The 144,179-nt window shown below is 41.0% G+C and overlaps 1 protein-coding gene across 2 annotated transcripts; it reads left to right on the plus strand.

Moving 5' to 3' along the window:
- The first annotated feature begins 650 nt into the window (after positions 1–650).
- CNIH3 (cornichon family AMPA receptor auxiliary protein 3) lies at positions 651–61,762 on the plus strand. 2 transcript variants are annotated; one of them, XM_054398053.1, is made up of 6 exons: positions 651–731; positions 33,187–33,255; positions 36,582–36,629; positions 57,801–57,913; positions 59,560–59,703; positions 61,735–61,762. In XM_054398053.1, exons 1-6 carry the CDS (start codon positions 651–653, stop codon positions 61,760–61,762), a joined length of 483 nt encoding a protein of 160 aa, XP_054254028.1. The 2 variants fall into 2 exon arrangements, with proteins under 2 accessions (XP_054254028.1, XP_054254036.1); XM_054398061.1 differs by lacking the exon at positions 36,582–36,629.
- The last annotated feature ends 82,417 nt before the right edge of the window (positions 61,763–144,179 follow it).

Consider the following 144,179-nt stretch of genomic DNA (forward strand, 5'->3'; position numbering starts at 1 on the left):
GCTTCTAGGCTCGGTTTCTGTCCCTGTCTCTATCAGACGATGGCCACTCCAGCGCTGACCTTTGCCTTTCCAGGCGACACCCTGCTCCCACCTCGACCTTCTGCCAGCTGCTCTTCCCGTCTCGGCGAAGTCGAGCGAGGCACCTGGTCCCGGGCATCTAGTCACGTCTCACCAGATTTCCCTGATCCTAAAGGAAAAAGACGAGTTCAGCCAGGAACAGGCTGCCGTGACAGCAGGGCCCTACCGGTGCCGCCGCGAAGCCCCCCGCTGAGGGGACCCGCCCCTCGGGGGCGCCCTGCTGACGGGGGCCGCCCACCGCCGCGCCTCAGCGGGGAGGGGAGAACGGCGGCGGAGGAGCCGGGCGGGCAACCCCAGGCGCTGACGGCGGTTGTAGGAGTCGGTGCTGGCTCGGTAGAGCGAAGGGGGCGGCGGTGCGGGGCGCGGCGGCCGTCCGTCCGGCCCCGCTGCCTGCCTGTCCCGGCTCGTTGACCCTGTGTGTGGCACTCCGCTCCCCTGTCAGGGTGCCCGGGCGCTTCGCCCCTCTCCCCGCTGTCATTTCGGGGGTAGTTGGTCGCCCGGTAGCCCGCCGGCACTGCCAGCCCTCCAAGGCCACCGGGCGGCGGCGGGGGTCGCAGAGGGCACTCCCCACCATGGCCTTCACCTTCGCCGCCTTTTGCTACATGCTGTCGCTGGTCCTCTGCGCCGCCCTCATCTTCTTCGCCATCTGGCATGTGAGTACCCCATCCCCTCCGCCGTCCCTGGGGACCCCTGACAACAGCCCCAGGGAGGGAAGGAGGGAGGGAGGGCGCGAGCGAGGGAGGTCGGTCTGTCTGTCGTGCCGTGGTGGGAGCGGACGGGCTGAGGCTGAAGTGGGCAGCCCCGCACTCGGCAAGCCGAGGCGAAGCCCCGCTGCCGGCCTCTGTCCCTGGCGTGGCAGCCCCGCACTGGTGGCCGTGCCAGGGCAGGCGGACAGCGGCGTGGAACCTTTGCGTGGGCTGTTGTATTTGTTAAGTTTTTGCAGTGGTGTAGCTTAAAAATATAGCCACCTGTTCGTTTGCTCTCTGGGAAGAGCTTTGAGCCACAGTGCTGCCCTGCCCCTGTGGAGACCTCCCTGGGCTCATGGCATTGTTTGAGCTCAAAGTTGCTCAAGGTTCTGCCGCTGACTGTGCTGAAACAGGAGGTCCTCGAGGTAAGAACAACTGCTCTTCTTGTCTGAGAATGTAGCGTTGTGAGGTAGAGTCCACTCTAGACTTGAAGGAGCAGTTAGGCTGTTTTTATTTCGTTAATTACTACATTAATAACTTGATTAGAAGTCTGGTTTTAATGTGAAACTTCATCCCTCTAATGCATCATGACCTGCATATTGGAGTACTGCCCTTATTATTCCACTCCAAAGCGGTGGTGCTCCTTCTTTACCATTCACTGGGTGACTGTGGTTGGTGTGAGCATGTCACTTAGAAAGTCCTTGTTTCAGCATCACTGAAATTGTTTTCATGGATAACTTGCAATTCTTTTAAATGATTACATACTTTGAAATTACTAATGCTGTGTGTTCCCTAAATACCTTCATGTCATAAATGTTCAGGATGAAACAGGATAGTGTTGAAAAAAATAGAGCAAGTCTCATTTATTAGCACCAGACTTGGTAGAGAATGGGTGGATTCTGATCTTTTCCAAGCAAAATGATGCTGTGGATACTTGATGGAGTAAGACAAAATCCCTTTCTTTTGATTGACAAGCAATGGAGATACAGAATTGATTGAAACAAGAATAAAGCCACTAGCTTAGTTGTATGTAAGTGTATTAGAAGTATGAAAGAGATGTTGTGAGAATTCTTTGAAATAGAATTATTTGGAACAGATCTTTATTTTTTTTTTTCTTCTTAAAGAAACTACAAAAGTGTGATGGTGATGTCAAGTCCTGTAGTCATGTCACATACTGAAAGGCTGAGAAAGAGCTCTAGCAGTCAACTACTGCACTCCTGATCTCGGAAAAAAAATTAAAACACAAGTAAAATCTAGGTGATTACTTACGTTTTCTTTGTTCCTCTTCACCACAACTTTAGGTCCCCAAAAGTGAGAATTCTATGGTTTCTTCAAAGGGTTTAGATTTAAAAGTGTATTCTGCTCTGAATCTTTTGCTACAAATTAAACAGGTTTCTTCATTACCCTCGCAATGTCAGTGTGGTGGTGGTTTTGTTTGTTTATTTTGATATATATATGTTGAAAGTCTGTTATCATGTAATTTTTTTTTTTGGACTGAAGTTGTTGGTGTCTGAAGACATGTAGTAATTCTCGCAAATCAAGCAAATTATTCTTCCACAAATCAGTGTAGTTCTTGGAAATTTACTTAGTGACACGTTTTTCAGTCTGTAAACTCATGAAGAGCAATCCTATTAGTTCTAGAGCTCCCTAAGAGGCAAGTGGGAAAAGGAAAGCTTTTGTCAACAGGCTTGTGTTTATGGTGCATGGTTCTTAGATCTGTTGAAAAAAAAAACATTGAGGAGCTGAAACTGACAGTGGCTGGAAATGCTGTTCTATTGTAACAGAGCAAGAATTGGTACTATCTTTTCTTATAAGTAGAAAAATTCTATTAAAATACATGGTTAAGGTCATAGAATAACAGATTTTAACACCCTGCCTGAGTAAACTTTTTAAGCCTGCCTGGTACCCACATATATGAAATACAAGGATTTTTATTGTCCTTCCTTTAAGGAACTAGGTTATAACAGTTCTTATTTCTTCTAAAATGCAGTCTAACATGTAGCTTATGTATTGAGTCATAGGAGTTTTTTACCTTAAACATCTTGTTGTGAAAACCTTCCCAAGAAACAAAACTCCTACTCCTTCCCTGTGACCTGATTTTTTTATACTTGTAAAGGACAGTAGATACATTTTTTAAGTAGGTTCTTATAAGGGAAGTGGAGGATTGAAATAATTATCTTTCCTGTTAAAATGTTTTTTAAGGTATTATTATATTTTTGAAAACCACACTTGCTTGTTAAGAATAAGTTGTGAGGATCTCTTCACTTTGAAAGATTTATGAGGTTCTTCAACTGAATAAGAATTTATATTTTATAAATTATTTTGAAGGGCAAAAAAGAGCTATAGCACTATAGAACTAAATGCTAGAGGGATGGGATGTCATCCAGAAGGACCTGGAGAAGCTGTAGAGGAGGGCCCAGGTGAACCTCATGAAGTTCATTGTGACCAAGTGCACGGTCCTGCAGCTGGGTCAGAACTATCCTTGTTATCAATACAGGTGAGGAATGAAGTGATAGAAAGCAGCCCTGCAGAAAAGGACTTAGGAGTTCTGGTAGATGGGAAGCTGAACATGAGCCAGCAATGTGCACTTGCAGCTCAGAAGGCCAATTGCATCCTGGGCTACATCAAAAGAATTGTGGCTAGGGGGCTGGAACACCTCTTCTACAAGGTCAGGCTGTGGGAGCTGGGACTGTTCAGCCTGGCAAAGAGAACACTCTGGGGGGACCTAACAGCAGCCTTCCAGTACCTGGAGGCTGGAAAGGCCTGCAGTGATAGAATGAGGGGCAATGGTTTTAAATCAGAGAAGAGTAGATGTAAATTGGATTTTAGGAACAAGTTCTTTAATGTGAGGGTGATGGAACAATGGAACAGGTTGGCCAATGATGTAGTCAAGGTCCCATCCCTGGAGATCTTCAAGGTCAGGTTCAATAATGCTCTGAGCAACCTGACCTAGTGGAGAATGTCCCTGCTCACTGCAGGGGTGTTGCACTAGATGACTTTTGGAGGTCCCTTCCAACGCAAACCATTCTGTGATTTGCCAGGGGAAGTTTATAAAGAGTGAGTGAGGCAATGGAGCAGGCTGCCCAGGGAGCAGGTGGTGCCATCCCCAGAGGTGTTCAAGAAACATGTAGACGTGGCACTTCAGGATATAGTTTAATGGCCATGGTAGTTGGGCTATGGTTGCACTTGGTGATCTTAAAGGTCTTTTCCAGCCTTAATGATTCTTTGATATTGTTCTAACCTGATGCTGCCAGGGTTTGGGCAGTTAGCTAGATGAATTAACTGTGGGTCACATAAAGTCTCACTTTCTTCCGGAAACTGTGTTTTTCTGATTCCTTTCCTCTAAGAAGTTGAAGGATCTCTTTACATTCTGCACTCTTTGGGGGCAAACAGAATGAAGCTGGTCAGAATATTTTTAAAGGAGTTGTGATAAAATACGGAAGAACTTTCAGACATGTAGAACATGTAGTAATTTTTTTTTTGCTGCCTCTGAAAGATCTTACGTAGGTTGCCAGTGGTGTCTGTCATGATAAAAAAATAATAAACCCCCCCAGATTAGATACCATCAGAAACATTTGTTTGAGCTATCTTGATGTATTGTTTCTGGAATATCACTCCTACATACTCAATGAGAAAAGGGCTGAAAAGTCAAAATCTTTATGCAGTACCAATATGAGTCTCTGTGTTGTGTTATGAGAATTTTAAGGCATTTAGGTTGTTCAGTGACCACATTACCTCTGTCTGCAATGACGTGATAGTAGAAACATCATGAAGAAGTGGCATGATGGAAAGTTTTAAGCATTTAGATTGTTCATTGACCATGCTACCTCTATCTGCAGTGGCACAATATTAGAACCAGCCTGTAGAAGTGGATATTCTTATGCCACTGTTGTGGAAAGGCACTAAACTTTCTGCTTGGTTTCTTCTAACCAGCCTCTGGAATTTAATAAACATTGCATTCCAAGCTACATGACTTCTGGTGTTCAGACTAAACTTTCTATATCACTATGAATTAGTCCTTTAAAAAGTCAGGAGAACTCTTCCCTGCATTTGAATTCTTGAAAGTATAGAGTTTGGTTAAGTTGGTTATCTTTGAAGCCATATTAGCTAAATGTGTATCAACTAAATGAGTCTTCAAATCATAGAATGGCTTTGGTTGGAAGGGACCTCAGAGATCATGTACTCCAACCTCCCTGCCATGGGCAAGGATGCCTCTCAACTAGACTCAGCTGCTCAAGGCCTCATCCAACCTGGTCTTAAAAAAACCCAGAGAGGAGGCATCCACAACCACTCTGGGCAACCTATCCCAGGGACTCACCACCCTCATACTGAAGAACTTCTTCCTCAGATCTAGTCTAAACCTACTCTTCCTCAGCTTAAAACCATTCCCTCTTGTCCTATCATTAAACATCCTTATGAAAAGTCTCTCTCCAGCCTTCTTGTAGGATGCCTTCAGGTTTTGGAAGGCAGCTTGCATCATTTGCATTTTTTAGACAAGGTATCCTCTCATCTGGACCAGTGCAGCTGAGTGTATTTTGTTGCAATTGTGAGATACAACTAACAGAATCATTAGGTCTACTGACTACATAATTTTGTGTTCTCAACTAATCATGTTTTGAACTCAAGAACAGAGTACTTGGACTTCTACTGATGATCACAGAGACTCTGTTTTTCTAACCTCAGCTCATGTTCTTCTTTATAAACAGCTTTTTACTAATCAGTTTTACTCCCTTCCTAAACTGTCTTAGCTTTCAGCTAACATTTAACTGAGCTATGTCAGGTCTGTTTGAACTCCTAATGAGACTATCACATTAATTTCTGCTGTAGCTCCACTGAATTGTATCTGAAGTGAAGTGATTGAATTTGACCAAATTATGGTTTATTTGTCATCACATAATATGTGACATGCTTATGTGAAATCCTGCAGCACAATTACTCTCTTCAAATACATAGGGTTTGGGTAATCCAAGTCCTTCCCTTTTTTAATCTGTTTTTATTTTAAAAAGAAAGCTTTAAGAAAAGAGCTTTTCAAAGTGTTCTATTTTATAATACTCCAGTAAAACAATTTACAAATTCCAAGATTGTTACTGTTTAAAAATATGTTGAAAATAAAAAAGTAATTTCTGTAGTGGACCTTCTCTTTTTTAACTCATACCAGCATATCTTTAGATGTGTGCAACTGCTTCATAACCAGTAGTCCTTAAGGATTGCCAGAAAGTATTAGGAGTATAATGCCAGTGAAAAAATTAATGATGCTAGCCTGAGAAGTTATATCAAATTGAATGCATTTTGGAGTATTCTGATATAATTACAAGTTCAAATGAATCTGCAAGCATCTCTCTGGCCTGATAAGAGTTGTGTATGCTGAAATTAGTGAGAGTTACTTGAACCAAGCATAACAATAAAGCAGCAGAATATGGATCCCCCCCCCCTTTCTTTTATGCTTCCCCTCCCCTTTTCTTCTGAAGTATTAATCTTGATAAACTACACTGATATGACTTTGGATTGGCCTAACAGATACAAGTTCACAGGTATATTTAAAGAATGGGAGGCAGCAATGAACAGATTCACAGACTGCATTGGGATGGAAGGGACCATCAAAGGTCATCTTGTCCACCCCCCTTGCAGTGAGAAGGGACGTCTCCAAATAGGTCAGATTGCTCATGGCCACATCAAGTTTGACCTTGAATGTCTCCAGGAATAGGACCTCAACTCCCTGGGTGACCTTATCCAGTATTCCACCACTCTCATTGTAAAGAACTTCCTCCTAACATCCAATCTAAATCTACCCTGCTGCAGTTTAAAACCATTGCCCCTTGTCCTATTGCTATGGGCCCTTCTAAACAGTCCCTCCCTGCCCTTTCTGTAGGTCCCCTTCAGATACTGAAATGTAGCTATGAGGTCTTCTTGGAGCCTTCTCTTCTCTAGGCTGAACAGCCCCAATTCATTTAGCCTGTCTTCACAGGAGAGATGCTCCAGCCCTCTGATCATCTTTGTGGCCCTCCTCTGGACCTGTTCCAGCAGTTCGATGTCCTTCTTGTGTTGGGTGCCCCAGAGCAGGATACAGTACTCCAAGTAAGGTCCCACCAGAGCATAGTGGAGTGGCAGAGTCACCTCTCTTGATGTGCTGGCCAAGCTTCTTTTGATACAGCCCAGGATGTGATTTGCCTTCTCTGCTGCAAATGCACGTTGTCTCATGTCCAGCTTCTCATCCACCAGTACCCTCAAGCCCTTTTCTGCAGGGCTGCTCTCAATCTCATCATCCCCTAGCCTGTATTGATAATGAGGATTGCCCTAACCCAGCTGCAGGACCTTGCACTTGGCTTTACTGAACCTCATGAGATTCTCCTCAGCCTACCTCTCCCACCTGTTCAGGTCCCTCTGGATGGCATCCCATCCTTCAGTCTTATCAACTGCACCACTCAACTTGGTATCAATTTCCGACCTCACTGCCTGGATCTCTGAAGATACTAAACAGCACTGGTCCCAGTACAGACCCTTGAGGGACACCACTTGTCACACATCTCCCTTTGGACACTGAGCCATTGGCCAATACCTTTTGTATGAGATCATCCAACAAATTCCTTATCCACTGGACAGTCCACCCATCAAATCTGTATCTCTCCAGAGTAATATAGGCTAAGACTGACTTTTAGTTTTAAATTAAAGCATCTTTGTGTATGTGTGTGTGTGTGTGCAAACCCCAGGGAAAGAAGCCTTGAAATGTGTATTTAGTGCTGTTTCTCCTTTTGGCTTTGTCTATTATGTTTTAACAGACAGCTTGAATTATCTATGCCTTGTTTTCTCATTTACTGTGTGTAGGTAATAGAAGTAAACTCCAAGTACTGCATGTCATTTTATTTAACATCTGCCCCTTAAATGGCTTGGCTTTCTGACAGAATGTCTATGCACATAGAAGATGTTGCCACTTCAGTTATTTGTCACTGTACTGTCCTGGAGATGTGGGCTGTATTTTATTAGTAAGTTGTAGTGTAAGTGAAAAATCCAAAAGCTCTTCTGTGGAAAAGAATTTGGGGGTGATGATGGACGAGAAGCTGGACATGAGCAGGCAGTAGGAGCTTGCAGCCCAGAAGGCCAATCACATCCTGGGCTTCATCAAAAGCAGCATTGTCAGCAGATCCAGAGGGGTGAATCTACCACTTTGCTCTGGTGAGACCTCACCTGAAGTATGTGTGCAGGTCTGGAGCCCTCAATATAGGAAGGACATGGACCTGATGGAGAGAGTCCAGAGGAGAGCCACGAAAATGATCAGGGGGTTGGAGCACCTCTGCTATGAGGACAGGCTGAGGGAGCTGGGGGTGTTCAGCCTGGAGAAGAGGAGGCTCCAGGGAGATCTGATAGCAGCCTGCCAATGCCTGAAGGGGCCCTACAGGAAGAATGGGGAGAGAGAGACTGTTTACAAAGGCCTGCAGTGACAGGACAGGGGGCAATGGCTTCAAACTAGAGATGGGCAGATTTAGGTTGGATATCAGGAAGAAGTTCTTCACTGTGAGAGTGGTGGACCACTGCAACAGGTTGCCCATGGAGGTGGATGAGGCTCCTTCCCTGGAGAGATATTCAAGGTGAGGCTCGACGAGGCCCTGGGCAGCCTGATCTGGCTGGGGATGTCCCTGCTGACTGCGGGGAGGTTGGACTGGATGACTTTTGGAGGTCCCTTCTGGCCTGGACTGCTCTGTGATTCTAAGAGTTATAACTGTGGAATTTGGTGAGTATTTGGTATCTGACTCACTTAGGCTTCCTCAGAAAATTTCTAGCCTGATTTCTGATAAATCTTACAACTTCAGTTTAAAAGATACGTTAAAAGTACCCGAAAAAATAATTTAAAATTTCACAGTATCACAGTATATATCAGAGGTTGGAAGGGACCTCAAGAGATCATCAGGTCCAACCCCCCTGCCAGAGCAGGATCACTTAGGGTAGTCCACACAGGAATGCATCCAGGTGGGTTTGAAACCTCTCTGGGCAGCCTGTTCCAGTGCTCTGTCACCCTCACTGTAAAGAAGTTTCTCCTCATGTTGAGGTGAAATCTTCTATGTTCAAGTTTGGAGTCATAGCAAATTCGGTTGAGCAAAGCACTTCAGCCACAAACTAGATGCTAGTCTCTCAACGTTCTCTGTATATCAGTGTCTTCATTAGTTCCTCTCACCTTGGTTTGGAGGATAGCTATCTGTCTGACCTGAAAACCAGCAAAGAAAGCCACAAGCTCTCTTGAACCTGTGCTTCCCTTTACTAAAGGCTGCCAATTATCTCAGTGTAACCTCTTCATGATGCTTTAGAGTGTGTCTTGAAAGAAACTTCACATATCTGTGGTTGGCCTTGAATTTTCTTTTCGATATTGACATTTCAGTGCTGTCCTTTAATGAGTCATTAATGCCTTTCTCTGAGAATATTGGATAACTAGATGATTAAAAATAAACCCAGATTAACATTTGAACAGGAGCACAAATGCTGCTGCTGTGTGTTATACATATTTCTCAAAGACACTTTTATTTTTTATCTCTGAGCAGCTAAGCACATTGGTCCCTGAAGGTTTCCTAGTCATGACAGTTAAAGGAATGAGTCTGATATTTCCACTCTTTAAAAGACAGAGTCCAATGAGATTGGTCTGTTTATAACATTGCTTGACAGTTCCCTTACAACTTTTCTTCCAGAAGTTTGTCACATTAATGCTGGCAGGTGGATATCAGGCCAGGCAGAAAAGGCTGTGGAGCAAACTGTATTATATGTATTGGAAAATAAGTATATTTCAGTTTAGTTACCTTGTCATGCTTAAAATAATAATTAAAAAATTCATAGTGGTCTTTGGGGTCTACCACAGATTTAAATGCTGTGGAAAGATTAAATTGGCTCTGTGTATATGCTTGAACTGTCATAATGAGATTTATTTTGAAGAAAGGCTTTAAATTGTGAGTGGTTGTCACTGGCTGCAGCTCCAGATGCTTCACAAGTCACCATGACTCCACTGTCTGTGGAAAAGAAATTATTCTATGGAGTCTTGTGCCTCCCACAAAAATGTTGTTTGTTCATCACATATCCAATATATATAAAATTATGTTTTGCTCTTAAGATTAGCTGGAAAATCTACTTACTAAAATGATTTTACATCCAAATTGGTAAATAGTGTATATCTACTGCTTTTTTTTTTTTTTTAACATTGCTGTGCTTGTTAATAAGCAAGGCAAGTTAGCTGTCATATTTTATTAGAGTGTGAGTACAAGTCTTAGATGGAGTCTGGGGCATGAGATCATAGCTCTTGTTACATCTGTTTTATTCAGCCATCGCATACTACATTAAATCACACTATGAACATGGAATTCAACCCTCAGAGCTGTGGCTTAATTGAAACCCCCAATGCAACATAAGTATTCTTTATCCAAATATTTTCTAGAAAGAGGAAGAAGCTCAGCAGAGAATAAAAATCTTATCCTTATGTATGCTAGACTTGTCATTGACTCATTCCTTTCCCTCGGTGCCTTTGACATGCAGTTCATTTATAACTAGTGCTGCTGCTGACAGCTGGAGGTGACTCTACCAGGCAGTGAAACTAGGTCTCATTTAAGTCCTATGTTGAGGATGCTGAAAAATTTAATCTTGTGGAGGTTGGTGGTTTGGAAAACACTTCTACTTTCTGTAGAAACAAAGTATCTCTCCCACATGAAACAGGTAAGAATTATTATCTCCACTCTGCAAAAAGAAAGTGGCTTAAAGTCACAGGACAGAAGTGAGCTGGTGGGGTAAAGGTAGAAGAATGTCAAATACCACTTCATTTACTAGATCAGCTTCCAGGGTTTCACAGTGGGAAATTCCCATTAAAAAAAAAAAAAAAAAATCAGTTTGTGTCCATGATGCTGTGCAGAGTGCAAAATGCAATTTTAGTGACAGAATTGTTCCAATGTTCCTTGATAGTAATTACAAGTTCTGAAATACCCAGTTCTGTTAAAAGATATAATAAAAGATTTATAGATTAATTTTGAGTGGAAGGGACCTAGGAAATAATCTACCCAAGGTGGGCTTAATTTCAAAGTTGAGGCAGCTTGCTCAGGGCCTTTTCCAGATGGCTTATGAACCTTCCATGGGTAAAAAGTCCCCAGCCTGCCTTGGAACCTGTTCTAGTACTTTCCTTGTCTCACTGTGCACATTATCTTATGCATAGCTGGAGTTTCCATGGGTGCAGCTTCTGATTTTTTTTCTCTTGTCCTCTTGGTGTGCTCCTCTGAGAAAAGCATTGTGCTTGCTTCTGTCTACCCCACCTCAGGGAGGTGAACGTAGTGATTAGATCCCACCATAGCCAAAAGAACTTCTCTAAATCTCCTTGTGTGCTACATGCTCCAAACTTCTACTACACACCAGAACGGTGAGGTCCTTTTCTCCTGGGTTGGTTGCTCCCAGCTTGTAGTGTTGCCTCTGGATAGGCTATCCCCATGTGCAAGCCTTTGTCGTGGTTGACTGTCATGAGACTTGATAGCTGATTACTCTAACTTGTCCAGGCTGCTCTTCATGACAGCTGTGCCCTCCAATGTATCAGTTGATCTCCAAGGTCTGGTGTCATCTGCAGATTTGCCACATCTGTCTCATCTTCCAAGTTATTGATGAAAATGCCAACTTGCAGCAGTATATATGCACCAGCACTCAACTCCTAACTGGCATCAGTCAGAATTCAAACCAGTGACCACCACCTTTTCAGTTTTGCATCTTGTAGCCTTCCCATTTTATCCCCCTGGTTTGACTACAAAACTTTTCTGCTGGGTCATAGCATCTTGCTCAGCTGTGAGCTCAGGACAATTCATAGGAACTTTCAATGCTCTTTGTGAAGGCAGGACAAAAGTCTTTCTGTTTTTCTCGACTAACAATTGAAAAAGTGTTACTATATAAAGCAAGGCTTTATTTTAGGAATGACACTGTGAAAAGTTACAGTCACAAAACATTTACAATGAAAGTAGGTTTTCTCAGCAAGATGCTGCAGAGGTGCTGAACTTTCAGCTCCAGTTTTGACACTGTGAGCACATGAAGCAGAAGATGAGGGAGATGAAGAAATAGTGCTTTCATTGAGTTGTCCCATAGTACACTGCTTGCAACTCTTCACCAACCCAATAGGTCCTTAAAAACCTTTGAGCTGGTTTTGGATCCTTTTGTACTGCTGTGCTTTTGTGGGTCATGTCATGGTGAGGGAATTTTTAGGATGTCAGGTAGTGATAGGACTAGGGGGAATGGAGCAAAACTGGAAATGAGTAGATTCAAATGGGATGTTAGGAAGCTCTTCGCCATGAGGGTGGTGAGACACTGGAACAGGTTGCCCAGGGAGGTGGTGGAAGCCTCATCCCTGGAGGTTTTTAAGGCCAGGCTGGATGTGGCTCTGAGCAACCTGATCTAGTGTGAGGTGTCCCTGCCCATGGCAGAAGGGTTGGAACTGGATGATCCTTGAGGTCCCTTCCAGCCCTGACAATTCTGTGATTCTATATTCTGGCTATTTGAGATAGATTACTTAGGGGAAGAAAAATTAAACCTGGAAGACTAAGCACCTCACTAAAGGAACTGAATTTAAAAAAATTAAGGCAATCTACTGTTAAATGGTGAAAATTATGAAGTTGTTATCCTTGCAATTCTTTGATAGCAGATACTATGCAAGTGCCAGGAGTTGTTGATAGCTTTGCCTTTTTTTAATGGAAGGCTTTTGATTTTTTTTTTTTTTAATGCATTTAAATGCCAACCATCTTCATGCTGTGAGTCACTGTTTCAAGTCTTTGATCATTTAGTCAATCTTCTGTTGCATGATGATTTTATTATGAGTTCTGGCTACGTAGCTCACATTGTATCACCGTCTAAGCAGAAGTTGCCTTGTGCTTTCACAGGATGGGCATTTATAAGCAAGCATAATGAGGGCTTCACTGAGATCAGTTTCACTGCGTGTGCTCCAGAGTTGTTCTTCCCTCAGCATTACATAAACACAATTAGCAGATCCTTTAGAAAATTGATCTGCTGCCCATTTAAGTGGCAGGCTTGTTTGGAGTTATGCTGCACTGTATCTTAATCATGCTCCTGTAATTAAACCTAAGAGTTTCATAAGAACATAAAGGAATGCATGAGGATGTTTTTTGGGCTGCTGTTATTTTACTTTCAATATTTTATCATTGTTACTGGCCTCTATATCCCTTCCACTTGCCCTGTTCCTGCAACCACAGCTGTATTGCTGCTGTATTGCTTCACCTTGCCTCTGCAAACACAGTTGCGTGGCTGATGACCACTTCATGTATATGTGTGTGTGTCTTGGCCATGGACTTCTTTTCTCCAAGAAAAGAACGGGCCTGGCCTTTTTTGGGGGAAAGAAAGAAAGAAATCTGGGGAAGATCTTCACAGAATTGCGGAATTCCAGGTTGGGAGGGACCTCAAGGACCATCTGCTCCAACATTTCTAGGTAATAGTGTAGTGGAAATGAGATGGTCCAGCACCCTGTCAAGCTAAGTCTTAAAACTGTCCCCAGATGTAGGGGAAACTACTACTGCCCTTGGGAGCTGCTTCTGTTGTTTAACTGTTCTCATGGTGAAAAATTTTCTTCTGGAGTCTAATTGGAATCTCCCCAAGAATAACTTGTACCTATTGTCCCTTGTCTTTTCCATATGACTCCTTGTAAAAAGGTTATCTCTGCCTGTGTTAGAAGAGCCACTGTATCTTACCCAGCCAGCCTCTTACTGGCCCAGCTGGGCTTGTGCTATGGTACTAGGGAGGCAGGAAACACAGATTTGGCAGCATTTCTGCCTGTCACCCCATAGCAGGCTCCTTTCTGAGACAAAATTGGTAGGGCCCCATGTAGCTAATGGGGAATGAAGATGGTGTGGAAAGGGGGAGAAATGGGACTGTGGGAAGGAGGAATTCAGGGAGAAAGATGTGAAGAAAAGAGCAAACGAGAAAGCAATTAAAAATATATGTGAGTAAGGGACTAACAAGGGAAGATTGAGAACACAGAATTCTTATTTGGGAGGCAATTATTGGAGAAGAGAAGGCTGCCTGAATCCAGAAGATATGGTTGAATTCAGGTGGTGAACGTTTTTGGACAGCCTGTGTGATGAGTTCTGTGTGTGGGTATGGTGTAATACTGTGACAAGCTTGAACAGGTTTTTTTAGTGACAGAACCCAGATACTGTTAAGCATTTCCTGGATTTTAATGATTGTGCTCTAATCACAATTCCTGCTGGTAGGAATGGAGAACAGACAGAGGTGGAAAGAAGTAGCAGCAGCAATGTGAAACCTGTGAGGAAACAGGAGAGGAGTGTGTGGGGGGAAAAGGAAGGTGATGCTTCTCCAAAGCATGTATCAGTGCAACAGAAATTAAAAATGTCAAAGGAAGAACATGTAACAATATGCAGGAATCTTTGAAAGCTCAGGAATAGAATAAATTGTGGTGTGGTGATAAGATTAGAAATTTGCTTAGAGACAGCACTAGCCAACTGGCTGATCTCTTCATTTTTGATGGCTTTTATCCATCGATGTCTGACTTCTAACTTCCTGATACTGGAAAAAAAAATCTTCTCTTTTGGTCTCATTCTCTTACCTCCTTCTTTAGAGCAATTATTTTTACTAGTTGTATCTATTCTGGCACATTTCCCCATCTGTTGACTACGCTTTCCCTGAATTTGTTCTGCAGAAATATCCTGTTTATTCCTAGCTTTAGGATTATCAGCTTTGTGTTGTGAACTAATTAAAAAAACCCAAACCAAAACAAAAAACAAGCTGAAGTTCATTGTGAGAATAATTTATGAAGATGGAACTTTTTGTGGCTTTAAGGTGTTTATATCTTTCTCCTCACATATCCCCCATACTGTAGGCTTGATGAGAAGGAAAAGACAAGTAGAAGTGTTGCATGAGAGCACACTGCATTTAAGGTGGGATGAATTAGACATGATTTGTGATTTTTTGAGGAAGCACAAGGACAGAAGAACGCACCTGCTCACATCTATAAGTAGCTGGTTATACTGCCTCCAGACAGAATTAACCTGCTGCTGGTCCAATGTGACCAAACTACCATCCTTTCCTCCTACCCTCCACATCTGGTCAGCCTTTTGTCATGTCTAATTTGTCCTGAGTTTGATGTGGAAGAAGCTGGGTAGCAAAGAACATGGCCTGTATAAGTAGATGTACAACCCATAGCGATGTATCTGTGACTTAAAGATAGCGAGAAACACATCCTAGTTGTTTAGTTTCTTATTAAGCTTTCTTAGTTGGTATGGAGCTTGGTATAACGAGAAGCAAGGTCAAACAGTGCTTTCTCTTGTGCTGAAAGCAGAGTTCCCCACCTTTTCCTGGACATGTATAGAAAATAATGTTTACTTCTCACCCTGGGTGGTTGAGAGGTCTGCAAACCAGTTCACCTGCACTAGTTGTTACCTGAATCAGAGCCACAAATCTGAGGTCAGCACCTCAGCTGTAAAGTTTGGATGCAAACTCTCATAATTTGCTCTTGTCCCATTGAAAAGATAAGACTAGGGGTGAAGACTTGGCTGTCATACATCTGCTTGTTCAGTTTATCTGCAGATATGGTCTTTGTTTGCATCCTTTCCAGGAGAGAACAAAAAACTTGAGCATGAGTCTGTATGACCTTTGCTAGGATGCCCTTTCTCAGTTTGCTGAACACATGGCTGTGACTGGGAATCCACACTGTGACAGACTGTTTGCTTTTCCAGACAGTCCTGACTGTCAGATCAGGTTGGTACCTAACTAACCTGTGATGGCATTCCTGATGCAACGTGTCAATTTGTTGTCTCTGGTGCTCTGTGAGAAACTGCTCATGTGTCCTTGGTGCTGAACTGAAGAAGACAGAAGCAGTTAGATACTGAGATGTTTAAAAGGTTTTTGGTCTTGCTATCTAAATTGAAAAATCTGTTTGAGAAAGAATCCACATGAAAGAACTCCATTGCATGTAGGAGGAGGAGATCATATGCAGGGCAGATTATTGGCAGCGTGTTTGTGTCAAAAGTATAAGGAGTGTGGGAGATTTATACTTGGTTGTTGTGGTTGCAAAGGTTCAACTTGTATATCCCATAGCCTATAAAGGTGCATAATTTTAGGCCTTTGGGTCTGGTGGGGAAACATTGTCAGATCAAAGAATGCATTGGGTTGGAAGGGACCCTCAAAGATCATCTTGTCCAACCTCCCTGCAGTGAGCAGGGACATCTCCAACTAGATCAGGTTGCTCAGGGCCACGTTGAGTTTGAACTTGAATGTCTCCAGAGATGGGGCCTCAACCACATTCCTGGGCAACCTGTTCCAGTATCTCACTACTCTCATTGCGAAAAACTTCCTCCTTATGTCCAACCTAAATCTACCCTGCTCTGGTTTAAAACCACTGACCTTCATCCTTTCACTACAGGGTTTTCTAAACAGTCCTTCCCCAGCCTTCCTGTAATTCCCCTTCAGATACTGAAATGCTGCTATAAGGTCTTCTTGAAGCCTTTTCTTCTCCAGGCTGAATATCCCCAACTCTCGCAGCCTGTCCCCGTAGGGGAGGTGCTCCATCCCTCTGATCATCTTCGTGGCCCTCCTCTGGACCAGCTTCAGCAGGTCCATATCCTTCTTGTGTTGGGGGTCCCAGAGCTAAACACAATACTTCATAAGATTTTATTAGTTCGGGAGGTAAGCCTGGCAGTCTGGATTTACCTTAACGTTTCTTGTCTGCCTAAGGTCTGTTTCGAAATGTGTTCTAGCTGCAGGGAGCAAAACTATTAGCCTGTTTAGAATGAGGCTCTGTAGAGTTCTATCAGCATCATCCCTCCTGCACAGCTTGCTTGCTTGTCTCCCTTCTCTTAATGAACTGCAGTTTTTAAGTGCACAGCTGGTTTCTGCCTGCTTGGATTTCAACTGGCCAAGGCTGGAAGGCAATGAGTGGGTACAAAGTTTTGGTCACAAGCAAAGGTAATCTCTGAACTCTGTATTTGGGGAATAGGTGTAGCATGGGTCTCTCCTGAAGGAGAGTTGACATAAGATGGAAGAGGGGAGATTTAGATTGGAGATTAGGAAGAAATTCCAGATGATGAGGGTGGTGAGACACTGGTACAGGCTGCCCAGGGACGTTGTGAATGCCCTCTCCCTGGAAGTGATCAAGGCCAGGCTGGACAGGCCTTGAGCAACCTGGTCTAGTGGAAGGTGTCCCTGCCCATGGCAGGGGGATTTGAACTAGATCATAGAATCATGGAATGGCCTGGGATGGAAGGGACCTTCAAGATCATCTGCTCAAACCTGCCTGCATGGGCAGGGACACATCAAACTAGACTCAGCTGCTCAAGGCCTCATCCAAAATGGCCTTGAACGCCCCCAGGGAAGAGGCATCCACAATGTCTCTGAGCCACCTGTGTTCCAGAGTCTTGCCACCCTCATGCTGAAGAACTTCTTCCTAAGATCTATTTTAAACCTACTCTCCCTCAGCTTAAAACCGTTCTCCCTTGTACTGTTGCAATGAAAAGTCCTTCTTCAACCTTCCTCTAGAAGCCCTCCAGGCGTTGGAAGGCAGCTATAAGGTCTGCCTAGAGTCTTCTCTTCTCTAGGCTGAGCAGGGACTCTCCCTCAGCCTGCCCTCATAGCAGAGGTGTTTCAGCATTTGGGCCATCTTTGTAGACTTCCTCTAGACTCCCTGCAAGAGTTCCTTGTCCTTCTTATGCATAGGACAACGAAACTGGACATGGTATCTTTTAAGGTCCCTTCCAACCCAAACTATTCTATGATTCCCATTTTCAGGATAACTGGGGAACGTATTTCAGTGTCTGTGGTGAGCAAGTGAAATCTGTGTCCAGAATCCTGTTGTTAACCAATAAAACTGTTTCTCCTTGTAGTTGGATGAGATGATTTCATAGCAATTGCAGAAATCTGTCAATAGATGCTTGTCAAATCAACTTTCTGGGAACACTGCATTTGCAATGGAATTTTGTAGCTTCTGGGGATTTTTAGTGGTATTTTCAAAGCTAGTAATAACAATAAGTGAATTATTTTCATTCAGAAACCAGGAACGCTTTTTCAAATTGTTGTCTGCAGTGCTGCAGTGATAACCAGCAACTCGTAGAGATAGTAACTTTCCATTCAAAACACTCAAATCTCAGAGAATCATGGAATGGTAGGGGTTGGAAAGGACTTCCGAAGATTATCGAGTCCAACCCCCTGCCAAAGCAGAATCACCTAGGGCAGGTCACACAGGAATGCATCCAGGTGGGTCTTGAAAGTCTCCAGAGAAGGAGACTCCATGACCTCTCTGGGCAGCCTGTTCCAGTACTGCATCACCCTCACAGTGAAGAAGCCTTTCCTCACGTTGAGGTGGAACATCCTATGTTCCATTTTGTATCCACTATGCCTTGTCCTGTCACAGAACACCACTGGATAGAAACTGTCCTCTTCTTGACAGCCAGCCTTCGGATATTCATAAACATTAATAAGATCTCCTCTCAGTCTTTTCCAGACTAAACAGCCACAGGTCTCTCAGCCTTTCCTCATCAAACTGATGTTCTAGTCCCTTAATTATCCTTGTAGCCCTCCAATGAACACTCTGTAGTATATCCCTGTCCCTCTTGAGCTGTGTAGCCCAGAACTAGGCGCAATACTGTACACATGGTCTCACAAAGGCAGAGTAGAAGGACAGGAGAACAGCGTGGTTGTATTTCTGAACATAAATTTCTGTCTTTTTTGCAATGTGGATGGAGGTTTTTCATTTCTGTACTAATAGGTGGACTGTTTCAGGTGACTGCCAAATAATGATTCTTGGTGGTTTCTCCTGCACCTCTTTTCAGGCTTGGAAATCTGACTTGGTGTAGCTGAAGCAATAATACTGCTTTCATCCATCTATATGGATGAAATTTTTTGTTGTGTTTATTTTTTGTTGTGTTTGGGTTTAGTTTTTTTGTTTGTTTGTTTTAGGGTGGGTGTTTTTATTTGTGGGTTTTTTTTAATTGTTGTTGGTTGTTTTGTAGGTTTGGGTTTTTTTTCCAGTTGTATATTATTCAGGGGAATGAAGGTGTAAGTGGTACAGTTGTGTACATGTATTCTCAGCAAGAGGGCCTTCCTGTATGGATTTTCATCAATATTTCATTAGAGTAGTATGCTTACACCTCTGCATTTTCATAGGTAGATAGGAAAGCCTTTTGAATCATGTTTGCAGAATGGAGATAGGCATTTTTAATTTTGCATGTTGGAGTTTTGATTGCAAAAGACTTAGGATCTGGCTTAAATAATTGAGAAATTACCCCCCCAAAAGTAAATTCACGATCGTTAAGTTAGCCTGAGCTTTGACTTAGAGCCTAAAAGGTTTAACTCATGTTAGTCTAAATGTAACATCCTTTTACAGATAGAAGAATTTCAACAACAAGATGAAGACTAGGTGCTCAAGTGTATTTGTGCAGCCCTGGATGGAGCCACAAGAACTGCGTTTGTGTTGGCAATCTGTTTTCTGTATGGAGAGTTGTTTAATATTGGTAGCATATGAAATTCAAGTTAAGTAGAGCAAGAAAGTACCATACAATTGCTAGAGTGAAATCTGACAAATAGAACAATTTTCTACCCCTGTGTGATTTAAAACCATTTACAATCTTAAACCAGAAAAGCACAGCTTAAAGCGATGCTCTGAAGCAATCTGGAGGCTTCGGTTCTTCTGGCACTGATTCTGCAAATCATTTAATTTCTCTGTGCTTCATTTTTCCCCTTGTACAAAAAAAAAATGGAAGTGATGCTTTCCTTGCATTTAACGCCTTTGTTGCCTTGAGAGATTTAGGACTGCAAGGCATTGTTAATTATTATTGTTTGCTTCTATTAATAAATGTGGTGAATTAGTAAGTGTAATAATCAGAAAAGTAAAAACATTGGGGAGAGATGAGAGAGGGAAGGAGTCTATTTCATCTTACTTTCCTCTCTGTGCTTTATTTGGCTGTAGTGTTAAGGTTGTCATCAAAACCAGTGCTTCAGATACACTGGTCTGGGAAGCTACTGAGTTACATAGAATCTCGAAATCACAGAATTGTTTTGGTTGGAAAAGATCTCTAAGATCATTGAGTCCAACTGTCAACATAAGACCACCATGGCCATTAAACCATGTCCCAAAGTGCCATGGCCACACATTTCTTGAACACCCCAGGGATGGTGACTCCATCACCTCTCTGGGCAGCCTGTTCCAATGCCTGACCACTCTACAAGTAATTATTCCTAATATCCAATCTAAACCTCCCCTGGCACAATTTCAGGCCATTTCTTCTTGTTCCGTCACCTGATACTGGAGAGAAGAGACCAAGACCAACCCCCACCTCACTACAACCTCCTTTCAGGTATTTGTGATGAAAACCAAGACATGGGGCTTTTTTTTTGTATGTGGGCGTTAGAAGACGTTCAACAAAAGGATATGGACAAGGAATAGAATATGACAAAAAGGATCAAATTCTCTGGCTTTTGAGGCAGGTTGCCCATCCATTAATCCAATTTTGAATAATCTTTCTAAGCACTGTCACTCTAATAGAGGAGGGAAGAACTCTTCACACTATAATAGAGCATCAGGAGGAGTGATTTCCACTAGAATTATACTTGACAGTGCAAAGATCACTTGAAGTTTATTTTGCTTTATGCCCCATTATTGCTTTGTTGATTATTTAACTGCACCTTCTAGAGGGATTTAAGCCTCATTTTAAACATAATTAGGGTACAGTTGTGCTCCAATATGACAACTTGAATTACCAGGCAGGTTTGCAGCTGAGATAGGGAGAAGGGCAGAGAACTAAGTTGCATGAGATCACATTGAGACATTGACTGACAAATCCATGTGCTGATTTTGGATGGGTTAGAGTTAATTTGCTTCACAATAGAGGCTGTGTTTTGGATTTGTGCTGAAAACAGGGCTAATAACACAGAGATGTGCAGTTACTGCTGAGCAGTGCTTACAGAGTCAGACTTTCCTGCTTCTCACACCACCCCACCAGCGAGCAGGCTGTGGGTTCACATTGTTGTGAGGGGACACAGCTGGGGCATCTGACCCCAAATGACCAAAGGGATATCTCTTGACTATATCATGTCATGCTCAGCATATAAAGCTGGGGAAGAAGGAAGAGGGCAATGGCTTTTGTCTTCCCAGGTTATGCATGACAGAGCCCTGCTTTCCTGGTGATGACTGAACATCTGCCTGCTGGTGGGAAGTGTGAATGAATTCATTGTTTTGTTTTGCTTGCATGCACAGCTTTTGCTTTACCTATTAAACTGTCTTTATCTCAACCCATGAGTTTTTCCTCACTTTTCTGATTCTCTCCCCCATCCCACTAGGGGGGAGTGAGCCAGTGGCAGTGTGGTGCTTAGCTGCTGGCTGGGGTTAAACCACAACAACCCATCTGGCTAATGGGGAAGTGGTGTTACAAATATCAGAGCACATGCTGGGTTTCTGAGATAAGCAGTTAAAAACAGTCAAATAAAGGGGCTGGGGAAGGAACAATTGTTAAGTATAGGCTTAAAGGTTTATTCTTATACACTGACATGTAACATGGAGTTGCATAACTTACCTGTCAGGATAATATATCCATGTAAAATTACAACATTAGTAATCTTTAAGCTGAATGATGGCTTCTTGTCATTCTGACTTTAGCACTTTTTGGAGTCATGTTTATTTAAACTCACACGTATTTTGCAGTATTCTGCTTGCTACAAGGAGGCAGAAGTAATGCATCACTTGTGCATGCCACTGGAAGCTTCTGAGAGCTTGGGATGTGTCCTAGGCAAGCACCATTTATTAACTCTCTTGGTAGGTTCTTTATCTGAAGTACAAACCCACACAAATATTGGTAGGTACTTCAGCTCTGGAGCATTCAATAAATGAAGGACATGGACGTGATGAATCAGGTCCAGAAGAGAGCCACAAAAATGATCAGGGGGTTGAAGCACCTCTGCTATGAGGCTGAGGGAGCTAGGGTTGTTCAGCCTCTGGGAAGACCTAATAATGACCTTCCAGTGCTTGAAACAGGCCTACAAGAAGGATAGAGAAAGACTGTTTACAAAGGCCTGCAGTGATAGGATGAGGGGCAATGGCTTCAAACTAGAGAAGGGTAGATTGAGATTGGATGTTAGGAACAAGTTCTTTAATGTGATGGAGCACTGGAATGGGCTGCCCAGGGAGGTGGTTGAGGCTCTATCCCTGGAGATATTCAAGGTGAAGCTCAACAGGGCTCTGGGCAACCTGATCTAGTGGAGGATGCCCCTGCTGACTGCAGAGGGGGTGTTGGACTAGATGACCTTTAAAGGTCCCTTCCAACCCAAACCATTCTATGATTCTATTTGGGCTGTGGGGCTTTCTAACACCATTCTCCTGAATCTCAACTGCTATCTAAAAAGCAGATTTTTTTTTTTTGGTGGCTCTTTGGAATATCTTTTCAGATAAGAAATACTGAGGTCCACAAGTAGTGGTGATGATGTTTGCCAATATAGCATTTCTAATGTCTAGATGATGTACTGATTTCCATTACTCATTTGGAAGCTCCTGACTATTGAGATAGGTACTACACCTGCCATATATATGAATTCCTGTGATATGACTTTGAGGCAGGGGTGGAGAGTAGAGCTGTGTCAGGCCACTCTGTTCAAACAGTTCCTAATCAAACTGAAGCTGTTAAGATGCAGTCGCATGGGTAAATGTGCAAGCACTTATCTCTTTGGCCACAGCTTGACTAGGTAGATTTCCCCTGCCTTCTAGGTTGTCTTCAGAGGAAAGCTTAGAAAGCTGGGGTTGTTCAGCCCAGATGAAAAAAGGCTGAAGGGAGACCTCACTCTGTACAACTCCCTGAAAGGAGGTTGGGATGATGTGGGCGATGGTCTCTTCTGCCAAGTAACAAGTGATAGGAAGAGGAAATGGCCTCGAGTTGTGCTGGGGAGGTTAGGTTGGACATGAAGAACATTTCTTCCCCAAAAGGGTTGTTGAGCCCTGGAACAGGCTGCCCAGGGCAGTGGTGGGGTCCCCATCCCTGGGAGGAGTTTCAGAGCCATGTAGCTGTAGTGCTGAGGGACATAGTTTAGTGGTGACCTGGCAATGCTGGGTTAACAGTTGGATCTTCAAGGTCTCTTCCCACTAAAACAATTCTACGATTCTGTGAAATTCCTGCTTCTTTTCCTTCTCAGGGACACATCTTCCTTTGGGATGAAGTATCAGGAACAGAGTTCTTCTGGGACTCAGTCCCTGCTTAGACCGACAAGGTGGGAGCGTGGTGTCCTCTGCCAGGTGAAGCTTAAGACAGGAACCTTATTTCCCCATTTTTTTTTTTCTCCATCACTCATGATTGTGCTGCCAGATTATCCATGGCCCTTTTGATATGTTCATAATGATCTTCCATCTCCCTGCAGTTAAAAGTGAAGAGTTAATAACAGAGGGATAATTTGGTACATGTAACTTTATTTATAAAGTCTCCTAAAGAGATTTGGCATGAAAAAGGGTTTTAAACTTTTTTTAAAAAAGCAGATTAGAGTAAGTGCAGAGGAGGGCAATGAAGCTGCTGGAGGGCCTGGAGAATAAATCTTAAGAAGAGCAACTGAAGGAGCTGGGGCTGGTTAGTTTGAAGAAGAGGCAGCTAAGCAGAAACCTCATTGCTCTCAACAACTACCTGAAAAGATGTTGTGGAGAGGTTGGTCTCGTCTCTTCTCACAGATAATTAGCAATGCAACAAGAGGGAACATCCTCAAACTGCAACTGGGGATTTAGACTAGACAGTGGGGAAAAAAATGTTCACAGAAAGAGTGGTCAGACATTGGAATGTGCTGCCCAGGGAGGTGTTTGAGTCACCAACCCTGGAGGTGTTTAAAGGTTGTTTAGATGTGGTTCTTGGGGATATGGTTTAGGGGTGAACTTTGTAGAGCAGGGTTAATGGTTGGACTTGATGATCCCAAGGGTCTTTTCCAACCTGAATGATTGATTCTATGATCTAATTTCTATTGGCAAGTTTCAATAAAAAAACCTCCAGATGCTCAAGAGTTAATGCACTGCTTTAGGGGTGAAAAAAGGAAGTAGAGATTTAGTGCCAGCATTGGTTAGCTCTCTTACCAATTCACATATAAGGATTTTTGTGTGTATGTGTGGGTTTGTAGGAATGTCAATTAACATGAGCTGGGTTGGAGTTTCTGCTGAATATAGGACAAGTGATTTTGGAGTCATACCAATTTTGGTACAAGTTCCCACTAAATAAAACTTTTTCTCATTTTACTAAGTAGTTGTAGTAATGAAATGGTCTTGGCAGTGCTGTACGTGGTCTGTGTTCTCTCTGAACAAATTTAAAAGTTAGGAGAAGGCTCCCAACTTTCACAGCAGGTTTCATGCTGTGTTCCAAATGGAGCAGTGAGAAGAGGAATCATATGCCTCCTCTCTGCTTTAAAAATAAGCTTGCTGTATTTACCACTTGGATCTTCTGATGTGGTGTCTGGAGAAAGTGGGGGCTGAAGCTGACAGTCCAGGAAGTCCCCTCCGGTTCTATTTCCTCCATTCTGTTTTGTCAGTTAAGAGACAATAAATTAATAACATTTACTGGCATTACTGTTTCAGTCTAGGACAAAGAAGAGGTACTTTGATCTACAAAGCAAGAGATAATAAATGCATAAAATAAACAAACAAAACATAAATAAATAAAATGCATAAAATAAATAAACAAAACATAAATAAATAAACAAATATTGAACTTCATCGTCAAAATCAGATTTTCCTAAAAGCAAAATAAATTTGAAAGCAAAAATGGAGGAAAATTTTGCCTTTTTTTTTTTTGTCTTAACAAAAAAGGAAAAAGAAAAAAATAAGAGGAAAAAAGAGGGAAAAATAGAGTGGATTCTTCTGCAAGGCTTTCCAAATTTATTGGAGATGTTGCAAATACTTGTTCTTCTGACTTAGAAAACATATTATCTGAAAAACTCTGATATGTCCACCCTTAATAAAAATGAAGATCTGATTGTTCATGCTACTTAACAAAATGCTACTGTGCAAGATCATTGGTAGCTATCCTTTCTGCTTGAAGTAGGAGGTTAAAATAAACCGTGGAAGTTTGTATCTTGGTCAAACTGTAGCTTAAACTTTATTTTCTGCTGCCTTAAATCCTCCAGCACTGCAGTTTCAATGTGTATTTCTTTATTTCCTTCTCTTAGCTGTTTATCTAGTACTTTTATTAATGATTATAGGAGCAGCTGTATGGCCCCCAAGCCTCTTGGGGAAGTAAATGTTCGTGAATCTATGCTATAACATGTTTTGGATCCCTGGTAAATGGAAGTAGTTTGTTTAAAAATTTATTTATTTATTACTGCTATTATTTATTATTACATTTTGAGATGTTTTTACAGCCAAAAAAGACAGTCATTGGGGGCATGAGTGAGAACAGCTTTGTAACATTCTAACATTGCACAGCTCCAGCATTTTAAGGGCAGTACTCTTCAGTAGGAATACTGAATCCACTCTAGTTTGTTATAACCTTAAGGAATAATTTTGTGCTCTTTTAGTGAGTCATACTCTGAACTTGTGAACCTGAACATGGAGCAGAAAGCTTGGCAGGAAACCCTCATGAGCTAAGTACAGATTCATACTAGATACAGACCACTAGCTTTGAGAACATGAGTGAATAACATCATAAATTCTCATCTCACAAAGTACGAAATAGGAATATTAAAGTTCCCCCTTTAAAGGGTGACAAGCAGAGAGTGAAACTGATCTTCAGATTTTCTGAAGAGTTTGAAAGTTAACCCCAAGACTTAGAATGAAGATTGTTTTTTGGCTTCCTGCCAGTGTACACTACAATACTGTGCAGCACTGGCCTCCATGTCCAGCCCATTTAATTTCTCATGAATTAACTTGGGCAGTAACAGCCCAACTATGTCACAGTATCACAGTATATCAGATGTTGGAAGGGACCTCAAGAGATCATCAGGTCCAACGATCCTGCCAGAGCAGGATCACTTTGGGTAGTCCACACAGGAATGCATCCAGGTGGGTTTGGAAAGTCTCCAGAGAAGGAGACTCCACTACCCCCCTGGGCAGCCTGTTCCAGTACTCTGTCACCCTCACTGTAAATAAAGATTCTCCTCTTGTTGAGGTGAAATCTGCTGTGTTCTATTTTGAACCCATTGTTCCTTGTCTTATCACTGTGAACCACCAAAAAGAGCCTGGCCCCCTCCACTTGACACCCACCCCTCAGATATTGATAGACATTGATCAGATCCCCTCTCAGTCTTCTCTTCTCCAGACCAAACAGCCCCAGGGCTCTCAGTCTCTCTTCACAGGGGAGATGCTCAAGTCCCCTGATCATCCTCGTGGCTCTCTATTGGATTCTCTCCAGCAGGTCTCTGTCTCTCATGAACTGGGGAGCCCAAAACTGGACACAGTATTCCAGGTGTGGTCTCACCAGGGCAGAGTAGAGAGGAGTCCTTTGTTCTCAAGGAAAAGAGAAGGGTATCTGAGAACTACTCTTTTGCTGCCTGTCTATCCGGCTGCAGGTAGGTAGATATGAATCAGCTGATAACCTCTCTGTTAAAAAGAAATTCAAATGCAGTTTAAAGTCTTTGTGCATATTCTTGAGTCTGGATCCCCTCCATGAAGTTAATTTTCTATTTAAGAATTAATTGTAGAATGTTTATAAAGTGCATGTGTACACACTCTGAATGTTATCCCATCACTCTACCTTCATGTTTTCATTTGACTCTTCTTTTTTTCTAAGGGGCTGCAGGTAGATGGAGTGTAGAAGCAGGCTGTGTTTTATGCAGTAGAAGTTAATCACAGGATCAGAGAACATTAGAGGTTGGCAGGGACCTTGAAAGATCATCCAGTCCAACCTCACTGCCAGAGCAGGATCACCAGGAGTAGGTCACACAGGAACACATCCAGGCATATTGTGAATGTCTCCAGTGAAAGAGACTGCACAACATCTTTGGGAAGCCTGTTCTGTCTGTGCCGTGCAGCTCAGTGGCAATCAAGACGTTGTAGAAAAACATTGATTTTTCACAACATAATGCAGTTAACAGTTATGATTTATATATTACAAGAATATGCAATATATTGTGACCAACAGGCACTCAAGCTGAAATTAGTGTTCTCATTGGAGATCACAGTGGAGATGCAAACTCAGAGCAACCCTTACAAGAGGGGTATTTTCCTTGCTGTGTTTACATTGGTAGCATTAACCAAAAGAGAAAGAAGGAGGAAGAAAAAAACATCTTGAACAAATATTCACCAACCATCTGAAAATTTAATTTACAGATTCATTTTACATCATGATAGAAAATGGGTCGCAAAAATTGTTCTTTCAGTTTGTCACTTTCTCAGTGTCACTATTCTCTGCATTGTGTCTAGGCAGTGACTTATTTTCCCTTTCAGGTCCTTTTGCATTCTTACCTGACCTACTGTCTCTCACATGTTTTGTCAGTTGCTGTTTCTGCTCAACAAAATCCAACAAAATAACTTGCCTAGCTTGTGTCAACATGATTCAGACATAATAAATGTTCAACACTCTTTTCCAAATGCAGTAAATATGTCTATACATCAGTTGATGGGCAGGCATGAGCACAGCATGCTCCTAAACCTGTTCACTGTCTTTCTGCCCATGTGCTGAGTTGCAGATAGCTTATGAAGTGCTGGTATGGGTGCTGTGAAAGCTGTGTATGAGAATGGAGGGGTAGAGAAAGTGTTTAAACAAACTATTAAAGACTGTTTCTTCAAGATGGGATTGTGGTGCATTGACAAGATGGTGGCAAGGAAACATATGTTAAGTGTTACTGTTCTGTGCTGTGGTTAGCGTGCTTGTCATCAAGGTCTGTTTTATCTTAATTTTTCTGAGGTGCCAATAAGCAATAATATCCAACTTCTTTGCTGTCACAGAATTCACACCCACACCAACTCCACTGCCACCCTAAAACATCACATTCTCAATTAAAATACATTTCTGTAAGAGCTCAATGATTAAAAAAAAAATCTTCTCTTAAAAGGAGAGATCATAATTAATTTCTACCATTAATAGGTGAAATTTTTAGTTTGGGTGCTTAAACATAGGAAGAAAACTAAATTCAGGTTCAGTCTTATGTGACTGCTTCATTATTCAAAGGTGGTGTTGTCTGCAGAGATGAATGCAGAGAGTGCAGGCAAGGAAACCAGATTTTATAAATATCATTGCCGTTGTGTCTGTACTGAAACATCCATTATCATCACAATCTCATCTGCTCAGTATGTGTTTAACCTGGGGCAGACTCCTTGCTGACTTACATTGGAGAGTTTTGAGATTTGCAGATGGTGTGAATCACCAGAGAATGCAACCAGTATTTTTGTAAACCTTCAGTTTTTATTTGGTGGATAGCACCCACAAGTACATTTCTGTCAGCAGACGCAGCTAGGGCAGTGGCAGAACAAACTTCCTGCTATGTTTTGCAATGTGGAATCACAGGCAGCATTCCTCAGGTCAGAAAGTAGTTCAATATCTATTGACCATTCAATCCCTGGCCCCTTTCTGCTGTAATAATAGAAATTATTGGTAAACATGATCTACCTCCACCCCCCCTTTTTTTTTTTAATATATCTTTGGAAATAAGCAGATAACTTTTTTTCCCTTTGAATTCCTACATGAATATCAAATGATCCTTGTTCTCTTTCTATGAAGCTGTGTACAGCATTAATTTTTACTGATAGAAGTACAGTTCTTCTCTGTGCAAGATCAGTTCCTAGCACATTTACAACCTGCTATCCACTTAGCTATCTGTTTAACTTTGTGACTTGAGGATAGTAATTTTTCATTGGAATGCTCTATTTATTGCGTGGCCTTTAGAGAGATGGGGTCACTGATGTACACCTGTGTGTATGTTTTGCAGTCTTGATTGCCACCCTGAATCAAATTAGATTGGCTCTAGCTATAAGATACTGAGTGTTTTATAGAACACATTCATTTACAAAGTTAAAATGATGGCAGTTCATATGGTGAAGTGCCATGATGGGGATCTACTACACTGTTTGTCTCTGAGTGAATTACTCTGTCAAGATGCTGATAAGTGTGGCAATTTCCGAGGTGAAACAGACCTTGAGGATACCTGGATGCTGTCCCAGAGCATCCAGCAACTCTTATAAGCTGATGTATGGGGAGTAGGCAGCTGAAGAGTAAATGAATAGAAAATCGTTACTCCAGAGCATGGCCAGAACACCCCACATCCTGTGAAAGCATTGTAAAATATTTTGTGGAGACAGCAATTAGTTTGGATTTTATTTTGTAGGGAAAAATTGCAGCTCTGGCCACACAATGTCCTGAGGCATTAAAGCTGCTGCAGAAGGTACTTATAATTGAATCGTAGTCATTAAGATTGGAAAATATATCTTAAAATCATCAAGTCCAACCATCAACCCGACACTAGGATGACCATGCCACATCTATGTGGTTTTTTTTAACACCTCCAGGGATGATGACTCCACTGCTTCTCAGCCTGTTCCAGTGCCTGACCACTGTTCTTAATACTGTCAGTTGTTTCAGTGCACTTAGATAAAATGCATGCATAACATAAAATAAATAGTGTGCCAGCTGGAGCACAGGAGGTTCCATGTGAACATAAGGAAAAACTTCTTCACTATGAGGCTGACAGAACACTGGAACTGGCTGCCCAGAGAGGTTATGGAGTCTCCTTTTCTGGGCACATTCAAAACCCACCTGTTCTATGTGACCTACTCGAGGTTATCCTGCTCTGGCAGGGGGGTTGGACTATGTGATCTCTGGAGGTGTCTTAGTTAGGCTAGCTCGAGAGCCCTGCCTTAATGGTTCCATTTTTCAGAGCAACCTCCTTCTTCTTCATCTAAACATGCTTCAGGGTTATCGTTTTGTCTCTGTGTTCAGTGAATCTTTAGAGGCTTTCCTTTACTTCTTGAAAGGAGTCTATTTTATGGTTTTAGTATGCAGGTTCGCCAGGCTGTTGACGTAGACCAGTCTTTTCTCACAGCATCAGCTGGACTTTTACTGGCTGGATCTTGTACTTCATGATTATCTCAAACTCCTGGTTGCTGTTGCTGACTACAAAAAGGAAGAGCACAGCACATTCACATTTTTTTTTGGTTGTTGTTTTCTGTCCTCAAGGAAACTCCAGCTCATGCCTATGCTTAGAACAGAAAAATAGCTGTTACCACTGTACCTTATTAAAAACAATTGTCACTCACAGCTCATGACAGTTTTCTGTCTTAAAGCTACATCTGTAAGTACCAGTGCAGTGAGGCAAAGAGAATTTCAGGCAGATGGATGCACAGGATCCTAAAGTAAAGCAGTGGCACAGCTATAAAAAGAGGCAGCTCTCTTACCTGTTACAGGGCGATCCTTCCCCGTTTCTGTCAATGCTCTCAGTGCCAATGTTGATGCCCAACGACAAACAGAAGTGTGTGCTTGTGGCTCAGATGGTTGGTACCCTCTTCAGAGTTGGTCCAGCTGAGAATATAAAGAACTAGTCAGGAAGTATTTAGGTGCCACAAGCCTTATTCTTCTCAACTATACTCTGACTCTCTCTCAGTTTCTGTTATTGGGTCTCTTACCTTGTTCTAAACATCCACTGCAGATCTAATTCCTAACTTGCGGCAATACTGAGTCCTCGGGGAGAAATGCTTCATTGATAATCACACTTTATAGATCCCTTTATGGTTTATTCTGACACTTTTACTTGTCAGAGTTGAATAAATTGAATTCTGTAGAGTGCTCTTGTAAAACACCACCACTTCTGATTTTAAATGTGCTTCAGTGTGATGAATGCAGCATTAGAGTGGGTTGTGGAGCAGTGCCTCACTTTGTGGGTTGTGTCTCTAGGTTTTATTCTCAAGCCTCTCACCAGATGATTATATGAATCATGGATAGGCCATTTTCAGGAGTTCTGCTTCTGCATTCCATATCTGTAAAATCAATGTGTTTTACCTATACGGCAGGTCTGTATCACAGAATCATGCAGAATGGTAGGGGTTGGAAGGGAGTCTAACCTCCTTGCCAAGACAGATTCATCTAAAGAAAGTCACACAGGAACATGTCCAGGCGGGTTTTGAATGTCTCCTAAGATGGAGACTCCACCACCTCTTTGGACAGCCTATTCTAGTGCTCTGTCACCCTTGAATTAAAGAAGTTCCTCTTCATGTTTAGATAGAACTTCTTATGTTCAAGTTTGTGCCCATTACCCCTTGTTCTGTCACTGGGCACCACTGGAAAAAGACTGGTCCCATCCTTCTGACACCTACCTTTTCAGTATTTCTAAGTATCGATGAGATCCCCCTCAGTCTTCTCTTCTCCAGACTAAAAAGCCCAAGATGTTCCAGTCCCCTCAGCATCTTTGTAACCCTTTTTTGTACCCTTTTCAGCAAGTCCCTGCCCTTATTGAACCAGGGAGCCCAGAACTGGACGCAGTATTCCGGATGTGGCCTCACCAGGGTAGAGTAGAGAGGGAGGAGAACCTCCTGGTTGTCACCCAGATGGTTATTTTTTTAGCAGCTAGGCAGCATGCATGCGGTGGCATGACAGAGAATGGTAGTTGCACTCAGAATCACAGAATTTAAGGGGCTGGAAGGGACCTCAAAAGTCCAACCCCCCCAGCCAGAGCAGGATCACCTGTACCAGATCACACAGGAACGCATCCAGGTGAATTTTTTAATATCTCCTGTGAGGGAGACTCCACAACCCGCCCTGTTCCAGTGCTCCGTCATCCTCACAGTGAAAAAATCTTTCCTCTTATTTACGTGAAACTTCCTATGCCTCAGCTTCCACCTATTGCCCCAGGTCTTGTCATTGGGCACCACCAAGCAGAGCCTGGCTCCATCCTCTTGGCACTCATCCTTTTACATGTTTATAAACATTGATGAGATCACCTCCCAGTCTCCCCTTCTCCATGCTGAAGAGCCCCAGCTCCCTCAGTCTCTCTTCGTACGGAAAGTGTTCCACTCCCTTAATCATCCTTGTGGCTCTGTGCTGGACTCTTTCAAGTAGCTCTCTGTCTTTCTTGAACTGAGGAGCCCAGAACTGGACACAATATTCCAGATGTGGCTCATACCTTGTACTTCCATCATTGTTTTATTAAGAACAAATACTTTCTCTCTGTCTTGAACTGAGGGGCCCAGAACTGGACACAATATTCCAGATGTGGCTCATACCTTATACTTCCATCATTGTTTTATTAAGAACAAATACTTTCTCTCTGTCTTGAACTGAGGGGCCCAGAACTGGACACAATATTCCAGATGTGGCTCATACCTCGTACTTCTGTCATTGTTTTATTAAGAACAAATACTTTCCTGCATTGTAAATAGTCTAAAAACGAATCATTGTTTTAACATCTGTTTATGTGGTGCTTGTCATAGTAAGCTTTCATTCCTTGGGTAAAACAAGCCGAAGAAAAAGTATTACTAGAATATAAATGTAAAATAAGCTGAAAACATGCTTTGAGATCTTCAAATGAAATATACTGAGAGTTACTACAGCTGTTTTCCTTCCAAGAAAGCGTTATTATTGTTGTTGTTATTAGTATCTCCCTGGGGAAGTAGTGGATTCCCCTACATTAATCAGTTTGAAGACTCAAATTGACAAGGTGCTGGGCCATCTTATTTCGACTATACTATTACCTAGAAAGGATGGACCAATCATCCTTGGGATCCCTTCCAACTTGGCATTCTGTATTTCTGTGTGGTTATTATATTTATGGGCCCTTCTATCTGCTGTACTTGAAAATCAGGCAGTAATTACTAGTGTCTCAATCCATCACTTAATGGAGGAAACTAAAGGACATGATCAAAAGATATCTTTCCATTAATGTGATCACAGATTGCATCGGGTTGGAAGGGACCCTCAAAGGTCATTGTGTCCAACCCCCACTTCAGACCCCAGGTTTGAAGGAAGGTTCCTTAATTCATGCTGGAGTTTAGGAAGGGCATGATTTGCTCTGGAGTGGTTTACATTTTGAGGAGTTTGCTTGATAATGAATTTTGGCTTAGTAATAATTAAACTGATTCAACATTAATATCTGCAGTAAGTTTAACACTAATATAAAGCGGCTGTTGTGTGTGCATTAAACCTGGAATAGCATATCTGATGCATCTTGTATGTTTAGGGCAGCTAACTCCTTTTTCAATCAAGTCTGGAGACTTGATTGAGACTTTTCACTTCTTTGAAATAATTCCATGTCATTTGGAAGTCAGAGAAAAGAATTGTAGCTGATATGAGGGAAGAAATCTGGAAAGCACCAATGCTGAAAAGGTTATAGATATGATTTTATGGAGTGATGGGGTAATGGATTCTAGGTGTTGCTTGTGGGAATATCCCATGTTTTGTTTTAACTAAAAAGTTCTGAAAGGAGCACGTTGGGGAAGCTAGTTTCCCATGTTTCCTATGGAAAAGGAAGAAGGGAGGTAATGCATCTAATTAGTCCTGATGAGCATTCATTACAGTTTTTGAAAAAAATTGTTTTTCAGATAATTGCCTTTGATGAACTTCGGACAGACTTCAAAAGCCCAATAGATCAGTGCAACCCAGTCCACGCAGTGAGTACAACCCACGGCTTGCTGAGCAACAGCTGCTAAAGAGAGAGAGATGCACTGAACTCTTGGTGAAAGTATGAGTGTGGAAATGAAGAGAAAGGCTGTTGTGAAGACAACTGTAGCTTGGAAAATTGATTTATTGGGCCAGTCTTAGGAAGCCAGATGGCAGCTCTTTATACTAATAGCTTTCCTTTTTGCTGAAGGAGGCAGGAAAGTAATTTGCAAGTTCAAAACCTGAAGGATATATAGTGCTAATGCCTTCTTTTTTATCTTATTGTTCTGAGGCAAAAGTTTTGTTCTTGAAATCATTTGCTTTCTCTACATTAAAGCATGGGATGACCACCTTCTCCCATGCTGTCTGTGTCAATGAGTCAAAAGTTTGCAGGCATTTGATAAGAGATTCATTCCTAGTCCTCTTTGTCCCATGGCTCTAAATTCTCCTCTGCTGTAAGAGCAAATAACACATTCTGCTGCATCTGCTAGGGAAAAGGTTAAATATTGTCCTGGGAGTGCAAATTCACTTTTACCTAATGAACCAAAAATTTAGGTATATGGAAATTCCTCTGTTAATTAAAACTGTAATCTAGGGTGATTTAGCTGACAACAGTTAAACAGGAATCAGATTTGTACCACCAGAATGGAGAGCAGAACTTGGCTTCCTGCCATCTCACTGGGAATTACAATGATTAGGACAGGGTCTTGAATTTGATCTCTACAGGGTATCAAGTTATTTAATTGCCTGCAAATTATAACCAGATTCAGTAGCTAAGACTTTGCTATTTCACCTTGTTTTGTAACTCACCAGAGCATTTGTGCTACTGCTTAGAAGACTGATGATTTTAAGAGGAATCTTTACATGAGTCTTTTAACAGGAAGCCTTGTTTACTAACACATAAGCAAAGAATGAGAACAGAAGAAAGACATTATCTGAACAAATCCTATAGATGACTTCTATGGAAGTAATCTGTTTTTTAATTGAATTTATCTGGTTTTATTTTCCTCCTATAGATGACTTCCATGGAAGTAATCTGGTTTTGAATTTACTGGAAGTAATCTGATTTTTAAATTCAATTTATCTGTTTTAATTTTCCATCTTGAGAACAGTACACAAGAAATGTCTATTTAAATGTACCATGGAAATGCTCCCTGGAAATAATTTCCTCTTATTTTTAAAATAGCAATTAAATTGATTTCCAGGATTAAAAAAAAAAAAAAAGTCAGTCAGTCCCTGTTTCACTCATATTAGTGTCGTAATCAAAAAGTTAATAGTAGAGTGTCTGTTGAAACACAGCAAAATATTCTGTGATCACTTGACATACTTGATTCTCTTCTATGAAGCTTTCTCTGATAACTGAAGCAGTAATCTCAAATTGCTTTCTTCTGCACAGTATACGTGTTCATGCCTTTAATATTGACACCAAAGGAACATTTTAAACAAGTATTTATTATTTCATATGTATTGGGTCAAGTGTATTTTCCTTTTGCTTCATGCATAGTTGCTTCTGGCCATATTGCATTTCTTTGTTGGGGTAGTCTTCTTCATTGCAGTGTAAGAATGTCTGATGTTTACTCCTGTGTCTTCCACAATGTTTTCATGACAGAGGGTAGAGCCTTTTTGACAAGGGAAGGCTGGATTAAGGAGAAATCAGAGGTAAAAACAATGACAGTACTGAGAATTTAATTCTAATCTCCTGCTTCACACTCTATTACCTACGATTCAAAGACAGATTACCTATTACTCCAGGGCCAACTGCAGTTAGGCACCTGTCTTTTAAATGCCCTCTCCACTTAGCTCCTACTGCAGGCAGGAAACCTTTCTGCATCTTCACAGGCACATCCATATGTATCCAATCTCATGTTTGCAACCATGAGTCTAAAATTTCTGAATCTCTTTTAGATCACAGATGTCAGAGAGAGGCATGGTATTTGTCTGGCACCTATCAAGCTGCCACTGTCTCACTGGCTTTCCAAAGTGATACCTTTTTAAACAAAAATGGCTTAAATTTGGGGACAGAAAGGGAAAAGAGACGTATCTGTGGAAAATAGGAATAAAGCTCAAACTTGGAGCAAATTTAAAGCATTTGAAAGGCAGAGAGTGTAGTTAGAGTTGCCTTTCCAACTATGTTACCTGTTTAAAAAGGGTAACTTTTTAGAATATTTTTTCCCCCATGTCTACATGAAAATATTACCTGACAGTCTTCTAGGACAACAAAACCACTCTGCCCTCTGCAATGTAACCACAGTAGAATGTTTCACAATAACTTCAATGATGGATTTATTCAGGGTGAAATCTGATTTTACTAATGAATTTCTCATTATGAGGCTTTTAAAAGAAAAACCTGTCTTTAACTTGGCTTCTTTCTGTGAATCAGGACTAGAGCATCTTTTGAGTCACAGTGCTTAATTAAAGTGACTTTCAGTATTTATGAATGCATCTGTTGCTTAACGTTTCTAGGACGTTTCAGATATTCTTCACTACTGGGTTAAATTATAATAGCAAGCATTGCTCAGGTACCCTCTTAATGATAGAGGAATGACTGCCATACCAAATTCCTAGTTGCTTTTCCACTTAGAATTACCCAACCTCTGGCTTCAAATATCTGCAAATGCAAGGTCAAGTCTCCGTGGTATAGATTGGCACCATTGGATAGAGCCACAAATGCTGATTTAAAAAAAAAGTTGCAGCCCCTGACTGAAGGCTAACACAGACTTGAGTCCTCAGTTTATATTTTTACACCTAGTAACAGGTAGAAAAATAGCTTATTGGGACGTCTAACTGGGTAAATTGTTTGACTTGCAAGCAGTAGGTAGGAAGGGTGTACTATAATGTCAGACTAAGAACAAGTTTTCTTTCCCTGCAGCCATTAATTATGATCTTGACCTATTGTAATTAAAACTGTTTAGTTTGGAAAACAGGAGGCTGAGAGGAGACTTCATAGCTGTCTGCAACTCCCTGAAAGGATGTTGTGGAGAGGCTGATGCTGGTCTCTTCTCACAAGTAATTAATGATAGAACAAGAGGGAACAGCCTCAAGCTGCAACTGGGTAGGTTTAGACTGGACATTAGGAAAAAAAAAATCACAGAAAGCATTGGAACAGGCTGTGCAGGGAGGTGGTTGAGTCACCAACCCTGGATGTGTTTAAAGGTTGTTTGGATGTGGTGCTTGGGGATATGGTTTAGGGTGAACCTTGCAGAGCAGGGTTATCGGTTGGACTTGGTGATCCTGAGGGTGTTTTCCAACCTGAATGTTTCTGTGATTGCTGTAATGTATTATCTTTAATTTATAACACCAACTAATCTCCTACCTTTTGCCCACTTTTTCTTGACAGAGAGAGCGGCTGAGAAATATTGAGCGTATTTGCTTCCTCTTGCGAAAGGTGAGCGTCCACCAGCCTGGGGTTTGTGAAGCTGTTTGTGAGAATTAAAGCCATCCAGTGCCTTCCCTCTTCTCTTTGAATGATCCTAATGCTCTGTTGATGAAAAGCTGAATTCCACTGCAGAAGTGGATGTCATGATGACCTTGTAAGGGCAGAGTAAGACAAACGACAAAAGGTTAACATGGTAGAGGATTTCTGGATAACAACTGAAACTTCAAAAGATCAGCCCATTCATTTAGGAGCATGCTTTTTGAGGGTGGTGAATCATTTTGCAATTGCAGCTTGAGGTGCTCTCATAGCCCTGTCACCTGACATTTTTGTAGTACTGGCTTTAGAGATACCATTTTTATTTTATTTTTTTTTAAACTGTAGCTTACTATTTGGCAAACTAAATATTGACTGCATATTTAAGTTTTTAATGGCTGAATAGAAAAGTTGTTACAGTATTTATTTTAACTTGACATGAGAGATGCTGAATGCCTCAGTTCCTGAGAGGTTTGAAGGAGCTGATAAATTGTAGGATTGATACATTAACGAGTTACTCATCTGTAGCTTGAGCAATGGCAGTCAGAAACAGTCATTATTCTTCCACCTCTGTCCCATTGAAGTAAAAATAATCATAGTTCCAAACTATTTTTTGTATATGCTTGAGTTACTATAATTTGCCTTCTGTAGAGTTGTAATGGGGACATCTAAATTAGTCTTCATTCTTGTTTAAAAAGGTAATCACTGAAGTGTAGACTACTGACTGCATCCTAATCAAGGTGAGACCTAAATTCAGATATGGTTTTGGGAAACTGATGGCCTCATCCTTAGAGGTTTTGGGAAAGTCAGTGCTAGAGATTATTGCTTTGAGGTGTAACTGTGACACCATGCAGAATCTATGAGGTGTCATTCTCTAATCAGTCAGACCTGGAGTCATATCTGCTTGGCACCAATGTGAGCATGGGACTGTTAGGAGCCACATTTAAGTACTGAGCCTGTTTTTGTGACACTAGGGATATGAAAAGAAGAGGAAGTACTTATCACCAATAGCTTTCCATTTTATCAAATAGGCAGCCAGCCAATTTCAAGCTGTGTCCCAGTTTCTTTGATGTAAAGCAACTAGTGAGTGGTAGTGTATGTGAGCCCCATGGGAATGCCTTGCCTGCATCAGGGTTTAGTTTTTATTGAGCCTCAGCCTCACTGTGAACAGCAAAATGGCTAATTACAGGCTCTGTGTTCATAAGGGATTGGCTTGCTTCCGGTTCACTTAAAGACTTTGTTAATTCAGCCTCTTCTTCAGAGTTCTTTGGGGACTCATTTGTTTTAATTATGAGACTACATGCAAGTGAAGGTAGGTGCAATAACTGCAGAAATTTGTAGCCTTGAAATTTGACAATCACTAAAAATAACTTTAGTTTATGTAGTATAAAGGACTCACTTTGGGGGGAAAATTCTGGAAAAAAACAGTAAAGAATCGAGTGCCAGCTACGTTCATAGAAGAAAACATCAATTAGGATGCATCTGGCAAGCACCAAATGTGTCCCTCATTATAGCATTGTATGGTTCTAGGTCTGTTTCTCTTTCTATGAAGCAACAACATAACCTGTTTTCATATGTCTGGAAGTCAGGTAATTCTTTTAAAGGGTCTTGAAAATAGTGATGTTGTGCTGTTGATGACTTTAGAACTTAATTCTGCTGTAAATATGTTTTTGAAGAGGTTATAGATGAACTATAAAAATATGTCCAGTTTAATTATATGCTGGCTTTAGAAGGTGTTCTTGGGAATTATTAAATGGGCCTACGATATGTCACCTAAATCTGATCCCAGTGGGCAAAGACTTTAAGAATGGATTTTCAGGTTTACCTTCAAAATATTTGGAGAAGATGATTAACAAACTGTGACCAGGTATGTGATATGTTATCAAATGCTATTATATAATTTACTTACATTTTCTAAAAGAGAGTATGGTTGGAACTAGATGATCGTTAAGGTCCCTTCCAGCTCAAACCATTCTATGATTCTGTGACTGGAGGATGTAGTTGTTCTGCATGCAGACAGTAGGTTTGGGGAAAATGTTGCTCTGTCATTAAAAGAAGTAGGAATAATGTGAAGTACATATGTATGATGCTGGCATGTTGTACACTCATGCACACATGGGTCCATGTTTTTGTGGTGCTATAGAGTTAGAATTAGATCAGCCTAAGGTTTTAAGTTGTTGAAGAATGATTGAATATGGATGTGTTGGGTTGGAAATTCCACCCCCCCCCCCCCCCCGCAACATTAACTTTGCCAGAGCAGCTCAGTGGAAGCAAATGGAAGCTGTATTTACAGGCAAAACTACAATCTGCAATGAAATGCAATGAATATGTACAAATATACAGTATTTGCAATATTTACAGTATTTACAATTAACAAACAGCACAAGGACCCCCCTGGCCAAAAGACCAGGGGAGCTGCAACAGCTTCTCCTTCCCTGCCTCCCCCTTGGCCCCCTGTACAAAAGGGAGGAGTGAGAGAAGCAGAGATATTAGACTTGGCCAAAATAAAAGCGATGCAGCCAAGGTCAATAAAGCCAGTTAGTATCTCCCCAGAGCGAAGAAGCAAGAAGAGAGAGAAATTGTTTTGGGAACCAAATCTTATGGGAGATATCCCTCCAATGGAATTGCTTAGAATAATCATTATTTTCCTTTTTACACCCAATAGTCATTTATTTACATTTTATTACTTTCTGCTCGAAATCTGTGAAAAATTATAAAGGCATAGTCTAAAACTACCAAACGCCAGCAGAAAGCGAGGTTCTCTTAGGGTACAGGTATCACATTTTCTTCAGTGATGTGCTTTGGGGGCTTTATAAGTCTGTGCTGTGAACTTGAATATCCCATTGTGTGGGTGTTGGTGTGTCATGCAAGTGACTGATGATCCCATGTAGGACATACACTAGTATCAGGGAATGCTGTGTGTTGTCTTTCTTGCTAATTTGCCTTTGTTTCTCTAAGAATGTGATTACATGGCATGCTACAGTTCTGTGCAGAGGTACACAAACTGGTTGTGAATGAGTTGTCTTGAACTGGTGGACGCAGTACAATATGCAGCAGTACAGGCTCCTCGGGCTCATTAGTCCTGCTGAGGAGGGGGATAGGTGAAGTGTGCCATATAGGTCAACCATTATTTTTGTGATTAGGCATTTTGGTGGGGTTATTACAATAGATTCAGTGAATGATGACAGCAATGTTATGTAATGGTAACTGCAGTTCTACTTCAAGAAATCTTCCTACTTTACTGGTTCCTGTTGGATATACGTGTTTTACCACTAAGGACAATTAGGAATTTCTTGGATTAAACCAGTCCATTTTATTAATTAACCACTGTAATAATATTACTTTACCTTTGAGGAAACTTGTTGTGATTAGCTTATGCGTTGTAATTTTTTAATTAATTTGATAAATCCTCACTGAGGAGGAGTATTGATTGAACTTGCTTCCTGCTTAGTGAACGTATCATCATAGCATCATAGAATGGCCTAGGTTGGAAGGGACCTCAGAAATCATGTGCTCCAGCCTTCCTGCCATGGGCAGGGATGCCTCTCAACTGGACTATTTCAGACTTTGGTTTGCTCCTGCTGAGCAGTGCTGAGCAGTAAGTGACCTTCCTCAAATTATCAGCAAATGCTTGTTTTAAAACCCCATTAAGCTAAAGTAAGAGCAACTTATGAACAGCAGAACTGGAACTCCCCTGGGAGGGAATTGAAGTATTTTTTTCTACTGTAGCAGAGTATTATAGTTCAGTTAGGCATAAAATTCCTAAAGCTGTGAGTGTAAGAAATTATTATATCAGGACTCAACCCTTTTTCTTGAATTTTTTTTGTTTGTTTCTTTGTTGGTTGTTTTTTATGGGGTTTTTTGTCTGTTTGTTTTGAGTTGGCTTTTTGTGGGATTTTTCTGCAAGTCCTAAAGGGATGATTGGAAGAGAGCAAAGTCAGCAGGAAATCTAACCACAGGCAAGGTGACACTAATCTCAAAGATGTTCCAGATGAACTGTCTTGAAAAATACAAACAAGCACACGGACAAGAAACCCTGCAGGGACAATCTTTGAATAGCCAAACTTAGCCAGCATTCCAGTAGTAGCAACAGTAGATTGGAAATCAGGAGCTGGGGTGTTTAAAACAAACCCACCAACCACCACAAAACCCATTTCACCTAATCTGTTTTGAAGAGTACAGATTCGAACATTTTAGTTAGGATGTGGGGGATTGCCAGTGCTTGGTCTGTTCTACTGCTTACCTCACTATGGTACCCAGTGGAGCTGGATCTGTGGTGATAGTGCTAGATATTTAATCACAGAATGTTAGGGGTTGGAAGGGACCTCCAGAGACGATCAAGTCCAACCCCTCTGCCAAAGCAGGATCACCTAGGGCAGGCCACGCAGGAACACATCCAGGTGGGTTGTGACACCTGCGTGTCTATGGACAATTTTGTTTTGATATGTTTCCATATTAGTCTGTAACAAAAAAAAAAGAAAAAGGTCAAAATGACTTACATGTATGAACATGACAGTAGTTCAGCTGCATGAGTAATCAGAAGCTTCTAGAGTTGTAGCCTAACACCACAAGTTCAATTGTAGATCCAGGATTCCAAGGAAGAAAATAAGGCTTTTTCCTGTGTCATGCCTGCATGCTCAAACCTTGAAAAAAAGCCCACTGTGTTTGCCCAAGGAAGCTGTGGATGCTCCATCCCTGGAGGTGTTGAAGGGCAGGTTGGCCAGAGCCCTCAGCCACCTAGTCTAGTGGAAGGTGTCCCTGGCCATGGCAGCGGGATTGGAACTAAATGATCTGTAAGATCCTTTCCAACACAATCCATTCTATGATATGGGTGTCAAGTGGAGGGGGCCAGGCTCTTTTCAGTGGTTCACAGTGATAAGACAAGGAACAACAGGTTCAAACTCGAACATAGAAGATTTCACCTCAACATGAGGAGAAACTTCTTTACAGTGAGGTTGACAGAGCACTGGAACAGGCTGCCCAGGGAGATTGTGGAGTCTCCTTCTCTGGAGACTTTCCAAACCCACCTGGATGCATTCCTGTGTGGACTACCCTAAGTGATCCTGCTCTGGCAGGGGAGGTTGAACCCAATGATCTCTTGAGGTCCCTTCTAGCCTCTGATATACTGTGATACTGTGATATGTTCAGTGAAACATTACTGATATCACTCCAACAGCTCACAAGAAGCAGAGTAGCTTTTTAGATTTTCCTTCTTAGCAGATAGAAACTATTTTCTGAGTATGAAGGTTCTTCTTTACATGGAAAAAAATATTATAGGAAGTCAGTATTTTTCAAAAGTAGTGCCATCTTTTCCAATTTATTCTTAATCAGGAAACATTTTGTTTCCTACATATTAATGAAAACTGATGAGTGTGCTTTGATTGCCATATGAAATAATTTTTGTACTCGGACCTTGTTAGGTTCCAGATGTTCATCTACCAGTATCACAGAGTCATAGAACGGTAGGGATTGGAAGGGACACCTGGAGAGTCCCACCCCCTGCCAAGAGAAGTTCACCTAAAGAAGGTCACACAGGAACATATCCAGGTGGGTTTTTGAAGGTCTCCAGAGATGGAGACTCCACCACCGCTCTGGGCAGCCTGTTCCAGTGCTTCAGTATTTCTACCACTCCCTGCATGCAGAAGCTGCAGCGGGCTTACCCCTTTGCAGAGTGTCACAGTATCACAGTATATCAGAGGTTGGAAGGGACCTCAAGAGATCATCAGGTCCAACCCCCCTGCCAGACCAGAATCACTTTGGGTAGTCCACACAGGAATGCATCCAGGTGGGTTTTAAAAGCCTCCAGAGAAGGAGATTCCATGACACCCCTGGGGAGCCTGTTCCAGTGCTCCTTCACCCTCACTGTAAAAAAGTTTCTCCTCATGTTGAGGTGAAATCTTCTATGTTCTAGTTTGAACCCATTGTTCCTTGTCTTATCACTGTGAACCACCCAAAAGAGCCTGGCCCCCTCCACTTGACACCCACCCCTCAGATATTTATAGACATTGATCAGATCCCCTCTCAGTCTTCTCTTCTCCAGACTAAACAGCCCCAGGGCTCTCAGTCTCTCTTCATAGGGGAGATGCTCAAGTCCCCTAATCATCCTCGTGGCTCTCTATTGGATTCTCTTCATCAGATCTCTGTCTCTCTTGAACTGGGGAGCTCCCAACTGGGCACAGTATTCCAGGTGTAGTCTCACCAGGGCAGAGTAGAGAAGTAGAAGAACTTCCCTAGACCTGCTGGACACACCTTTCTTGATGCATCCCAGGATACCATTGGCTCTCTAGGCCACAAGAGCACATTGTTGTTCCATGGAGAACTTGCTGTCCACCAGCACTCCAAGGTCTTTCTCCATGGAGCTGCTTTCCAGCAGGGCAGTCCCTAACCTGTACTAACATGCACAACCATACCTGTGCATGTTGTTATTTCTCCCCAGATGCAGGACCCTGTACTTGTCCTTATTAAACTTCATGAGATTTGCCTGCACCCAGCTCCCCAGCCTGTGCAGGTCACATTGGATGGCTGCACAACCTGACAGGTGTCAGCCAACCTCCCCAGTTTTGTATCATCAGCAAACTTGCTGAGGGTACTCTCAATCCCCTCATCCAGGTTGTTGATAAAGATATTGAACAAAACTGGACCCAGTACTGATCCCTGGGGGACACCACTTGCCACAGGCCTCCAAGCTGACTCTGTGCCACTGATGATGACCCTCGGAACTCTGTTGCGGAGCCGGTTTGCAATCCGCCTCACTGACCAACCATCTATGCCACATCTCCTGAGCTTTTCCATGAGGATGTTATGGGTGAGGTGTTACAGAAGCTGATTTCAATTGACTGATCGTATTCTTTTATTTTGGATATCTTTGCTGGTTGTTAAGATGATCACTGCTTTCGTTGTTCTACCTCGTAAGTCACTGGCAAGCTTGAGATAACGTGATAGATTTTAAGTGTGTGTTTCTGGCTACATCAGCTGATAACTTCATCATGGATTAAGGGATTTAAAGGTGTGTGACGTTCTTTTTAGTCAGTCTGCAGGCTGATAGTCATCAGCAAAATGCTTCTGTAAGTCTATAGCATGGTTCATTAAAATGCTTAATGTAAGGTCATATACGCAAATATAGCAAATGTGATGTATAGTCACCACCCATATATATCCACTCATATGTAAGAAGGAATCATACTTTCTTCCTGGGGTTGAAAAACCTCACAGGCAGGAACTACAGCAATAAGACAGTTTGTTGCTGAACTGGGAATAGCAGCAGTGGTTTTATATTTCGTAGCACTTTACATTTTTTACAATCTACATAAAGATGTTTTAATTCCTCATTTAGTTACGCCTGACAATGTTGCAGCATAGCCACACTGGAGGTACAAGCCTGCAGGGTAAATATATAGCATATTTGTGGTGTGCATTATATTCAGCACCTCCTAACTGGTAGTCAGTATTTTGTGTTTGAAGCTTAGGATGTTTGTGTTACCTGAGAGGAAAACAGAATCTGTAGTCTAGTCATCAGGTATTTTTGGACTGTGAAAATAGCAGTGGTATTCTGCCTTACCAGACAAAGAGGCTGATGTTTCCAGAGTTCTGATAAACTGCTGCTGTTACAAAGATCACAAAGGGAACAAAAAATGGCACCCTGTGACATGTTTCCCATTTACAGTGATTGTTACAATGATGGAGCACATGAACTTAGTCCATTCTCATTAAACACCAAAGAGTTCATCATTGTTACAGGTCTCTCTGCACATGCTGTGTTTCTTGATGTATCTAATACTCCCTTGTTTCATACCTCACCAATAGGATGAAACTGCTGAGTTTTGACTGATTGTCTGGGTGGCAGCATAACTATCAGCAGAACCCCTACTACTGAGTGGCTGGGAGCATAAACCCCAACTGAGACAATGTGAATAACTTCTGAAGAATCAGTGTAGAATTCTGTGTATAGTAAACACACTGCAGGCATCCAAGTAGTTATTCGGTGTCTCCTTGTGACTCATTGTGAATACAGAAACTTGTACCTCAGCAGGCATTGCTGTGTATAAAAGTATTTAAGTACGTACCGTGCATTTTAAAAATTATTTTCAGCATCTCAAAGATTTGTATATGAGGTGGTAGAAGCCCCATCCCTGGAGGTGTTTAAGGCCAGGCTGGATGTGGCTCTGAGCAACCTGATCTAGTGTGAGGTGTCCCTGCCCATGGCAGGGGGGTTGGAGCTAGATGATCCTTGAGGTCCCTTCCAACCCTAACAATTCTATATTCTATGATTCTCATAGTCTTGAGAAAAGGAGGCTAAGAGGAGATTTTCTCACTCTCTACAGCTCCCTGAAAGGAGGTTTGGAGTGAGGTGGGTGTGTTTCCTCACCCCAGTAACAAGCAACAGGACAAGAGGAAATACCCTTGTGTTTTGTACCATGGGAGGTTTAGGTTGGATATTAGGAGAAACTTCTTCACTGAAAGGGTTCTCAAACACTGGAGCAGGCTCCCCAGGGAGATGCTTGAATCTCTAGAAGTGTTTAAAAGAGGCAGAGATGTGGTGCTAAGGGACATAGTTTAGCACCAGACTTGGTTGAGTCAGATAGTGGTTGGACTTGATGATCTTACAGATCTTTACCAACCAAAACAATTCTGTGATTTTATGATAATTTAAACACCATTTAGATAAAAAACATGTAGTACATTCTTGGTAGTTCACAGGATCACAGGATGTTAGGGGTTGGATGGACCTCTGAAGATCAAGTCCAAGCCCCCTGGCCAGAGCAGGACCACAGAATCTAGCACGAGTCACACAGGAATGCATCCAGATGGGTCTTGAAAGTCTCCAGGGAGGGAGACTCCACAAGCCCTCTGGGTAGCCTGTTCCAGTGCTCTGTGACCCTCACAGTGAAGAAGTTTCTCCTCATGTTGAGGTGGAACCTCCTGTGCTGTAGTTTACATCTCTTACCCCTTTATGGCCAAGTTTATATCCATTACCCCATAGTTACGACCAAATACATACAAATGCATAGAATTTCACAGTGAAACTTCAAAGAAACCACAAGGGTTGAACTGAGTAGAACGCAGGGAAGAAATGCAAGGTCTTGATTTCATAATTCAATGCTTCATTTCAGCTAGGAATATTTTTACTCCTTAGAAAAATCATTTATTGCCTTCCCTCAGTGTTAGGAGAGGACTCTGTCATGAAGGAATGTGGCTAGTATACATTTCCAGGAAGTCAGGTTGCCTTTTGATCGAATCACACTGCAAGATGATAGAATCATGGAATACATTGGCTTAGAAGATCTGAACTTTCTGTTAACTAGCCTGATAAACAACAGGAATATGAAACAGTTGTTCAGTAAACCTTTTTTAGAGGTTTAAATGTATCATCTCTTCTTGGGACTGCAGAGAGATTCTGAATTAACATTATAATATCAAAACTCTTTGCATTATAAAACTGCCTTTGGTACCTTCAAAAGGATGGTTTCAGGCTATTCTATTTGTCTATTTTTTTATGGAAGAAAATACAATACAGGAGCAAATCTGCTTTTGTTGTATTTAGGTGGATGTTCTGTTGTCTTATATTTTACCAGTGTTTGAATTTTGCATTCTTTTTCAATATCCTTAGTTGAATACTTTGATCTTTTAAAGCCCTGTTGTGCTTTGGCTGGAGATTCCTTTCAGCAAGGTTTGGCTCTCCTTTTCTGATGTGTTTTTGTTACTGTTTGTGTTACAGCAATGCTTCCAGAGCCAGTTAAATAATACAGCCTTATTGTGCCAGGTGCTACCAAAACCTCATGGTAATAAATATGACGACCATTTGTGTACCTTCACAAGACATGTAGACATCAGGAAAGGAAAGTTTGTGCAGCTGATCTGATGACAGAAATTTTATTTTCAGCGTGCTACTTAGTTTTCTTGTTAAGCAGGCATAGTTAGAATCCTCTATTTTAAATTGAAGCTAAAAATTTGTTGGCTGTTTTTGAGGTGGTTCATTGAGTTAATAATTTCACATAGTCTTTCATCTCTACAGCAGCTGTTCAAATCCAGCTCAGTCTGGAGTGGGAGTCAAACTACCGTAGTTTGGTTGCCTGTTTGGAATAGAATAATCTCATGTTGTTTGCTCAGAGACTTGTGGTGCTTGCTCTTCAGAAATACTAATAAACAATATGAAGAGATAGAGCTCTGTCAACATCATAGTGAGAATGAGCTGCACCCCCTCGCTATACATCTGCACACAATTAGCTCCTCAGCTGCCTCAAAAGGAATTCTAGAGTTTGCATGGAGGCAGTGAAATAAAGGATATTGCTGTTTCTAAAGCATTAATTAGATGTGCAGATTTTGTGGAGTGTAAATTTGCCATGCTGTATGCTTTCTGTCAGTGAGGACTTGGAGTGTAATTGCAAGATCTTTCATAAAACTAAATTCAAGTTCTCTTTGGTTTGAAATGACGTAGGACATTTTTAAGTGCCTTAGACTCTGAGTGTGTGTGAGACATAAAACTGGTAAGGGACGACAGGCATGAAAATAGAACACAGGAGGTTTAGCTTAAACTGAATGAAAAACTTCTTTCCTTTGAGGATGCTGGAGCACTGGAACAGACTGCCCAGAGAGGCTGTGAAATCTTTTCCAGAAAATTTCAAAATCTGCTTGAACGTGTTCCTATGCAATCTGATCTAGGTGAACCTGCTGTAGCAGGGGGGGTTGGACGAGATGACCTCTGGAGGTCCCTTCCAACCCTTACCACTCATCACAGTGAGGCCACATCTTGAATACTGTGTTCAGTTTTGGGCCCCTCACCACAAGAAAAACACTGAGGTGCTGGAGTCTGTCTAGAGAAGGGAGCAAAGCTGGTGAAGGATCTAGAGAACAAATCTTACGAGGAGCAGCTGAGGGAACTGGGACTGTTTAGTCTGGAGAAGAGGAGGCTGAGGTGAGACCTTATTGCTATCTACAGTTCCCTGGAAGGACATTGGAGTGAGGTGGGGGTCAATCTTCTCTCCCTAGTATCAGGTGATGGAATGAGAGGAAATGGCCTGACATTGTGCCAGGTGAGGTTTAGTTTGGATATTAAGAAAAATGTCTTTATTGAAACAGTGGTCAGGCATTGCAGTAAGTTGCCCAGGGAGGAGATGGAGTCACCATCTCTGGAGGTGTTTTCAAGAAGCATGTTGACATGGTACTGTGGGACATGATTTAAGGGCCTTTGTGGTGTTAGGCTGACAGTTTGACTTGACAATTTTAGAGATCTTTTCCAGCCAAAACAGTTCTATGATTCTATTATTCTGTGAAGTGTGTATTTAATTACTCCTTAAAAACATATTGCTAGACTGCATATGATGATGCCAACTTTCATCTGGCCTTTGGAGTGGCTTTGACAAGGTATTTTTATATTGGGAATGACTAACTTTATGCTCAGGATAAAATTTGAAGATAGCTAAAGATGTATTAGAATCATAGAATGGTATGGGTTGCATGGGACCTCCAGAGATCATCAAGTCCAACCCCTCTGCCCAAAGCAGGATCACCTAGGGCAGGTCAAACAGGAATACATTGAGGCAGGTTTTGAAAATCTCCAGAGAAGGAGACTCCACAACCTCTCTGGGCAGCCTGTTTCCAGGGCTCAATTTTTAGGGATGAGCTCTTTTTAGACAATTTTGATCATCATCCCTTGTTAGTCAAAAGAGGCATGAGATAAAATTTAAGTCTGCTGTTCATGTAAACAGCTAGACAGTCCTTGTGTTGTACAAGTGAAAGGAAATAAAATGTAACTTGACAAGGGAAGTGCAGATACAGGAAAAGCAAGTAAAATATTTTTAACTGGAGTATTCTATGCTCTGTGTTGGTTTAATTTCTTTCTGCATTTTGCCTAAAAGAGGATGGCTTTAACATACTGATAGTGATTCATGTTTGGTAGAGATTTTGTTTGCATCCAGCAGCATGGGGGATATAATGATTTTTCCCTGAGTCTTGCAATAAATTGGCACTGTAGACAAAACTTAGGCCTTTGGTGGCTTTGTTGCTGAGCTCCCTTTTTGCTCTCCAATAGGAAATTCATCTACAGATTGTCTACAGATCATTCTCTTCATCACTCTCTTAAGTCCTAGAAGGACACTGAACTGTAGGAGCAGGTCCATGAAGATGATCCAAGAGCTGGACCACCTGCCCTGTGGAGACAGGCTGTGAGGGTGGGGAAGGCTCTGTGGGGGACCTTCTAGCAGCATTACAGTACCTGAAGGGGGCCTGCCAGAAAGCTGGGGAGGGACTTTTCACAAGGGCTTGTAGAGGTAGGACAAGGAGGAATGGCTTTGAGCTGAAAGAGGGGAGATTTAGACTGGGTATTAGGAAGAAATTCTTTCCAGTGAGGGTGGTGAGACCCTGGAACAGGTTGCCCAGGGAAGTTCTGGATGCCCCTCCCTGGAAGTGTTCAAAGCCAGGTTGGACAGGGCCTTGAGCAATCCCCTTGGAAGGGGGAACTTGGAGTTGGAACTAAGCGACCTTTAAGGTCAGTCCAAACCATTCTGTGATTTATTTTTTTTTCTTCTCTTTTATTATATTTATTATCTATGAAGTGTGGAATGGGATAAAACAGGGGTGTGCCCTATTCGATTAGTTCCTTGGCCACTCACATAATTTTAATTTCATTGGGAAGAGTGGAACTTGGCACAGCTATTTTGCAGAACTGTCATTAAAATTGGGAGCAAAGAGCTGGCAGTTTTTATACTTTCTGAACAAATAACCCAGTAATTGTTGCCTGACTAGAGATGGTGCATCACATTCTTCTGTTATAAATATATTTGGTTTATATTCACTGAAAGGTATTCCTACTGCAGTAAAAATACTGAGCATAATCCCTTTTGTGGTGTCCTTGTGTACAGTGTCATATCTGGAAAGAATGTCCTGGAGATCAGAACTTAGAGGAAGTGTGGTATTTCTGGCAGGCAATTAATTCACTACTGACACTCATTTATTGTGTGCATTGTGCCATCACTATTTTTAGTCAAATTTACAAGCTCCTGAACTCAGCACTTTCCAGAAGTTAGAACATAAAGGTTGTTAGTTTTAGCAGTCATTACCTAAGGATGTTTGTGTGCTTACGTAGGGATAATGAAAATATATATCATGTTGTGCCTACACAGGTGTTCAGAGCAGGGGCAGATCATAAGGAGAAAAATCACAAAACTGTTACAAAAGAAAGACTTCAAGTTGGTGATTCAGTCACAGCTTGGTTCTTACCCCCCTTTTACTTCAGAGTGGAAGTGAGATTTGCTAGTGTGATGCCTGATGGAAATTTAAATATCTTTTGAAACTCTTAATATTATCACTCATGAAAATATTTATGTATAAAAGTATCTCAGGTTAACTCACTGTATTTTGCTGTGAATCTCATCTTTTAAATGTTTATTCAACAATCCAAGTGGCAAGCAAAGTATCCCCTGTAATAGATGACCTCTTGCTTTGCATTTTGCATTTTCCCAGTACCGTTCTGGAGGATATGTTAAACGTATGTCCTTGCAATATCAAAGCAGAATAAGGTTGAAAATGCAGCAAAAATGTACATGAGTAGGTGTTGCCCATAATGTACTCCTGAAAGCAGTGTACTTCTCAGCTGCTTGGGGTAATGTAATTTATGCATTTTATTCCTCAGAGCCGTGTTGGAGATACTGGCAAAATTTGACTTGCTAATGACCTCTAATTTGGTATGCAATAAAGTAAATATTTGCATTTTAATAAAAGTAAAGAAACTGGAGTTGTGTCGAATGTCACTGTTACATTCAGCAGAATGCTCATTGTGGATTGAAGTTGGGAGCAGACCCTATAAAGTTACTATATGAGTACAAAAGCAATATAATACCTAAAAATAGAGTTCAGTGTTTTTTTTACATTGTACCTGTTATATGGATGCACATTGTTTCTGCTGGGAGTGCAATGTTCTGTCTTGCATTAAGATGCTGATGTTTTCAATGAAGCTGTTGGAATAGCAGGGCAGGGGCTGTCTTTACCATGTCTGTGCTGTACCAAGTCTGCTTCCTCAGACTGACAGCTGTTACATGCCAGATACAGAAACAGCCCTTTCGTCAACACTTAGTTTTCAGCATTTATGAAACTGTCAATCTCAGGCAGACCCCCAGAAGAAGGCCTGAGGGCCCTTCCTGTGCCGTGCAGATGGCTGAACTTCATTTTAATGATCACTGAGATTTCTGCCTGTGAAATGAGGGGCTGGTTTTCTAGGTCCTAACAAACAGCTGTGGTACTAATTGTCATTCTCACCAGTGTTGGGTGAGCAGACGAAGATGGCACTAACTCTTGGAATAACCCAGTGGTGAGATGTGCTGGCTGGTTGTATCTGAAATGCATTAGTGAGGGAGGGCAAGAAAGGATTAGGTGTTCAAAAAATGTGTAGATGTGGCAGTTTGGGACATGGTTTAATGGCCATTGTGGTGTTGGGTTGGTGGTTGGACTTGATCTTAAAGGTCTTTTCCAACTGTGTAAATGTGCCCTGAGCTGCAGAAAACGCCTCACTGAGCAGAGACTGAGGTGGGAAGAGAAACCACTGAACAGAATTAGTGCTGCTCTGACCCAAACCAAGCCAATTCTGTCATGGTTTGTACAATTCATTAAAAAAAAAAACCAAAAAAGAAACCAAGTCCCTGGAGGTGTTTAAGAAAAGACTGGATGAGGCACTTAGTGCCACGGTCTAGTTGATTAGATAGGGTTGGGTGATCAGTTGGACTTGATGATCTTGGAGGTCTCTTCCAACCTGGTTGATTCTGTGGTAGCATCACATAATGGTTGGACTCGATGATCTTCAAGGTTTTTTCCAACCAAAACAATCCTCTGATTCTTTGATTAGTTGTGAGTACCTGCCTTCAATTCTATGATTTATTACCCTGATTTGTGTCAGTGTTGTGGAAATCAGACAAGTTCACACTAACCCAGCTCATGGTACTGGTTTTGAATTAATGTTAAAAGAAGAAAGGTCAGGAAGATATCTCCTGATCTCTGCTGAGTGGAAAAGAACAGTTCACAGGGCAGATACACTTGTAAGATCATGGTACATCTGCCTTGATGACGTGCCTTCCCAGGACAGGTCACTTTTTGAATTGTGCTGGTGCCCTGCAGGCCTTACAGTGGAAAAGTCTTTTTTTAAATCCATTTCATAACCTCTTTACCTGTTGCCTCTTACGACCTCCAATGGGCTCTGCAATGCAGAAATATTTATAGATATTCTTGATGAATGCCCCATAAAGACCTGATCTTCCTCTGTCACTCTTGTTAAAGTTATTATTTGTATTATGACAAAGTTTAAATATTCTAGTCATAAACTAGCCCAAGTGGAATCTATAAATTTTTGAATATAATTACCCCCACATTGCAGAAGACAAAAATGAGACAATGAGAAGTGAATTGATAGGCCTAAATATAGACATGTTTAGTAGCTGAGGTGGAAAGAGCATCCAGAAATCCTGTGTTTTATTATTAGATCTGGTACTCTGATACAGATGGATATGGAGTGCTTTGTGAGAATGATAATTAGGTTCTTTCTGTTACTCATTTTTGTCTGGTATTTGTGCGGTGGAGTGACTTATGTTCACAATCCACTTAGCACTGTCTCATGAAATTCCAACCAGTGCATTAAAATCATGAAATTACCTTTATGGAGCACTGGTGGTGTGCTTCTTTATTTCATTGTGATCCAAAAAGGTGGAGGGGTGAAAACACAGCCCTTGCATCCTTTCTTTTATTTGTTCTCTGCGTTTGGTCCAGAACACTGAGTCTTGCATGTGTGCACCATTGCTCTCCCAAGATAAAATACAAATCTGTGTATGTCAGCTTAGTAGGTACAACTGCAGGATTTTTTTTTTTTGTTAAATCTGGAATCCATTTTCCAGACGTTTTCTTCTCAGCTAGTTGCATACATCACAGAATCACAGAATGGTGACAGTTAAAAGAGCCCTCTGAAGATCATCTAGTCCAACTCCTGATAAATCCATACAGCAAACTGCTAAATACTTCTAGAGGTTCGCGTAACATAGTTTTAAATTACTTAAAACACTTTAGTTGTAGGTTTGTGTTATATCAATTTTAATTTGGTTGCTTTAAGTGACTAGAGAACAGAGCTCATAGAGACATGAGCAGAAGTGAATTTTAACAGGAGGATTGAAAGAAATTGAACCTGAAAATTTGATCTGAAAATCTTAGTGTATTTAACTGTGACAGCGTCATATTGGAACAAAGCTGGAAGTGGGTAGTTTCAGAATGGATGTGTGGAAGAAGTTCTTCCCCATGAGAGTGGTGAGACCCTGAAATGGGTTGCCCAGGGAGGTGGTTGAGGCCCCATCCCTGGAGGTGTTTAAGGCCAGGCTGGATGAGGCTCTGGCCAGCCTGATGTAGTGTGAGGTGTCCCTGCCCGTGGCAGGGGGGTTGGAACTAAATGATCCTTGTGGTCTCTTCCAGCCCTGACTGATTCTATGATTCTATGGTTGGGCTCTAGGGCAGCTTTTCAGGGGAGATTTTGGAAGTGAAGAAGAATCATAGAATGGTTTAAGTTGGAGGGGACCTTCAAGATCATCTAGTTCCAACCCCACTGCCATGTGTAGGGATGCCTTCCAGTAGACCGGGTTGCTCAAGTCCCTGTCCAGCCTGATCTTGATCACCTCCAGGGAGCAGTCATCCACAACATCCCTGGGCAGCCTATTCTAGTGTCTCACCACCCTAAGTAACTCAAATAATTTGAATTGGATTAGATAGATACAGTACAAAGTGGAAGTGGGAAGCCTTCCTTTATTCCAACAGTAAATTTTATGTTTCATCTGTTTGATCAGTGCAAGCAATAGTTTAAAACTGTTGCAAATATTACGATGTGTGGGTCTGTGTATTTACATTACACACAGTTGACCCTACTTCTTTGGTTTGTGCAACAGCAGGGGCAAACAGACATGATTTTTTTCAGTGTATGTATGTTCCACATGCATGCACAATCTGGACTGTTTCTGTTTTCTGTGTTTTTTTCATTTGCTTGCACCACAGTTCTGTGTTGTTCAATTAGGAAAATTCCAGAGTCATTAAATATTTGCCTCCCTTTGGTCTCACAATGTTTTTAGTTCAGCAGCTGATGCTCCCCAGAAACTGAGGCTGGATCTAGCAAGCTCTATCAGAGCAGGCTTTAACTTACAGTTGAAATAACTCATGTTCTGAAAACCTTTAGTAGGTCTCTATCCCCTCTTTCCCTGCTACTGATAAAAACAAATCTGTACGACAACTTTAGCAAGGGATATGGTGGGGAAAAGCAGCAAAGTGAGCACCACAGTGACAAATTGCAGGTGTCCCTTAGTAGAAGCAGGTCTGATAGCATTAAGCACTGCAATAAAGCAACATGCAGTTAGGTCAGTGCTAATATGGGGCCCTGGAGTCATTCCATGCATGCATGGTGGTTTCAGTGTCTTGTTGCTTTTAGATGGATGGAAAAGGGCTTGTGTGTTTGTAAGGTGAATCACCAGAGCTCTTACATTACCTGAAAGAGATTCGACCTCCACTACTCTTCAGTTTTTCCTTGCCCTTGGTGGGAGGAGAAGGCAAGTATCAAAAAGGAAGTTGTCTCATCCTCTAACAGCATAATGAAGACTCTCAGAAGCCTTGGGAAGAGTAGAGTGTCTAATGGCTGGCAATTTCTGTGGATGGTGTAAAATGTGTGGTTATAGTATGGAGGCTGGTGTGCACAGATCGATACTGATGTAGAATGAGAGTCCTTTTGGGGGGAAAAATCCCAGCAGGTCTGTGAGAATTACAATTTTTGTGTAGCACTCAGGAACATTGATCTTCAGAGAAGTGCTGGAAAGAAGCACAAGGTCTTGGCATGTCAGTGGCTTAGCAGTGACTGGGAAAACAGTCACTTGCTTATTGGGGTTCAATTTTTAGGCATAAGAATTTAGTAGCACTGATGAAGGGAGAATGATATTCCTGCTGTAATCTTCCCAAGTTTGGCATTTGTGAGGTGTTTTACGTGTTCTGCTCACTGTTGAGGCAAGCTGTAAGACTCATTCTATGTAAAAACAATGTAATGTTCTGTAGAAGCTAAATTACATTTCAGCAGGAAGTATCCATATGGCGTAAACAAATTAAGGAGGAAAAGTACTGGCAGGAAAACATGGGCTAATCTTTTGTGTGAGAACAGCAGAATATATTTAGGAAATGGGATATAGAATAAATTTATGCAGAACTGAGCTTCCTGAGGTATGCTCTTCTGCAGTTGCAGTCTAAAGAGGTCTTTGTATTCCTTTAAACACAAAGAAGCTGCTGACAGGTGCTTACCTTCAGTGCTTCTTTCCTCATGCTTTAGTTTAACCAAACCTAGCTGTCTATCCACAGCAAACCCTGCCTTATTTTCTTTGAAATTAGAGAGGGAGAATCTGCATGTCCGTTTATGTGCATCCTGCTTTGTATGAGGATGCTTTCAATGTTTATTGTGAGATGATACTGAGTATGATACCTAAGATTTTACATTTTCAATGCCAAGTGAGGGGTTGCGAATAAGACTTTTTAATATTTACTGACATGAACGTTTACTGAACTGTATATATCAAAGCAAACCTTGTGAAAGTGTAGTAGTTTCTTTCACTCACTGATGTTATAGCAAAAAGTGTTTTTAATTAGCAGCATTATGGTCTAAAAGCTGAACTCTCTTTCAGGCTTTCCAGTGCTTTTCCACCCGTAAATGCCAGCCAGCAGTATTTCTGGTGATCGATTCATAATGCCGTTCATTAGTTGTGACTCAAAGTGACCAAGGTGTAGTCCTTGAGAAATGTTCTGCTTTGCCAATTTGTCCTTCAGCTATGTGTTCTGTAACCATATTAAGACTTCATCTGTGTCAGAAAGCAGAAGTCATCTGAATCGGGGTGTTCCTGGTTCAAAACAGCAGTGTACTGTTTATATGTGAACATGCTTACCATCTGACAGCTGCCTAAGGTCTCCCAGGAATGAATTAAACTCAGTAGTTTACTTCCTGTTGCACAGCTATTTGTGTCACAGAAGTTACTATCGCAGCTAACAGCAGGAGCTAGGGTGGACTGCTGCTCAGTCAGCTTTTCTTCTCTCCAGGAGCAGAACGCTGCATTGGGTAAAGTTGATTGGAAGTTTCCACTGTTTCCAGATGACATTGTGTCAAACAGCAGGATGAATCTCATGGCCAACTACTGAGGCAGTGTTATTTTTCAGTTTTTCAGTTTGCTTATCCTCATAAGCCTTGCTTTTGTACAATACAGTGTATGCATTCAATTCTCTCACCACCTTTTTAGATTTAGTCTTTTAGGTGAATTGCCTGAATCTAAATGGTAATTGGCTTTGCAGGCTGGGCTTCGTTTGCTTCTTTGCCTGAATTTCCTTCAGAAGCTGTGATCAGCACTAATCCTCTATTTATTTATGTCCACAGGAAAATACTGCCTCCAAGAAAAAAGGTGAAGAGACATGAAAGAGCCATTTGTTGTTTCTATCAAAAGCTTAGGTAGATTTAATTTACACCACAAACTGTGACTGGAAAGTGAGTCCATTTCTGAGAGTTCACTGCCTCCTTCCTTTCCTTTCTAGCTTCACAGCAGATGTTTTGGGTTTTAAGCTCTACATACATTTTCACCATGGATTTCATTCCTTGTTATTACCAGCCAGCCCACTGATCAGGCACCAAGGTTGTGTTCTTGCTGTGTTTGTGTATTGTGTTGGAGTAAAAAAGCAAATATGTGCTAATGAATATAATGTGGGTTTAAGTTTTGTGATGTTTAGTGAGTAGACTTATATTATGAAGAGCTTTCTTGTCTGCACTTTGTGATGAAGATGAATCATTCTGTGGGGAAAGGTTATAGTAACGTTGTAGATGACATTCTAAAAAGGAAAAAAAAAAGTAAAATAAAAGAATCCATCAGTGATAAATAGCTACCATCTGGAATCTGAACTATGTAATTGTATTAAGATTTGTCATCCACATAAGATAAGCTTTTGAGAATAAGTTGAAGGCATAGACACTGAGATATCCAAACATGTTAACTACTTCAGGCAGTGAAGTTAGATGAAAGTAAAAAAATATGTTCCATGAGAGGTGGAAAGACTCCTAGAAACAAAAAGATGGGATTCATTGCAGAGCAGCTGTATGAGAGTAGATAGGCACTGGGACTAGTTCTGTAGTAGGTTTCACATTGTTTTAAAAAAATAGAACTCACTGTAATTATTCAACAGATGAAAATGAATTGACATTAAGCTCCTCAAATGCTTTTTGTGATTTACCTTTGTTTGATATAGGTCCAAGATGCAGCAAGGGATGCAGATGAATTGTGATAGGATTGTCTAGCATTCAGAAATAGGTAGTGCTGGAAAATCCATCTCTTCTATGACTTGAAAAAAAGAAATAGAGATTTCTGAGAAAAAATGCATTGTAAAGAAATATGAGAAGAAAGACAGCTAAGCAATGGGAAAAAAGCAAAATGCCTTTAGAAATACCTACTCTGAATCAACACCACATACATTTCTGTTTCTGCCAGCTGCCCACTCACTTTCTCTTTTAATAGAAAGCATCATCTTGAGTCTGAAACAAGTAATGTGGGGAATCATGGATTTACTAAGGAAGTGAGTTTCCTGTCTTAGTGAAGTTTGGTTTGCTATCCTAACTTAGTAATGGATTTGATCTCCTTAGGGTGTGTGTAACATAGCAAGATGGTAGAAGCAGCCTTTTATTTTTTCAAGGACATTCCTCCTTGAAAAGCTTCAGTAACAGCTTTATTATTTCCTTTCTGGAATGCATGGGTAATGAAATTTAGTTCTCTAAAAACTCTTTCACAGGCATTGCCTTACAGTACTTCTGTGAGGGAGGCAGTAATATAACCTACATTTTGTAGACAGAAATCTGGAGCGCCAGCTAAAGCAGTAAAAGATTGGTCCCATGCTTCTCCCCAAGCTCCTGGAGTACAGCTGTGGTTAGAACCTGAACAAACCTGGCACTTCATCTTGTGCTCAGTACTCATAGCCAAGCTGTCTGTTAGCTGAGGTGTACCTAGGCACAGACAGACACACAGGAGACTTGCAGAGATTATTTGGTTTATGGAAAAAAACCCAACTACTTAGGTGACTAAAATCAAAGAGATGTTTTACTGACAGCCATTGTTTCTGTTGCTTTCTTTTCAGCTGGTGTTGCCAGAGTACTCTATCCATAGTCTTTTCTGCATCATGTTTTTGTGTGCACAACAGTGGCTCACGCTGGGGTTAAATATTCCTTTGCTGTTTTACCACTTCTGGAGGTAAGCTCACCTTTTATATGCTGACTGCTTGTTGTTTACCAGCTCGGCACACGTGCTGACCAAGAGATGTCGGATGTTCAGTAGTTCTGCATTTCCACCATGTTTGTAAAAAAGCACAGATGCTTTTTGTCTGTCAAGAGCCTCATTGTGTTACGAAGATGCTGTGGTAGCAGATACCTTCTGTTGTGAAGTAGCTTGAAGAGTAATTCTGTTAAGAAGGCAAGCTCATTATCTCAAGGAGGAGCTACAAAGTAGGAGCTGGTATAGTTCTCAGAAAGCCAAATGAAATGGAGCTATGAGTGCTTTTCTCCCTAATGGTTGGGTGCAGTAAAACCAATACTGTTTTAGGATTCTGTTTCACTAAGGCTTAACAACCAAAGTGTTACAATAATATTGGTTTTAAAAGTTTTTAAAAACAAATAAAAAAAAATAAAAGTCTTATGTCCAAGGTTAAAATGGTCAGAATCTACATAATGATATCAGCCTCTGGAGGGAACTTTTGATTGTCATTGTTTCCATCATTCTCCATATGCTGTGCTACAATTACTCCATAATTCCTGCTGGGTTTACTGCAGATAGATTTGGATTCATTGTGTAAAGTTCTGCACAAAACCATGGGAAGGTACTGTGTAATATCTTCATCCCAATGAAGATAATTAAGCAAAATAAAATAAATAAATATAAACAAAATAAAAATAAATACATTGTAAAATAAAAATAAATTGTAATGTTATTATTGTAAGCGGATGTGGCTAAGTTATTATGACAACATGAACTTTCAAACTTTGCTACTGCTTACTTATTTGGGGGTTTATATCTGTCTATCTGTTTATCTGTCTATCTATAAGCAATCCCAACCATCTGCACTATTTTCATTACTATTTCAAAGCAACAGAAATAACAATATTTTATCTGCTTCATGCTGATCTTAAAGCAGTTCATTAACTTTGAGGACTTCTTTTTTGGCTTGCCTTTACTTTGGACTGCAAAGGAACTGAGACAAAAGCTCCTTTTCCTCTTCTGTAAAGAGAAGAATCTTTCCCTATCAAAATTACTTGTATGATAAGTTTTTCAGCAGTGCTACATCATAGAATGCTTATTCCAACCCCCCTGCCGTATGCAAGGACACCTTCTACTAGATCAAGTTGCTCATGTAGATCAAGCAGAAAACATTAATCAGCCAGCTCTTATATTACTCCATATTGACTTTTTTCCTTTTCAGAGTTGGAGGAACTGAGCTGTTAGTTTGCTGAGACTGTCACCTTTCCTTGTGTCTGAAATCAGTTGTGTAGGTGCAATTAAAGCTCCGCCATGCTGTGATCACAAGCCACCATATATTGTCACTCACAATCTGTAAGTTATTAGTCAATAATCCAGAAATAACTATATAGGAAGGGAGAATGTCTCCATCTAAAGAATTCGTAGAACACAGGAAGTCCACATCCATTCATTCATGGCTTGGATCTCTAAAAATGGTCTGCTTAGGCTAGTGTCATAGACTAGTGGCTTGAAAAAGAGAGGAGAATTCCTCCTGTATCATGGAAGATGGTTGCCTTTTGAGCTGGTGATCAGGAGGGTGTATATCTGCACATATTTAATACACACTATTACAGAGTCATTCCAGGTGTCTTCTCCTGCTCTTCCAGGTATTTTCGTTGCCCAGCAGATAGTTCAGAGCTAGCGTATGATCCACCTGCAGTCATGAATGCAGATACATTGAGTTACTGTCAAAAAGAAGCCTGGTGTAAACTAGCTTTTTATCTCCTTTCCTTCTTCTACTATCTGTACTGGTAAGTCTGGTCACTTCACTAAGGAAATAGTAGCTGCTTTTCATGTGACATGTGAAGTTGTGTTTAGGAATGACTGGAACCACCTGGCTCATTATCTTAGTCTTAAAACAACTTGCTTCTGATCTTGATTCATGGAGGCATGCCCACTTAGAGCAGCATGTGCTTGTATCTACTGACACCTCAATACAGACTATTAAGCCTTTATCTAAGGCCTGAGCCAGCCTCAGGGCCAACCCCAGGAAAAAGATTATTGCTCCTCTACATGGTCTCTTCTGGTGTGTGAAATGGCAAATGTTCTGATAATGACACCAAATAAAAATGATAATGTTCTTATAATACGATAGAATCATAAGAAAAATAATACATCTGCTGGTGTAGTGATGCTCAAGATAGTAAGCAGATAGGAACGTGGGGTGCACAACGACTGTAGTCATTCCTGCGGCACCCTTTCATGACAGGGTGAGCCTGTGCATGGGCCAAACCCCTAATGTAAATACATTCTTGAAGATAGGCACCCTAGTTGTTTGTTGTCCCCTCTGCCCCTTTCCACTCTCAGATGTCTTTAGAACACAGTCACAGATGCCCAGTGCAAGAATTTGTGAGGAGCATATTTAAGATATGGCCTTGGCAGGATCCCTGTAATCACCCCATAAAACTGCTTGACAGCAAAGGTTAACGTGCTTTAAATGGAGGTGGTGTTTTATGATGCGTTTTTTCTACTCCTTCTTCCATAATGTATTGCTTAGAGTGCCTCTTCAAGCCAATCTTGCTTGCACTTATCCCTCTATAAGACAGATTTGTATGCTGGTGGAAGAGGATAAATATTATTTCTTCTTTGATTACTGTTCCATAATCTGTTCTGCTCTTACCAGTATCTTGAGGACTCATTACTGCAGGTTATTGTTTCCCAATATTGCTTTTAAATACTATTGAGAATAAAGTTTTCTCTCCATGTGTGCATGCGTATGTCTACACACATGAGAGAAAGAAGGTAGAAGGGCTCAGACTCACAGAAGCTGGCATGAGAGAAAGAAGGTAGAAGGGCTCAGACTCACAGAAGCTGGCAGGTGCCTATCTCACACTAAGATGGATGGGGCACAAGAATCTGAATAGGAGTTTAGCATCCAGTAGCTTGGTGGGTTTGGGCTGAGAAGCTTTGCCTGCCAGTCCTTTTCACAGGAAAGCATGGCAGTAGTGCTAGACAGGTTCTGTTGGTGCTGCAAGGAGTTGGATGGAGATAGAATCGCAGCAAGATATGGTTGGAGAGAGAAGCGTTTTTAATCCCACCTTTTGTTTTGGCTCTGACTCTGCCAGAGTCAGCATTGTAGTGTGGTCTAGCATTTCTGCTGGGACTCTGCTGCTGTGCAGCTACCTCTGAGCCTTGCTTCTTCCGTTTTAAACTGTGGCCAGAACCCAAAACTCAGCTGCCTGTTGTTAAATAAAATAGTATTAATTGCATTCAGTTTTGCTATGCTCTCCTGGGTATTGTCAGAATTAGAAATGCAGTAAAATGGAGCTGTGGTAACACTCTCCAGTTTCTTCATTTTTCAGAGTTGTTTTTAATATGTATGGATTCACTCCAGCTAGTGTCTGCATTTTATGTTTCTTCTACTGCATGGGTTTTGTTTTTTTTTCCCCCTCCAAAGGAAACAAAATAATGCAGTTTTGCAGGAAACCTTGCCTGCCCTGCTGAGAGTTGCTGGCTGGAGTTTTAAAGATCAAGCACAACAAAGCAAAATGGTTTTGTTTCTTCACTGTTCAAATTCAGACATCAGACTGCACTTTAATAAGCTCAAACACAGCTTGTGGTGAAGTATGTCGATAATGAATTTGTTATTTCTTGAGTGCTTTTTGACACCTGTCTTGAATACACCATAATTAAGATGCTTTAGAGAGGATGAAAGAGGGCAAAGGGAAGCACAGGCCGTTACAGTCAGACCTGAGGAACAGACAACAAAGGGTTATAAAAATCAAAGTGCTCTGTATGCTTCAAAAGGATACTTTCATTTTGTGTCTTTCTTTTACATTCAGCATGATCTACACTTTGGTGAGCTCTTAACTGAAAGATCATCATTAAAGACTGAAAACAACAAAGGCTGGAAGCGCAAAGGACGAGTGATCCAAGTGATGCATGATTGTAAAAAAAAAAAAAAAAAAAGAAAAGAAAAAAGAAAAAAAAATGAAAAGAAAAAAGCAAAGAGATGAAAATTTTGAACCCAAGAAGTAAACAGACTCCATGAAAGAGAGAACCAGCAAGAACCAGCAGAGAGAACCAGCAAGAACCAGCAGAATACTATGGGAGAATGCCTGCAGTAACTGTGGTTTGTCTCCTGTTTCTCAATGTGTCGCCATCAATCACTTTCAAAACCCAAACTCAACAAAGCAAAAATGCAACAAGGTAGGGCCAAGTAACACAACCGTTCAACTCTCCAGGGATAATGCTGCTTGGTTTAGTGGATTCATTATAAACTATAGTCCCTGCTGTCTTCCAGGGGGCAAAGTTTCTTTTGTTAATGACAATTCTGGACTAAAGAAGCAGATGTCAAGACCATCCTGCACAAACTGAACAGCTACACAACCTATTGTGACCATGAGCACCGACTGGAGTTTAGATCAGATGTGTGACTGTTCTGCAGGGTGTTCACGAGACCCTAAGCAAACAGGGATGGCAGATCTTGTGGAATTGTTTTAGTGTTGTGGGTTTTTTTCCACCCATAACAACAATAACAAAGGAATCTGCAGTTACAGTGTTCTGTTTTCTAATGATGTGCTACTCCTGCAGGTGAACATCAAGTGTATTCCAGTACTTCATTTGTGATGCACCAATGACATACAGTGAGATAGGTATAAATATATACTGGGTTTGACCTAATCATGCCAAGCACTTTTAAGAGTAGTGTTCCTCTGACTGAAAGAAAACCAACAAAACAAACCAACCAACCAACCCCCAAACACAAAACCTACAAAAGATAAAAAGCTACATCTATTGAAGGAGGGTTGTAACATAGGTATTGTATTAATCACAATGCTGGATAACAAAGTACTGGAGCAGCTAATTGTGATCTGTAATTCTGTTTTGCAGCTTTTATTTCTGCTGTCAAATTTAGGCTGAAACAAATGTCTAAAATGCTTTTGTCTTGTACAAGGTTTGTATTGAAAGATGTTCAATTTTTTTTTATAATTTCAAAGTTATTTTTTCTTTTCATATGATTGTCATGGAAATTCATATATATGGGCTGTATATCTTTATGTATGCATATGCAAATACACATCTCCATAAATACTCACAATCTATGTCTATTTTAGATCACTCTGTTTGACTGATAGGTCAAAAGGCATCAAGTGTCCAGAACTGCTGCTAAATATATATCACAGCACTGAACCTCGTGGACCAGGGTGGGTTCCCTCAAAAGTCACTGAGCTATTTCAACACAGCCACCGGTGCTCTGGGTGTTAGGCAAGCCTGTAAGGTCAAGACTAACAACAGACCACTTTGATCTTAGATTGTGAATTAGCTAACCAGGTATATTACTACCAGACATGCTTCAGAGAACAGTGCAGAGAGGCCCATCTGTATACCAGCTTGGTCACAGCTGGTCTTGTTAGCACTAGCTCATTGCTGACCCTGCCAGATTTGGTCTGGGTATGGAGAGCCAGTAAATTGTTCCCATACCAAATGCTGATGCCTTTTAGCAGGAGAGATGCAGTCTCACACTCAGCATTGCCTCTGTGCTAACATACCCTGTTTCAGAGCATGGCTCAGAAGCAGAGGCTGAATGGAGTCATTTCAGGTCTGGCAAGGTCCAAACTGAGCTGGAGTTACCAGTGCCAGGACTCTCTTTGATTCCAGCTGGCTATGTTAACAAAAATCCTGTCGACTTGCAAAGCACACTTGCTGCATGCTCCTGGACCATTCCAGCTCCCAGATCATGCCTGGCCATTCCTTGGAGGAGTGCTAACTGATCTGCACTATACCATGTCTCATTCTAACAATATTTAGATGAATGAGTTGTCCCAAGTGCTACCATTCTTTAATCCACAAGTACAGACATAGCCAGTAGGGTGTAGTTTAACTTCTTACAAGGTAGCATAACCAGTTCTGGGAGCACACAGCAAGGCTGCCAGGGCAGGTTATTTGGGAAGGTAGTTTGGATTGCACACACAACAGAGGTGACTAAATCGCTCTCGAAATCACACAGACCCTGCAAGCAATGTGGATGTATTCACCTGGAGTGAACTTGAGCTGAGAAACCTTGCTGGGTCGTCACAGAGATAACTGATAAAGCTCTGCTGCTGTGGTATCATTAATCACAACCCATATAAAGTTGATGATTTTTTGTAGCTGAATTCCTTCTCTACATCCTGCCTAAAGTATCTGGTTTTGCAGAAGTATGAGAACTGGATTCACATGAGCAAATCACAGCAAGTAACTTTGAGATATCTTGCTGCCTCAAACTCTGAATTCTGAGCACATGACTGAATCACTTTGTGCATCTTCTAGGATTCATAGGAGGTGGAAATAAATTAATTCAGATTTCCTGTACATCAGATACATGCGTTAAAGTCAGTTTCACTGACAGGTCTGAGCAGAAACTTTTGTGACTTTTTGTAACTGTCATTTTGACGTCTAACTCTTGGCTTTGTGCAAGGGTAGCTTATGTGCTTCTGTCTCCTGAACGGAGCTTCAGGTGACTTCATGGACACAATCACAGAATGTTAGGGGCTGGAAGGGACATCAAGCGATCACCCAGTCCAACCCCCCTGCCAGAGCAGGATCACCTAGAACAGATCACACAGCAATGCATCCAGGTGGGTTTTGAATATCTCCAGAGAGGGAGACTCCACAACACCCCTGGGCAGTCTGTTCTAGTGTTCTGTCAGCCTCACAGTGAATTCTTCCTCCTGTTTCCATGGAACTTCCTATGCCTCAGTTTCCACCCATTGCCTCTTGTCCTGATGCTGAGGGAGCTGGGGGTGTTCAGCCTGGAGAAGAGGAGGCTCTGGGGAGACCTAATAACAACCTTCCTGAAGGGGACCTACAAGAAAAATGGAGAGAGGCTGTTTACAAAAGCCTGCAGTGACAGGATGAGAAGCAATGGAACCAAACTAGAGAAGAGCAGATTTAGATTGGATGTTAGGAACAGATTCTTTACTCCAAGGGTAGTGGAACACTGGAACAGGTTGCCCGGAGAGGTGGCTGGGGCCACATCCCTGGAGATATTCGAAGTGGGGCTTGACAGGGCTCTGGGCAGCCTGATCCAGTTGAGGATGCCCCTGCTTACTGCAGAGGGGGTTGGACTAGATGACCTTTGGAGGTCCCTTCCAACCCAGACCATTCCATGATTCTATGATTCTGCAATTCTACAACTCTATGATTCTATAGTTGACTGCATTCCGGTGCCAAACCATTATGTGGTGATGCTGCTGTAGCTGCAGATGGACTTCAATACCATATTTATACTGGTATTCAAATTAGTAATTTTTTGCAATGACAAGATTGTCTCCTTGGATTTGTCAAGAGGTACAAAACCCCCATTTCCCCCTCCCCCCAATGTCAAATGTTGTTATATGACAGGAAGTGAATAATTATTGTAAAAAGTCCAGAAATTTATCCAGGATTCTTCTATGCTGCGGCTGTGTGGTGTGAACTCACATATAGTGAATGTTCTCAAGACCAGATTTGTTCTTTTTCTGTGTTAGACTTGCTAGCTATATTTTAAGAGGAGAAGCACAAACAGAGGAAAGAAGAATGAGAGATATAAGATACTAGTTGCTGTGTATCTGGCTAAACACAAGCTAAGCATTCTTTGACCGAAGCAAGGGAAGCAAAAAACTGCATAACTGTTGATGAAGAATAGAAAAAAATGCTGTGGTCTTTGGTCACAAAACAATCTCTTCCCCGTGTCACACTTTTAAGGGTGAAATAGTCTATGCTATTACTTTTGTCTGCAGTTTTTCCTTGTTGGTTAGTGGAGGCTAGAGATTTCCTCCCTAAACCTGCTCCTGTCCTATCTCTTTTCATGGAAACACAGAATGCCATGTTGGAGGAAGACCCCAAGGATCATCTGGTCCAACCTTTCTAGGTAATAGCATAGTGGAAATGAGATGGCTCAGCTGAGTCTTAAAACTGTCCAGTGTAGAGGAATCCACCACTTACCCTGGGAGATGATTCCAACGTCTGACCATCCTCATGGGGAAGCATTTTCTTCTGCAGTCCAGATGGAATCTTCCCCAGATTAGCTTGTAACCATTACCACTTTTCTTTTCCAATGGGACTCCTTGTAAAAAGGGAGTCTGCTTCCTCTTGGTAGCCACCCTTTATGTACTGCTACATAGTAATGAGGTCTTCCCTAAGGCTTCTCAAGGCTGAACTATCCCAGTTCTCTCAGCCTTTCCTCATAGGGCAGGGCTTCCAGTCCTCTGATCATTCTTGAGGCCCTTCTCTGGACACTTCCCAGCCTGTCCAGACCCTTTTTGTACACCCTTCATCCTGGAAGGGTGAGTGTCACTACTTAGGAGCAGCAATTTTCTTCTCTAATGCTCTGGTAATACAGATAAATCTCACAAAAGTCATAGAAATCCACATCATCTCCCTCTGCCCCTTCAAACAGGTGGGCAGTGAGCACACACTTTTTTAATGAGTGTTTATTTGTTTTCCTCATTTGCACCATCTGGAAAGTGAACGGAGAATGCTGATACACACTTGTGAAATCTTTCCATGCATATAATACTTTTCTGGGTTTTGTTTTGTTTTGTTTTCCATAACTGTTGAATTTGCTTAAAGAAAAAAGGGAAAATATGGAAAAAAAAGAGAGGATGGGACCTGAATGAGCTGCTTACCAAGAAGTTAGCTAGACAGTGTGCTGATCTGTAGCTGCCTGTTTCTGGAAGTGATGAAGAGGCAGCCCAGTTGGCAAGGTTGGCTCTCTGGTTCTGCCTGTCCTATTTATAATCAGGTAATTGCAGCAATGCTGAACAAAATTGTTGCTGCTATGACTGCTTCAGCTTCAAATACAGCAAATCAAGGCAGATAGCAGAATGCTTCGCCCACAAATAATTAACTGCACTTAAGCTGTCAGAAAGGTTTTTTTCCCATCTGTTTCCTTGGGCCATACTCTTCCTTTTGCACTAAGCCACTGAAAATGGAGGAAAAGGTTCTTCATCCTACACCTTCTTCGAGGAACTGCACTGAGGTTATGATCTGGCACTGCTGTTGGTGTTGTGATTACTCATACATTAGCACGGGTGTTAGCAACCTATTGCTTTTCCTTTCTCCATTCTGTCTCTGCAAGATATTTAAAAAAAAAAAAAAACAAAACAAAACAAACCAAAACCTTTTTTTTACAAGGCATTACCAGAAAAATCTTTGAATTTACTGGAAATTTTCTGTTGTTTCCAGTGGACTTCAGTTAGTGTCCATTACTCTAGAGCTACATGGGAAATAGGTTCACACTGGAAAATTCCTAGAATTTTGCCAGTAGGGATCCCATCCTTTAGATCTTGGTATCACATGCATTTAACTGACTTGTATTAGTGGAAGAGGAGCGGGCATTTCAAAGAGGTAAATATCTTCCAGTGCCAGACTGCCACAGAAAACTATACCAACTTGGTAAAAATCTGGCTGCTTACTGGAAATCTTGCCTCCTCCTTCATGTAAGCCTCACTTAGCATTGTACAGTTTCCACCAACAGGTCAGTGGAAATTAAAAATAAGGAGGAAAAAAGGAAACCAAATAGCTCTAGTTAATCAGAAATGTTATTGGATGTTGTACAAAGCTTGGGTTGTTACAAATAGAACAGGAAATCAAAAGTTGAAATAAAGAAAGGTGTTTTTATTTCTTTCTTTTGGAAGCAACAAATAATGTTAGACTGCCATCTGTGCTGGACTGAACTTATATTTGTTCTGTACAGTAATGCAGTTGTGGGAAGGAGGAAAAACGCTGCTCTAAAATACAACAATCCTCTTTTTTTTTTTTTCTTTCCAGGCATGAACACGCTGTAACAGAATTGTAATGATGTCTTATAGTGGTGCACCTCAGCCTAAGAATGAGGCTGTTTGCTGCAGATGATCCTTTGCTGCAACTTAATAAATCACAGTCCTAGCAATATTTTAAAGTCCTCCTCCAATTAAAGTAGTCATGTTCTTTCCTATAAATTGCTGGCCAACTTCTCATGTAAGGAAAAATGTACTTCTATGGCCAAATTCCATGACTTTCTGAGTCGTCAAACTCTCAGAAAAGCTCTGAGGGATGTAAAGTGCTTTTAAATTTATTCTTTTTCTAATGAGACCCCCATGTCTTGGTCATGTATTATGGAAATGAAGAGTTAAAAAGCCAAAACCTCTTATTTCGTCCAAAGCTTGAATAGATGTTGTTCCTTTTTTCCTGTGAGGCATCCCTGACGTCACCAGTCTCCTCAGAGATCTGAAGAAATCTGACTGCCCTGCTGTCCTGACTTTTGCATTCTTGTAAAACAGATTTGCAACCACAGCTCATTAGTATGAAACACTGCCTGGAAAGCATAGCTCCTATAAACCAAACCAAAGTTTATGGAAATACTGCATCCAGTTCTGGTGTCTCCATCATAAGAAGGAGATGGAACTGTTGGAGTGAGTCCAGAGGAGGGCCACAGGGATAACCCAAGGGCTACAGCACCTCTACTGTTAGGATAGTCCGAGGGAGTTGGCCTGGAGGGAGTCAGCCTTCTCAGCCTACAGAAGACTCCAGGGGGACCCTATAGCTGCCTTCCACTACTTGAAGGAAGCCTACAGGAAAGCTGGAGAGGGACTTTTCATAAGGGTGTCCAGTGATAGGACAAGGGAAAATGGTTTTAAGCTGAGGGAGAGTAGATTCAGACTAGATCTGATAAAGAAGTCCTTCAGTACTAGGATGGTGAGACTCTGGAATAAGTTGCCAGAGTGGTTGTGGATGCCCCCTCCCTGGAGGTGGTTAAGGACAGATTCAATAAGGCCGTGAGCAACCGAGTCCAGTTAGGAGACATCCCTGCCCATGACAGGGAGGTTGGAGTAGATGATCTCTGAGGTCCCCTCCAACCTAAGCCATTCTATGATTCTATGGAATGTCTGAAGTGACACAGCAAAGGTCCAGTCTTATGGAATCCTCTCACCTGTGCTTAGTAATATAGAGTACCAAGCAAATAATAGTAGAAGACATTGTACTGTTTGTACAAGTCTACATTGTAGAATTTCTGCTCCATCTGCAATACTTTCCCCTTTTTGTCTGTCTTTTTTGTTTTGTTTTGTTTTTTGGTAGTGAAGTATTTTACTTAGTGTGAAAAGCAAGACAGAAGATAGGCTGCAGCAGTTAACAGGAATGCAAAGTTTGACTACAGTTACTTCCAAACATTTCAAATAATTGTTCTTTCTGTCACAGTTATCATCAGCTTGGAGTTACTGGAGGTACAAATTGATGATGATCAGTGCAGCTTTAGCAATACATTTGTTTGCTTCTTTTATAATAAGAATCAGTGTTTCTTTCTAAAAAAAATTCATAACATGTTATCAGACCTCACCTCACTCTCAAGAGAGAGAAAATATAAATTTATGGCAGAATGAAAAGCTCAACAAATGCAAATACAAAACAGAGCAAACACGGCAGATTCTGTAGCAGATTTCTAGACAGCCTTGTTCTTCAAAGGTAGATTCTAGTCTTGATTTCATTTAGTGAAGGTCTCTGGACTGCTGAAACACCCTCGAGTGCTGCCGTGGTCAACACCACCAGTTCTGCAAGAACATGCACAAATACAAGTTTGGTTATGTCTTCCCAGCTGCCCAGAAACAGCTCGTCACATAGCCACACTTACTACAAGGCAGATGACATCCACTTCGTCACTTTAAATCATCTGCTCTTTCAGAAGTTAAGACCATCACAGTGCAAAGCTCTTCTTAGCCATTTGCAGCCAACCATGTTGACCTGTCTTGCCTTTACAAGCGCACACCGGTCTCCAGTTTGAAGCACACCATCACGCAAGAGCAGTTTTCACTGATCTGTTCTTGAGCTTCAGCTTTTACTGGTTTGGGGTGGGTGGTTTTGGTTTTTGTTTGGGGTTTACTTTTGTTGAAAGGGAGATTTATCACAGAATCACAGAAACATTCAGGTTGGAAAAGACCCTCAGGATCACCAAGTCCAACTGACTACAAGGTTCACCCCTAAACCATATCCCCAAGCACCACATCCAAAAGATCCTTAAACACATCCAGGGTTGGTGACTCAGCCACCTCCCTGGGCAGCACATTCCAATGCTTGACCACTCTTTCAGAGAAAAAAAATTTCCTACTGTCCAGTCTAAACCTACCCTGTCACAGCTTGAGGCAGTTCCCTCTTGTTCTATCACTAATTACCTGTGAGAAGAGACCAGCACCAACCTCTCCACAGTGTTTTTCAGGTAATTGTAGACAGCAATGAGGTCTCCCCTCAGCCTCCTCTTTTTCAAACTAAGCAGCCCCAGCTCCTTCAGTTGCTCTTCATAAGATTTATTCTCCAGGCCCTTCCTCATCTTCGTTGCCCTCCTCTACTCTTGCTTCCTATGCCTAATGACCAGCATCACTACCTTAATTTTGGAAGCCCTCCTCCCACTCACCCTTTTGTTGGGTGCATTTCAGTGCATAGCAAAGCATATAAAATGTCTTTGAAATGTATTTCTCCTCAGGTCTGATTTTTCAGCATTCCTATGCTTTCAGTGCTGGTAGTCATCCAGCCATAGAGAAGTATATAAACAAACTGTAAAGTGGTATAAAATAACCAGTGGAGGAGGGCTCTTAACTATCCTTTCTTATAAAAATGATGGGAGGACCAAAAGAAAATTGAGAAACAAAGATGTGAAACATGAAAGGAAATATATGCCCTGTCTTAATCAGTACACTGTCACAAAAGATACAAGTATCAAGCCACCAAATATTCAGTATTGTTCCATGTGAACCTGTACCTTTAAATAAACACTTCAGCAGTGACATCTGAAAGAGTAAAACTATACATGAGATATATGAGAAACACAATCCAATTGCCAATCATTTGAGCCCAGCAGACTTTACTCTGTGACCAACTTATCTCTTACAAAGTGTTTTCCACTTTGTTCTGAAATGTCTTGAGGTGGCAGCTATCAGAGACAGGAGCCAAAGCCAGACGGGACCATTGCTGGGTTTAGTCAAGGACTTGGATTCTGATCTCAAATGCCCATAAACTGTGTTTCAAATTATTAACTTCTCTACACTGAGGAGCAAAATGTCAAAAGCTCCCGAATGACCTTGGAATGTAAGTCTAACTTTCACAAAATGTTTGGATATTTAATGCATAGAGGGAGGTGTCCTCAGGACTACCTCAGAACTTTCTAAAAACGAGATGGAACACATATCCACATACCAAGACTTAGGTACCCAGAAGCAAGCAGTAGGAGTTTGCCATGTGGCAGCTAGTCAGAGAATCATTAAGGTTGGGAAAGACCTCCAAGACCATCAAGTTCACCCTTCTACCCAACATCTCCATGACCATGTCTCAAAGTGCCACATCTACTTGGTTTTTTAACACCTTCAGGGATGGTGACTCTACCACCTCCCTGAGTAGCCTGCTCCAATGCCTGACCACTCTATCAGTAAAGAAATTCTTCCTAATATCTAATCTAAGCTTCCCATGGCACAGCTGGAGGCTGTCATTAGTTACTTGGGATAAAGAGCCAACACTGGCCTCACTACAGCCTCCCTTCAGCTGCAGAGGCAGGACCTCACCAGGTCCTTGTATTTATGCTCTATACACTACAGCCTTGTAAAGCAAAGTCTGCATTTTGCAGGCGGGCACCAGAACTGCCCACAAAGAACATTATTCTTCAGTCCTTCATTGCACTTCAGATTCACTTTCCCTGCAGGCTGAACCCTTAGACTCCTAAATACTTTAGGCACTTAAAAATGTTATTTGAGTACAGTCTGCTCACTCCTGTTAACTGGAGGGTACGTCTGTAATCAATTATCCAGAAAGGATACCAAAAAATGGTGAAGGTAGATAGTTCCTCTTTGGGAAATTAGGGTCTCATGGTTGAGTTATCAACATTGAGGAAATGGAATTTCAGTTCTTGCCTGTTATGCAGCCTTCTTTTGTCACTTTGGGCAGGCACTTCATCTCTCAGCTCACTGTCTTCTAACTGGAGGTGATAGCACTTCCTTTCTCCCTCATTTGTCTGTCCTGTCACTTTAGATTATGAACTCTTGTGAGATGGAGCCATTTCTTTCTCTGAGTATAGCCTGGCACTGCATAGCTAAGATGGGGAATTACAATGTCTAGGTGGTACTATAATAATAAATTAATCAAATAAATTAATCATACTTTTTATTGTTGTTTTGGTTTTGGGGTTGGGTTTGGTTTTTTTTGGTTTTTTTTTTTTTTGAGGGAATGTTTTTTTCTTTGTGTGTGTTTCTTGTTTTTTTTTTTTTTTTCCCTCATGGGAGAAAATAACTGAATTCAGTGGAATTAGTCAAAATGTATTTGTTCCACTGTCACCAAGATTGGTACCTGGCCTGTTCCCTTGCTGTGCCTTGGGGGCTACTGACAAACCTAAATGTGCTTTCACCTCTGAGTGCATGTAATGCTGTAATTTGCTGCTGTCAAAAAGCACTGTAACACTTAATAAATGTAAAAAACCAATCCAAACAGCCCCCCTCCCCCCCATTTCAGTATTTTGCACTCTTTGGAGTCCTCTTTGCTCTACCCTTTCATCCCCTTCCTTTATCACACAACAGCATCCTGGTTTTCTCTTATCTTTCAATGTTGCACTTAAAGCAACCTGGGTGCAAACTCACAATGAAAAGGTGGAACTGGTTCTAATCCAAAACATTTATTTGAGAAGACTATTTCCCCATTAAATGCAAGTCAGATTTTATTTTTCAATAGAAATCTTTTTTTTTTTTAATTATTATTCTGGCATAAAGTCACACACGTACAGGAATATGATAACAAATTTGTTGTTAGACTAGATCAGAGGCATAGAAGTTTCCTCCAGCTGGCAAAGACTGACAGATATTTATAGGCATAAACTAGCTGAAAAGCAGCAGAGCTGTGTTCCCAGGCAGGAATGTGCAGAAGGGCAACGTTACTAAACTAGAGCAGGGTAGATTTACGTTGGACACGAGGAGGAAGTTCTTCACTATGAGAGTGGTGAAATACTCTGGTGGTTTCCCAGAGATGCTCATCCCTGGAGACATTTAAGGTCAAAACTTGATGGGGCCCTGAGCAACACAATCTAGTTGGAGATTCCCCTGCTCACTACAGGGGAGCTGGACAAGATGACCTTTGAGGGTCCCTTCCAACCAGATGCATTCTGTGATTTTGTGCACTGGTTTCAAGCACTGCTGTAAGCCCTCTCTAACCTTTCATAGTGTGGAGTCATGCAGGCTTCTGGTGGGTCTATCCTCATAGAATAATTGCCTCAGGCCCGTGATCATTTCCATGGCCCTTCTCCAAACCCACTACATCAGGTCCATGTCCTTCTTCTGGTGAGGGCACCAGAGCTGGACGCAGCACTCCAGGTGAGGTCTTACCAGACCGTGCTGGCTCTTCTGGGAAGGGACTAGTTACAATCAACTGAGCTCACCTCTGTGCTCTATGGGCAGTGACCCATTGCTACCCTCCCTGAGGCTTGTTACTAGGTGTTGATGGCTCCACCCATGCCACCTGAGCAGCCTGACCACAGCTGCCAGCCCTTAGTGTAGCCATGTTGCTTTCCTGGCTTCAAAAAGCTCCTGAAAGAGCTCCTTCTTGTCCTTTTTTTGACAACAATTCAGTCTCCCACCCCTCTGAGCATGCAGAAGGCAGCTCAGCAGAAAAGACTAATGCCCCAGGCCCAGGAGCAGCAAGCAGAAGAAACCTTTCATGCTGCCATCTGAGCTTCAAGCCCCATAATACTTTGTTCCAGCGAGCGCTTTCATTTTGAAGTTGGCATGATGACAGCATCGTATTGAATATCCTCAGCAGATCCAACTCAATCCATGACAACCACCTGGCAAGTTGGTAAACTAAACAGTTCCAAACGTCTGCAAAGTGGATGCATGCTTAACCTTTGTTTCTTCCAGGATAGTTTATATCACCTATGAATTTGGTCACTTAATGTTTTGGTTCCAGATCCTTGAGTTCAACACTCAGGTAGGTTTGTTTTATATATCTCTATCTCTGTACCTATTTATCTGTTTTCTAAGAGGTTGCATGAGATGAACTGGAAGAGAATCAAAGATGTTTTTTTCTTTATCCCTTTTATTGTCCATTTATAAGCCTTTAAATACTTTGCCGTTTAACTTATTGCTCCTTGGTATGCATACACAGGCATAAACTATGTAGGAGCTAAACAAATTCTTGTCTGATAATATAATGAACTGTGCTGGTTTGGGGCCAGACAGATCCTCTCTTGCCCTGAGAGGAACAAAAGAAGGACACTCACACAAACGGATTGGAGAGCGATGGAGAGCTTAAATGGAAAAGCAATTGTGAAACTACAAAAACTATAAAGCATAGTGATGAGAACATCCTAAAGTGTACAGAATCCCTTACATAACACCCAAAAACCTCCCAACTCTTCCCTTCTCCCCACCTGAGGGTCTACCCAAACCCCCAGGGCTCTTTCTTCCCCCTCACTGCTAGGCTGGTCTCAGGCTGGCCAAGTCTGAGACTGCCATCCCCCCTCCCCCCTTTCTCCTCCTGGCATTAGGCCTAGACAGGCCTCAGAGACCTTGAGATACTCACCCACCATTACCCGACAGGGAAGCATCTCCCACGGGAGCAGAGAGGGAAGAAAGAGGCAGAGAATGACTTTACAGATGGATTGAGAGGGTGCAGGATTTATGTGTAGAAATACTCCGTTTCCTGTGTCCACCTGATTGGGTTGGACACTGGCATCACCGGAGGTGTAGCTTATGTGGCAGCGACAGGAGGCACCCAGCCTGAACTGCCACATGAACAAAGGGAAGTACTCTTCTGCTCTCTGTATAGCTCTTACAGCTATCTGTATGCACTTATAGCAGGTCACAGGCTCACAGTCTATTAGAGGTTGGAAGGGACCTCAAGCGATCACCAGGTCCAGCCCCCCCAGCCAGAGCAGGATCACTTAGGGTAGTCCACACAGGAATGCATCCAGGTGAGTTTTGAAAGTCTCCAGAGAAGGAAGCTCCACAACCCCCCTGGGCAGAGGTCCAAACAGTAATATTATTTATGAATTTATAGTGAGCAAGAAGAAGAATCCATCTTTCTGGAGTGCAGTGGCTTTTCTAACCAGTTCATTTGAAATTCGTTTTTGACAAGTGCTGCAGGCAGGTTCAGAGGAGGTGCTCTGCAGTCATTGTAACCCACAGCACCTCAGGTGTTTTCAGAGCCTTTTCTCAAGGAGTATTGAAGATACACCCTTTGGCTCTTTGGTCTTAAAAATTTAAATGCAGTTAGCAAGGTCTGTGGGGGGAAAGCTAAAGCTGATCTGTCCTGCCTGTCATCCAGAGGACTGTCATTCTTACAGCAGTCTGTTGGCTTTGAGTGTCCCTGATGGAATCTGATGTCTTTTCTATCATGGGTTTTCCTTATGAGAGCAGGCAATGTCCCTTTACCTCAACTATGAAATAAGATTGTTAACTTGTATTAGAAAATGTGAATCATTCTTTCAGAAGCTGTTGCCTTTAAGTAGAAGCAGTATTTATCCTTCAAAAGCTTCCTGAAATGGTAGTGGCAGCAGCAGAATTTTAATGTACCTTCTCTCATTCATCATTTGAAGTCTACAACAACAAGCCATGAATCTTTGATGAACCCTGTCAAACTTCCTTCAAATTGAAATAGCAGTTTTATAAGCCTCAAAGAAGCTCAGGAACTATTTTTTAAATTACTGTATCTATTTTTTTTTCTTTCCTGTGAGCACTCAGCCCACTGATACATCACTGGATTAGAAAGTCTGGTCTCTGTATTTCTACTGTAAATGTAAACCTATGTACTTTAGAAGGATGTTTATTCAGAGAGATCCCAAGAAAAGCTGCCAGATTATAGGGTTCTTTTTAAAAAGATTTTTGGTGTAATGAATCCATTGACCCTATCTAGAGACAATCTCATATTTGGAGCACTGAGAGTAATTATGAGTCAGTGATGCATTTTTCATGCAGCTGCAGAGCATTCTTTTTTTTTTCTTTTCCTTTCTCTGCAACATGTTTTAACACATGTGAAACACACTTAGATCTCCAGCAGATATCTTGTTCTTGGAGCTTGGTACAAATTATATCAGAGACAGATAGTGTGTGCTTAAAGGAGGATATTCCTTTTGACGTTTCTTGGTGTGTTATGTTGGGTTTGTGCTTCACCCTGCTAGAGGAAGCATCAAGAGAAATGTGGCCAGCAGGTCAAGGGAGGTGCTTCTCCGCCTCTACTCCACTCTAGTGAGATCCCACCTGGAGTACTGCGTCCAGTTCTGGAGCCCCTATTACAAGAGGGATATGGACATGCTGGAAGGTGCCTAGAGAAGGGCCACCAGGATGATCAGAGAGCTGGAGCTCCTCTGGTATGGAGACAGACTGAGGGAGTTGGGGCTGTTCAGTCTGGAGAAGAGAAGGCTCTGAGGAGGCCTTATTGTGACCTTCCAGTATCTGAAGGGGGATACAGGAAAGCTGGGGAGGGACTTCTTAGGCTGTCAGGTGGTGATAGGACTAGGGGGAATGGAGCAAACCTAGAAGGGGGTAGGTTCAGATTGGATGTTAGGAAGAAGCTCTTCCCCATGAGGGTGGTGAGACACTGGAACAGGTTGCCCAGGGAGGCATCAGCCTCATCCCTGGAAGTTTTTAAGGCCAGGCTGGATGTGGCTGTGAGCAACCTGATCTAGTGTGAGGTGTCCCTGCCCATGGCAGGGGCGTTGGAACTAGATGATCCTTGAGGTCCCTTCCAACCCTAACAATTCTATGATTTTAGGATAGAGTCTGAACTACTGCATGAACTACTGAACACTGAGACCTCAAAAGAACTGTAAACTTGATTACTGTTAACCCAACCTTTGCAGCCACCAGTAGGGTTGTCTAGAAAATAACCTCCCTTTTTTAAAGTTTGCTCTGGCACTTGCTGACATGCAGAAGCTCTGGATACAGTTTCTCACCTGGAGTAAGGCATATCTGCTTGGCTGCCTTGTTTCAAGGCTCTCCTAAAGACAAAGCAACTGACCTGTAAAAGGTTCTTGCTACCTTCCAAAGCAGAGCTACTTTGCCATGTCCATGCCAGTGATTGGAAATGATGGCCTCTTGATAGGATTCCATCCTGCCCTGCTGACATCAGCTTCCTTAGTGTGTTAAATGATGGGCCACTGTTGCTTCTAGCTTTGTTTCTCCAGTGTTTTGATTCAGCAGTGCATTAAAATGATAGAGTAACCCTGGAGAGATGGAGCAAAAACATAGTTGTTTAATGGCCTTCTGCTGATGGGTAGTGTGGCTTAAGGCCCTCTCAGGTATTTTTCAATTCTACCCAACCATGAAAATTTCAGTTTCAGTCACTAATGACTTCAGCTTCAGGCTACCGGTGCAAAGGTGAATTTATCAGGAAGGCTTCTTCATCACTAGTGGGTGAAAGAGATTACCAAGTGATACTGAAAATGACATGTTCTCTTTCAAGCTGAACTTTTGAGTTTGTGGTTTCTCCAGTATGTTCAGAAAACTCTCATAGTAGTGAGATTTGACTGTGACTAGTGATCACTCTGCACATGATGATCCAACTCACTGGTTGGATTCTTGACTCATTTACAATCAGTCATTGTGTCTAAATTTCAGGTTGTTTCTTTTTATGTCTTCTTGGAAAGCTCCTTCCATGACTTTCTTCTTAGTTTTTACCATCTTTTCACAAAAGTAGGAAGTTTGTGTAATTACATGAAGTGTAATTACATGAGACACAGCTCAGACAGCAGAATCCCAGGAAACCAGAGTATGGATGAGATGGCTGCTCTCTGTCTTCACTGCAGGCAAAGTAGACTGACTTCATCCTCTGAGAGATGCTAAATCCTATCAAATGCCTGGGGTCATTGTATCTGTAAATGTTAATACCTAACTGTTCCTATGACTTTCTAGCTTAGTAACTGATTTCCTGCAGAGGAACATCTAACTGATGCAATATGACCTGTCCATCATGTTAAACCTCATCCTGACCTCTTCTAGCTGGAGACTGGTACAAGCTCTTGAAGCCCAGAGTGAACATCCCTGAAACATTAATCAGAACTAAATTTGTCGATGTATGCAAATATCTGAACGTTTTTATTACAACTAAATTCGGGAGTGTATGTTGCTATGCGTTCTAGAATTTTATTAGATGTCATTTGTAGACAAAGATTTATTTTACTGCTTTGGAATGTAATCCTGGCTTCACTGGAAGTCCCTATTTCACTCCGGGTAGGAGACTGGAGAATAAGAGGTTTCTGATATATCGTTATTACAATATTCATTACCAAATTCTATTGTGGATCACTTTGTCTTTTTTTGTTTTGTTTTTGTGGGTTAGGGTGTTTTTTTTTTGTTGTTGTTGTTGGTTTTTTTTTTTTTTTAGTGATCAATACCAATTTTTTTCCATCCACCAATTTTTCTCCATGCTTCGTCTTGGCCTTTCTCCCTTTTCTGTGATACCATCTCTGCATGTACTTTTATCTTGGGTGATTTGGACAACGTTTTTGTTATCCTCTTTGTTATTTGTTGTTCTGCTTCACATACAACTGTGCATGTTTAATTTTGTGTGTTTAAATTATAGCTGCTGTGAAGCAGAACTCTTCCCTGAGCTTTCCAACTGTGAGAGCCGCTTGGGCAGGTTGGAGTGAGATATCCAACTGGACCAATTCCTTATTTGAATTTGGAATCCAAATGAGGTGCTTTTAACACTGAAACAAAGCTGTGTGCTCGCCCTTGCAACATACAGTTTATTGACCAGAGCTGTAGGGCAACATCTTTGCTTTTACCTGTGTTTCTGCAGCAGAAATGTTACACCTGAGAGGCACATACACCCTCATGCAGCATTGCACCCTCATGAAGTACTGCTCATCCTGAATGCTCAAGCTGAGAGGTCCCTTGTCAGAGGGATCTCCAGAGGTCCCTTCCAACCCCTACCATTCTTTGATTCAGTGAGTCCTTGTTTGCATAATATCTTAGCAAGTTCATCAACCTCTGTCTTTAAGAAATCCAGTGGATTTTGTTAGCACTCTGAGCAGCTCATAAACCTGTGGGCTGCGATGCATGGTGTAGAAGTCTTTCAGATCAGACTGCATGATAGCTCTCAGGACTATACCAGCTGACTGATAGTTATCAAAACTGCCTAGTTTTGTTCACATTCAGCAAGGAAAGAGGGAGACAACCTGTAAATTAATGCTGCTATAATCCTCTGATTCAGGTCAGTGAAGTTAATTCACCTGAGAAAGAAAACTCACGTAACTAATGTTGGAGCCTGACAAGTGATTGCTCTCTTCAATTACCAATGAGCAATTATTTGCTCTCAGCAGCACAGCAGGTTGAGTCCTGACTTATAGAAGTAATTTGTAATAGTGGATTAAAAAAAAAGCATTAATTTTTGTTTGCAGTTTTTAATGTATTAGCAAGCTGAGGGTTGCACAGTGGTAGAGCAGTTCCATGACACATCTAGCACTAAAGAAAAAGGCAGTTAAAAGCCAAACCCATGACATGCTAGATGTTTATTATACTGTCAGAAAGTTTAGCTACACTCTTAGCAGCTCCTTAAGGAGATGTCATGGTTCTGTTCTGTGAATTCCAAGGTGAGCCTGGGTCTTTCACACCAGTGGTGTGCAAAAGCCAGAATTTCTAGGACTGTTTAAAAGCCTGGGTTAAAGAAAATAATTCATTTAGAGTTGGCTTGCTTTGAGTTGGTTTGTTGTTAAAGTATTTAATTTACTGTAGGAATTGCAAATCTCTTCCTATCTCCACACCAAAAAAAAACCCCAACCCCCTCTCCCCTCCCCAAAAAACAACAACAAAAATGAAAAGCAACTGCTGTAAGCTTTTAATATAGCTTAGGTTGTGTTCTGGCACTATAGTAAGAGTAGAATTGCTCTTAATTTTGTACATTAAATTTACTGTCTGAGCCTGTGCTGTGGTAGATACCAGACAACTTGATTTTATATTTATGTTCTCAAGGTACAGCTTTGATTTCACAATGAGACCAAACTCCTCACTGCTTTATTTGCAATTTGAGAATATTCTGCTTAAGCCCCAATTTAACTCTCCAGTTTCCAAATTCCTTCCAGTCATTTGAAGAGGAAGAGGTTTGTAAATACTCTCTGGAGAAAAAAGGTGAGAAATAAGAAAAAAATGCTAATTTCTGATTGTGAATATAAGAAATATCGGGTTCTAAAATCTTCTCTATTTTCTTCTGTTATTTTGGTAGTATCTTGAGGAAAATCTGCTGGTTCATCTTCAGAAATCAGGTAATTGATGATTAGGCTGATGTAGCCAGGGGACAGACTTACTTCTCTGCTGTTTTTATTACTGGTGGGAAGTACTTTGTGGATAAGAAAAGGACAAAAGGATTATGTGCTACTGTTAAACCCACTAAAAATGGGGAAAAAAAAAAGAAAAAATAATAAAAAACAAACAAAAAGAAAACAAAACCACGATTACAAAAAACAAAACAAAACAAAAACACCCCATAAAAAGCAGCAAAAAAAGCTATAGATGCTTTGATAAACCTGAGAAGGCCTGATGAAATGCACTCAACCATATAAAGACAGCTTAAACCAGTAAAGCACACTAAGCCTAATGAAGTACACATAACACACAAAACCCACACAATAAACCCTTTGAAAAAAAAAAAAAAAAACACATAAAGACAAAAGAATGCAGAAAACAGTATAAGATGTTACAGCATCCAAAGAAACCTCTTTAGTCTTGAGAAGACTGAGAGGGGATCTGATCAATATCTATAAATATCTGAGGGGTGGGTGTCAAGTAGACGGGGCCAAGCTTTTTTTGGTGGTGTGCACTAATAAGACAAGAAATAAGAGGTTCAAATGTGAACATAGAAGATTTCACCCCAACATGAGGAGAAACTTCTTTACAGTCAGGGTGACAGAGCACTGGAACAGGCTGCCCAGGGGGGTTGTGGAGTCTCCTTCTCTGGAGACTTTCAAAACCCTCCTGGATTCATTCCTGTGCTGCTTTGGCAAGGGGTTTGGACCTGATGATCTTTGAAGGTTCCTTCCAACCTCTAATGTACTGTGATAAAACATTAAAATCACACACAACCCAGCAAAGTAGCAAAAACTCAACTACACAAATACTAAAAGTAGGGGGGTGGGAGAGGGGATTGCAGGAAATGGTGAACCTGCACAATAGTTAAAAGCTTCATGTGAAAAAGCTAAAGAGGCAAGAGTTCAGTCTGAAGGGACAACTCAGTGCCTTCTCTGAAGCACCTGCCTGAAAGACTGTTTCATGAGACCCTCCACTGCAGCCACTTTATAGGATAGAACAATTATTTCTGTAGTGTAGGTAACTTTTATTAATAGCACTTTGCTCATGCACTGTACAACACTTCTAAGAATCTAGGGGAATTTCAGCTTCTATTAGTGTTGTAATAAAGATGTGACACAAAGTAGTAGTGCTGGCCTCTGCCACACTGGAAGAAGTGGCCAAGCCAAGGGCTATGTTCCTGTAGCTTAGTCCAGCAGTTACATCCCATCAGTGCTTATTCCTCTTTCACAGCTGGAGATTCAAGAAGACAGAGAGGTGAAGGTCAAGTAGTCTGAACTTCAAAATAGATCTCTCTACAAGCACTTTAAAAATTCCATCTTACTGATTACATATTTGCTCTCTGCTCGAGACTGTGGGTACTTGTGATCCAGGTCACTCATCCCATGAAAGTGATGACATTTGACTTTTTGTGAACTAAACAGCAGGTAATGGAAGAACTAAACCAAGTCACCAGCTATCCCCTGAGCTGTAACTGTCGCTATCAGCTGTCCACTAACCATAGCAAACATTCTGTGAGTGACTTAAAGAACAAAGATGTTATTTATCCAATTACTTGCTGCATAGTTAACTGCTTTGTGTAGGAAAAAAATTATGTTTAATGTAGGTGTGTAGTCACATAAAATGTGATCTTTTTTTCCTCCTTTTTATTTCCTCACTTATGATCCTGCCCCTTTTACATTCTAGGTTTCCATGGCATTTAATCCTCATGTCTCTAAAATATTAAAGCCACTTGAGTCACTAGGTCAATGTTGCTGTGCATGCATTGAATACTAATGCAGAGGCACTGCTTCATATTCCAGACTGAGCAAGGAGACTTGCAGGAGGAGGGAGGATCGATCAGAAACCTTTTAAGTGCTGCAGGAACATTGACAGCTTTATTAGAGTGTAAATCAAATCACAGGAAACATGGTCAACAAAACTGAGAGTTTGTTAGGGGTTTTGGTGTGGGTTTTTGGTTTGGTTGGTTTTGTTTTTTTTTTTTTTTACTGTTAATTAGGAAATACCATATCCTGCTCTGGCAGGAGGGTTTTGGACTGGATGATATCTCAAGGTCCCTTCCAGCCCCTAACATTCTGTGATGCTGTGAAATGCAATTTTAGTTGGCGGTCTGTATTAGCTGCATGTCTAAATGCAACTCTATGGTTTTCTCTAAATGTTTTATGTCAGAGAGCATAGCTTAAGCCACTGGATGATAAAATCCATGTACAAGCTAACATGTGCAACAGACTGTGGTGTAATTTTTGGTGTGTAAAATTGCACAAGTGGAGTTCAGGGTTGCCAGGCAAGGATCATCAGCTCCTGGTTTCAAGAGGTGCTGTCATGCTTGTGTATTACCACAGTACCTGAGCATAACTCATGATTGTTTGGTGAGTCTTCATATTGTCTCACCTAACTTAGAAGGACCTGGTGATACAGGTATATTCAGGGTCTCTGCTCTGCAATCAGGAGGAAACCATAACAATGGCAAGAGAAGCAGGCAGGTAAGCAGGCAGAAATAATTGACGGAGTAGGGGCTGAAGCCCACTTAACAAGGGAGAAAAACAGGGTGCGGGAGCATGTCCAGAGAAGGGCAGTGAGGCTCCTGAAGGGCCTGGAGCATGGCCTATGAGGAGTGTCTGAGGGAGCTGGAGTTGTTCAGTCTGGAGGAGACAGGAGACCTCTAAAACTACCTGAGGGGAGGCTGGAGCAAGGAGGGGGCTAGCTTCTTTTTCCTGGTAGCAAGGGACAGGACTGGAGGAAATGATTTCAAGCTGCACCAAGAGAGGCTTAGGCTGGATATTAGGAAATATTTATTCACTGGAAGTGTTCTCAAACATTGGAATGGTCTGCCCAGGGCAGTGGTGGAGTCACTGTCCCTAGAGGTGTTCAAGCAGTGTGTGGACCTGACGATTGGGCCCATGGATTAGTGATGACTCTTTGGTGCTGGGGTGAGGAATGGACAGAATGATCTTTAAGGTCTCTTCCAGCCTGATGTATTCTGTGATTCTGTGAATTAAAAAGTCTAAACAAATTTATTCTATCTTTCCATGTGTCTCTTAGTGGTCATCTGAGTTCCAGTGCCAGGTGTCAGACTGGGACACTTGCAGTTGCTCAGAGCACAGGAGTGAAATAATTGTGGTGAGTACAATCCTGAACTCGAGCTTGCTGATTTCAATTACTAATCAGACCTGTCTCATGGCACAGCATAAATTATAATTGTAAGCACAGCAGGAGCTTGGTGCTGTCATGACTGAAGTCTGATCATTCTGTATCTCTTATTTAATTAAATTTGCTTACAAATTCCACATTACATGACGTTAAAGATAAGATCTGAAGCTGTTCTTTCTTTGGTTTCTTTTCACTTTTTAATTCATCAATACTTCTAAGACCAAACTGCTTCATTATGCTTTCTTCCCTGAAAAGCAGCTAGTAGTAAAATCTATTTTTACTGTCACAGCTTGCTCATTTCAAACTCATTCATGCACTGAAGCTAAGGGCTGAGTGTTCCATGGTGACTTTGACTTGTTTTTATTAAGCGTAACAGCTGTGATTAGCTGCTTATGGAGATAATCCAATGGCCACTGTTGCACAGCATCTGAGCACCTGCAGCAGTACAAAAATTATCACACAGGATTTCCAGCCTTTGAGGGTTATATTTCTGATTTCAGATTTAACAGGTCAGAGGCTATACAGGAACATATATGCACATTCATGTACATATGTAGTCCAAGCATCTCACAGTTCTTTCTCTGCTGGGGGTAGTTCCAGAGCTGGAAACTCTTTTGGGGAAAAAAAAAAATGCAGTTCAGAGAATCAAATGAGGCTCAGCTCTGCCACTAATCTGCAAAGGACCTATCCACACCCCCTATTTTTTTTCCCCATCAACTTCAACATAACCTGAATTTTACTTAGAGAACTGAAGGGACTGAGCAGTGGAAGTGACCACCTCTTTGAGGGTTTCATGCTTTTTTGTAGCTGTGGTTGTTTGATGCTACCTTTTTTTTTAGCTTTTTGAAGAGCAGCCTTAACATCCAGATTTCCTTTTTGTTAAAAAATCATAGAATCAACAAGGTTGGGAAAGACCTCAGAGATCAAGTCCAACCTATCACCCAGCACCTCATGGCTAACTAAACCATCTCACGGTTGATGTGTTCAACCCTAACATGAATTACAAATGATCAATTTATGATGTTTATATGGGTTAATAATTTTTTTTTAAACTTTTACCAGGAAAAAATGGCCTGATGCATCAATATTAAAACTTAACTGTGTGAAATTGATTTTTATCTATGTAAAAATTATTTCCTAATGCTGAGTCCAGATCTGCAGTTCCTTGCTGGTTAGGTCGCACCTCGAGTACTGTGTCCAGTTCTGGGCCCCTCAGTTTAGGAAAGATGTTGAATTGCTGGAGCATGTCCAGAGAAGGGCAACAAGGCTTGGGAGAGGCCTCGAACACAAGCCCTATGAGGAGAGGCTGAGGGAACTGGGGGTGTTTAGCCTGGAGAAGAAAAGGCTCAGGGGTGACCTCATTGCTGTCTACAACTACCTGAAGGGAGGTTGTAGCCAGGAGGGGGTTGGTCTCTTCTCCCAGGCAACCAGCACCAGAACAAGAGGACACAGTCTCAAGCTGCACCAGGGGAGGTTTAGGCTGGAGGTGAGGAGAAAGTTCTTCACAGAGAGAGTTGTTAGCCATTGGAATGCACTGCCCAGGAAGGTGGTGGAGTCACCATCCCTGGAGGTGTTCAAGAGGGGACTGGACGTGGCACTTCGTGACATGGTTTAGTGGTCATGAGGTCTTGGATGACAGGTTGGACTTTGATGATCCTTGAGGTCTTTTCCAACCTTATTGATTCTGTAATTCTGTGATTCTGTGGTGCTGCTTGTTGTCAAAGGCAGTAAATTCTGGTAAGAGTTGATGAAGGCCTTTGAGAAGTACAGTGGCTTCACAGTGGTCTAGCATGTTTTATGGGCTTCGTATGATCCATTCTGCTCTTAACTTCAAAGGCTTCTCTAAGAAAAAATTATTTTTCATTTCAGCATCCACTGATAGGTGACAATGCAGTGAAGCTGAAGAGCATCACGCATTTCTGCTATTGCTCTGCATCTCGATGTTCGTATTTCAGTTAGCACTGAGCTGCATTGAGATCTCAATTTTAGTTGACTACAAGTTTGTATATGAGAGTTAGTACAGAAGTCTGCACTGTTTTAATTAATATGGCATTTGCATATCTAGTCTTCCAAAGCCAAATCCTTTGTTCTATCTTGTGTTTGGTTTTAAAGAAAGGTGTGATATTGCATCACTATAGCCTCCTTTGATGAAGATTGGTTGCATAGTGATAACAATATATTGTCCTCTTCATGAGCCAGAAAGCCCTTCTTTTAAAAGGTGAACAAAAAAATAAAATAGGGGAGAAAATTATTACTTGTTTTTAAATTGAATAACTGTATTCAAAAAAATATGAGATTTTTGGATGGTGGACCTACTATTTTCAGTAAATAATAACACTAAATGACAAAATTAATTACAACTTAACTTCAGTTGTGTCTCTAAGCTCCAAGGAGACCTTATTGTGGTCCTTTTAGTATCTGAAGGGGGCCTACAAGAAAGCTTGGGAGGGACTTTTTAGGATGTCAGGTAGTGGTAGGACTAGGGGGAATGGAGCAAAACTAGAAGGGGGTAGATTCAGATTGGTTGTTAGAAAAAAATTCTTCACTGTGAGGGTGGTGAGACACTGGAACAGGTTGCCCAGGGAGGTGTTGGAAGCCTCATCCCTGGAAGTTTTTAAGGCCAGGCTGGATGTAGCTGTGAGCAATCTGCTCTAGTGTGAGGTGTCCCTGCCCATGGCAGGGGAGTTGGAACTAGATGATCCTTGAGGTCCCTTCCAGCCCTGACAATTCTATGATTCTATTTAACTTCAATTTCAGTTTGCTCATGTTTTTTGTATTCTTAATGTATTAGCATGGTGGTTTTGCTAAAATCTGTCCTGGTTAAGTCCAGAAAACTTACTCTTCTACTTCTAATGCCTGTAAGACACTCATCCTTTTCTACTTAGTGTAGTGATGTTTTTTTCCCCCCAGCACTATTGTTTATCACTTTTCATGCACGTTTTTCTCTTTCTGATTTGTGTTATTGGAAGCTGAAGTGATAGTCCTCAGCCGCTGGGGAAATTGTTGCAGGGTACCTACAATGTAGCAAAAAATTCATTTATTCACATGACTGTAGGCAGATGAATGTTGTTATTCTGCTGAACTGTTGTTTGTTAATACATTAAATTCAAGATAGCAACAGTGGAAAGACAACTATACAGCAGTTACACCTATCAGGTGCTCTTAATAAATCAAAATGGAAGGAATTTCAATCATGAGGCAAAATGAGAGCTAACTTTGCATGGAACTACCCTCACAGTACCTTTAGTTAACCAGAGTGTTTCCTTTTTACTGTCCAGATACAGTGTGTGGGACCAGACCTTCTGTGTGGCAATTCCAGACAAAGGAAACCCTGCACAGGACCAGGTAATCCTGTAGCACATCAGCAACGGTTACTCCGTGTTCTGAGACACAGAGCACAGTACATTGTGGTCAGATTCCAAAGTATGAGAATATGTTAGAGCATGTCAGAGCAAGCTGTAAAAGAGGTCAAGGGCAGGTACAGCACTTCCTGCTGTGTTTGACATCATCTATGTGTGAAGCCAGGCAGTGGTGACAGGCAGTGGGTGAGGAAGAAAGCAATTCCAGGTAATGAAGCTGCTCCCTGCTGACTGTTTGGAACATAATGCTGCAGAGGATTTGGATGTATTTTTCTGTCTGGGCAAACCTGACAGCAAAGCAGTGACTTGTGCACTTATGAGCTAGCATTCAGTATTCCACATTGCTTAAGAAGCACAAATACCAAGGAAAAAAAAATGCCAGCTGTTTTGTTTTGAGCAAACATACCTACATGTGCTGCTTGGATACTGGGTGATTCATTAATGTTTTGTGAGTCTGGGATGCCTTAATTAGGCTAACAGTTTGAAACTGCACTCAACAGTGCAGGATACAATTTAGATCCAAAATGCTCATAGTAATTATTAAGATGTAAAAGAGGTGACCTAGATGTGGTTTAGCCACAAACATTTCTGCGAAAGAAATTAAATAACTAGTTAGTGTTCCTGTAAGGTGAGAAAAGTGAGTCCCTGATTGCTCCTTCACTGTGATTTTATGCAACACTGGCCTGTCATGCTAATTCAGAGATTAGTTCTTGCTGTTTAACTTCCCTTTCCTTCTCCTCAACATGGTTCCAAATGATGAAATCCTGTAATATACCTCAAATATTAGTGAGAACATATTTTCACAGGTTGCATTGGGTTGGAAGGGACCCTCAAAGGTCACCTTGTCCAAGCCCCCTGCACTCAGCAGGGGTACCTCCTACTGGATCGGGCTGCCCAGGAAAGGGACGCATCAAGTGTGATCTTGAATGTGTCTCAGATTTTTACATGGAAATAACTGCATCTCAGGTAGTGGCTCCTGTATACGCTTTCTGAACCTCCTAGAACCACCTGTGAAACATTAATATTTAATAACCATTTGCCTGATACTTTTTTTTAACAGGTTAGTTTATGTGATTCAGAGCTCATATCATAACAGAGAAGCACCTTGGCAGATGGTGGAAGCCCCAGTAAGTCTGTCAGGAGGTTACCGGTCCAGTGGTCACAGAGATATTGGGTAGAAGGTTGGGCTTGATGATCTTAGAGCCTTTTCCAACCTTAAGGACTCTATGATGCTACCTGGGGGTATGGGATATGTTATGGGATGCAAGGGAAAAGCTTTTGGGAATGGTGTAAGACCTATGATAGGGTGTTTACAAGAGGAACCAAAGGTGGGGAAAAGGAAGGATCAAGGTGCTTAGAGGAGGGACAAATACAAGGAAAAAAAAAAAGATAAGGGATAAAAGGAGATAGCCATGTGTAAGCAGGGCCAGTCAGTATGCATGCCTGACTGCCCCTGGCATCTCAGTAGCATGGTTTGCCTTCACTAAACTCTATTTCTGACTATTGTCCAGGGACTTGTGTGTCCTTGTGTCCTCAACAGGAGAGATGGGAGTCTGTGCCCATGCAGGTGCATGTGTCTGGGTTTGATCAGTAGTGACTATCAACCAAGACCAGCACAAAGCAGGTCTGTGATCAAGGTGTCTGTAAGTCTGGATCAGGTACTGGAAATATCAGTATCACAAAGTGACTACTGGTAAGATCATCAGATGTAAGCCAGCCTACTAGTGAGACCCTGGGTTCTAGGGCTGCATGTCTGTATCTCATAGTGCAGCCAAGCGGTTTCAAGACCCAGCTGCTGGGTCCATGATGCATGTGCAGATTTTCCATTAACAGACCTTCATCCCCATCAGCCAGAGAGGGAAGAGGATGAGACCATTGGTGCCATCTGTGTGTGCATGAGTGCTTGTCTGCAGTAATGTGTTTGTCATCTACTAAGATGAGCAGTTTCTGGTATGTCCTGGTTACTCTAAGGTCAGCTTTTCTGTACATCAGATGCGCTGAGTACAGGGGCTGAGAGAGACCAAGGCTGAAGCAAATAAAACCAAGACACCTTGTTTGTTCTGGGCCACAAATAGACTATCAGAGGCTGCCTGTAAAATGTTTTACATTTGGCCTGTGGTTAGCGTAGAGAGAGGGATTTCTTAGGGAGCACTCTGTATCTAACATGAGCACAGCTGCAGTTTTAAACACACAAAGGATGCAGCTCCTCAGCCTCAGCAGGAGGGTAGGCAACATGCACAAATGGTGGTGGCTACACTGCTGCAATGCAGTCTTTGATACACCTCTGCTTTCCTCCTTCAGACAAAGTGGGAATTGTGCTTGAAGGAATGTGTCTTCTAATGGTCTTCTGCAGACAGAATACAGATGATGCCCTGATAAGATGACAGATAATGAAAATACAAAAGGGAGCTTTGGCTTTGTTGTTTGTTTGTTAAGAGCAAGCTATCTTGCTTACAAAGTGGGTTTCTATGAGTCATTAAGGAGTTTCATTTCAGGAATGCTAGATTAGTTTTGGTGACTGGCTTGTAGAATCTAACGTGACCTTTTCAGAGAAAGGTGGAAGTCCACAAAGTTTCCTTTGCTATGCAGTTAAAATCACTTTATTGTATCTGTGTGTACAACTTTATCAGTTTTATTTTTACTGGATGCATAATAGAAATACCTTTCTTTAAACAATTCTTTACAGTTACTATAATCCTGTGTTTGCATCAGCATTATTAATACCAATTTCATGTTCCCTTAAATCCTTCCCTTTTCCTATGGATAATCTATGCCCACAGCAGCAATGTTTTTGTTGTATTATGAAGACACAGCTCACTCTATGAATATGAAATTTATTCATGATACAGTTTTCAGCTTGAATCTTCCAGGCCAGAGAAATGGAAACATTGATGGGCACGAATAATCAGTCAGTGGTATACATCTTTGTCAACTCAATACTTTTTCAGTAATCTTGTAATGGAAATGAGAGAAAAAATTCTAGGCACATGTTTGTATTTATGCCTTAATGGCTGACAGTTTTCATTATTATTTAATATTTCTATTTAAGGCATCAGATATTTAATCATCTGATTGCCCTGACTCTTCCGCAGCATTCCATCAAGTTTATGAATAACCTGTAATGACAGATGGTAAAGGGCATCTCCTGACAGTTATTGACTGACTGGACTTGCAGAGAGATAGAGGCAAATAACTACAAAGCCATCTGTAGGACAAATACAATAGTGACTAGTGAGATAATATGTTTTAAATTTCCTTTTATTCTCATAATTTTTATACTGGGGTTGTTCTTTCAGAACCTCTTGGTGTTTTATGGATTGAAAGCTGTATATGTTAGTTAAATTTGCTGCTTTTAATATTTTTCAATAATAGGGAATAATTGAAGCCACTCTTACTGTGGATCAGCAACATTTTGCCAACACGTTGACAAAACGCTTTTCTGTGAATAATTTCAGAGGTGTTGCATGGAATACATATACTTTCTCAACTTCAAGTAATTTTTAAAGCCCCAAGAGCTGAACCAGACACCTGAGTGCTTATTTGTTGCCAGTATGTGCTTCTCCCTTCTGGCATTTTTGAAGATTGGAAGGGACCTCTGAAGATCATCTAGTCCAACCCCCCTGATAGAGCAGGATCACCTAGAGTAAGTCACTCAGGAACATTAGTAGCTTGTCTAGCAGATTACTGTGGAAGTGCTTTTAAGGAAGATAAAATTAATCTTTCTTCTTTATTAATACTTTTTGAAGGATCTTTCTTGACTTCACTTGCTAGGTTCTAGACTAGCCCTGCAAAATACTAGAAACTCACTCTCAGCTATGTCTGCAAAGCTGACACACGTCAGCATTTGTTTTTACATCTTAAATGCAACTCAGAAGACAAAATAAATCCTGCAGAAGACAAGGTCATGAACGGCCTTGTCAGTTTACTTTAAAAGAATTGGGAGTTTCTGCCTTTTAGGGCAAAACCTCAGCTCTCATAAGGTGGAAAACTTTAACATAGAACAGTAAGTTATATGCTCAAATTTTTACATGGCTTTTTTTTCTCTTTTCTGTTTTTAACAAGAGTTGCCATGTGAAATGATAATCATTGCTGACCTCTATGTATTTAGGCTGCCTTCCAGTTCCCAGCAGGAAATGGTCTGCTGACCACGAGGTTGACAATTAAGACCAATTCTGAGGACGTTTTTGTGCTGTCGGTACCTACAAAGAAAGAAACCAAAAATAATTTCACACTGACAAAGAGAAATTTGACTAAATCATTAAGAGAGGAATGATCAAAGTATTTAGTTCATATGAAAAAGAGTGAAGAACAGTACTGGCAAATTTTCATAAGGGCAATAATGATAATTTTGGAGGGTTTTTTTGGTCAGGGAAGTCTGTTTTGCAATCTTGTCAGTTCTGATGCAATGTTTAGGGTTTTGTTCACAAGCTTCTATATCTTTGCAACGTGTGTTATTAATTTTGGTTTATATCAAATCACTTAAGCTGGCAGTGTGCTCATGCAGCCCAGAAGGCAAATCACATCCTAGGCTGCATCAAGAGGAATGTGGCTAGTGGGTCAACAGAGGTGATTCCCCCATTTTACTCTGCTCTTGTGAGTCCCCACCTTGAATACTGCATCCAGTTTTGGTGTCCCCATTGTAAGGAGGACACAGAGCTGGTGGAGTGAGTCCAGAGGAGGATCACAAAGATGATCCAAGGGATGGAACACCTCTGCTATGAAGATATCCTGAAGGAGCTGGGGTTGTTCAGCCTAGAGAAGACAAGACTGGGGGGACCATACAGCTGCTTTCCAGTACCTGAAGGGATCCTACAGGAAGGCTGAAGAGGGATGTTTTGTAAGAGCATCTAGAGATAGGACAAGGGGCAATGGTTTTAAGCTGAGGGAGAGCAGGTTTAGTCTGGATCTTAGGACAAGCTCTTCAGTATGAGGGTGGTGGGACCCTTGAACAAGCTGCCCAGGGAGGTTGTGGATGCCTCCTCCCTGTGGGTGTTCAAGGCCAGGCTGAATGAGGCCTTGAGCAGCTGAGTCTAGTTGAGAGGTGTCCCTGCCTATGGTGGGGAATTTGGAGTAGATGATCTCTCAGGTCCCTTCCAGCCTAAGCTGTTCTATGATTCTGTAATCCTGTTGCTTAACCACTTTGCTCTCCTCTTGAAACAGTTGTGTTTTCTGAACAGCAGGGCTAAAAACATACCCCAAAAGTTTGAAAGTAGATCCAACAGCAGCTGGACTGCTGAGGTTTTCATGCTTCCCAGTATGATATAGAGGATACCCACAGTGTGAAAATGGGCACTTTCACCGTTGGCAAGGTAACTGGCTTGCTCATAAATCTATGATTTAGAAGTTATAATTTGTGAGTTATGACTTTTGAGTTAGAAAACTCATTAACTAAGTGGTGAACTCCTGTGCAAAGCGGATTGAGCGCTCGTTCGCTGTGTTCGTTTTCTTCCCTAGTGAGCTTATAAAATGAAGTTTAATTTACAGAGTGTCTTGCCTTGCAAAGCTGAGAGATCCAAACAGACCATGTCCCATGTACCCGTTGGGGAACAACCTATTTGTTGCATCCTTGGAGCAGTCAAGTTAATGCAGTCTGACCAGTGTCACTGTAATTAATGTGAAAGCGGTTCAGTGTGCAGTACCAGGCTGTACTAATGATAGAAAAAGAACCACCTGGGAGAAAAAAAAAAAGCAAAGCCAGAAAATATGACACTCCTGGCACTCTCATTTGCATGTGAAGATTTTAGCATGCTTTGGAGGTAAATGAGAGCAGTCACGCAGCAAAGGATACCCAAGGGGCATTTGTGCTGGCTTTGCTGTGAGAGCCTCACAGGCTGCAGGGGAACATTGCTTCCACCATTTTTTCCTGAAAATCAGTGTACACTTGTTATTGCTTATACCTGTGCAAAAAAATAAAACCAAAACACACTCACAAAGGATTCTTCAAGATATCTGTTTACTGGATCCTGCATGACTGTCAGAATGCTTTGGCCTCAGAAGTCAGGCATGCATTTGCATAGACTTTCCTATTTAGGGCCATACTTTGGTACTTCATCACCACTCTAAACAAGGTGAGACACTGTTTCTCTTTGGAGGGCATACTGGTTTTGCTGTGAAAATACATCTGATTACAGCTCCTTCATTTCATACCAGTGAGTAGAATTTTTCCTCTACCAGTTCCTAATGCTAGCCGGCTCATAACTACAACAGGTTTTTTTAGAAGTCCATAGAGGTTTATCTGTGTCATTCTTGGATTCCCAACAGCAGCTCCTTGATGCAAATATTTTTTCACTACAACACAAAACATTATCTGAAAATCTGTAGCATTCAGGTTGATCTAGGTGCTTTGCTGATTAATGAATTCTAGTTCTTTTTTGGTTATATACAGGGTGCACTATTTAAGGCTTTAAAGAATCATCCTAGAAGAATCATGATTCCTCTTAACATTCCTCAACAATTCCTGAATACCTTCAGATAAGTTTTGTAATGTTTTAGGGTCAAAATTCTTTTATAAACATTACTTCATATTCCCTAATGCAATATAGTGCTTGCTTTAGCAAACTGTGAATTTGCCAGCATGTGATCATTTTAATTTCATTTGCTTTATTTGGTTAAGGATCACGTTGCCCTTCAATTAGCTTTGCAGTAATGTTAGTTATCTGCAGATACAAATGAAGCCATATATTTTAATGACTGGAAAATACTACTTCTTTTCCAGTTTTCTGTATTCCTGTAACTGCTTAGTATTAAGTGCAAATAGGAGCTTTGCATGTAAATCTGCTGTGCATAACTGGAAAAAACAGATGAGATTCCTGTGAGTATTTAATTAATATCTCTTGAGATTCTGTTTCCTTCTTTGAGCATAAGCATTTCAGGATTAGTCACCATTTACATCTTTAGGGGAAGCCATGTATGGCCAAATCAAGTATGGATGAGTTAATCCTGAGCAGACCTTTATTTTCCTTTTCAGATTTCTGACAGTTCAGATAAAATATCCTTACGTTTCTTAAAGCATACTTTGTTATTTTAGTTATGAAATAGTGTTATGATTGAAGAGAAACAAGTTGAAGGATATATAATCTATATACAATGAGAGCTCAGGAAAACTTATCAGCAGACTCATTTCAAGATACTAAACAGCTTTTAAAAAAATCCACCCTCTATTTTTGAGTTGGAACATAACTAAATCTATTCAGTGATTTTTTACTTTTCAGCTCAGTCTTTTCTAAGTGACTGCACCTATTGAACTTCACATCATGTTTTCACAGGCAGTGTCTGCTGCTAGAAGTGATAACACTGATGTTTATAGTTAGTACCAAGTCTTGTTATGCAGTCCAAGGTCACTACTCTTCTTTAATGGCTGGCATCTGAGGAGGACTCTGTCTATTCTGGCTTCTATCCCAATCCATGTGTTCCTGAATCCAGTTCCAGAATCCAGCTTCCTTCTGCCTCTGAGTCCAGTTTGAGCCTTCTGCAGCAGCATCACAGAATACCTTGAGTTGGAAGGGACCCATAAGGATCACCAAGTTCAACTCCTTGTTCCTTGCAGGAGCATAACCGTACCTAACTGTAAAATATTTCAGTTTGCTTGTAAATAAGTGTTTGGCTATGACAATAAATAGGAACAAACAATACAGGGTTAAGAAACTGTGCAGAGCAATTAAATAAGAAAGCTGTTGCACGTTGCATCTGCTGACTCTCCTATGAGCCAAGGCTTTAGGTTTCAGTTTTTGGCACTGGATTCCAGCAAGTCTTTTGCTTAATCTATTTTTGTTGCCAAGTAAGGTGATCAACCCTTATCAGGATGAGTCAAAATCATGGTTCTTCTACAGTCTGTCCTGATTTGGGCCTTGCCAGGCAACCGACTTACACCTAAAATAAGACTAGCTTCTTGCCTACTCATTTTCTATTCAAATCCTCCTTTATAGTATGATTATTGTGGCCTTCCAGTATCTTAAGGGGGCATTACAGGAAAGCTGGTGAGGGACTATTTAGGGGGTCAGGTAGTGATAGGACTAGGGGGAATGGAGCAAAACTAGAAATGGGTAGGTTCAGATTGGATGTTAGAAAAAACTTCTTCCCCATGAGGGTGGTGAGACACTGGAACAGGTTGCCCAGGGAAGTGGTGGTTCATCCCTGGAGGTTTTTAAGGCCAAGGCGGATATGGCTCTGAGCAACCTGCTCTAGTGTGAGGTGTCCCTGCCCATGGCAGGGGGGTTGGAACTAGATAACTCTTGAAGTCCTTTCCAATCCACACAATTCTATGATTCTGTGACCTTCCTTATATGATCCTGCTTTGGATGGGGAGTTGGACTCGATCTCTGGAGGTCACTTCCAACTCCTACCATTCTATGATTCAATTCTGCCATGTCCTTTGTGCATCAAGGCCTCAGCACAACAGGGGCTGAGCGTGCATGGAGGCAGCCCTGGTGGTGTGAGCGGTCACAGAGGTTGCAGTGACTAATTTCCCTCAGGGAAGATGGGTATGGTATTGGTTTTATAGATATTTCTTTTTATTAGTGTTGATATTAGTTCATATTAGTTTCATGTTAGTTTCAATTTTCTTTTCCAGTACTTAAGTCTGTCTTCCTTATCTCCCTTTATTTTCCCCTTTGGGAGAGTAGAGAGGTTCTGTTAGTTTTTAGAATCTGCCCCAGCCCTAACCCTTGATGTCCACTTTGGTGATTCTGGTTAAGTGCTTATTAATGTCATCTTGAACTTCCTCTAGCTTGAATCTCTCCGTGATGCATATCAAAGAAGGTAATGAACTCTTTTACCCATGTAACAGTGTGAGAGCTGAAATCCCCCTCCCACAATGACAATAACCAGGCTAGCTGACTCTGGAAGCAAATGAAAGCTGTGTTTACAAGCAAAACTACACTCTATCATAGAATGCAAAGAATATGTACAAATATACACTACTCACAACATTTACAAATATGTACACTCAACAGAAAAACACAACCAAGCCCCCTGGCTTCCCCCTCCCTTTGAGGGGCTGTGCTTCTTCCCCAAGGGGCTTCCCCCCCAGCCAGAAGAACTCCCCTCTGGAAGAAGGCAGAGAGGCTGTTAGGCTTCGCTTGTCAGGGTCAGTGTGTGTGTTATCTTCAGCCAGAAAAGAAGCAGCAGGCAGACAGAAGCCAAGCAAGCTGAGACTGCCCAACTCCCCAACCTTGTTTTGAGTAGAGATTCTTAAACGTTTCTCTCTCCAATGGAAGGTGTTTAGAACAATCATTATTTTGCTTTTTTACACCCAATAGTGATTTATTTACATTCTTTCACTTTCTCTGCTCGAACTTTATGAAGGAAAATTAAAAAGACAGTCTTAAAACTATCACACATCCACCTTGGTGGATCTGGTTAAGCATTTATTAATGTCATCTTGAACATCTTGTGGCTTGAATCTCTCCATGATGCAGGATCAAACTTAATGAACTCATTTACCCAACACTTCCAAAGGACAGTTTTCAACAAAAAAATGGGCTGTTTTCAGCAAAAGCTGACCTTACTTCACCTCTCAATTGTAGAGTCTTATTGCTGTGGTGACCTCTTCCTTGCCAGAGGTTGGTACACCATGAAGTAAGGCTGGTGGTATAGAGGTGAGGCAGCACAGCCTGGCTGGGGAGAGCCGTTGACCCTTAGCACTCTACAACGGTCCCCTGCAACGGTGCCTCAAGGGCTGTTACTCAGGGCCAGGGGACTCTATCCTGTCCCCTCCACTGGCTCCTGGCAAGAGGTAACAGCCAGGTCAGTGACCGTGGAGATGGTGAGTGAAGCTGGGGGGCTCTGGCTGCTTTTTCAGTGCCAGAAGAAAGCTTGCCACAGTTAATCCCTAAATGTAGAAACAGTAAAGCTGTTGCAAACTAGGCCATCTCTTGAGGTGTTAGGTTAGTTTTCCGCCTTTCCTTTGTTTAGAGGGCTCCAAAACGATGAGGAGGGTGTAAACAAACTCACCATGCCTGTTAGAGACAGTGAACGCTTCAGGATAGTAAGAGAACAAACCTGACCCTGAAGAGTCTCAGGTTGTGTGATACTACAGGCAATAAAATAAATGACCAGTGGATGCATACTCAACCTCCATCACTTCTGGTTCAAGGAGCGTTGACAGGCTGGTTGTTGGCAGTTATGGAAATATATGGAAAGCTCTACTTTCTGTATATTTTGTACACAGTATATAAATACAACTTTTTTCTTGTAGAGATGTCCATTCTTCTTTTATCTAAGTGTTGATTAATGTATTACAATGTGCTTGCCTTTCTAGTTCTACATTATTCACTTTCCAAAGCAAATAATTGTTTCATTTGTCACTTGGTATGTACTTAACTGTTTTTAATCTGTCAACTGTGTGAATTTTCTGTTCAAACACTGGCAAAATAAGTATCAAAACACCACCTGATTTCTGAAAAGGCACCTCAAGAAGGAAGTTCAGTCTGAGACCATAGTGTGGAGACAACTAATCCATGGCTCCAAGTGCCACATCCAATCTTTTATTGAACACCTTTAGGGGAAGTGACTCCGCCACCTCCCTGGGCAGCACATTCCACTGGCCAACTACTCTTTCTGTGAAGAACTTTCTCCTCACCTCGAGCCTAAACTTCCCCTGGCACAGCTTGAGACTGTGTCCTCTTGTTCTGTCACTGGTTGCCTAGGAGAAGAGACTAAACCCTACCTAGCTACAACCTCCTTTCAGGGTGGTTGTTGGCAGCATTGCTATACTAATAGGCTAGCACTTGTGGGTTGCCTTTGAGCTTGTGTTGTGAGAAGCAAAGCAGCTAAAAGCAGTTTGTATTGTGTTTCATGCAAATACCTCATGGCTCAGCTGTGAGACGCCATTTTGTGTTTTGTTTCACGCGAATGCATCATAGCTCAGCCGTGAGACGCCATTTTAGATTGTGGTTCATGCAAATACATCATGGCTCAGCTGTGAGACGCCATTTTGTGTTTTGTTTCACGCAAATACATCATGGCTCAGCTGTGAGACGCCATTTTGTGTTTCGTTTCACACGAATACCTCATAGCTCAGCTGTGAGACGCCATCTTGTATTTTGTTTCATGCGAATACCTCATGGCTCAGTTGTGAGACGCCATTTTGTGTTTTGTGTCACACGAATACCTCATGGGTCAGCTGTGAGACACCATTTTGTATTTTCTTTCGTGCAAATACCTCAGCTCAGCTGTGAGATGCCATTTTGTTTTTTGTTTCACGTGAATACATCTTAGCTAAGCTGTGAGACACCATCTTGTATTTTGTTTCATGCAAATACCGCATGGCTCAGCTGTGAGACGCCATTTTGTGTTTTGTTTCACGCGAATACATCATGGCTCAGCTGTGAGACGCCATCTTCTATTTTGTGTTTTGTTTCACATGAATACCTCATGGCTCAGCTGTGAGACGCCATTTTGTGTTTTGTTTCACATGAATACATCATGGCTCAGCTGTGAGACACCATTTTGGATTGTGTTTCACGTGAATGCATCATAGCTCAGCTGTGAGAGGTCATTTTGTGTTTTGTTTCACACGAATACCTCATGGCTCAGCTGTGAGACGCCATTTTGTGTTTTGTTTCACGTGAATACATCATGGCTCAGCTGTGAGACGCCATTTTGTGTTTCGTTTCACGTAATTACATCATGGCTCAGCTGTGAGACGCCATTTTGTGTTTTGATTCTCGCAAATACATTATAGCTTAGCTGTGCGACACCATTTTGTATTTTGTTTCATGCGAATACATCATAGCTCAGTTGTGAGAGGTCATTTTGTGTTTTGTTTCACATGAATACCTCATAGCTCAGCTGTGAGACGCCATCTTGTATTTTGTATCATGCAAATACATGGTGGCTCAGCTGTGAGACGCCATTTTGTGTTTCGTTTCACACGAATACCTCATAGCTCAGCTGTGAGACGCCATCTTGTATTTTGTTTCATGCGAATACATCATGGCTCAGCTGTGAGACGCCATCTTGTGTTTTGTTTCATGCGAATACATCATGGCTCAGCTGTGAGACGCCATCTTGTGTTTTGTTTCATGCGAATACATCATGGCTCAGCTGTGAGACGCCATCTTGTGTTTTGTTTCACACGGATACCTCATGGCTCAGCTGTGAGACGCCATCTTGTGTTTTGTTACGGCTGGTGAGGGAGAAGGTAACACTGATATGTGTCATAAGAATGTATATTTTATATATTTTTTCGTTCCTTTCTTGGGCAGTGGTATCTTCAAACACCTTTTTCTCTTATTTACAAAATAGTTATTCTCAGGTTCAATTATGGGTTTTACCCTGCGCATATAAAGAGATTTTAATGATTTAAGCTCAGGTCTAGCCTTTCCAATACAGCAATTCTGATTGGACATACAGGTGCTGTGATCTTTGGGTTTTCCCACCAATGAGATTCCATGGCAGACTGTCTGGGGACTCAGGACTTTCTCCTCTGTCTGGTATCTTTCCAGGAGCTGTGGCTATGATTCAAGCAGTCCTTGTCTCAGAGAGGGCTAAGAGCCTCTCTCTTGTTGTGCCCAGTTCACAGTCTGGAGCTTGCCCTTGGCTTAGAGAGGGCTGGGGGTAGTCCCTCTCTTGTGTGCTCCCTCGCTGGGCTGCAGCCTCTTCTGGGATTCAATTCCCTTGGAGCTTTTCCCTTTCTGCCTTGGTCCAGGTGTAAAGCCTGGGTGAAGTTGTTGGTCTGCTACAGCGGATTCTTCAGCTGCTGCTCTGGCAGCATTTGGCTCCAGTTGCTTGCTGTGTGAGAACAAGGCAAGTTGCCCGACTTCTTGGCTGGTTGAAATACTGTCCCAAGACAATGAATGCCCTTTGGTAACACAGACGCCTGATAACTGGACCTATGGGATGGGGCATATCCAAACGTGGCCAGGGTCACACACAGTTCACAGCTGTGTTACAAAGTTAATTACATATGGTACCTGTTTATCTGGACCCCAGGAAGTGTCCAGGTTTGCACGTTCCCAGGTGCTTACAATGTTAATCACATGTGCTGGACTTTTGCCTTGGCCATCTGGACCCCAGGAAGTGTCCAGGTTAGCATATTTGCAGATGCTTAGCCCATTCTCTGGGCCAGGGCATGTTTGGGGGTTTGACCCTTCAGGACAATATGTCTTGGATATCCCATTTCATTACCCCACCAAATGTGCATGTTTTCATTTACACTAGTGCTTGCATTTCAACATGCAGACACTAAGGTACCTGCAGTACAGGTTGAGGCTCTAACAAGTCAAATGTTTTTCAAACAGAGAGGGTTTTTATTGCTGGCAGTTGAAAAGATCAAGTATTTTAATTGGCCATCAGTTGAAACCCAATTGACTTGGGTTTCAAGTCCTTATATTATTTGATCAGTTGAGTCTTTAATAAATTATTTTTTTTTTTTATCCTTTGACTAACAAATTTTGATCCTTGTGCCAAAACAAAAAGTATTTTTAAATTTTGGTTTTTTGAAAACTAATGGTGTCTTTAGTCTTCTGTTTTCCTTACCTTTTTAGGTCTTCCCTCTTGCTATACTTTAAAAGCTAATGAAATGAATATGTCATAGTCATCACCTCTGTTTTCCCCAGTGATGTTACACCTCAGGCTTGTTCCAGAGGAGCTTGAAGGTGTAGCTAGAAAGGTGTCTATCCAGAACTGTAGCAACAGATTCTTAGAAGAGACAGGAGATACTGCTCTTACAGGTATTAATTGGTTCTGCATGGCCTTTGCTAGTATAGCTGCTTCTGTATAAAAAAAAATCCTATATAGCATTATTAGTATACATGGCACCTGAAGGTATCATTGTAGTCTTTTTGGATCTAGCTGTTATGGGTAAAGAGTTTATTACTGCTCAGTTGGACCTTCCCCTAACTTTGCAATTATTGATCTGCTGTAATCTATTTTGATCTCATTTTTTATTTGTTTGTATTTTGAGTTCATAATAAGCTGTTGCAAATAAGGTTTTGATGCTAGAGATGCCAATTAGAGTTTATAGCGCTTCATAGCTTTATTACATTACATATTATCATGCCTTGGGCTTTGGTGGTGCTGTGATTCTGAAGCATTTGGGAGAACAGAGAAAAAATTACCTAACTGGGAAACTAAGCTGCTATCTGAGTGAGACTGGCAAGTCAGGATTGAAGACCTCTTCTCTGTCTTGGTTTTCAATGCTTTGTTGCTCCATGTTCGTATCTTCCTGGCTAAAACATACAATGGTCTTGTTGAACTGGATTTTTAGGTCACTTTTTTGGGGCTGGATTTAGTATTTTAAGTATCATCACAGTATCTTTTCAGGCTCTGTTCTACTTTCCATATAATTTGTATGTTGTATAAATACAACTTTTTTCTTGTAGAGATGTCCATTCTTCTTTTATCGAAGTGTTGATTAATGCATTGCAATATGTTTGCCTTTCTAGTTCTACATTATTCACTTTCCAAAGCAAATAATTGTTTCATTTGTCACTTGGTATGTACTTAACTGTTTTTAATCTGTCAACTGTGTGAATTTTCTGTTCAAACACTGGCAAAATAAGTATCAAAACACCACCTGATTTCTGAAAAGGCACCTCAAGTAGGAAGTTCAGTCTGAGACCATAGTGTGGAGACAACTAATCCATGGCTCCAAGTGCCACATCCAATCATTTTTTGAACACCTCCAGGGATGATGACTCCACCATCTCCCTGGGCAGCACATTCCACTGGCCAACTACTCTTTCTGTGAAGAACTTTCTCCTCACCTCGAGCCTAAACTTCCCCTGGCACAGTTTGAGACTGTGTCCTCTTGTTCTGTCACTGGTTGCCTGGGAGAAGAGACCAACTCCACCTGGCTGCAACCTCCCTTCAGGTAGTTGTAGACAGCAATGAGGTGGTGTTAGGTAATAGGTTGGACTTGATGATCTCTGAGGTCTTTTCCAGCCTGGTTGATTCTGTGCTTCTGTGACAGTCTTTGCAGATTTAATTCAGTAGTTATTTTCTTGCTATTAGGATGAAGAACACCTAACCCAGGTAGATGAGGAAAACAAAATGCTGAAAGAAAAACTATTATCTCGTCTCCGTTTCAAACCAGAGAGGACAGAGGTGCTGCTTATGGTGAAAGGCAAGTGTATGGGCTGTGAACCAGCTGGCAGCAGTGAAAGAGACAACAGTCAACTGGTGAGAATATGCATGTTTTAAAACTAGACTATGTGTTATTATTTTAATTGCAATTAGTAGTCTGCTAGCTCTACTCCCATTATACTACAAGTCTGTCTTAGAGTTAACTATTGCAATCCTATAGACTTAAATTAAACACAAAACCATATATGTTTCACAGATAGCATCAGGTTGGAAGGGAACCTTGAAGGTCGTCTTGTTCAACCTCTCTGTTGTGAGCAGGGACATCTCCAACTAGATCAGGCTGCACAGGGCCACATCAAGTCTGATCTTGAATGTCTCCAGGGGAGGAGCCTCAACCACATTCATGGGCAATTTCTTCCAGTATTTCACCACTCTCACTGTAAAGAACTTCTTCCTCATGTCCAACCTAAATCTCCCCTGTTCTAGTTTAAAACCATTGTCCCTCATTCTGTCACTACAAGCCCTTGTATAAAGTCCCTCCCCAGCCTTCCTGTTGGTCCCCTTCAAATATTGAAATATGATTATAAGGTCTCCCTGGAGCCTTCTCTTTTCCTGGCTGAACAGCCCTAATTCTTTCAGCCTGTCCCCATAGTGGAGGTACTCCAGCCCTCTGGTCATCTTCATGGCCCTCCTCTGGTCCCACTCCTGCAGGTCCATGACCTTCTTGGTTTGGGGGTCCCAGAGCTGGACACCATACTCCAGATGAGGCCTCACCAGAACAGGATAGAGGAGGAAAATCACCTCTCTCAACCTGAGGGTCACACTTTGTTTGATCCAGCCCAGGATGCCATTGGCCTTTTGGGCTGCAGTGCACATTGCTGACTCATATCCGGTTGTTTGTCTACCAGCACCCCCACATCCTTTTCTGCAGGGCTGCTCTCAATTTTGTCATCCCCCAGCCTGTATTGATATCAAGGATATTCCTGAATCCTTTCTAAATCTGGGGGTCCAAAAGCCCAAAATTAGATCCTTAAGAATTCTGGTGAGCTGCTGCTGATCCAGGAGCCAGGGTGAGTTTCTGCACTTATAAGTCAAAGGCAGAGCTGTTGGATGTGTTCTTCTACAACAGACTCAGAGCCTGGGCAACTGTGACTCCTGTAAGTGTAGCTTTGCTGAGCTGTTACAGGTGTCTTAAAGCAGTCCAAAGACTAAATGTAAACAGACTTGTAATAGTATATAGAAACTCTTGGAGTTAGCAACAATGTTACTAATATATTACTTTTTGCACAACTGATTTGTTTGCTAGTGCAGCTTTGGGGATATTGGGTTGTTTTATAAGCCTGGGGGAAAAAAATTACAGATTTGTCTTAACCTACTAATTAGGCAAATATCCTTTGTGTGCAAAACCTTGGAATGCATAGGATAATCACAGATTTACAGAATTTTTACATACAGGTAGGTTTGTTGTTCATTTGGGTTTTTTCCTTCTAAATCTGTCTGAGAAAAATGTTGTAAGAATCCTGGCCTGTTTCAGGAATAGTGCAGCCAGTAGAACCAGGGCAATGATTGTCCCCCTGTCCTCAGCACTGCTGAGCCACACTTTGTATACTGTGCTCAGTTTTGGGCCCTTCACTACAAGAAAGATGTTGAGGTGCTGGACCATGTTCAGAGAAGGGCAAGGAAGATGGTGAAGGGTCTGGAGAACAAGTCTTATGAGGAGCAGCTGAGGGAACTGGGGTTGTTTGGCTTAAAGAAGAGGAAGCTAAGGGTTGACCTCTCTCTCTCCAGCTTCCTGAAAGGAGGCTGTAGTCAGGTGAGGGTCAGTCTCTTCTCTCCAATAACAGCAGGACAAGAAGAAATGCTCTCAAGTCGCACCAGGGGAGGTTTAGATTGGAGATTGGAAGAAACTTCTTCACTGAAAGAGCTCTAAAACACTGGAACAGGCTTGTCAGGGAAGTGGTTGAATTCCCATCCCTGGTAATGTCTCAAAGATGCAGAGATATGGTTCTGAGGGACATGGTTTAGCACCAGACTTGGCAGAGTTAGATAATGGTTCAACTTGAGATCATAAAGCTCTTTTCCAACCAAAACAATTCTATGATTCTGGTTATGTGTTTAATGCCTGTGCAGTTATGGCATTGAAAAATCTCCTAGGAACCTTACAGGGAAAACTACAGAGGCTGCTATTTCTCTTTAGGTGTTTTCCTACAGGAAGGATTTGATACTGAGAAACAAAACACAGAAATTTGGATGAGAAGTGGTCTGGCTTAAACCCCTGAATCACGCTGATCTAGGCAAACCTGCTCTAGGGAAGAGGTGATCTCCAGAGGTCCCTTGCAACCTCTACCATTCTGTGATTCTGACACAGGTCTGCCACTGTTAGCAGAATCTCCTGAATTTGATCCTAACTCACTACTCTCCATCTCCCCAAAGTACAATTGCTTAATTGTTCTTACCAAACATGGTACAGTATGAATTTGCCTTCCTTATTTCAAGTATCTTCTCACAGCAGCAAACTGGAGCCATCACAGAATGGTAGAATCACAGAATTGTCAGGGCTGGAAGGGACCTCAAGGATCATCCAGTTCCAACCCCCCTGCCATGGGCAGGGACACCTCACACTAGAGCAGGTTGCCCAGAGCCACATCCAGCCTGGCCTTAAAAACCTCCAGGGATGAGGCTTCCACCACCTCCCTGGGCAACCTGTCCCAGTGTCTCACCACCCTCATGGGGAAGAATTTCCTCCTAACATCCAATCTGAATCTACCCATTTCTACTTTTGCTCCATTCCCCCTAGTCCTGTCACTACTTGACAGCCTAAAAAGTCCCTCACATTCAGTATCTTGTAGCCCCCTTAAGATACTGGAAGGTCACAATAAGGTCTCCTGAGAGCCTTCTCTTCTCCAGACTGAACAGCCCCAACTCTCTCAGTCTGTCCTCATAGAAGAGGAGCTCCAACCCTCTGATCATCCTTATGGCCCTTCTCTGGATGCTTTCCAGTGCCTCCAGATCTTTCCTATAACAGGGGCTCCAGAACTGGACACAGTACTCCAGGTGGGGGCTCACCAGAGCAGAGCAGAGGGGGAGGATCACCTTCCTCGACCTGCTGGCCACACTTCTCTTGCTGCAGCCCAGGCTCTGGTTGGCTTTCTGGGCTACAAGTGCACACTGGTGGCTCATGTTGAGCTTCTCATCCACCAACACCCCCAAGTCCTTTTCTTCAGGGTTGCTCTCAAGCAACCTTTTCCTTATCCAGTGTAAGCTGTTTATTCTCATCATTCATAAAAGATATCAAAATTCCATTTTTATTATATTAATTTGAATAACCAAAATCAGAGGTCTACATTTCATATATGTGAATCTTGATAAATCCATGGAAATTAGTCTAATTTACATGATTAATGCAAGGATTTTTGTTTATTTAGTGTTTGATTCGGGTGTCCTAAAAAACACCGATTTGTTGTTCTAAATTTAGAATATTTTTTGGAAGGTTTGCAACTATTTCAGATCTAGGTTGATGGAAATAGGAGAATGCAATTTTATAGTCCATATGAAAGTACTAGACGTTAATTTTAGTGCTCTGAGCAGAATTACTTCTAAGTCATTTACTCAGATTCTTGTTAACAATTAAATTTTCATGCACAGAAAATGCTGTATATCTGTAAAGAAAAATGAGTTCTCAGTTGTGGTTTTGAAAATGCTTCCCAGAGCTCCTTAAAAAAGTCTTCTTTCTTTTTTTCCTTATTCTAATATATAACAACTCCCTCAAGATAGTTATTGAAATGAATGTATTTCTCTGCCCCTTTATTTCCCCAGTCATCCTCAATAGACAAGAGATATTCTATTCTTCGCACAGCAGTTTACAGAGCAAGCACAAAAAGGAAACATAAAGCACCAGCAAGAGAGGAAGGCGTGAGCTTTGGAAACGTGTATGTGAAATTATATTTCTTCATGAGAACATTTATTCCCTGCTACTTAAAATTTGAGAGGGCAATGGATATCTTCTACTGAATTATTTGACTGCTCCCCTACGAGTCCTCTGAAACCTGGGTTCACACTTCAGTATTGCTTTAAGCTGGAGGAGAGGAGTCTGAGGGGAGACCTCACTGGTTCTCTACAACTCCCTGGAAAGAGGTCAGAGTGAGGTGGGGGTCAGTCTCCTTTCCCTAGCAGCAGGTAATAGAACAAGAGGAAATGGCCTGTAATTGTTCCAGGGGGGAGGTTAGGTTGGATATTAGGAAAAATTTCTTTATTGAAAGAGTGATTAGCCATTGGAACAGGCTGCCCAGGGTGGTGGTGGAGTCACCTTCCCTGCAGGTGTTCATGAAATGTCTGGCCATAGTACTTCAGGACATGATTTAGTGGTCATAATGCTCTTATTTTGACAGTTGGACTCAATGATCTTAGAGGTCTTTCCCAACTGAACCAGTTCTATGATTCTAGTAATTTTATAATTGTCACCCATTGCAATAGAACCTGATATTATTTATGGCACTGAAAATCTGGAGAAGTCCTAGTGGCATCATTGCAGGTGGAATTCAGCCTCGTTGATGGGAAGCTATATACAATATGAACCTATGCAAATGCATTCCTACATTCTGTGTTGATTTCACTTGTGTAAAAGAAGACAAGTAGTCATAGTTTTTAAATGTAGTGATGAATATGGTGACTGGGTTGAGTTAATTATGGAGCATTTATTGTCTTGAACCTAAAGGAGCATTCATGCTGCTTTCAAACATTGCATTAAAAAAAAAAAAAGTGACATGGTAAGGTGAAGGAATGGTGCATGCTTGCCAAGAATTGAAACATCAGAGAAATTGCTATAGTGGGATCAGTGAAGCCCAAGATTGTCTGGTATTAGCAGTAGAGGCTCTTGAGGGAGACCACAGGTGCCTGCCTGCCTTCTGCAGTCCATTTCCCTTATATCCCCTTCGTATCCATAGTTACTGCATTATGAATGTTTAGTGCTGCCATGTGTCTGTTGAAAATGAATTTGTCTTCTCCCTTTTTGAACTTCCTTGTACTGTCAGTGTCCATTGATGCCTATTGCAGGAAGCTCTAGAAGCTCATAAACCACAGTTTGGCAGTTTCAGGCTGATGCCTAGGAAATTTTCCACAGATTGAGTAGAAAGTGGTAGAATGTAAATAAATTGCTATTGGATATAAAGGGAAAATAATGATAAGGTCTAAATAATCCCACTGGTCTGGTAACTAACAGAAAGCTAGCTGTATAAACTAACTTTTTCTCTGCCTTAGCTCTAGCTGATACTGGCTGGTAGCATTTGCTTAACTGTTTCTGAACTCAGCTGTGTTCTTGTGGTAGCTGAGTACTAATAACCTACTCTCTGCTTTTCTCTTCTCTTTTTCTCTTGTCCCTTGCATGGGGAGGGGGAAGCTATTGGTAGCCCCCTGGTTTTGTCCAGGAGGGTTCTTGTGTTGTTTATAAATTGTAAGTACACGTAAATATTATGTAGTTTGTACATATTCATAGCATTTCATATTTCTGAATTGTAGTTTTGCTTGTAAATATAGCTTCATTTTCTTCCACCCCATTGAGTTAGTCTGGGAATTTTATTTTGGGGGGTAATTCTCTCCAATTCAGTTGGGGGTAATTTCAACCCACCACACACACTCTTCTGGCACAGCTCATCTTTTGATTTCCTCTCCCTTTCATACAGGTGATGAGGAAGGAATGTGTTTTTCTGAGGCTCAAGAGACAAGGAGGCCTTCCTTCAGGCAAACTTCCATTCCTGAGTTTTTTAGATTGAAATGAAACCACACTGGGGGTATTTTAGTCTAAATCCCTTGTTTAAGAAAATGAAGCTTTAAAATCAGTTCCTTCTCAATGGATTTTGAGGCAAACCAAAGTAACTATCAGGTTTTATGCAATATTGCTTCTGATGCCTATATAGTTTCAGAGCACTAGAGCTGTAATTTTGTTTTGATTTCTTTCCCCACCCTCACTGTATATTTTATTCACCATGAATAAAGCTCTAATTCTGTGTCACAGGATGACTGTATCTTCGTCATAAAGGCAAACCATTATACATGTTGTATTACAGTTGATTGTTCTGTTTTCCCTTTGACTGAATCTCCAGGTTTTTTTCCCTAAAAGATCACATTCTTCAATTTTAGGCTCTCAAGGATACGTAAGGAGGGAAGAGGAAAATCCATTTTTCAGCCTACTAGCATGTCAGAGCATGAGACAACGAAGTTAAAAAGCAGCATAACAAACCCAGCATCCTTAATCTCAAAGAATGAGAATTTGAAAGAGACAGTTCCCACAACTTCTGCTTGCAAGGAAATTCAGCATGGCTTTGGCATGCTACCTTCATCTCCTATAAATGGTGAAGTAACTAAAATGATAGAAAGTGGGGTAATGAAAGATGTGACTTCCTTTTCCATCATCCCCCTCTACTCTGCCCTAGTTAGACCGCATCTGGAATACTGTGTACAGTTCTGGGCTCCTCAGTCCAAGAGGGACAGGGAAGTACTGGAGAGAGAGGGCTACAGGGATGATTAAGGGACTGGAATATCTGTCTTAAGGAGACTGAGAGACCTGGGGTTCTTTAGTCTGTAGAAGAGAGGGGTCCTTATCAATGTCTAAAAATATCTGAAGGGAAGGTGTTAAATAAAAGGTGCCAGTCTCTTTCATTGGTGTCCTCCTCTGGACCTTCTCCAACATTTCAATGTCTTTCTTGTGTTGGGGGCTCCAGAACTGGACACAGTACTCTAGGTGGGGTCTCCCAAGAGCAGAGCAGAGCAGGAGAATCAGGTCATTCATCCTGCTGGTCACGCTTCTTTTGCTGCAACGCAGGATACAGTAGAAGAAAAATATTCTACCAATAAACAGGGCCAAGCAAATGACAGAAGTCCAAGTTAATGGTATCTGCTTTACCTCATGGGATGCACAGAAAATGAGTGCTGCATCTCTTATCCAACCATGCTCGGGTAGCCAAGGTCCACTGATGATCTGAATGCCAGTTTTTATGTGCTATAGGCAAAAGGAAACAACATCCTGGGTGTCTCTATCCAAATACCAAAACCAGCAGAATGTGTTTGGGAAAGTAAATATTGCAGAAATGTAAATTGTAGGAAAACTAACTTAAATTAGAAAGTAACTGTGCCTAATGATCTGCTTGAAATGACTAACAGTTTCCTTTTTAACATGTCAGTTGCAGATAACATTGGACAGACTGAAACACAAACAACTGTTTTGGAACCAAGTTACTACAAAGAGACTGAGGAAACAGCAGTTGAAAGACCTTCTAAAAAGACTTTGAGAACCAAAGTTCATTCTTATGACAGAACAGGTATTTAAGTTGTAGCATCAACGGGGAAGATTATGTTGCTAGTTATGCTTGAACAGCAAGTGTATTTGCTTCAGATTTACACTGATACCATGGAGAATAGAATCAATGGTTACTGTCTTTCCTCATCCCTTTCCTGCCTTTAGAGCACATATGTAGAGGAGAGATGATACAGCTGTAAATGAGAGTGCTGGCATTTTAAACCTTATTTCAAAGGCCAACAGCTTTATCCCCTGTATTCAAATTCAGATGTTTGTTTTTTTTTTTCAATACCTGATCTCAGAGCAGAATTTCAGACAGCAGTTGAATTTTTCTTTCATTGCTGTTTATATTTTGTCATCAGCCACAGTAAGTTTTCTTTTCATTAAATGATTTGCAATGAGTTGTCATGCTTTCCTATTTATCTCCCAGGATTAATGTCAGGAAAAATAGATTCTGATCTTTATTCCTCCATTAAAAATATAAGTCACTGGCTCTGGAAACTGGAGGGAATGACACCACAACTGGATTCCATTTTCTTTCTCTCTATTTGCAGGATATTTTTTCCATGTAAATTTTAACAGGGATTTAAAAATGTGGAAAAAAAATTAATATCTTTTTAATGCTTTCCTAGACCCCTCAAGTTGTTTCCCACAATGTTGTCCAGTAAGAGCATTCTATACAGCACTACATTGGTCTCATTTCTACAGGGGTAGTATATTTCCATTTAAATAGGAATTTCTTGCCAATATCAGAAAGAAAAGGTATATTCTTATTCTTTTATTTTCACCATTCTTTTTGTTTAGCTGAGATTTTGCTCTTCAAAAGCCCTTTCCCATTCAATCAGTCTTTTTAGCATTTAAGATAGTCTTTGGGCAGTAAGTCACAGTTTTTCTACTGAATACTTTGAAAATCGATGTGTAAATTACTCCAAATAAGTGTACATAACTCTTAGGTCAGTTGAGCTTCTGTCTTTAACTGCAGCAAAACAAATTTGGAATATCTGATGACTTGTTTTTGTATTGGTTTTGGTTTGGGGTTTGTTTTTTGTTTGGTTGGGGTTTTTTTGAGGAAAGACTTTCTAAGACATATTTTTAATGTCTTTCAGCTCAGTTTGAATTACAGTAGGCTAATCTGCCACACTTACTAAGGCTTGTGCAATGAAACTAAAGAATGAAAGGCTGACTGTCTTGTGCAATGAATATAAAGATTTTATGATTAAGGGGGGAAAAAATCAAGCCAACACTCTTTTTTTTTTTTTTTCTTTCCTTGATGTACTAGAACCACTTGATGATGATGTTATAGTGCATATTTTGAGGCTTCGAGGAAAACTTGGCTGGCAAACAAAGATACCATCCTGTGAATGGCTACCTAGAGAGACTCCTGTGTCCAGACTTCAGAAGTTCACACTTACGGTGATATTTTTACTTTCCCTTCTCTACATTCTGTGCAATCATGCATTCTAGAAATTATATGGGCTATAAATCTAAATTGTTTCCTGAAAGTGCCATGGTTTAGATAGTCATGAGGTTTAGGGTGACAGGTTGGACTCGATGATCTTTGAGGTCTCTTCCAGCCTTCTTGATTCTATGATTCTATGATTCTATAGTCCTCTGAAAAAAAGGGTTGATCTTAAAATAAACCCAAAAAATGTTTAAAGAGAAACAACTATTAAAAGTCTAATCAGCAGGACAATTCTAATTCGTAGAAATAGGAACTGGAAGCCAAATTACACTTTGCAATGGTCAGCGCTCTCTGGAAAGAGCTGGTGCCTAGAATAATTCAGGGAGGAGAATAATAGTATCTAGAATTATTTATTCCATCTCTGTATCCATAGCAATCACTTAATATTTAGACAGTGCTGCCCATAGTTGAGCTATTCTAGCACAAAATCTAGGAGGCTAAGTCATGAGCACTTGCAGCCCACAAGGCAAATTGCATGCTGGGCTGCACCAAAAGAAGTGTGGCCAGCAGATCAAGAAAGGTGATTCTGCCACTCTGCTTTGCTTTGGTGAGACCTCACCTGGAGTGCTATGTCTAGCTATGGGGCCCCCAGTACAGGAAGGACATAGATCTGCTGAAGCAGGTCCAGAGGTGGGCCACAAAAATGATCAGGGGGCTGGAGAACCTCTCCTTTGAAGACAGGCTGAGAGAGTTGGGATCATTCAATCTGGAGAAGAGAAGGCTCCTGCCAGATCTTATAGCTGCATTTCAGTATCTGAAGGAGACCTACAGGAAGGCTGGGGAGGGACTGTTTAGAAGGGCTTGTAGTGATAGGACAAGTGGTAATGGTTTTACGCTAGATCAGGATAGATTTAGGTTGGACATAAGGAGGAAGTTCTTCACAATGAGGGTAATGAAATATTGGAGCAAGTTACCCAGAGATGTGGTTGAAGGCCCACCCCTGGAGACACTCAGGGTCACAATTTATGGAGCCCTGAGCCACTTGATCTAATTTGCAATGTCCCTGCTCACTGCAGGGAGGTTGGACAAGATGACCTTTGAGGGTCTCTTCCATCCCAATGCATTCTATGATTCTAAGTCATGTTTTTCCTGAACAGATTTGCCAAATATGAGGCCAGTATTTGTTGTGAGTTGTACTGGGTAGCCTGCTCTTGATGTAGCCAAATGGGTTGTTGCCTGTTCTCTTACTAGTTTGGTGCATTCAAAGGCAGACAGATTTGTATCTGGTTTAATCATAATTTTGCATACATGCAAAATAAAAAAAAGAGAAAAGTTGGGTTGATTTCAGTCTTCAGTGTTGTGAAATATTTTGGGCACACAATCAAAGTATGTGTTGTATTTTATCCCTTCAGGCTTCAGATATGGCTGCAAAATGTTCAGAAGCATTGCAGTTGACCACAAGTTAAAATTTCTTCCAGCCATAATGATGCGTTTCCAAAACAGCCAGATACCACTGATATCTACAGTCTTTAACTGTCAGGTGTTTGTTCCTTAAGAGCTTTATGGTATTTTTTAAGCTTAACATTGCTTATCACTTTTGATAGATGGAGAAACTTAGTTATTAAAAGGTTGGATAAATAAAATGGAACATTATAGAATCACAGAATCAACCAAGTTGGAAGAGACCTCCAAGATCATCAAGTCCAACTGATCACCCAACCCTATCTAATCAACTAGACCATGGCACTAAGTGCCTCATCCATTCTCCTCTTAAACACCTCCAGGGCTGCATGAGACTTTTCTCAACAAGAAACAGTAATATTGAAATAGCTGCTGGTAGAAATGAGGAATAATTATATAGAATGGAAATAATAGGATAGAAAAATAATAGAATAGCTTCCTAGTCAATTCAGTGTTGTTAAAAAGCTTGCTATAAGAATGTTTGGGTACTTAATTTATCTTCTCATAGTAAAATATATAGATATATAACTTGTAATCATGGAAAAATTTAATTATATATCTACATAGAAATAATTTCCTCTCTTGACAGGAACCTTTGCTGCTAGAGGATAGTGGGGAATTCATATATTGTCTTCTACGAAACAGGGACAACTTGAAAGCTCCTTACAACCCATATGATTTACAGGCTGTCTCTACACATACAGCTATGAAAAACAAAGCATATTGGACTGTTACAGCTTCATTTGTGTCTAAGGTAACATATTGTACTGCACACAGAACAACAGGAACCCAGACATTCCCACAGAAAGAACATTTTGCCTTTCATTTGTTGTATTCCCATAGCAATTCCTTGCTTAAGAGTTTAGCAGTCCCACCTAAAGACTGCTTGGAGCTGAATATAGCTCACCCTTTTTCTCAGGCTTGTGTTCAGATCTTGAATTTAGTTCAAGACTAGGTGTATCAGAAGATGGGTTACAAAAATTAGCACCCAATAATCCATGCACAATAGGGATTGCACTCACATTCTGCATGTTCTGGTCTCAGACAAGGGCACTGTGGTGGGTTGAAATTACCCCTAAAATAATAGTGCCAGACCAGCTCAGTTGGAAAGCAAATGAAGCTATATTTACAAGCATATTACAATCTGGAAATATGAAATGCAATGTATATGTACAAAATATACAATATTTACATGTATTTACAATTCATAAACAACACAAGAACCCGCCTGGACAAAACCAGGGGGCTACTAACAGCTTCCCCCTCCCTGCTCCCTTCCCCCATCCTACACAAGGTGAAAGAGAGAGAGAGAAGACCAGAGAGTAGCTTGTTAGTACTTAGCCACAACAAGAATGCAGCCAAGGTCAGCAACAGCTAAGCAAAAGCACCAGATAGTATCTGCTAGAGCAAAGAAGTCAAAGAGAGAGTTAGTTTACACAACTAACTTTGTTAGTTATCAGACCAATGGGATTATTTAGACCTTATCATTATTTTCCCTTGTACATCCAATGGTAATTTATTTACATTCTACCACTTTTCTGCTCAATCTGTGGAAAATGTTCCTAGGCACAGCCTAAAACTGCCACAGGCATACCCTTTGCTGACAATTGTACATGGAAACTGGTAATGCTCATGACCCATCTTTGTTTTTTCTGCTCTTTTACTCTTTGCATTGCAAATAGCTAAGCCCTCGGTGATTTATTGATTAGTCTTTCTTTGGTCTCAGCAGCATTTCCTTTGGAAAAAAAAAAATGAAAGAGCAAAATCTTTCCTCTAGCTCAGAATGAGATTCCGTGACTGGTTTAAGGCTGAGGAGAGAGTGGGTCTGAGCTACCCTCTCCATTGCAATGGCACTGGTGATTTCATGGCCAGTATTTTGAAACATCTCAGTAATTTAACTGAAAATGAATGAAAATACTTAATATGTGTATGGTTAATGTTCAGTCAGATTAGTGCTAATCCATCCCACCAGGAGCACAGAATATTGATTTTTTTCCTAAAAGAAGCACTAAAAACCAGTACCTTTTAAGAATATCAGCACTACATTGCCTGATGTTTCATCAGTTCTCAAATGCCTTTGAAGACAAATCAACTTTGAAGCTCTTTTTCTCTTTAGCATCAGTGAATTTGAGAACTGGTATGACACTAAACTCACACGGAAGAAGTGATAATTGCATAATTTACATAATTGGATTGTTGCTGGATGCTAAAGTGAAACTTTTTGTTGTATGCATGAGATGCATGATTTGAATGTTGGAAAATTACAGACGTATCTTGGGAACTGTTGCAATTGCTGTTGGTAAAATGGGGAAAATGTAGGTTTTTTTCTGCCAATAGCAGTACTCAGCTTTTATAAATCTCAAGTGGAAGAAAAGAATAAATGCTGGGAACCTGACTGGAAGAAAAGGGCGGCAGCCTTGTTGCTTTGCCTTCAGAATTTTTGCTCTACTACAAAAATTTGAAGTACAGCCTTGATTTAAACACAAAGTGATTTGCTGCAAAATGTGTTTAATGAAAGATTTACTACTTGCTTTAGCTAAACCACAGAATTACTCACTCAAACCAATTAGTGCACACTAGCCAGTCATCCATCTCTGTAGTCCTATGAAAGATAATGAAGAATCTGCCTGCTGCCACTTTATTCTTGCCTGTTGGACTCTAGTCCATATTTTGAAAAGGAATGATACTAATTTAAAAATTGTAGGTTTTATAACCTTTCACACAGGTGGTCTTACTGTGGCCTTCCAGTATCTTAAGGTGTCCTAAAAGAAAGCTGGTGAGGGACTTTTTAGGGTGTCAGGTAGTGATAGGACTAGGGGGAATGGAGCAAAACTAGAAATGGGTAAGTTCAGATTGGATGTTAGAAAAAACTTCTTCCCTGTGAGTGTGGTGAGACACTGGAACAGGTTGCCCAGGGAGGTGGTAGAAGCCTCATCCGTGGAGGTCTTTAAGGCCAGGCTGGATGTGGCTCTGAGCAACCTGATCTAGTGTGAGGTGTCACTGCCCATGGCAGGGGGGTTGGAACTAGATGATCCTTGAGGTCCTTTCCAACCCTGACAATTCTGTGATTCTGTGCTAACATTCTCTTTGGAAAATGAAAATCTATTTGCTCTTTGGAAAATGAAAATCTATCTGTTGTTGATTTGGTTGTGAGATGCTATTTGCCCACTGGAAAGGTGTGTCAGAAAAGTTATGGTATCCACTCTCTGGGTAGTTATACCTGTCCACATTATACTGGAAATCTTTACACAAGTCATAGAATCATAGAATGGTTTGGGTTGGAAGGGACCTTAAATATCATCTAGTTCAAACCCTCACTGCTATGGGAAGGGACACCACCCACTAGACCAGATTGCTCAAGTCCAGTTCTTTTGCCCTCTTCTTCAGCATTGTGTCTTGTAGTGATAAGAAGAAATTGATATTCCCTAGTTTTACTTGCTAGCAGTGAATAAATATATTTAGGTTTCTTCTTCTTACATATTTTTAGTGACAGCACTTCTTTTAAACAAACAGGAAAATAATATTCCATGAAACTTAATAAATGGATTTTAAAATGTGCTGAGGGGCTTTCCTAATTGTGGGTGGATTTGAACATCTGCCTGAATATTTACCTGAATAATGTGTGTGTGCCATATTTTAAATGATAGAAACATATTAATGTTTAAAATAATAAAAACACATAGGAACTGTATTCTTATTCAGAATTAAACAAAAAATATATTGGTAGACAAAATAATTTTGCCACCAATGAAGTCATCAATATTCATTCTTTTGTGTTTGATAATGAAGATTTGGTAATGGTTGTCGAATTCTTTTTGAAAAGTACTTTAATATTTTTTCTTAATTTCCCCCTAGTTTTCTGAAGGCAATAAATTGGGAGAAATGGAAACAACACCAGTGCCACAATGGCTACAAGAAAGACATCTGTTTTTTAAGTTGCTAAATATTAATTTCTTTTACACTTTCCGGTAAGGAAATGAAAAAAAAAATATTTAATCAGTTGCAATACAATGCTTTCAATATCTTTGCATGATAAAATACAAACACAATGCTGTGTTAATTCCACAGACATTCAAGAATTTCAAGAATTGTGATACTGAAGCCTACTCAAAATCTTTTTGCTTCTTATGTCTAAATCAGTAAAGGAACTGAAGATTCTCTTTTCTCTCATTATTTTTTTTTTGTTTCTTTAAGGTCCCTTCCAATCCAAGCCATTCTATGATTCTTCTTGCTTATTTAACCTTAGAAAAATTAAGAATATCTCTAGTGATATTTTTCTACACACTAAATTTTAGGAGGCAAGTTAATTCCTTTCATTTGTTCTCTTTCAAGTTATGTTGGCTGTATAAATACTGCTCACCTTGTATAGAATGCTTTCCAGCAAACTATATAGTATAAAATAAAAGGAAATATTTAGTGGGGAATTTGTCACGTTCTTCTGGCAGTTTTGGAAACATCAGCAAAAATATGTCTGCTGACTTGTAACCTCTTGTTTAGACAAATATTAAGCATCCATTTCATACACATTTGGTTCAATATGTTATTTCTGTTACTTCTTAGTGGGAGACACTAGTTTCTGGTTTATTTTTTGCTTTCATGTTGTTACAGTTTTAGGGCTAGTGCCCTGGTGTCCTAATTGTAAATAAGAGTTTTCCAGAGAATTTGAGTCTAGGGGATAGACAGTCCTAAGGGGCTGGGCAGAATAATAAGAGATATGTTTATCTCATTCCACTGGACTGAAGAATTCTTATATTCTAAAGCACAGCTTCTCTTTTCTCTCTCTCTGGGCTCTCCCTTGCCTGCTTCTTGCTTCTCTGCCTTGGACCTTGCTTGCTTGGCTGGCTAATTTCTGTTTGGGTTTAGTAAGGTACATATGTTTATTGCCTTCTGTACTTTTCTATTTTCTAAGTCTACTGTTGTAAATATAATTTCATTTTGCTTCCAAATTCTGAGTAAGAGTGGTAAAGTTATTCCTTGAGGTAAATTTCCAAATTGTTGTGTGGTGCAATCCAAACTACAACAGATGTATAGAAAAGTGCTGTAAATAATTCAGTTTTGGTAGCTGACCCTGTGGCTCATGTTGGATTCGCACATGCAAGATTGTTGTGAGTGCATCACTCATGACAATGATGGCATCATGGATTTCACACTTTTTAAAGTTGTTGTTGTGGTTTAAAGGTTTCCTGGAATCCAAAAGCCCAAAAGGAACAGATTTAGATTTGCCTCCCCTCTCCTTTTGATACTGGTAGGGTAAAAGCAAATTAGGCAGGAGAAAGAGAGGTAGAATCATGAAAAAAAAAAAAAGAAAAAATTCTGGAATCGATTTGGAAGTAAAAAAGGTCAAGTGTAACAAAAATATATATAGCATTTGAGTAACAGGGAAAGTTATAAAGGTATAAGGGAAAGGATAAATAGAAAAATATACAAAACCAGGCCCATCTGGCACTGGATTCCCTTAATGTAAATGTGGATTTGCTTTGGATGCAGTCCTTAGGTGTGTGGATACAGCATGGAGTCAGGCCATGTGGTAACTGCAGGAAGCAGAGGCAGCAGAGATGTCTGTTGGGCAGGCAGGACAGGAGCAAGAAAGAGCGAGCCAAGAAGTTGGCTCCCCTTAAGTAGGCTTTGCTGGACAGGAAGGGGGAGTGGAACAGACCTTGACCCAGGGACCGCTCCTCCTGGGAGGGGGAAACCAAGTCTCTCTGCCCACCTGGGTCAGGTTTCTTTGTCCACCTTGGGACTGGGTTCTTTTCAGCCCCTCCAGGGATGGGTGTAACCTGACACAGTTGTATTTTATGTTCGCCAGTGTCACATTCCACACAAAAATTAAGCAAAGTAATGATGATCTTACTTCATCACATTGCTTCACAAATTCTAGTATCTTCTGTTGTTACTGTGTGTCTCTATGTGTCAGTTGGAGAATTAAAGACTGATGAAATGGGAATGTTCAGAGAACAGATGAGCCAATTTTGAACTTTTAAACCAGACTTCTCTGAACTCACATTCTTTAACTGCACACTTCATGCTAATGCTTAGTTCATATCCATTATCAATCATTAGTTAGTGAATCCTTCACAGTCTGACTGTGAGCATGCAGTACCACATTGCTGATGTGATATGTTTAGCAGAGTTCTTGATTGCCTTAGTTACTGAGGTTGAGGAGGTATCACAGTATCACACAGTATATCAGAGGTTGGAAGGGACCTCAAGAGATTATCAGGTCCAACCCCCCTGCCACAGCAGGATCACTTAGGGTAGGTTACACAGGGACGCATCCAGTTAGGTTTTGACAGTCTCCAGAGAAGGAGACTCCACTACCCCCCTGGGGAGCCTGTTCCAGTGCTCTATCACCCTCACTGTAAAGAAGTTTCTCCTCATGTTGAGGTGAAATCTTCTATGTTCAAGTTTAAACCCATTGTTCCTTGTCTTATCACTGTGAACCACCAAAAAGAGCCTGGTCACTTGACACCCACCCCTCAGATATTGATAGGCATTGATCAGATCCCCTCTCAGTCTTCTCTTCTCTTGACTAAATAGCCCCAGGGATCTCAGTCTTTCTTCATAAGGGAGATGCTCAAGTCCCTTAATCATGAGGTAAGACTCAAAACCTGTCTACCAAGGGAAGCTGGAAGGCCAATGAACACGTTACATCTCTTCTTCCTTCCCAACCACAGTGGGGATCCTCCCTGTTTATAAATGTATTGTATTGTTTCTAGACAGAGGCCTCTGCCTCTGGGCTGGGTGTTGCAAAAGCTTAATAAACGCTTTGCCAGGCTGCAGCAGGTGTGTTATTCTATAGCTTGGCTGGTTTGGGGTTTTCATTTCTTTATTTCTTTGTTGATTTTTCCTTACTTGGCTGTTTGTCTGTTTCTCATCTTAAAGCAAAAGTAACGTTTCCCCAGCTTTGAGGGTTGTGTTTTATCCCTGCCTAGTATTTGACCATCAGTGCATTGTGCATTCTGGGGTCCTTTGCTTCCAATCTGTGTCCATATTTTCAAGCTCTTTTTTGTTATCCCATGCTTAATGCACCTGCCAACAAGACACTCCTGGTACCAAGGTCCAGTTTACAGAGGAAGTTCTCAGAACCTGTTCATAAGAAGCCTAACTGGCTGAGTCTGGGGCTTGATGCAGTTCATATCAGGCACAGTTAGCTTTAAAACCTCTGGTTTATTATTGACAATGGCAGTAGTATCTATACTGGGCACAAAAATGCTTATGCAATTATGGTATACTCAGGATGATTATGTTTGGGTTTAAAACAAGGCAATACTAATGTTTACTTAGTGTACTACAACAGGCTGCTCTGCTTTAGCTATACTCTCACACATCTGCCAGGATTGAGGAAGAGGTGTAGAGGCAATGTTTGGGAACAAATTTAGAAAGCGGAAACTGGCTGTGTAGATCTGCATCTGTCTCCCAAGAGTATACGTGCTGTTAATGACAGCAGGTCTGACAATCTGGAAAATGTACATCCCTAAATAATTATTTCTGTTGCTTCTAGACTGAAGAAATGCTTTCTGATCTGGAAAGACAGTGTTAGAAGAAGCAAGGAGATCAAGACCAAGGCAGTTTGAATGTAGGTTTTTCATGGGCAAAGAATTAAAGAATACTTCACCTCCTGCTGTACACTCTATGGATTTGTGTCTTATTTGCCTCAAATACTTTATAAATCTCTAAAGACCATTAAACAAATGCCAGATTACCTGTTGATAACAGCATGGAAGAGATACTCTAATACAATTTTGATGGTATTTTTATCTTGCTATGAAGGAGCTTGGCATTTTAATCTGGAGAAACATGAGCTTTAATTTGATGTTTGTCTAGTGCCAGGCACAGTGGGGTTTTGCTTTATGACTAGGGACTTTTCCTCTAAATAGGATGTAAATAATAATAATAATTAATGCTGTGTTATATTGTAAAATGAAAGTGCTTGCATCTAATCCAGGCTGAATGAGAAGATGGAAGTCAGTCTGTATGTTGAGGTGAGTAAACGCAGTCCCCTCTTCTGTTCTCCTTAAAGTCATCCTTTATTGGCATGTAAGTAATACTTGCATTGGCATGTAATTGTATTGTATTGTGTGGGTTTGATGATGAAAAAGACTGAACTCTTCACAGAAGTATTTTTTTCCCCCTTTTGTAGAAATGTATTCTATAGTTAATATTATTCTTACAGAGTTCTAATTAGCCCTTGTGTTGAGAACAGACTTCTTTCTGAGGTTTATATCAAAATTATCATCTTTGTGCTGAAAGCATATGGATTAGGTCCTTCACTTGTACCTAGAGGTAAGAAACTTCCAAAGGTTCGTGGCCTTTTTCTTCCATTTAAACAGTCAAGTGGAAAAGGTATAAACTGTCAGTTAATCCTTTGTCTGTGTAATTTTAAAGTCACTGAAATGGGTATTTAAATAAACAACATTTTTAACCGAAAAAAATGTGAAAGCTGTCATATGTGGAAAATATCAGTAAAAATAATATATGATGAGTCAGCCTCAGGAAAAAAAATAAGTCATGCTTTTTCTTGGCATTAGAAGCACATTAATTAATTCATGCATTAATGCTGAACAAATACATAACACTTTCCCTAAACCCAGACTTTTTGTAGGTGGTAAGTTTGTCAAAATTCAGTTGGGGCACTTTAAATGACCTGACCATAGAGTATTTTTTGTAGGCTTTGTCAAAATCAGATTTGTCTTTCAAAATACCATACAACCTTGAACTGTAACCCTTCTATAAACTGAAAGCAGTTCTGATGCTCTCCATACTTCAGCATCCAAATTCATTTCTGGGGGAGCTGTTCCTGTAAAGAAAGGTGGTGAAAGAGACTATAATTCCTATAGTGTCCATACATTGAGATTTTGGATTTGGTTTTGTCCCTCAGTATGCTCTTGCTCACATAAATTTTGTGGACCTTCTTATGGGTAGGTTAGGGCAGGACACTTTTTCAAAAGGAAATCACAGAGGGATTTCTAATGCTGTGTTGACTTCGCAGCCTGTTTATGCAGCTGATTTTTCCTAAAATAATTCAGATCTCTATGCATTAAGAAAAGCAATTGAAGAGTTATTTTATTGGATTTGTTCAAAATTTTTATATCACTTAAATGTCATGTTGAGGGAAAGCTTTTGAAGTTTATTCATGCAATAAATGTGGGCAGGGACACCTTCCACTAGACTAGATTTGCTTGAGGCTTCATCCAACCTTGCCTTGAGCACCTCCAGGGAGCGGACACCTACAGCCTCCCTGGGCGACCTGTTCCAATGTCTCACCACCCTCACTGGAAAGCATTTTTTCCTAATATCCAGTCTAAATCTCTGCTCCTCAAGCTTCAAGTCATTCCCTCTCATCCTGTCACAGCAAGCCCTTGTGAAAAGTTATTGATTAAAAGTAATTCAGAAACTATGCTCCAAACATGGATAGTTGGAATGCAAATACATTTGAACTGCACGTTGATGCTTTGCTGTCCTCTACACAAAGGTGTGCAGACTTCTTCATACAAATCACAAAATCAAAAGAAATCTTAGAGTGCTTATGGTTTAATTTGAAGACTATATAATGGCTCTGGTATCAGAATACAAGAGGTTGTGCTCTTAGCCCACTTATATATTTATTATGCCCCTTACCACACTCATCTTTGGTACTGCTCCTTGTATTTCCCCACAGAGCTTAAGATTTTGTTATGAGGAGCATTTTGAGATGCTGGAACAGGTTGCTCAGGGAGGTTGCAGATGCCCCCTCTATGGAAGTGGTCAGTGCCAGCTTGGATGAAGCTTTGAGCAATCTGGTGTAGTGGAAGGCGTCCCTGCCCATGGCAGGGTGGTTGGAACTAGATGATCTTCAAGATCCCTTCCAACACAAACCATTCTATGAATCTACGAATCTCTGAAGAGACACTTTCCTTTTGAAAATCCCAGGGCTATCAATCAAAGGCATAAATCTCAGTGCTGCTCCTCCTCACCTTGTAAGTCTTTCCTGGTACTTAGTGAGACATTTTAATGGTGTTATTATAAAGGACTTATCTGTTAAAATATAGGGATATCTGATATCATTTTAGTTGTCCTAAATTCTCAGATTTTTGGATTCGTCATGGTTTTGGTTATTTATGCCATTGAAAAATTGGTTATGTTAATCCAGAAAAAAAAATTTGAAAGAATCATAGAATCATTTCAGTTGGAAAAGGCCTTTAAGATCATGAAGTCCAACCATTATCTGATTCTGTCCAGTCTGGTGCTAAACCATGTCCCTCAGCACCACATCTCTAGTTGTAAAAAGAAAAACAAATATTCTAGAAAAGACCAGACACTTAGCAGCTCTCTGAACTTGCCAGGTGGAACATAATCTTTTGCCTCATAGAAATTGCTATATGTAGTTGCTCAAGGATATGCAGAAGTGATTAAAAAGCTTCTCCACTTTATTTCTTTTTTTAATATATAAATCTTTAGACAAAAAAAGGAAATTAGGAATGTCAAAACTAAACAGCAGTAGACATATCCCTTGATGCCTTTTAGATTCAAGGCCCATAAATCTCCTATAGCCTGACTGAACTGAAGGGTGGCTCAATGAGGATCTGTTCAGCAGCAGATGATAAAAGCCACTAGAACATCATTTGGCTTCTCAGCATTCACTTCCAACAGACTGCTGTTCTTGCAAATGTGGGGAGATTGTCTAAGTCTTGCTAATTCCAGTGCTGATTACTTCAGTGCTGTTATTCATAGCTAAGTACTCCAGAACTTTCCTATGACAGTCCATAGTTTATTGCTGTTCCCATGTAAGTATCACATTCTGCTCAATCTGAGGACTTCCTTATAAGCATCTGTTAAGATCTTTAACCAATGGCTACTGGTTATGGTTCACTAGATCATCTATGTTTATTAACATTCCAGTGTTACTGGGAACTTAACCACACAGAGTCATGTTACTGTGACAAACCTCTTTCTTCAGAAAGAGAAGACAGCCACCTTCAGATTTCAGAAGAGCTTGTCTCGAAGTAAAAATGAAAAAATAATGAAAGGAACTCTTCAATAAGAAAAACTCCTAATGAGAAAAGCCAGTACAAGTAGAAATATCAAAATACTGTCTTCCAGACAACTGTTTCTTCCAGATATACCAGCTGGGATTCTTCTAAGCTTTCACTTTTAAAATTTCTATGATAATTGAAGGTGAAAGTAAGATTTATCACAGAGAAAATGAAATTCTGTCAAAAATAGTACTGGAGGAAACCTGCATGCACAAACCAAAATCTTCTGGCATTTCAGTCAATGATCACACCTTTCTGATGCCATTTTTCTGGAATGTCAGCAAAAGTGAAAATAACCAAAACTCCTCTGTTTTTAAATCACAATAATGTTGCATGCTTTAAAATAAACAGAGTTTAAGAACTCTGAGTATTTCTTCTTAGTCTGAAATAAAAATAACACAAACTTACTAGAGGCAATTCTTTTACCCCTCTAACAAGAACCAGATCAAGGAAGAAATGCAAGGTTTTGACAAGTTTTTCTCATTCTCTGTTTACAGCTCCATTGTATCATAAAATCATGGAATGATCTGGGTTGGAAGGGACCTCTGAAGGTCATCTGGTCCAACCCCCTCTGCAGGAAGCAAGAACATCCTCAACTGGATCAGGTTGCCCAGAGTCCTATTGAGACCCACTTTGAGTATCTCTAGGGATGGGTCCCCAACCATCTCCCTGGGCAGCCCTGTTCCAGTGTTCCACCACTCTCACAGTAAATAATCTGTTCCTAACATTCAATCTAAATCTGCTCTACTCTAGTTTGTAGACATTGCTCCTCATCCTGTCACTGCAGGCTTTTGTAAACAGTCTCTCTATTCTTCTTGTGGGTCCCCTTCAGGTATGGAAAGCTATTATTAGGTCTCCCCAGAGCCTCCTCTTCTAACACTCATCTTCTAACAACTGCAGGACAGTTAAATCAGTCCTTCCAACTTACAAATGCTATGGATTTTTCTGTGTCACTTCTCTTGTGGGTATAAGATCTCAGGAACATCAACAGAGTTGGTTGGACAGCCATTCAGTTGTTCTGCTTCCTCCGGAGGCTTTCATCTTTGTTCTTATTTAGAACTTTGTCTCAAGGGTCGATTTTTTTTTTTTTCCTTTTAAATTGGGATTTTCTTTTTGGGGTGGGGTTTTTGATTGTGTGAATTAGATATGTGCTATCCCTAGTATATTGCTCATTATGACACTCTGGAGAATGCTTTTTTGGGCAAGACTGAAGTTTTTGCTGTCTGAACTTTCTCCATCTGGTTTGTGTAACTCTACAGGAACCCATGTCATAACTCTTTATTATGAAGGCTGCAATGAAGAAGTGTCTAAAACCAAGACCAGACTGAGAACTACTTGTAAGAATAGACCTATGCTTCCAAAACAATGCATGTGTCACAAGATTAAGAGATGCAGCTCAGGTAGCAATAGTACTTTAAAGAATAGTTTTAGGAAGTTCCACCTCAACATGAGGAAAAGCTTCTTTACTGTAAGGGTGACAGAACACTGGAACAGGCTGCCCCAAGAGGTTGTGGAGCCTCCTTCTCTGGGGACTTTCAAGACCCATCTGGATCCATTCCTTTGTGACCTGCTTTGGCAGGGGAGTTGGACCTGATGATCTCTGAAGGTCCCTTCCAACCCCTAACATTCTATGCTTCTATGATTCTAAGTCGATATTTAAGCCCCAGATGTGTGTGCACTGCTATATAAAATGAAGCAATATCTGTCCTTAAAACTTAACTTGTAATAAAACATTGGAGAAAACCTCAGAGGGAAGTGATACTGAAAGTGTTGATATCGTAAACCAAGAATTTCTAGGCTTTGAAGCAGTTTAAAAGGGTTGTACAGAATAACAAGTTGAATAACTGTAAGAAAATATATTTTTGTGCTCTTTACAGCAGTTTGCTTTTTTGATGATGCTAATTCTCAGAGTAGTTTGGAGTGTGTTTAAGTAATTGCTTGAAATTGAATTGCTCATTCTATCTCATCTTACATATGGCTGTTCACGCCTCAAGAACATTGCAATTGCAGAATGTGTTAAAGTAATCCTTACCCTAACAAAACCCTAACAATTTTTAGTGTACAATTTGTTGCACAGAATATAAGTTACTTTTTTTTTTTTTTTGGTCTTGCAATGTTATATTCCCAGGTGGCAAGTATTCTGCCTCTTAGCAGTCCAATGGCACAGGTAGAATCCAGCAGCAGAGAATTTACAGATCCAAACAGATTCACAGATTACATCGGGTTGGAAGGGACCCTCAAAGGTCATCTTATCCAACCCCCTTTCAATGAGCAGGGACACCTCCAACTAGATCAGGCTGCCCAGGGCCACATCAAGTTTGATCTTGAATGTCTCTGGGGACAGGGCCTCATACCTGGGCAACCTATTCCAGTATTTTACCACCCTCATTGTGAAGAACTCCCTCCTAATGTCCAACCTAAACCTACCCTGCTCCAGGGTAAAACCATTGCCCGTCATCCTATTGGTACAAGCCCTTCTAAGAATCCTTCCACAGCCCTCCTGTCAGTTCCCTTCAGATATCGAAGTGTAGTTTATAAAGTCTCCCTGGAGCCTTCTTTTCTCCAGACTGAACAGCCTCAATTCTTTCAGCCAGTCTTCATAAGAGAGGTTCTCCAGCCCTCTGACCATCTTTGTGGCCCTCTTCTGGACCCACTCCAGCAGGTGTACGTCTCTCTTGTGTCTTGTATTTTTATCTTAACACGGTGAGTAATGTTGACATTGCAAACACCAAAATTCACACTTCAAAAAGAAGTATCTTCAGAAAATTTCAAGAGCATTCTAGTCAAGGATACAAATGCTATGAAACAAGTCATAGGAATGACTACTGAAAAGCTTATCTGTATGATCAAAGTCAAATCTTTAACTATCAGAAAGATTGCTTTCCAGATTTTGACAGCTTTCCATTCGGTTAGTATAACACACTTATCTACGAGTAATAAGGCTGAGGAGATTAATTCGCATCTCTTTCAACAAAGTGGATTTATAGCTAGTAAGACACAAACAGTGATGGAGATAAATGAGAATGTTATGTGATTGTATTCCATATTTAAAATTCAGTGGTACTTTGAAATGATGTACTTCTTGAGAGCAGTCTTAAGGAGTTGGACCTGATGGTGACAGCTGATGACAAACTCAACGTGAGTCAGCAATGTACCCTTGCAGACCCGAAGGAAATCGTGTCCAGAGCTGCATCAACAGAAGCATGACCAGCAGGACAAGGTAGGTCATTCTCACCCTCTGCTCTCATGAAACTCTACCTGGAGTATCCTGTCCAGTTCTGGGGGCCCCAACACAAGGATATTGTACTGTTGGAGCAGGTCCAGAGGAGGACCACAGAGATGATTGGGGGCTAAGCACCTGCCCTGGGGGACAGGCTGAGAAAGTTGGGGCTGTTCAGCCTTGAGAAGGGAAGGCTCTAGGGAGACCTTAGAGCAGCATTTCAGTACTTGAAAGGAGCCTACAAGAAAGCTGGGGAGGGACTTTTTACAAGGACTTGTACTGATAGGACAAGGAGAAATGGCTTTGAGCTGGAAGAGGGGAGATTTAAACTGGATATTAGGAAGCAACACCTTCCAGTGAGGGTGGTGAGGTATTGGAACAAGTTGTCCAGGGAGGTTGGGGATACCCCCTCCCTGGAAGCATTCAAGGCCAGGCTGGTCAGGGCCTTGAGCAACCTGGTCTAGTGGAAAGTGTGGCAGCAGGGCTGGAACCAGATGATCTTTAAGATCCTTTCCAACACCACACCATTCTATGATTCTGTAAATACTGCACCATTTCTGAACCACCCAGCACACACAGTGCTTGACAGAGTAACCCTGCCATTCCTTCTTTGAAGGATTCCAGAAGCAGCTGCTTAGTGCAGTTGCTTAAAGGCTTACTACTGCAATCATTCATCATACAATTGCACATTGTTCAAGGAAATTATGACCAGTAGTTTTATTGTTTTAAGTCTGTAGCCTACATTTCCTGCTCTTCTCCTCATGTAATCTCAGAATCACTCTGATATATTTGCTGTTCTGCATGTGCTAAGATGAAAATAGCTTTGAGCGTGCTCTACCTTGTACCCCTGCACAATCCACAAGACGCCTCTTCTATGGTAATTAGAGGAGGAATCTCAGAGGTAAAGTCAGGAATCAACAGTGATAAAAACACTGCATTCAATTTCCTCCCTTATCATGATAAATTCCCACAGTGTTTCTTCCATACATCTGCTCCATGCCTCATGCTGCCTGTCCTTGCCTGTGATTTCTTTTTGCTTGCATCCTCAGCAATCTCTCCATATAATCTTACAATCCTGCTGGCATGTGTTCTTGTTAGCAATAGTTGTGCAATATTTACTGAATGTAAGATGCTTGATGTCTCTTTCACTCTTAGACACAAAATAGTAGAAATTGTCTGGTGATGCTGAGATTTTTCAGCTTCTTCTTGTTACCTGGTTCCTTTTAGCTTTTATATTGTGCTCTTTTACTCATTTCATAGCCAATACATATAAAGATTTAAACACCGCAGAAACTTTTTTTTTTCCCTGCCCTGGGTAATATCCTGAAGGATGAGAATTGTGTATATAGACAGAAACATTTGTCCAGCCCTTTTAAATTAAGATTAAATGATCTCATTGAGAGCTCTTGGGAAAATATTTTCCTACACTTAGGACCTGAGCAGTATTTACACTGATACAGGCTTGAAGCATGTATCATGTCATATCACCTTGGTTACACTGACATACAGATCTCTCTAAGGCTCAATATGAATAAAGAGTAGTTCAATTTCATCAGATGAATTATATGTACACAAAACTAAAGGAGAAATTATTGATCAGAAGTGATGTTTTTCTCTATTACATATAACTGATTTTTAAATTTTCTTTTCTTATTAAAAAAAAAATTCCACAATGACTTTCAGTGTTGATAGGTAAATGAAAATATGTCTACGTCTAGATAATAGAAATTCCTAATTTTAAAGACATTCAAATTTACAAAATATTTAGTGACAAAGAATCAGATCACTGAATAGCAAATTATCTTTCATTATTATTCTCCTCATTGCAAACCACAAAGTTACTGAAAAGTGATTCAAGAATGTAGAAAGAATAAGTTCTTCAAGAATATTAGAACGATAATATTCTGTTTGAAATTCCTGCCTCTTCATAAAGATCTTTTAATGAAAAGTCAGTAAAGCATAATGTGTTGCTTGACACTTTTAGGCATTTTTCACAGAATCACAGAATTGTCAGGGTTGGAAGGGACCTCAAGAATTATTCAGCTCCAAGCCCCCTGCCAAGGGCAGGGACACCTCCCACTAGATCAAGTTGCCCAGAGCCACATCCAGCATGGCCTTAAAAACCTCCAGGGATGGGGCTTCTACCACCTCCCTGAGCAACCTGTTCCAGTGTCTCACTACCTTCATGGTGAAGAACTTCTTCCTAATGTCTGAACTAAATCTACCCTCTTCTAGCTTGGACCTGTTCCCCCTAGTCCTATCACTACCTGACACCCTAAGAAGTCCCTCACTGTTTTTGAAATACCATGATAGGATTAACTGCACATAGTTTGTTTAATCTTACAAATCACTATATGCAGGACAGCAAAGGGAGCAATTATTGTTGCCAGTAACTGGCTAGCTCAGGTCAAAAACTTCATACAGTTTTACAGTCAGACTTTGTAAATGTGTCCATATCAAATCAATATCTCATTACATTCTTAGCTGTGTTTCCTTGAAAACACACACTGGGGTTAGTCAATGCCTATTAACAATTTCAGATTTAAATACTATTCCAGAAGAATCCAATGTACCTTAACAAATCAAACTAAGTTCAACTTTGCTTTATCTCTCTACATAAACACAGCTTATTACCAGCATCAATATTTTCTACTTACATTTCTTCCAATAATGTAAAGTGTATTCATATTTAATAAGACAAAAAATGCCACGAATTAGAGGTGTGAGTTCAGAAAAGTCATAATAGAAAACAGGAACTTTTCCCCTGATGTCATTTTTGTTAAATCTTTTTTCCTCAAAAGAGGAGAAAAGTTTAGGTTCTGGTTTACTGGAGGGTTGGTTTTTTTCAGGGTAACTTGTATCCGCATTTCTTTTTCCTCATGAAGTAGGTACAGAGAAGACTTCAGCCTAGACAACTAGGTCTGACAACTCAGGGCATTTATCTGTAATTGTAGACACGTGGGTTGAAATAATTGTTTTCCCTGATCCATTGCATTTGGAAATTGGGTAATTTCAGGTTGAAATTGCCAGTGTTTCTTGGGTACCTCTACCTTGAGTTTTGAATGCAGATATGAGTTTGTTGTATCCCTGATTTGAGTTTGTAAGAAGTATTGCATCAGAAATGGTTTTGTATTGTTTTCTGTTGTTGGTTGGTTCTTTGGTTGGTAGATTGGTTGGCTAATGCAGTTGTGCATGCATGATGATTTGATATAAATATGCTAGAGCTAACTTGAGCATTGTCTATCTACAATTAACAACTCAATTGCAAACCCTAAAGGAGTTTGCTTTGTTATGTTTGTTTGGGTTGGGGTTTTTTTTGTTGTTTTGTTTTGTTTTGTTTATTTCTTGGGGGAGGTTGGGTTTTTAGTTTGGTTGGTTGTTTTTGGGTTTGGGTTTTTTTGTTGATTGTTTTTTATGGTTTGGATTTTTTATTATTATGATTAAAAGATGGGTTCTATTTGCAAGCCAAAATCAGGAGTCCTAGTCATGTTAATATAATCTTTTCCACTTCCAAGTTATTTTCCTTTGCCATTTGACATCTGTAGCCCACAAGGTGAGGGAAAACACTTCTAGCAAAAAAAAAAAAAAAAAAAAAAGCTAAAATAAGACATTCAGAAAAGTTTGACTTTGCAGCCTGTTGTTCTAAACAATATTTGCATGTTCTGAATTTTACACAAGGTGCTTGTAACAGCAACATGGTTAACTGGGCTGGAGCATAGCCTTTCTGTCTTCAAGTCTTTGGGTATGTGTCTGTTTCAACAGCCAGATGTCTTTGTAGAGTTTGAGAGAAGGAAATTTTTTTGGGTCTCTGCAGCACGCAGAGCTGCTGGTGAGGTCCAGCAGCTTAGTTAGTACCCTAGAATATATTGGAGAGAAATCTTGCTGGACTCCCCAGCAGTAAAGCAGGTAGCAGAGCTCTTGGTACCAAACCATCCATGCATTGGTCCTTCCCTTTGTGCTCACAACCATTTGCCACAAGGTTGTCTGCTGATATAGTCTGGCTTTGACAACAGTATCCTTTCTCCAGAACAGGATGCTTGTAGGACTATTTGGAACCATAAAGCTGGCTGTCTTGTAAACTGTGCACCAAATTTCACAGGCTACCTACTGTAGCTCTGTGCCAAAAGACTGGATGGCAGATGTTGGATCTATGCTAAAATTACTGCATTTCCTTTCCTGTGTTTTCCCCTTACTTTGGTTAGAAACTGCAGCAAAGGAAAGGACAAATTCACCTGGGAACAACTCAGACAACCAAATACACAGTGTTTGTTCTTCTGATTTCTTCAGTTCAGACTTGTAAGTTACCAAAACCTTTTTGTCAGATCTGAATTTAATGCCATGATTTTTTAAGGCTATATCATTGTGCTCCAGAGACAGCTCTCCTAGCTTTCTCTTCAGCCTCACTTTCAGATTGTAATAGATGCTGATTACAATCTCTTGTGTGTTGGAGGTAAGTGTATACCTGGGTGAGTATGTCTGTCTCACAGTGTGGGGGGTTGAAAATTCCCCCCAACATTAAATTGCCAGACCAACTGAGTTGGAAGCAAATGAAACTGTATTTACAAGCAAAACAAAAATGAAATGCAATGAATATGTGCAAAATATACAATATTTACATATATTTACAGGCATTTACAGTTTATAAACAACACAAGAACCCCTCTGGACAAAACCAGGGGGCTAATAATAGCTTCCCCACTCACTGTCCCATTCTCTCTACTCCCCTGTGCACAAGGGACAAGAGAAAGAGCAGAGAGTTGTTTTTTATTCACAACAAAGCACAGCCAAGGTCAGCAAAATCCAGCAGAAGCACCAGTTAGTATCTCCCAGAGTGAGGAAGCTGAAAACAGAGTTAGTTTACCTATCTAAGTTTTATGGCAGATATCTGTCCAATGGGATTGTTCAGAACTTATCATTATTTTCCTTTTTACACCCAATAGTGATTAATTTACATTCTGCTACTTTCTGCTCAAGATCTGTGGAAAATTTTCCAGGCACAGCCTGAAACTACCACACTACTTGAAAAATTGCAGACTTGTCCCTTTGAAGGGACTGAGCTTTTTCAGTGACTAAACAAACCAAATGATCCTGGTTCTTGTAAGTAACTGCAGGCAGCTTACCCTGAAATATTTCCTGCTTTTTCAGGCCTCACACTCAGATGTTTGCAATACCTTTTGTTTCTGAGGTCTGTGCCATCACAGCCATCTTACCATCAGAAAGGTCAAGAAGTAAGCATAATGAAAACCATTGCCAGGCTCTTCTGTCTTCTTCTGCTTCAGTTAATCCCATCTTTCTCTTTCCCTGCCTCAGAATGTACCTACGGTAAACTCAGGGTATTGATAGAAACAGATTTTGTTTCAAATATCCTGTATTTTATACCTTCCCTGAATGTTTAATTTAATTAATTTTAATAGTGCTTCACCACTGACTACTGCCATTTACTCTAGTTGAACACCTTAGGTCAGACTTACCATGACTGGAAGAAGCAAGCATCAGAACCTGCTTATGGTCACCATAACTGCTCATGGGTAACTATGGAAACAGTGTCAATCATTTAATGAAATAAATGGACTTTAGCTCATTTCTGTTTCTTTTCTTCCTTGCTCCAAAGTCATGCATCCAGAATCTATAACTGTGCATGCTTAAAAGTTTTACCGAGATACAGTTGTAACTGCCGAGCATCTCACAAACATTTCGAGACCAGCTTCTTTTGCTTTGGGTATGCATAATAGGAACTTACTCTGCAGATAGATGCATGGTATTAAATTGTGGAAAATATTGATTTTGTTAGGGTTAGGACAAATTTGACAGAAGCTGACTGTTGGTTATGAAAATAATAAGATTTTACGAGGAGCAAGTAGCTGTATTTTGGGGCGCTACATGGGAGTTGCTATTAAGCAATAGAATAATCTATTATTCTCTTTTACAGGCATGTTAGAAACCTGATTTAGAGAGAATACTTTTGGGACCATAAGGTCTTTTTGAAAGTTTAGGTGTATATACCTTACAGTCTTCTAAGATCCTTTCCACCTACTGCAGTATTTGAGAATGGTTGCATCCTTTCTGTTGGTGATGACAGTGCTAGAATGACTAATTTCCACATCAAGGATAGACTTGATTTAGTGGTTCAGTAGCACTCTTCCTCTTTTCCCTTTTCCTTTTCTCCTTTTTTTTCTCCTTTTTTTCTCCTTTTTTTTTCTCCTTTTTTTTCTCCTTTTTTTTCTCCTTTTTTTTCTCCTTTTTTTTCTCCTTTTTTTTCTCCTTTTTTTTCTCCTTTTTTTCTCCTTTTTTTTCTCCTTTCTTTTCTCCTTTTTTTTCTCCTTTTTTTCTCCTTTTTTTCTCCTTTTTTTCTCCTTTTTTTCTCCTTTTTTTTCTCCTTTTTTTTCCTCCTTTTTTTTCTCCTTTCTTTTCTCCTTTCTTTCTCCTTTCTTTTCTCCTTTCTTTTCTCCTTCTTTTCTCCTTTCTTTTCTCCTTTCTTTTCTCCTTTCTTTTCTCCTTTCTTTTCTCCTTCTTTTCTTTCTTTCTCCTTTCTTTTCTCCTTTCTTTCTCCTTTTTTTCTCCTTTCTTTTCTCCTTTCTTTTCTCCTTTCTTTTCTCCTTTCTTTTCTCCTTTTTTTCTCCTTTCTTTTCTCCTTTCTTTTCTCCTGTCTTTTCTCCTTTCTTTTCTCCTTTCTTTTCTCCTTTCTTTTCTCCTTTCTTTTCTCCTTTCTTTTCTCCTTTCTTTTCTCCTTTCTTTTCTCCTTTCTTTTCTCCTTTCTTTTCTCCTTTCTTTTCTCCTTTCTTTTATCATTTCTTTTCTCCTTTTTTCTCCTTTCTTTTCTCCTTTCTTTTCTCCTTTCTTTTCTCCTTTCTTTTCTCCTTTCTTTTCTCCTTCTTTTCTCCTTTCTTTTCTCCTTCTTTTCTCCTTTCTTTTCTCCTTTCTTTTCTCCTTTTTTTTCTCCTTTTTTTTCTCCTTTTTTTTCTCCTTTTTTTTGTCATTTTTTTTCTGCTTTTTTTTATCCTTTTTTTTCTCCTTTTTTTCCTCCTTTTTTTTTCTCCTTTTTTTTCTCCTTTTTTCTCCTTTTTTTTTCTCCTTTTTTCCCTTTTTTCTCCTTTTTTTTCCTCCTTTTTTTTTCCTCCTTTTTTTCCTCCTTTTTTTTCTCCTTTTTTTACTCCTTTTTTTCTCCTTTTTTTCTCCTTTTCCTTTTCCTTTCCTCTCTTTTCAGACACCATGTCCAAAATTAAGAAAATTTATTATGAAACTTATTATAATATCATAGAACCATAGAATGGTTTTGGTTGGAAATGACCTTATAGATCATCTAGCTCCAACCCCTCTGCCATGGGCAGGGCACACCTCCTACTAGACCACGTTTCACAAGGCCCTGTCCAGCTTGGCCTTGAACACTTCCAGAGAAGGAAAATCTACAACATCTCTGGGTAGCCTGTTCCAGTGCCTCACCACTCTCGTGGTGAAGAATTCCCTCCTAATCTCACATCTAAATTTCACATCTAAATCTCACTTCTTCCAGTCTGAAACCATTACCTCTCACATTATACATCTTACCACTAGTAAAACCAATGAATTTAAATGAAACTTATTTCAGCAAATAAAACAGACTTTGGCTCCAAGAGCAAACTTTTATAGACAATAGTGAAGCAAAACTGAAAAAGTCTGTTTGTGACTGTAATATCACATTACACTAAATTTAAAGCTTGAATTCTCTTGAGAAGCAGGAAACCCAGAGGGGATTCATCTGCTTTTTTTAAAAGGTTTTTCTGACAAGTGTGTCTTTAAATTAGAATCCTTGAACTGTTGGAAAACCAAGGTTTATTTCTGTTCACAGAGACAAAGACTTTGTTTTGCAATGTATCTCATCTCTCTTAAGACATGACATTCAATTAAAAAGCAGCTTCATTTAAAAAAAAGTTTTTCTGTAAGAGAAGCATTCTAAAGGTATGTCTTTATGAGCAGCTTTATAAAAACATGCTTTTCTGTACCTTCTTTTAGCTATCAAATAGATGACTGGTAGAACAGACATTTTTAGTAGTAGGAAATTGTCTCTCACTTGCAATACCCAAAAGACTGTTGTCTTATGGACAGATTCTGCTGTTTGTGAGATGTTTGTGTCTATCACATGTATTTATGATATATGCACGTGTACATAGATATTTGTATTCAGCACTGGTGAGGCCACACGTTGAGTACTGTGTTCAGTTCTGGGCCCCTCACTATAAGAAGGAGGTGCTAGAGCATGTCCAGAGAAGGGCTCATGAAAGGCTTGGAGCACATGGGCTACAAGGAGCATCTGAGGGAGCTGGGGTTGTTCAGTCTGGAGAAGAGGAGGCTGAGGGGAGACCTCATCACTCTCTACAACTACCTGAATGGAGGTAGGTGTAGGAGCAAGGAGGGGGCAGCCTTTTCTCCTTGGTGGCAAGCAACAGGACCAGAGGAAATGGTTTCAAGCTGCACTAGGGGAGGTTCAAGCTGGATGCTTCAAAGACAGAATTCCCAAACATTGGAATGGTCTGCACAGGGCAGAGGTGGAGTAACCACCCCTGGAAGCATTTAAGAAGCAGGTGGAATTGGTGGTTAGGGATGTAGTTTATTGTTGACCCTTTAGTGCTGGGTTGAGGGTTGGACTGGATGATCTTTGAGGTCTCTTCCAACTGGACATATTCTTTCATTCTGTGATTCTGCGTGTACTTCGTGTATTTTATATATATATGTGTATATAAATATATATATGTGTGTATATATATAAAATACTTAAATTTTTATATATATATATAAACTGCCACAGAGAATGGGCAGGATGTTTGAAGTAGAATGTCTTCCTCAAGCCAGTACTTTTACTGTTAGCAGATATGCAATCAGTTTTTTGTGATAAGAGTGTAAGTTTTCTTGTTTTAAACAAGAATTTATTATTTTGCAGGTGAAAGCCAAGCAAGACACTAAGAAGGAATGAGCGAGCAAAATTTTAGTCTCAGGTAAATTTGTGGCTTAATGGTACTCTTAGGGTTGTGTGCTTTCTCTGCAATACTGATGTGTGATACTTTGCTCTGACAAATACACTCAGCTGTTTCTTTTAACTATAAAAATATCTTTTACTGTGACAATTTTATACTTACAGACTCTGTGTTCACATTGCTAGGCTAGATATCACCAAAATCCCAAAGCTGAAATGTAGAAGCAGCCACCCCAGAAGCAGCAGCAGGCAGCATGGTCACTGAAGGACATATATGTGTTCAGTTCTCATCCTTCTCTTTCTTTACTGTGTAATGATGCAGAAGCCTAATTGTTTGCTTCTTGTAAAAAGCAATCTACTATGTCCTAAGGGATAGATAAATATAACAAAGGGGTAGCACCATTAGTGCTTGGCCCTTGCTGAATTCTTCTTCCAAGTACTATTTGAAGCTAAGGAGTAAAAATTAATAGAATCATAGAACCATAGAACGGTTTGGGGACCTCCAAAGGCCATCTAGCCCAACACCCTGCAGTCAGCAGGGACATCCTCCATTAGATTAGGCTGCCCAGTGTCCTGTCAAGCCTGACCTGGTATATCTCCAAAGACAGGGTCTCAACTACCTCCCTGTACAACTTTTTTTTTTTTTCCCCCTCCGGTTTCATTAATTTCAGGGGCAGGTTAAAAAAGGAAGAAATAATTTCTGTAAAAGTGTCCTGATCAGTTGCAAGTATCACGAGAGAACCTTCATATATTTGCATTTAATTTGGCAGCTGGAGGTGTTTTTGTATGAGAGGATGACTATGAAGATGATCCTCCACTCAGCACAAACTCTTGTAAAAATAACAGGAATAACATTTGGTTTCAATCATCTTGTGAATGGCGTATTTGAAGGAGAACCACCCTTTCGTGGTTTTTATATATGAAACATATTACATATGATTCATTAATACTATTGTGTTTCTGCTATGCTATTTCATTTTTTCAAGACCAAACCCTTCAGTTGATATGCATGATTGGTTCTGAAAGCCTTCTGGTTTCAATGTGACTTTGTACATTTAAAAAGAAAACCCACTGTGTAATTTTCTCTCTATTTTCAAACCCAGTGCCAGATCATCTTCTACAAACCATGTCTGTTGTTATAAGTATTAGACACACTCATACTCAAATTAATGATTGAGATAAGGGAGAGCATTAGGTTATACCAGCCATGGTTTCTACTTTGAACAACAGTTTTTGTGACTTGAACATCTTTCATAAAGTAGCAGATTATTAAATTCTAATAACTTCTGTTATAAGTTGAGCTTTAGCCAATGTGTCCACAAGAAAATGCTGGCACCAGCAGAAGCTATGAATCATAGAATGGTTTGGGTTGGAAGGGACCTCCAAAGGTCATCTGGTCCAGCTCCCCCTGATCCTTTAGATCAGGTTGCCCAGAGCCCTGACCTTGGATATCCCCAAAGACGGGGCCTCATATACCTCAATGGGAAACCTGTTTCAGTGTTCCACCACCCTCATGGTTAAGAACTGCCTTCTAACATCCAAGCTAAATTTACTCTTTTCTAATTTCAAACCATTGCCCCTCATCCTAAAACTGCAGACCTTTGTAAGTAGTCCCTTTCCATCCTTCTTGTAGGCCCCCTTCAGGTACGAGAAGGTTGCTATTAGGTCTCCCCAGAGTCTTTTCCAGGCTGAACAACCCCAGCTCCCTCAGCCTGTCCTTGTAGCAGAGGTGTTCCAACCCCCTGATCACTTTCAATGCCTTCCTCTGGACCAGCTCCATCAGGTCCATGTCTTTCTTGTGTTGGACACGGTACTTTCAGTGAGGTCTTACCAGAACAGGGTCAAGTGGCAAAATCACCTCTCTCAATCTGCTGGCCATGCTTCTCTTGAAGAGCATGTGGTTTTAAAATCAAGTTTTCCACAAGCCTTACAGCTATTACCTTCACTCTTACATTTACATTTGTGAGTGAAATCACAGTTTTAGCAGTTACTTGACATCCTTTAGGTATCTAGGCCTTAAGTCCAAAAAGCAATCATATGAAATGATGTTACTAGGTAACTATACTATGTATTTATTTAAAAATATATACATTTGTGAGATCACTAGCAGACCAAATAGCTCCTGTAGAGGTTTAATATGACATGCTTTGGTAGCACAGAGCTAAGCATCCTGGAAATCTAATTCTTCACGAGGCACGCTTATCAAAAGGCTACCACAATGGCACTGTCACCAAGGTGACTTTGCAGTATTTTGCAATATCACTGTCATGGGTCTAAGGCACTGGGAAGTCTTAAACCATAGAGTACAGGCCTCCAGAGGTTAGATAGGTCCAGGAGGTGGACCAGAAAGTGTAATTTTTTGTTATTTCATTCCCATAAGCCCTGCATCTCTATAAAACTGGGCATTTCTGTTTGTTCCTCCCCTTCTTCCTCTCTGCTCCCAGGAGGATGCACAGAGCTTTATCTCAGGTTTGGTGTGGGGGAGTGAGGCTTGGTTCAGCCTCAGCAGTGCTACCAGCTGGGGTCTGGAGCAGCCTGGCTTGCCCTGGAGCTGGCAAGCAGAATTTGTAGCTGTGGCACTCAGGTGTGGTAGAAGGGGCAGAGAGACATGTTGGACAGGGGTGCATTTGAGACCTGGGGTTTTGGCCTGGTTTGGAGGAAGGTGGTGGGAAGGTTTGGACTAAGGAGGTTTTTTTGAGAGCTGTGGCCAAGATGGACTGTGTCTTTTGTGTATTTTATATGCTTTGTACTGTAGTATGTAGTTATCATTAATACTTCCATCCAAACTTCGTATTCTTTCCAATCTGGGGTGGAGTGGTTTTCATCAGCTCCTCTGAGAAGGATTAAGGAGCATCTGTCTTGCTTCTTAAACATAGACAATCGTTTGTATTGACTGGCTCCACATCATAAGTGCTTTTTCATATTTACTGATTCATATTTATTGATTTCCTGTTTATGGACTGGCAGGCATTTGAGAACAGCATCCTGAACACCTGGACCTTAGAGAAATCTGGGGTTAACTGGGAGGTTAACTCACGTCCTTCTCCTGCATCTGAGAACTGAAAGAGAGAAAAAGCATAAAGACTATTTCCTTGACCTAACTGTAAGTCACAGACAAGCCAACAAAGTGTTACAACTGTCAGTACCAGCAGTCAGTGAAAGACTCTGCCTGGTTTGCTTTTGTCTAACGCTAGAGTGGGGAAATAGCAGCTGAAGCAATGGCTTTTTGGTTTTCATGAATTCTGGATCCATATGGTTTTGGCACAGATGAAATAAATGTGAGAAATGTAGGTGACAAATTGACACGAAACAGAGAGAAAAACAAATGTATAGTGCTGGTTGGCATTGCAATAATTCCTCTCTTTCAGGCAGAGAGCTGATTTTACAACGCATTCATTATCACAGAATGTTATTTTAAGTGGAAGTCTTGAGGAATATTGTTTTACAGTCCGTTAAGATAGAATCATAGAATCATTAATGGTGGAAAAGACCTCTGAGATCATCAAGTCCAACCATCAACTCAACACTACTACGCCCACTAAACCATGTTCCAAAGTGCCATATCTGCATGTTGTCATGGAGGCATTGGGTGGAAGGCTGGGCTTGATGATCTTAGAAATCTCATCCAACCTTTATGATTCTATGTGTTTTGAATGCCTCCAGGGATGATGGCTTCACCACTTGCCTGGGCAGCCTGTACCAATGCCTGACCCCCTCTTTCAGTAAAGAAATTTTTCTTAGTATACAACTTAAACCTCCCCTCATGCAGCTTGAGGCCTTTTGCTCTCATCCTGTTGCTAGTTTCTTGGGAGAAGAGACAGATCCCAGAATCATTACAATCTCCGTTCAGGTAGCTGTAGAGTTAAGACCACAGAATTGTCTGGGTTGGGAAAGACCTCTAAGATCATCAAGTCCAATCATCAACCTAACACCACCATGGCATTAAACCATACCCTGAAGTGCCATGTGCACACATTTCTTGAATACCTCCAGGGTTGGTGACTCTACTACCTCCCTGGGCAGCCTGTTCCAATGCCTGACCACTCCCAGGAAAGCAATTTCTCCTAATATCTACATTAACCTCCCCTGGCACAATTTCAGGACATTTCCTCTTGCTCTACCACCTGATACTAGGGATGAAGAGATGGATTCCTATCTCACTACAACTTCCTTTCAGGTAGTTTCCCCTCACAACACTCTTCACAGAATCAGATGAGTTAGTGTACATGGCAATGCAAATGGCAGTGCAAATGGTTATTTAAAATCTGACCTTTTCTACTTCACTGTACATTTAATAAGGAATACACTGGAAAGTTGACTGTTAAAGTAGTGGTAAAGTGGCTTCCTGTTGTCTGGGAAACCACAGGCAAAAATCAGAACAGAGTTAAGAAAAAACCTGTTGACTTCTGGAGTTTTTTGCTACTTAGGAAAATAGTGCTAGGGGAATATGAAGGAAATAATAAACTAATGAAAAAAAAAAGTAAGATTAGTGATTTGTCAGCTCTGCTTTAACTTTTAACTTTGCATGTGGCACAGAAGTCAGCATGAGGCTGGCTAAACTGAAATTTTGGCAAGTGAAGTTAGTTACAGAACATAATTAGTTGACTCTTTTTTTTTAATCTTTGCTTCTTACAGATCCTTTTTTTAATACTAACTTTTAAGCAAAATATAATTATTTCTGCATCCAGAAGTATTTAATTAGTCTGAAAAATATTTTCAAAACAGATTTTGTTTTCACTGGACAGTGTTATTATGTCCAAGCACTTTTCTGTCTTTCATTTAATCTAAAGTTTGCATTGGTTTAGGTACTACTTCAAAGCTGCTTTCTGATCTTCTCTCAGCAGTTAACATCCATTTAGTTTAGATGGAGTAAGAAGAAGATTTGAAAGTAGAACAGCTGTAGCTGTAATTGCATTTTGCTTTCTAAAATTTGATTTTATTTTGAAATCTTAGCTCAGTTGTTTAAATTTCACTCTTTTTTTCTTGTTCACTTGGTGGGATTTTTTAATCCATAAGGCCTAGGATGCTTCCCTGGTTGCAGTCCATGCTTCTCCAAGCAATAGAAGCAATAAGATCAGTTACCATTTTCTGTCATACTTTTGCACATCAGTTCTCCCTCTACCCCCTTTATGGTTCTTGTAACAGGTTTTTCCAGAAGTAGATCAGATACTTTGGAAGAATCAGCACATTAGATGGATACTTTAAAAATTATTAATACACTCTAACATTTTGAACAAATTTTTTCCTTTTTCATATTGCATTCTGGAGTTGTAGGTACTTTAGGAGAGCTTTTAGATATTCGGAAATCAGTTTTGGAGAATAAAATGCAGGAAGACATTCAAGTATCTCCCCAAACAGATTGAGATTTCTCAGTTGTCAGAAATTTTTCTGATACAAGACATTGATCAAATTGTCCTTCAGCACTGAGAAAGATTTTGAAGTCTGAAAATAACTTCAATTAAAAAAAAAAAGTATAAGTTCTTTGGTTTATCTTTGAGTGAAACTGGAAAGGAATTTGAAGCTTGAGGATCTGTTGTTCTGAAATAGATCTGTTTTATTTGTATTTCTGAACTTATAATTCCTTAAGCCTAATAATGATGGAAAAAGTGGAAGTAGCTATTTGGATGCCACAGCCATGTTTTGGTCACTGTGCTCCTGAGAGTTCTGACCAACTGTGTCCCATTTTGAGCTGAAATACCATCAGTCACTGTGAGATGCAAAGCCAAATGCTCCACACAGTTTGGGCTGTCTTCTAGAAGGAATTTAGATGGATTCATTTTTTATGTGACGTTGGATTTGTTAATCCCAGTGTTAATAAAACACCCAGTTGTACCCGTTCATAAATGCTACAGAGCCCCTCTGCAGCTCATACCTATCCAACATCAAAGTAATTATTTGTGTGTGGAAAACTCAAGAGCAGAGGCATGGGTGAAAAGTGTGAAGAAACCAACTGTAGTCACTTTAGCCAAGTCTATTGTAATAACTTGCTTTTAGTCACCCAACTGCCATGAGTAATTAGGAAGTTAAAAGAAAAACATCAGTTTAATCAAATCAGTATCACAGACAGCCAGCATTCCTGGCCAACACTTTGCTACGTCATGAACGGAAATTTGCAATGATCTCTCAAAACCAATTTTTTGGGACATAATGTCTTACAGGATCCAGAGGTCAACTGGAGACACACAAAACTGTTTTTCAGAGTCAGTCCCTTCTCTAGGTTGATCCCATGTTGCTGATCCCATGACAGGAAAGTTTATTTAAAATTCTCTGCTTCCCACTAGGAGACCAAATGAAAACTAAGTAAGCCACCGATCCTGCAGTGCCTGGCCTAAGGACTAGAGGGAATGGAGCAAAACTAGATTCAGATTGGATGTTAGGAAGAAGTTCTTCGCCATGAGGGTGGTGAGACACTGGAACAGGTTGCCCAGGGAGGTGGTAGAAGCTCCATCCCTGGAGGTTTCCAAGGCCAGGCTGGATGGTGCTCTGAGAAATCTGATCTAGTGTGAGGTGTCCCTGCCCATTGGAAGGGAGTTGAAACTGAATCTTGACAATTCTGTGATTCTATGATTTTATTCCAGGATTCACATATTGAGGTGGTTTTATGCCAGGACTCGCATGTTGGTGAGTTCATGGGCCCCAAAGACATTTTGCCAGGATCTTTCTCTGTACATCAACTTAAATATCAGAATCCATTTACTCCTTCTTCTGGCCTGAGTGCTGGACACCACCATGGTTTCACAGTATCATAGCATATTAGAGATGGGAAGAGACCTCAAGAGCTCATCAGGTCCAGCCCCAGAGAATCCATAATCTTGTTAGCAACATGCCAGTACTATTAGGAAATTGTTGAGAAAATCTGTGGGGGTTTTTTGTTAGTTTGTTTTTTCCAAATTGGCTGGTTTATGGTAAGGTTTACAACATTCTTCTGTGCTACCTTTTGTGTCTTGCACTCTTGACTCTCTAAAAACTGAAAATATCTCCTAAACCTGAAAAGATCATGTCTCCATTAGACTGCAGCTTTTTCAGCCTTGTATCTCCAGATCAGAGGGTTGGGGCTGGGACTAGGTCATCTCTGAAGCTCCCTTCCAACCCAAAGTATTCTGTGATTTTATGATTAGTCTGAAGACTGTTCATTTTTCTCACAGGACATTTCTGAGGAGTTTGAGTAAAGTTTTTTCCTAATCCAGTCCACCAATGGGACTTCAACTTTATGTGAAATCCTATTTACTTCTTACAAGGAAAGTCTTTTATACCCTTGGCAGCATTTTCCCATCTTCATTAGACTATCTGACAGCAATTATACTTGCTGGAGAACCTCTGATAGCTGATTTTCTTTATAGATTTTTAGAGGATGAAGGAACTCTCGGGACACTTCCAAGCACCTTGCTTATGTCTGTACTCCAAGAAAGTCACAAAATTAATTGCTTCAAAACCCATGTGAATCCACTGCAGCAGCTTGCTGTCATATACAGAGTATTAGTTGTGCTTTTTTATATATACCAACACAACAAACTCCTTTAAAAGCATTCCTTATCTTTTAATGTGAGAAACCCTAAGATTTACATATGTTGTTAAAGAGAATTTCTCTCTGGCATAACTGACTTGGGTCACAACAACCCCATGCAATGCTGTAGGCTTGGGGCAGAGTCATAGAATCATAGAATCAGTCAGGGTTGGAAGGGACCACGAGGATCATCTAGTTCCAACCCCCCTGCCATGGTCAGGGACACCTCACACTAGATCAGGTTGGCCAGAGCCTCATCCAGCCTGGCCTTAAACACCTCCAGGGATGGGGCCTCAACCACCTCCCTGGACAACCCATTCCAGGCTCTCACCACTCTCATGGTGAAGAACTTCTTCCTCACATCCAGCCTGAATCTCCCCACTTCCAGCTTCATTCCATTCCCCCTAGTCCTATCACTACCTGATCTCCTAAAAAGTCCCTCCCCAGCTGTCTTGTAGGCCCCCTTCAGATATTGAAAAGCCACAATAAGGTCACCTCAGAGCCTTCTCTTCTCCAGACTGAACAGCCCCAACTCTCTCAGTCTGTCGTCATAGGAGAGGTGCTCCAGCCTTCTGATCATCCTGGCGGCGCTCCTCTGGACACTTTCCAGCATGTCCATATCCCCCTTCTAATAGGGGCTGCAGAACTGGACACAGTACTCCAGGTGGGGTCTCACCAGAGCTGAGTAGAGGGGGAGAATCCCCTCCCTTGACCTGCTGGCCACACTTCTCCTGATGCAGCCCAGGATGTGATTGGCTTTCTGGGCTGCAAGTGCACACTGACAGCTCATGTTGAGCTTCTCATCCACCAGCACCCCCAAGTCCCTCTCCTCAGGGCTGCTTTCCAGCCAGTCACTGCCCAGCCTGGATTTGTGCTTGGGATTGCCTCGACCCAGATTCAGGACCCTGCACTTGGTCTTGTTGAACCTCATGAGGTGGGCTTGTGCCTACCTCTCCAGCCTGTCCAGGTCCCTCTGGATGGCATCCCTTCCCTCCAGCATGTCTGCTGCACCACACAGCTTGGTGTCATCAGCAAACTTGCTGAGGGTGCACTCAATGGCACTGTCCATGTCACCGACAAAGATGTTGAACAAGACTGGTCCCAGGACTGATCCCTGAGGGCCTCCACTTGTCACTGGCCTCCACTGGGACATGGAGCCATTGCTAGCCACTCTTTGGGTGTGGCCATCAAGCCAGTTCTTTATCCATCTTGTGGTCCACCCATCAAACCCATGTGTCACCAGTTTGGAGACCAGGACGTGGTGCTGGACAGTGTCGAAGGCTTTGCTCAGGTCCCGGTAAATGACATCAGTTGCTCGCCCCTCATCTATGAATGTTGTGACCTGTTCATAGAAGGCCACCAGGTCTGTCAGGCAGGATTTGCCCTTGGTGAAGCCATGCTGACTGTACCAAATCACCTCTTCACTATTCTTCTGTCTCAGTAGTGCCTCCAGGAGAATCTGCTCCATGATCTTACCAGGCACAGAGGTGAGACTGACTGGCCTGTAGTTCCCTGGTTCTTCCTTCTTCCCCTTTTTGAAAATGGGAGTAATGTTTCCCCTTTTCCAGTCAGTGGGGACTTCCCCAGACTGCCAGGACTTTTGGAATATACTAGAGAGGGGTTTAGCAACCTCATCTGCCAGTTCT

The sequence above is a fragment of the Indicator indicator genome, chromosome 2 (genome assembly GCF_027791375.1).
Source record: "Indicator indicator isolate 239-I01 chromosome 2, UM_Iind_1.1, whole genome shotgun sequence".
Lineage (NCBI taxonomy): Eukaryota > Metazoa > Chordata > Aves > Piciformes > Indicatoridae > Indicator > Indicator indicator.

Coding starts and splice junctions, on each gene's coding strand:
- CNIH3 (XM_054398053.1), top strand. CDS start 651: ATGGCCTTCACCTTCGCCGCCTTTTGCTACATGCTGTCGCTGGTCCTC. Junction 36,630..57,800: donor TTTGCTTCCTCTTGCGAAAG/GTGAGCGTCCAC, acceptor CTTTCTTTTCAG/CTGGTGTTGCCAGAGTACTC. Junction 59,704..61,734: donor TTCTTCTACTATCTGTACTG/GTAAGTCTGGTC, acceptor TTTTACATTCAG/CATGATCTACACTTTGGTGA.